Source organism: Botrytis porri (assembly GCF_014898465.1).
Source record: "Botrytis porri strain MUCL 3234 chromosome Unknown BPOR_015, whole genome shotgun sequence".
NCBI lineage: Eukaryota > Fungi > Ascomycota > Leotiomycetes > Helotiales > Sclerotiniaceae > Botrytis > Botrytis porri.
Genome location: NW_024066089.1, coordinates 1,457,831 through 1,583,675, shown reverse-complemented (window position 1 = coordinate 1,583,675; position 125,845 = coordinate 1,457,831). Strand labels below are relative to the sequence as shown.

At 40.1% G+C, this 125,845-nt stretch overlaps 32 protein-coding genes across 32 annotated transcripts; 16 read left to right on the top strand and 16 right to left on the bottom strand.

The window, feature by feature from the left end:
• Positions 1-3,843: 3,843 nt before the first annotated feature.
• On the bottom strand, positions 3,844-8,199 carry EAF01_010233 (uncharacterized protein; the record flags this gene model as incomplete). Its single annotated transcript, XM_038918490.1, has 1 exon — positions 3,844-8,199. One exon carries the CDS (start codon positions 8,197-8,199, stop codon positions 3,844-3,846), a length of 4,356 nt encoding a protein of 1,451 aa, XP_038766460.1.
• A 5,374-nt stretch (positions 8,200-13,573) lies between these two features.
• EAF01_010232 (uncharacterized protein) lies at positions 13,574-15,283 on the top strand (the record flags this gene model as incomplete). Its single annotated transcript, XM_038918489.1, has 1 exon — positions 13,574-15,283. The coding sequence occupies one exon, from the start codon at positions 13,574-13,576 to the stop codon at positions 15,281-15,283; it is 1,710 nt and encodes a 569-aa protein (XP_038766459.1).
• Positions 15,284-16,581: 1,298 nt separating this feature from the next.
• On the top strand, positions 16,582-17,573 carry EAF01_010231 (uncharacterized protein; the record flags this gene model as incomplete). The annotated part of the gene is made up of 3 exons (XM_038918488.1): positions 16,582-16,644; positions 16,703-16,980; positions 17,036-17,573. 3 exons carry the CDS (start codon positions 16,582-16,584, stop codon positions 17,571-17,573), a joined length of 879 nt encoding a protein of 292 aa, XP_038766458.1.
• A 461-nt stretch (positions 17,574-18,034) lies between these two features.
• On the bottom strand, positions 18,035-19,972 carry EAF01_010230 (uncharacterized protein; the record flags this gene model as incomplete). Its single annotated transcript, XM_038918487.1, has 6 exons — positions 18,035-18,222; positions 18,282-18,383; positions 18,440-18,854; positions 18,913-19,256; positions 19,314-19,508; positions 19,576-19,972. The coding sequence occupies 6 exons, from the start codon at positions 19,970-19,972 to the stop codon at positions 18,035-18,037; spliced, it is 1,641 nt and encodes a 546-aa protein (XP_038766457.1).
• A 678-nt stretch (positions 19,973-20,650) lies between these two features.
• Positions 20,651-21,628, top strand: EAF01_010229 (uncharacterized protein; the record flags this gene model as incomplete). The annotated part of the gene is made up of 1 exon (XM_038918486.1): positions 20,651-21,628. The coding sequence occupies one exon, from the start codon at positions 20,651-20,653 to the stop codon at positions 21,626-21,628; it is 978 nt and encodes a 325-aa protein (XP_038766456.1).
• Positions 21,629-25,906: 4,278 nt separating this feature from the next.
• Positions 25,907-27,327, top strand: EAF01_010228 (uncharacterized protein; the record flags this gene model as incomplete). The annotated part of the gene is made up of 5 exons (XM_038918485.1): positions 25,907-26,092; positions 26,164-26,200; positions 26,260-26,342; positions 26,397-26,773; positions 26,856-27,327. 5 exons carry the CDS (start codon positions 25,907-25,909, stop codon positions 27,325-27,327), a joined length of 1,155 nt encoding a protein of 384 aa, XP_038766455.1.
• Positions 27,328-29,434: 2,107 nt separating this feature from the next.
• On the top strand, positions 29,435-29,857 carry EAF01_010227 (uncharacterized protein; the record flags this gene model as incomplete). Its single annotated transcript, XM_038918484.1, has 1 exon — positions 29,435-29,857. The coding sequence occupies one exon, from the start codon at positions 29,435-29,437 to the stop codon at positions 29,855-29,857; it is 423 nt and encodes a 140-aa protein (XP_038766454.1).
• A 254-nt stretch (positions 29,858-30,111) lies between these two features.
• On the top strand, positions 30,112-32,779 carry EAF01_010226 (uncharacterized protein). The gene is made up of 3 exons (XM_038918483.1): positions 30,112-31,840; positions 31,907-32,180; positions 32,236-32,779. Exons 1-3 carry the CDS (start codon positions 30,664-30,666, stop codon positions 32,519-32,521), a joined length of 1,737 nt encoding a protein of 578 aa, XP_038766453.1. The 5' UTR covers positions 30,112-30,663; the 3' UTR covers positions 32,522-32,779.
• Positions 32,780-44,971: 12,192 nt separating this feature from the next.
• EAF01_010225 (uncharacterized protein) lies at positions 44,972-46,000 on the bottom strand (the record flags this gene model as incomplete). The annotated part of the gene is made up of 1 exon (XM_038918482.1): positions 44,972-46,000. The coding sequence occupies one exon, from the start codon at positions 45,998-46,000 to the stop codon at positions 44,972-44,974; it is 1,029 nt and encodes a 342-aa protein (XP_038766452.1).
• Positions 46,001-47,174: 1,174 nt separating this feature from the next.
• On the bottom strand, positions 47,175-47,822 carry EAF01_010224 (uncharacterized protein; the record flags this gene model as incomplete). Its single annotated transcript, XM_038918481.1, has 1 exon — positions 47,175-47,822. The coding sequence occupies one exon, from the start codon at positions 47,820-47,822 to the stop codon at positions 47,175-47,177; it is 648 nt and encodes a 215-aa protein (XP_038766451.1).
• An 880-nt stretch (positions 47,823-48,702) lies between these two features.
• EAF01_010223 (uncharacterized protein) lies at positions 48,703-50,757 on the bottom strand (the record flags this gene model as incomplete). The annotated part of the gene is made up of 4 exons (XM_038918480.1): positions 48,703-49,172; positions 49,935-50,216; positions 50,375-50,469; positions 50,525-50,757. The coding sequence occupies 4 exons, from the start codon at positions 50,755-50,757 to the stop codon at positions 48,703-48,705; spliced, it is 1,080 nt and encodes a 359-aa protein (XP_038766450.1).
• Positions 50,758-51,335: 578 nt separating this feature from the next.
• Positions 51,336-52,382, bottom strand: EAF01_010222 (uncharacterized protein; the record flags this gene model as incomplete). Its single annotated transcript, XM_038918479.1, has 2 exons — positions 51,336-52,007; positions 52,068-52,382. The coding sequence occupies 2 exons, from the start codon at positions 52,380-52,382 to the stop codon at positions 51,336-51,338; spliced, it is 987 nt and encodes a 328-aa protein (XP_038766449.1).
• A 58-nt stretch (positions 52,383-52,440) lies between these two features.
• Positions 52,441-54,761, bottom strand: EAF01_010221 (uncharacterized protein; the record flags this gene model as incomplete). Its single annotated transcript, XM_038918478.1, has 2 exons — positions 52,441-54,365; positions 54,416-54,761. 2 exons carry the CDS (start codon positions 54,759-54,761, stop codon positions 53,119-53,121), a joined length of 1,593 nt encoding a protein of 530 aa, XP_038766448.1. The 3' UTR covers positions 52,441-53,118.
• An 11,078-nt stretch (positions 54,762-65,839) lies between these two features.
• Positions 65,840-67,006, bottom strand: EAF01_010220 (uncharacterized protein). The gene is made up of 2 exons (XM_038918477.1): positions 66,696-67,006; positions 65,840-66,603 (listed from the first exon to the last, which is right to left on the bottom strand). The coding sequence occupies exons 1-2, from the start codon at positions 66,849-66,851 to the stop codon at positions 65,950-65,952; spliced, it is 810 nt and encodes a 269-aa protein (XP_038766447.1). The 5' UTR covers positions 66,852-67,006; the 3' UTR covers positions 65,840-65,949.
• A 611-nt stretch (positions 67,007-67,617) lies between these two features.
• Positions 67,618-75,672, bottom strand: EAF01_010219 (uncharacterized protein). Its single transcript, XM_038918476.1, has 5 exons — positions 75,437-75,672; positions 75,310-75,374; positions 74,303-75,251; positions 68,472-74,250; positions 67,618-68,424 (listed from the first exon to the last, which is right to left on the bottom strand). The coding sequence occupies exons 1-5, from the start codon at positions 75,499-75,501 to the stop codon at positions 67,987-67,989; spliced, it is 7,296 nt and encodes a 2,431-aa protein (XP_038766446.1). The 5' UTR covers positions 75,502-75,672; the 3' UTR covers positions 67,618-67,986.
• A 351-nt stretch (positions 75,673-76,023) lies between these two features.
• EAF01_010218 (uncharacterized protein) lies at positions 76,024-77,016 on the top strand (the record flags this gene model as incomplete). Its single annotated transcript, XM_038918475.1, has 1 exon — positions 76,024-77,016. The coding sequence occupies one exon, from the start codon at positions 76,024-76,026 to the stop codon at positions 77,014-77,016; it is 993 nt and encodes a 330-aa protein (XP_038766445.1).
• Positions 77,017-78,326: 1,310 nt separating this feature from the next.
• EAF01_010217 (uncharacterized protein) lies at positions 78,327-79,294 on the bottom strand (the record flags this gene model as incomplete). Its single annotated transcript, XM_038918474.1, has 4 exons — positions 78,327-78,679; positions 78,995-79,032; positions 79,083-79,200; positions 79,234-79,294. The coding sequence occupies 4 exons, from the start codon at positions 79,292-79,294 to the stop codon at positions 78,327-78,329; spliced, it is 570 nt and encodes a 189-aa protein (XP_038766444.1).
• A 6,856-nt stretch (positions 79,295-86,150) lies between these two features.
• EAF01_010216 (uncharacterized protein) lies at positions 86,151-90,029 on the top strand (the record flags this gene model as incomplete). The annotated part of the gene is made up of 1 exon (XM_038918473.1): positions 86,151-90,029. The coding sequence occupies one exon, from the start codon at positions 86,151-86,153 to the stop codon at positions 90,027-90,029; it is 3,879 nt and encodes a 1,292-aa protein (XP_038766443.1).
• An 821-nt stretch (positions 90,030-90,850) lies between these two features.
• On the top strand, positions 90,851-92,958 carry EAF01_010215 (uncharacterized protein; the record flags this gene model as incomplete). The annotated part of the gene is made up of 3 exons (XM_038918472.1): positions 90,851-90,944; positions 91,159-92,112; positions 92,306-92,958. 3 exons carry the CDS (start codon positions 90,851-90,853, stop codon positions 92,956-92,958), a joined length of 1,701 nt encoding a protein of 566 aa, XP_038766442.1.
• Positions 92,959-93,594: 636 nt separating this feature from the next.
• Positions 93,595-94,598, top strand: EAF01_010214 (uncharacterized protein; the record flags this gene model as incomplete). The annotated part of the gene is made up of 3 exons (XM_038918471.1): positions 93,595-93,717; positions 93,771-94,060; positions 94,112-94,598. The coding sequence occupies 3 exons, from the start codon at positions 93,595-93,597 to the stop codon at positions 94,596-94,598; spliced, it is 900 nt and encodes a 299-aa protein (XP_038766441.1).
• A 594-nt stretch (positions 94,599-95,192) lies between these two features.
• Positions 95,193-97,169, top strand: EAF01_010213 (uncharacterized protein; the record flags this gene model as incomplete). Its single annotated transcript, XM_038918470.1, has 4 exons — positions 95,193-95,550; positions 95,605-96,205; positions 96,255-96,868; positions 96,952-97,169. 4 exons carry the CDS (start codon positions 95,193-95,195, stop codon positions 97,167-97,169), a joined length of 1,791 nt encoding a protein of 596 aa, XP_038766440.1.
• A 3,955-nt stretch (positions 97,170-101,124) lies between these two features.
• On the top strand, positions 101,125-102,243 carry EAF01_010212 (uncharacterized protein; the record flags this gene model as incomplete). The annotated part of the gene is made up of 1 exon (XM_038918469.1): positions 101,125-102,243. One exon carries the CDS (start codon positions 101,125-101,127, stop codon positions 102,241-102,243), a length of 1,119 nt encoding a protein of 372 aa, XP_038766439.1.
• A 1,058-nt stretch (positions 102,244-103,301) lies between these two features.
• EAF01_010211 (uncharacterized protein) lies at positions 103,302-104,546 on the bottom strand (the record flags this gene model as incomplete). The annotated part of the gene is made up of 1 exon (XM_038918468.1): positions 103,302-104,546. One exon carries the CDS (start codon positions 104,544-104,546, stop codon positions 103,302-103,304), a length of 1,245 nt encoding a protein of 414 aa, XP_038766438.1.
• A 1,656-nt stretch (positions 104,547-106,202) lies between these two features.
• EAF01_010210 (uncharacterized protein) lies at positions 106,203-106,760 on the bottom strand (the record flags this gene model as incomplete). Its single annotated transcript, XM_038918467.1, has 1 exon — positions 106,203-106,760. One exon carries the CDS (start codon positions 106,758-106,760, stop codon positions 106,203-106,205), a length of 558 nt encoding a protein of 185 aa, XP_038766437.1.
• A 132-nt stretch (positions 106,761-106,892) lies between these two features.
• On the bottom strand, positions 106,893-107,245 carry EAF01_010209 (uncharacterized protein; the record flags this gene model as incomplete). Its single annotated transcript, XM_038918466.1, has 2 exons — positions 106,893-107,023; positions 107,074-107,245. The coding sequence occupies 2 exons, from the start codon at positions 107,243-107,245 to the stop codon at positions 106,893-106,895; spliced, it is 303 nt and encodes a 100-aa protein (XP_038766436.1).
• Positions 107,246-107,783: 538 nt separating this feature from the next.
• On the top strand, positions 107,784-108,146 carry EAF01_010208 (uncharacterized protein; the record flags this gene model as incomplete). Its single annotated transcript, XM_038918465.1, has 2 exons — positions 107,784-107,808; positions 107,938-108,146. The coding sequence occupies 2 exons, from the start codon at positions 107,784-107,786 to the stop codon at positions 108,144-108,146; spliced, it is 234 nt and encodes a 77-aa protein (XP_038766435.1).
• A 2,190-nt stretch (positions 108,147-110,336) lies between these two features.
• Positions 110,337-111,098, top strand: EAF01_010207 (uncharacterized protein; the record flags this gene model as incomplete). The annotated part of the gene is made up of 1 exon (XM_038918464.1): positions 110,337-111,098. One exon carries the CDS (start codon positions 110,337-110,339, stop codon positions 111,096-111,098), a length of 762 nt encoding a protein of 253 aa, XP_038766434.1.
• Positions 111,099-113,163: 2,065 nt separating this feature from the next.
• On the bottom strand, positions 113,164-114,100 carry EAF01_010206 (uncharacterized protein; the record flags this gene model as incomplete). Its single annotated transcript, XM_038918463.1, has 3 exons — positions 113,164-113,485; positions 113,546-113,655; positions 113,738-114,100. 3 exons carry the CDS (start codon positions 114,098-114,100, stop codon positions 113,164-113,166), a joined length of 795 nt encoding a protein of 264 aa, XP_038766433.1.
• A 437-nt stretch (positions 114,101-114,537) lies between these two features.
• On the top strand, positions 114,538-115,453 carry EAF01_010205 (uncharacterized protein; the record flags this gene model as incomplete). Its single annotated transcript, XM_038918462.1, has 2 exons — positions 114,538-114,790; positions 114,903-115,453. 2 exons carry the CDS (start codon positions 114,538-114,540, stop codon positions 115,451-115,453), a joined length of 804 nt encoding a protein of 267 aa, XP_038766432.1.
• A 1,400-nt stretch (positions 115,454-116,853) lies between these two features.
• Positions 116,854-117,738, top strand: EAF01_010204 (uncharacterized protein; the record flags this gene model as incomplete). Its single annotated transcript, XM_038918461.1, has 1 exon — positions 116,854-117,738. One exon carries the CDS (start codon positions 116,854-116,856, stop codon positions 117,736-117,738), a length of 885 nt encoding a protein of 294 aa, XP_038766431.1.
• Positions 117,739-118,176: 438 nt separating this feature from the next.
• EAF01_010203 (uncharacterized protein) lies at positions 118,177-118,978 on the bottom strand (the record flags this gene model as incomplete). The annotated part of the gene is made up of 2 exons (XM_038918460.1): positions 118,177-118,721; positions 118,774-118,978. The coding sequence occupies 2 exons, from the start codon at positions 118,976-118,978 to the stop codon at positions 118,177-118,179; spliced, it is 750 nt and encodes a 249-aa protein (XP_038766430.1).
• A 1,576-nt stretch (positions 118,979-120,554) lies between these two features.
• EAF01_010202 (uncharacterized protein) lies at positions 120,555-122,215 on the bottom strand (the record flags this gene model as incomplete). The annotated part of the gene is made up of 7 exons (XM_038918459.1): positions 120,555-120,587; positions 120,644-121,221; positions 121,279-121,474; positions 121,596-121,611; positions 121,664-121,824; positions 121,874-122,093; positions 122,151-122,215. 7 exons carry the CDS (start codon positions 122,213-122,215, stop codon positions 120,555-120,557), a joined length of 1,269 nt encoding a protein of 422 aa, XP_038766429.1.
• Positions 122,216-125,845: the final 3,630 nt, after the last annotated feature.

Sequence of the window (125,845 nt, the reverse complement as noted above, 5' to 3'; positions counted from 1 at the left end):
ATTCTTTTCCCTTATCTCTTAATTATTTTTAATTCTTAAAATTTAATTATATATAAATCTCAAAAAAATTCCTTTTTTAATTGATTAAATATTATTTCATTCTTAATTTGTTTTTTTGTCAATTTATTTAATTCAAGCTTATAAATTTTACAAAAATAATTTTCTTTATTAATTATATTCAATTATATATTTAAAATAATTCGTCTAATCCTTTATATTAATTAATATTCTTATCCTTTAAATTAAATTACAAATCCTTAAGCCTGTAATTAAATAATAATCCTAATCTTTTAATAATTATCTCTCTTAATTTTATTCTAATCCTTAAAATCTTTTTATCCCTTTTTTTCTTATTTCAACTTTTTATTTTAATATTTATTATCTTATATTATTTTTCTAAAAAAAATCCTTTTATTATTTCCTTTAAAATTTATTTATATTATTATTATAATAATTCTAAATATATTATTTATTCTAAACTCTAATTTTATTTCTTTTTAATTCAATTATATTTCTAATCTCTTAATTCAATCAATAACCCTAACCCTTAATTAATCAATAACCCAAATCCCTTAATTAATCAATAACCCTAACCCTTAATTAATCAATAACCCAAATCCCTTAATTAATCAATAACCCTAATCCTTAATAAATCAATAACCCTAATCCTTAATAAATCAATAACCCTAATCCTTAATAAATCAATAACCCAAATCCCTTAATTAATCAATAACCCAAATCCCTTAATTATCAATAACCCTAATCCCTTAATTAATTAATAACCCTAATCCTTAATAAATCAATAACCCTAATCCTTAATAAATCAATAACCCTAATCCTTAATAAATCAACAACCCTAATCCTTAATAAATCAATAACCCTAATCCTTCAATTAATATTAATTCTAATTCTTTAATAAACAAATAATTTTTTCTTTTCTTATTTCAATCCTTTAAATAATATTAAATATATTATCTCTAATTAAATAACTCCCTATTTCAATTATTATTTTAAATATTTAAATTATATCTATCCCTAATCATTTATATAATATAAATTTATATCCCTAATCCCCTAATAAATTTATATCCCTAACCCCTTAATAAATTTATATCCCTAATCCCCTAATAAATTTATATCCCTAATCATTTATATAATATAAATTTATATCCCTAACCCCTTAATAAATTTATATCCCTAATCCCTTAATAAATTCTTTATTCTAATCTCTTTATAATTTCTTTTTAATTTCAATCTTTCTTTATTTCTTTTATATCTCTCTCTTTTTCTCTTTTTATTATTATTAATATTATTTTTCTTTTTATTTTTTCTTTTTTCTTTTTTACTTAATTCAATTCTATTCTTTTTCATCATTATTATTATCATTTTCTTTTTATCATTTTCTTATATTTATTTATTTTTATATACTCTAAAAAATTTATCTCTAATCTCACTTTATTTCTTATTAATAATTTTACTTCTTTTTTAAATTTATTTTATAATAATATTAATATAACCCTAAATTTATTTTATTCTTTTTTATTCTTTATTTTAATTCCTAAAAATCTTATTAAATATTATTAATTCTTATTCTTTTCATTTCTTTTTATTATTATTATTATTCCTTATTCAATTATTATCATATTATACATTTTATTATCTTTCTAAATTTTATTATAACTCTAAAAAATTTTACTTTTTCTTATTATCAATATTATAATTCTCTTTTAAATCAACCCTATTTTATTTTATTTTTATTTTTATTACAATTATAATTATATAATTCTTTTTTATTTTAAATCCTTAAATATTCAAATTTTATTCTTTAAAATTATAATTCTTAAAATTCTTAATAACCCTAACCCTTTAATTCATTAATAACTCTAATCCTTTAATTCATTAATAACTCTAACCTTCAATTCATTAATAACCCTAACCCTTCAATAAATTAATAACCCTAATCACTTTATAAATAAATAACCCTAACCTTTTAATAATATCTTTTTCTAAATATCCTTTTTAATTTCATTTATTTAAATCAATATCTAATATCTTATATCTTTATTTTATATTCATATTTTATATTATATTTATTTTTCAATCTTTTTTTTTTAAATTTAAATTTTCAATATTAAATTTATCTTTTAATACCCTTTTTTTCAATTATTAAATTAATATTTTATAACCCCATATTTCTTATATTAATCTTATAATAAATTAATAATCCTAATCCTTTAATTATCTTCTTTAATTTAATTTCACTATAAAAATCTTATTATTATTTTAATTAATTTAATTTCTTTAATTTTCATTTATTTCATTTTTATTTCAATTAATAATATTATTTTTAAAATATCTATTTTTATTTTATTTATCTAAATTAATATCTAATATATTATATTTTTTAATTTTTTAAATTTTCATTTTCTATATATTATATTTATTTTTCAATCTTTTCTTATTTTATTTTTTAATACTTTTTCTCCAATCATTAAAATAATATTTTATATTATATATTTCTAATACTAATCGTTTCAAAAATTTATAATTCCAACCCTAAAAATTAATAACCCTAATCCTTTAATTAATTATCTTTTTAAATTTTATTCATTTTTAAAAATATATTATTATTATTCTAATTAATTTAATTTAATTTTTTTTTTCTTTTTTATTTTTTTTTAAATCAATATCTTTTATCTTTTTATTATTAATATTATTATTTTCTTCTAAATCTTTTTTTTTTCTCTTTTTTTTATAATTCCCTTTTTATTTTATATTAATAATTTTAATCTTATTATTCATTAATAAATTTTATTTTTATATTAAACCCTAAACCTTACTTTTATTATTTATTCTTCTTCTTTATAAAATTTTATTTATTATTATAATTAATAAATCTTTTATTAAATAAAATTCTTAATCTTAATCTTTTTATAAAATCTTTATATTTATATTAAATAATAAATCTTATTTCTTTTTTCAATTAAATCCTACTTTTATTATTTATTATATTTATACATTCTTTTATTACTTTTTAATTTTAATTCTAACCCTAAAAATTAATAACCCTAACCCTTTAATAATATCATTCTTTAAATATACTTTTTTATTTATTTAAATCAATATTTAATATCTTATATCTTTAATTTATTTTTATATTATATTTATCTTTCAATCTTTTTCTTTTTTTATTAAATTTATTTTTCAATCCTCTTTTAATTCAATTATTAAATTAATATTCTATATTATATACTTTTAACCCTAATCCTTTAACAAATTAATAATTTTAATTCTTTAATAAATCCCTAATTCCAATTTATAACCCTAATAATATTCATAATCTTTAATTAAATACTCTAACTCATTTTATATTTTCAATTCAATATTTATTATTTCAAATCCTAATTTATTCTTCTAAATTTAATAATTTAATAATAATCCTAATTCTTAACCCAATTATTAATTTCAATTTAATTTTTTACTTTTCTTTTTTAAAATTATTTAATTCTATTAAACCCTATTTTTTTTAATAATTTTTTTCTAAATCTATATTTCCTTATTCTATAAAATTCTTTTATTATCTTTTTAATATTATTCTTTAATTTTAAATCTTACTTTTATATATTCTCTTATTTCATTCTTTAAATATTTCATTAACCCTAATTCCTTTCTTATTATCTCTTAACCCTAACCCTTACCCTTACCCTTACCCTCACCCTTTTTAAAATACGTAGCGGTTCTTAATCATTTTAAAAATCTCTTCCAACTTTAACCCTGATCTCTTACTTTATTACTAGAACCCTTTATTCATTATTTTATTCTTATCTTATTATTATCATTACTCTATTCTAATTCCCTTAATATAAGAGCTGCAACCTTATTCCCGTAAACCCATTCATTCCCCTCCAAATCAGTCCTCTCCCCAAGCCAAATCATATACGCAAGAAGATCTTCCCACGTTCGTTCAAAATGCCTCTCGAGCCATGCCACCCCCCCCACCCTCTTATATGCCGCCACGCAAATGGGAATCACCATGTTCGGAAATCGACACTCGCTCTCTTCGTGATCAGGATCGGCCACTCGACAGATATCTTGTGGTTGATAACAATTCCAACACACGATGTATCGTGGCATCCAATCTCTCTCGTCAAATTGGCACGCTTGTAGAGCTTCCCCCTTAGCATTAATCCAATCAAATCTTCGAGAGCATTGTGAAGAGAGGTGATCGAAGCGACGATGGTGAATTCGACAGTAGAGACAAGAATCCTGAAAGGTTAGGAGATCCTGCTCGTATCGATCGAGGATTTGATCCTGTCGAAAATCTTGAGTGTGAATCTCTCGAGGGCCAGTGGATTCAATTTCTATAGTAGATGGATTTAAAGTGTATATCAAATGAGGGGGGCGAGGTTCCTCATGAGGTTCCCTACACACTTGACAGACCTCATCACTTGACATGCACCAACGCCAATCCGAAGGCCGATCGAGGAATTGACTGAGGACGCCACGTGAGCAATATTGTTGAGTGAGGTAGAGTTGCATGGTAGCTTGATCGGGTGGAAGAAAGGTATCACGTTGAGGTCTCCAAGTCGAATTTAACAAGATGATGGAGGAAGCTTTCCTCCCATCGCGTCCCGCCCGACCGGATTCTTGAGAGAAAGCCGTCACCCGCTCTGGAGCATCGAGGTGAATGACCCATCGAATGTGAGGGTAATCAAATCCAATCCCGAGAGCGGACGTAGCAGCGATCACGGGTTGCTGAGGATTGGAGAGCCACCGTTGAATGATCTCCCCCTTCTCGCGAACCGTCCCGGATTCTGATGTGTACAGAGGACAATTCATCAATTCTGCTACCGCGCCAGCAACATCACGAGTGCGACAGTAGATAATAATCTTATCACAACTTTGATCAAAGATATTAGGATCGGGCCAACACACTTCAATTAACTCTCTCGCTTTCTCCATCAAAGAATCAACTCCATCTCCATAACTAACAAGATATTGAAGGTTAGATCGATTGGTCGACTCTCGAATGATTTGAGGGCAAACCAATTTGTTCTGTTCGATGAATAATTCTTCCATCACCGGAGGCAAGGTGGCAGATAGCCAAATGGATTGAGTACGAATTTGTCGAATGAACCACCCAACTTGCGTCATGCAAGAGCGATACTCACTCGTAGTAATGGTAAGGTGACACTCATCCATGATGATGCGATCCAATTTCTGTCGAAAGACTAGCCCTTGAGCGTATTCCAAAAAGCTATCGTTGCAAACCGCTTCAGCCGATACGATCACCAATGGAGGGGTTTCCCGACACTCCACCGACCACACGACCGAGGGAATCCCAACTGCATTAAAACGTTTGATCATGTCAATCCGCAAGGCCACCATAGGAATGATCATGATGGTGGTGCTAGCGTCCGCAAGGCTAGCGCTGAGCATAGGAATTAAGGTCTTGCCGGAGCCGGTTCCCAAGATCAAGATGACTTGTTCGTGAAAGGTAGTTCCAAAAGTAGTCAACACCCCACGACGTTGACCAGGTTGACGAAATTGAAAAGTGACAGAAGGGAATAATCTTTGAGCCACTTGAAGTAAATCCTCTTCCGAGTACCCTTGCCTCTGACGAAATCGACTTCGTTTCGCGGCTCGCAACACTAGAGCATCCGATGGACTCGAGGCTCGCTTCCCTTGCAGAACGAAATCGAATCGAAAGAAGGAATGCCAACTAGCCGAAGCCCGAAAGCCTCGATGCAACATAGTATTCATGGTGAGATTGGTCGTTCCAGCGTAAGCTACATTGAAGGTTTGAAAGCTGTGATTGCTAAATTCGGCCAACGCCCTCAAATCGGATTCATCTTCAACAAATTCACCAGGAGTATGGTCCAGATCAAAGTTGGCTTGTTCTCTCGTAGTAAACTTCTCTTTCGTGATGGAAGCAGCAAATTGTCGCCAATTGGAAGTGTGTAGTATCGAAACCTGAGCACGTTTACATGCTTTCCGTAAGCAAGTCGAAATAACTCCATCTACCCACACAGTCCCTTGAAGATTGGACCAGAGGTACGGGGATATCAAAGCGGTCGGATTTTCTTGTCGAAGAAAGATTTGTCGAAGGGGAATAACATATGCAATATAAGTAAGTAATAAATTCCCAATAGCTTTCGGGAGAAATCGAATATTATTCTTGTATGCACCAGATTGTTGTTGTCCTTTGTGATATTGGGTATAGATCATCACCAACTTTTCCCAAATATAAATATGTCGCTGTCGTTCCATATTCCGCCACGTGATAGAAAGCAATTCGGGCTCTCGCAGAGGTGGACCAGGAGCAATGTGACAGAGGATCAAGAGTCGCTTTAAGAATTCCTGAGCTTGCACTTCATATATCTTCATAGCTTTCGAACACAAGATTAACCCTCCCTCTTGATCAACCTTGAAGAAAGTGGTGTGCAATTTAGTGTTCGTCTTGATGTATCGAAAAAGCCTCAGATCTGCCCCTTCTAAAAATTCCGAATTGTGTGAGTGGGAGAGCCAAGAATCCCCAAAATCCTCGGAATCCAGATCATCCTTCATCCGCCACGAAACCATCGAAATTAAATCTTGCATGCCAAATAACAATTCATCGTACAGGAGAGAGTGAGCTTGTTGAAATTCCGAAAGCACCACGTTCGAAATCTGTTCCATGGATATTTCTACCCCGCGATACCCCACAATCTGTCGATCCAAAGACCATCGAGCTTGGTGTTTAGCAATGGAAGCCTTACTCACCTTGAATAAATATAAACGCCACTGAAGAATGTAACCGAAGGGGGTCTCGGCTAATTGTTGAAAGAACTTCTTGCAGAGCGTGGTGAGGAGAATGGGAATTTGATCTTCGTCCTCTTGCTCTTGAAAACAGACAAAACCAAAGAGGATCAGTTGCGCCGTCCACGTGAGAGCCGACAGGTAACTATTAAAATTTCCTGGCTCTTCCCACAATCCCCGCCCATAAATCATGCGACTCTTCATAGCACAAAAACTCAAGACCGGTGATTTAAACGGTGCACTTCCAATCGAGTGACAAATCAAGGCTAGATATAATCGTCGAATAGCATGCTTCAAAGCTAATTCAGATTCTTCGGGATCTTCCATATTCAAGGCTTCCATGATAGCATCCATCGCACGAATTTGGGTTGAGGTCGGTTCGATAATATCACGTGGTAATGATTGATCCGATTCCGTGGCGGTGAAAAAGCCATCCTCCGAATACACCACTCGATAATAATATACCAAGAGTTGTTTCCCGATCAGGAAGTATTTGACCAACGTCGAAGCATTCTTGTGATATCGGAACCCATCCGCCTTGCCACTCGCTCCGGAATAAAATTCATTGAGGATGTTAGCTCGCTGCTGAGTCATCTTACGATCGGGGGATGTATCAGAGCACAATTGATAGGCATCTCGCATCATAGCTTCGGCGGCATGGAGGATGCGAACAAGTTGAGGATCATCCGCTTCAAGGTAATCTCCATCCAATTCCTTCTTCGATGGGAGCTTATACGAAGCCCAAATCTCCTCGTCTTTTAAATGAACTAAGTGAAAAGGGAACTTGGTGACGTCGTGCAACCACGGTACCCTCTCGGAGCGAGATTCCTTAATGTCCCGAACGACGCCAGCTGCCTTGAAGAGATCCTTTTTGACATTCAACGCATCTTGCTCAATCTGATCAATGGAATCCTTCTCCGACCGGGTTAAAGGGATCACATCGCCATTTCCACCATGGGGCCCAGGATTTGCAACAACCACAAAGTAATCAACATACCTCGGTGCAGTAAAGTACGTTTGGAGTAAGCATGCCTGCCATAGCGGGGTCGCTTTGTGCTCGCTCGCTTTCCGGCCATGAGTCACCATGTGATCCCGCATTCGTGGGAGGTGAGTGGTTAAAAAGGATGGATCGCATGATAAACACTGAAAGCCGTGGAAGACTCTGAGATGCTCTAACTGCGCAGCCCTACGCGCAGGTTTGTCTTCTCGCAATTGACGCTTCGTCTTCAGACTTAACGATTGAGCGTAGCTCAGTTGAGCTTTCAAAAGATCACCTGACAGGCGGTGGGGTTCGGCTCGGAGGTGTTGCGCGATACTTCGGGCCCCTGGAGCGATGCACGTCTGGCACTGTGTGCAGATCAGAACCTGGTGGTCAGAGTTGTATGCGAGGTCGCAGGCCATGCGGAATGGCAACGAGACGTTCTACGGTTGCAAGATCGGGATGGGAGGCGGGGATGAGGAACCCAAGAAATCCCCTTTTGTGAAATCCCTTTTATAAAATCATGTGGGGGTCGTGTGGGGTCTTGGGGTTATGTTCCCAGACAAATAACGGCCGTGCCCTCCTTTTATGCCATGAAAGGGCCCTCGCATAAGGGGTAGGATTTCAATTATAATATTAAAGTTACTTATATATAATATTGTATTACAATTTGTTCCTAAAATAAGGATTATAGTATTATAATTGAAATTGTTTTTTGGAGTAAAAGTAGTACTTAGTTTAAAGATTTTTATATAACTATTTGAAATATGAGGAGGATAAAGAGTATAAGTTTAGGAAAATAGAATAGAATTATTAAGTAGTTGAAAAGTATATTTTATATAAAAGTATTATTAATAAACTTTTTAATTAATATATTCCTAATTTATTTATAATAATTGTATTCTCAAATAATAACTTTAAGTTTGTTAATTTCTATAAGCTTATTAATAAGATTTTTAGTAGTAGTATATTCTTTAATATAGAAGCTAATAATTTGTTAAAGGAAATCGAATATTTTTCTTTTCAAATTATAAAAAAGTATTTTATTATTAATAATTTCTGTTTATATAATAAATAACTAAAACTTTTAGTATTATAATATAAGATTATTTTATTAAATATTATTAAATATAATCTAATATTTATACTTAATTTGTATATAATTAATTTCGATAGGGTTCTTATAAATTACTGTAAGCTTATTGATTAATTGAAATCTCGTTAAGGAAAGGATTTAAATGTATAAGGAATATAAATGTTATTATACTTTCTCTTTTATTTAATTTATTATATAAAATTAATATTATAATTCTAAGGTAAGTAATATTACATATAATTCTAATTATTTAATAATTAATAGCTATTAAAAGCTTGCTTTTGATTTTATATTATTTTTAAATTTTAATAAAAAATTAATAGGCTTTAGAATATATAGTCTTTCTGTAAGAATGATATTAAAATGTAAATAGGATATAAACTAGAGTAGTAAATTATAATTAAATATAATTGTTAATAAATAGGTATTACTTTTTAAATAAAAACGAAATTATTCTAAAATATAATTCTAAAAACAATTTTTCTTTTTTCTAAATATAAGAACATTTTACTTAATAGATTTCATAAAAATATCAAAAGTTCGGATTTTGTGTTCCACAAAAGGAACTATATAAAATTATTATAAAAATATGTAAAATAAACTAGTAGTATTTTGAATATTATTAACCTATATTTATAATTAAGTAATCTATTCTTATAAAAATTAAAATACTTATACTTATTCTATAAGCAAGTGTATTTACATTTTAATTATATTATTATTATATTAAGATTAATAAACAATTCCCCTTTCCTTATCCTGTTACAGGAGCTGCCTCTAGAGTCACGTGAAAGTGTCTAGAGTTCTCTCGAAATGGTTTAGACTAGACTTCAAGTAGGAATTCAATAAGGTTGGTAATTGGTTGCAATTCTTGTAATTATAGTAATGAAACTAATGATTGTTCTTGAGCACGAAGCTCTACATTATAATGAAACTCATTTCTTTATATAGACCTTCCTGCTCTACGGAGCCCATGGTTCTGTCCTACTTGGATCCCTTAGATCCTAAGCTCCAAAGGTTCCAACGTCCTGTCACATGACACTCGTCACGTGATCCAATGTTACCCGTCGTAACAAAAGTCTAAAGCAATGTTGTTATTACTTTCATAAGATTATTCTTACTCTTAACAAGTAGATTAACTAATTAAAGATTAATATACTCCTAATATCAATACAAATGAATTAATATTGAGGTTAATACATATAGATATAATAATAGTACTTAAAACTTAAATATTTGAAAAAACATATCTTTATTGAAGGTTATTCGGAATAGATCTTCTTCTTATAAGTAATATTGAATTAATACAATTCACTCAAAAAGATATTAAATTATAAAATATTGTTTAATTAATTATTAAATAGTTATATAATTATATAATAAGTTATAAATAATATAACACTTTGTTATAAAAGAATTACAAGAGTAGGATACAATTTATCCTTAAAATCTATAACTATAGAATAAAGAGTAAAGTACTTATAAAGCGTATCTATATATTAGCTATATACATATAATCATATACATATACGCATGCGTATATAAGCGTGTTACGGAGGTACCCGCACCGCAACATGGATTATAAGGTAAAGACGAGCCTTGGTATTATGACCTACGAAAACAGCACCATGGGAACCATGAGATTAAAAGGTAATTAGAAACAAGAATAACCGAGCAAGTAATTAATGATTAGGAAAAGATAGGCACCTATATTTGTTAATATCTACTTTACAATAAGCATAAGATAAATAGTAATCACAAATTAATTAATAAGTATAGGTTAAATAAACAGTAAAAGTATTATAAATCACAGAATAAATATTATGTAATAAATAGACAGGATAGACGGACTATCTAGACTATCCGCGAATAGATAGGATAAACAGGCTATCTAGGCTATCCAACGAGGACAAAGGTTTACATAGGAAATGGGTTTCATTACAATATAGAGCTTCGTGTTCAAGACAATTATTAGTTTCATACTATAATTACAAGAATTGCAACCAATTACAACACCATTGAATTCCTACTTGAAGTTTAGTCTAAACCACCTCGAGAGTGTTACGGGAGCTGCCTCTAGGGTCACGTGGAAGTGTCTAGAGATCTCTCGAGGTGGTTTAGACTAGACTTCAAGTAGGAATTCAATAAGGTTGTAACTGGTTGCAATTCTCGTAACTATAGTAATGAAACTAATGATTGTTCTTGAGCACGAAGCTCTACATTGTAATGAAACCCATTCTTTTATATAGACCTTCGTTCTTTGTTGTCCCATTGATCCCATCGTGTCCCACCAGGTGGGAGCAGTGGGATCCAGTGGGAATCTCTAATCCCGTGACTTTCTGATCAGGTGACTCGGTATGTTGGATGTCGTCGTAACAGAGAGATCTCTAGACACTTCCACGTGACCCTAGAGGCAGCTCCCGTAACAAAGCGATCGCAGTTGTAATTAAGGCTGATCCGTGACAGTTTTAGCTTTTAGAAATCTTAAGTAATATAATAATAATATAAATCATAATATTATATTAACTTCATCATTCTTATAGTAATATCAACATAAACTTTTATTAGAATAATTAATTTAATTAACTTTTATTCGTAAAATTCGTATTAAATAATATTATATTGAAAATCATTAATATTTTCTTATTCTTTATTAACTATAATTTTTATTTACATCTCGATATCAAACTATTTATATTTATCTTATTTAATTTTATCTTAATTAAATTAAAAGTATTAATAATTCAATTGATTTAGAAATATAAAGATTATATTAATAAAACTTATATTAATACTTCTTTTTATATAAAAAATAATAAAGTATAGATAAGTATAAAGAATATAAAAACTAATTATCTAATAAAAAAGAATAATAATAAATTAAATAGTTTTTGTAAAATTTTCAAGCTTTATAAATATGCTTATTTGTTCTAACTCTTAATTAATTTTAAGATCTTCTTAATATTTTATAACTTATTATTCCAACTACTTTATTATTTATTAGAATTATTAGACTAAAATATTATTAATATTACTAAATCGTATAGAAATCAAAACTAAATTTTTAAAAAGAATAACAAAATATATAAAAAAAACTAAATAATAAAAGTTCAAAGAAATTCTCGATTATTATAATTAAAACAGATTTCATTATCAAAATTAAATAAAAACATTATTTAGTATTTTAATAATTTGTTAAAAATCTTTGTAATGAGGAAAATATAATTATTATCTTTAACAAATTCAAATAAATTAGATTCATTTATCTAAATTGATTTCGAAAGATCTATTACTTTTAATTCTATTAAGCTTTTATTACTACTTATATCAAGTATATCCTTAAAACAAGACTAAAACAAATCTAAAAAGCTTTATTAGTTAATTATTAATCCTAGGAAGATTTATTTTAATTTAATATTAGAAATTAGAATATTTTAAATATTATTTAATTATTCAGATTAATTTATATTATAATCATAGATTTATTGTCTTAAGTAAAGAATATTATTATAACACTAACTATATAATCTATAGTTACCTTTATACCTTAAATATAAACTATTAGTATACTCTACTTTCTATAAGTACAGCCTCACCCTTTTAATAATTCTTTCATTCTTATAGTATAATATAAGCCTTTACCTATACCTTGACATTAATATTATGAATTTTCGTAATAATAGTTATATTAGGTTTCTCTTCGGCTTTAATTTAAATTATTACTTATTTTATACGACTTTTTGTAGTCAATATGAGATTTATTATAAGTTTCGTAATTGATATTTTTTAAGACTAAAAAAATTATATAAGATGTAGAGTTGTATAAGATGTAGGGATATTAATTATAATCAAATAGAAAAAAAACCAAGTAACCTACCTCTTATACTTTAAATTTTAAATTGTTAAGGACGTGTTCCTGACGATGGCCTAACCACTTCTCAATCCTATCATATACAAAAACATTCTTTCTGTTGAAACACGTGAAAAACACGTGATGCCATATCCCGTTCCACGCCATCTACGTACGAAGTGCGTAAGTGTGATGGTGACACATATGAAGTCTGTTCAACACTTTCGAAGAATACGTTTTTTGGATTCTGTATTACTGTTACATTTACATGTCAGAGGATATCGATAGAGGTCAGATAAACTAGAACGAGATCCTAGAAGGATATCTCTATCAGGAAGGAGATCCTAAAGAGATATTAATAATGTCAATGAAAATATTATTCATTCGATGGATACATGGTACATGATACGAACATGTGTAGAGACTTTTTAAGCGAAAACTATCAAAATGAATCAATTTTATACAATATATTAAGAAATCCCTACTCTCCTGTTAAGATTAACCACCACTAATGCTGAGCACTAAAAATTTCCTTGGAACGATTGTGAGATTTCGATCACCCTAGTTAGAAACCCATGACTTTTTCTCCCCTGGCGTCTTCTACATCTCCGAAGCCAGGCAATCCGGCTTCATAGAGGCCAAAAAGTCGCCACCAGACGTTCGATAATAACACATACACGTGTGACTGCATTCGTAGTGTCGCATTATAAGCCCACATTACTTACTGTGGGTATACTGAAGATGCCGAGGCTCGAAGTCTATATAACCTGTCGATGCCCTGTTACGACTTGCGGTGGGCGCTGGCGACCTTCTCCTCCGCATCGCAATCATAACCCCTTGGTCTGTCAGTATGATTTGTTTATCACTTTTGACGGCAGTTTTTGTCTCTTATGAGAGTGTAATCAGTGCCTCACCGCTGAGATCAAGTTGTCGCTGCTTTCCAGGCGATTCTTGCTACCCTGATGCTAATGTATGGGACGCCTTGAATGCTACGGTTGGAGGGAAGCTTATTGCCTCAGTACCTATCGCTGCAGTCTGTCACTTTGATCAGTTTGTGGCCTACGACGAACAAGCATGTGCCACCTTAAGGGATAACTGGTTCTATCCTGAAACACATCTATCTTCCTCGTCCTCTGCTATGGCCTGGATGTTCACAAACAACACCTGCAATCCGTTTCTTCCTTCTACAACTTCATGCACTTTAGGCAACTATGTTAGTTACGCTATTAATGCCACAACAACCAATGATGTGAAAGAAGCAGTCAATTTTGCCAATTCGCATAATATCCGTCTGGTTATTCGCAGCACTGGCCATGATTATAATGGTAAATCGACAGGAGCCGGTGCACTCTCGATCTGGACACATTATATGAAATCTATAACTCTTACTGAATCTTATAACTCTCAAGCTTACACCGGAAAAGCCGCAGTTCTTGGAGCAGGTGTTTCATCTTTTGAAGCTTACAGATTTGCTGACGCAAACAACGGCTTGATTGTGGGAGGGAATTGTCCCACTGTGTCCTTGGCTGGTGGATATAGTCAAGGAGGAGGGCATGGCCCATTTTCGACTAAATTTGGTCTTGCAGTTGACCAGGTTTTGGAATGGCAAGTGGTGACAGGTGAAGGAGAGCTAGTGACCGCGACTCCCACGAGAAATTCTGATCTTTATTGGGCACTCTCCGGGGGAGGTGGAGGGGCCTACAGCGTTGTGTTATCGGCAACGGTCAAGTTTCATCCACCAATAACCACACTTTCTTCAGCAACTTTGCAGTTTGCTCCTCCAGCCACAGGAAACGCCACAGCATACTGGAATACAGTCAAGGTATTCCTAGAAACCCTGCCGAGTTTGGTAGATGGTGGCTTGCAGCTTGGATGGACTCTTACCCCCGAAGTTTTCTTGATCTCCCCAGTCACGGGTTTTGACGTCCAGCAAGCCAAAATTGACGAACTTTTTGCCCCAACGATATCTTCCCTAAAAGCAGCCAATATTTCGTATGCTTATACATCTTCGGTATCCACCAGCTTTCTCTCATATTACGAATCCGGTGGCTTTGGCGCCAACGTCTCAAATACAAACCTTGCTGGACGCTTACTCCCTCGTTCAATCGTTCAAAATAGCATCGATAGCTTCATCTCCATCCTCCAAACAATCGTCAACAACAAGCTAATCTTTGCCGGCGTTACCTTGGATGTAAAGAAACCTGTAGTTGCCAATGCGCCAGCCATCTCCGTAAATCCCTACTGGAGACAAACCCTTATCACCGGCGTCTTCGGCGCCTACCTTGATTATACCGACTTCGAGCAGGGCTTTCAAACCCAAAATTTCATGACCAATACCATCATGCCTGCCCTAGCCGCCTTGACGCCGAACGGCGCCGCATATCTCAACGAAGCCGATTTTCAAGAGCCGGACTGGCAGAATCTGTTCTATGGTGAGAATTTTGATCGCCTGAGTGATATAAAATTGAAGTATGATCCCCAGCAAATATTTTACGCGCTGGGGGCAGTGGGGAGCGAGAAGTGGACGGAAAGACCGGATGGACGGCTTTGCAGGGTTTAGGATTGATGAGGAGGGGCTGGGCTCCATGTGGGGGAAAAAAGATGCCGGGTTTAACCAACTGTAAATTCGAACTAATTTTTTTTGGACTAAACCAGTATAAGTTAATCAAAAGATAAAAATCAATATATTCTCTTCCGTTTTAACGTTATTGGGTTTTTTGTGATTGACTTATAATTCGATTAACTGAAAGATTTTGGTGAAGATTTGAATGGTCAACTGTGGCCTGTTATTTCTCCTACGTAGAGCTGGGATAATGTGATATCTATTGTGGATCAGAGATAAAGACAATTCTCGGGGGGCGGAACGTGTCACCTAAGATCAACCTGGGGATGCACGTGTAGAAAAATTTGGCTTGAGAAAGACACCGATTAGGAAGACATTAGCTAGCCGGCCTCTAGGGAAGGTATTGATCGTAGAGTGATGGATAATTTACGTATTTGGCAATTGTGGAAAATGTACTTTGTATTCACTACACCTGTTAACCGTTTTGACTCCGTACTATGTTGGCCTTCTGCGGTCAGCGTCGCACAAGGTCTACATTTGGCAATTTACGATTGCGAGGTCAGTATTGAGGGGGCACGGATCCTTGTCCACGCTTTGCATCCATTGCACCCATACTTGTTGGGATGTGTGGTTGCGGCGTGGAAAGTAAGGGCTCCATGGGATGCCACTGCATCTTCGAGGTAGGATCACTAAAAGCTCGTATCGCAAATATTGCAATTGCGAAGGGTACGTAGCTACATAAATCGAAATTGGCGAATTACTTCCTCATACAATCTTAGCGTGTGATGACCAAACCGGTCTCGTACTATTGTTTGACTTATCGTAACAGTTTGACAGGAACAGAAGTTATCTTCTGCACCTCGTGCATGGCGGATGCAGTAATCTTGCCTCGGTCATTTCCGCAAATCCGAGCCTTTCACGCCTTGCATGAGCGTACGAGAACAGTTGCGCTCGATTCCGCTATCACCGAGTGGTCTCATGTCCGTAGAAGATGGCACTTAGTAATGGTTTTTGTCACCCATGTGCAGTGAGCAGCGTGCATATGTGATTTAGTGGCACACAATGCATGGGGTCAGAACTGTCCATATTGAAACGCCTACCAGCTTCCCCGGCAAACCTGTAGACTTGAACTCGAGATCCTCTATTCGGACTAGGTTTGGCAGGGGCTTAAATATAACCTCACTCCATCAATGTAATCAGTCAGATCCATCCCAAACATTCACTACTATTCCATTGAAGGGTTGCGATCCTAACACATCAGAAACCGTAAACGCCTCGCGATCCATCAGCGCACAATGTCACAACTTACTAGAGATATCCCAAGCCTTCAGCTTAAAGATGGCTCCGCAATACCCTTGGTAAGGCCTCTTCGCCGTCTTCCGCGCAAGAGTCAGAGCTCAAGCTAACAGGCCAAAGCTTGCCTACGGCACTGGTTCCGTTCTAGGCAAAGCAGCAGATGACGGCACCCTTGACGTAAAAACCGTTGAACACATCCAAAAAGCCCTCAAGCTTGGCTACACGCACATTGACTGTGCTGAAGCCTACAACAACGAGCGCGAGGTCGGCGCCGCGATCCAGCAGAGCCAAATAGCCCGCGAGAAGCTTTTCGTGACCACGAAGACACTAGGTTTCCAGCCCATTGCTCAGGCGCTAGATGCCAGTCTGCAGAAGTTGCAGCTCAGTTACGTAGACCTGTAGATCATCTCCATCCTCGTCAAAGTTGGGTCAATTTTAATGCTTTTATTATAGCTACCTTCTCCACATCCCTTGGCTCGAGCCCACGCGCTCTCTCCGCCACGTATGGGCCGAGATGGAAGCCGTAAAAGCTTCTGGAAAAGCAAAAGCCATCGGCGTCTCCAACTTCGCAATCTCACACTTGGAGACTATCAAAGCCGGCGCAAGTGAGATCCCGGCGGTGAACCAAGTCGAGTATAACATTTATCTCCAACAATCGGAGCTATCCGCGTACTGCCAGAGATACGGTATAACGATAGAAGCGTATGGGCCACTAGCACCGTGCATCACAGAGGGCCCAGCTAAGGTGACGGTGGGGGAGCTTGCGCGGAAGTATGGGGTGGGAGAGGCGGAAATTTGCTTGAGGTGGTGTGTGCAGAAGGGGGTGGTGGTTGTGACGACGAGTTTGAAGGAGGAGAGGGTGAAAGGTTATCTAACGGCCCTTGAGTTTAGCCTTGAGGATGAGGAAATTGAACAGCTGTCGAGTGTTGGGGCGAGTCATCATTTCAGGAAGTATTTTGCTGAGAATTTCGCTGGGGAGGATAAAGCATAAATAGTGTGAGAAATGGCATTTTAGCATCTTAAGTTTCGACCTGCTGCTCTTTCATTATGATCAAACGTTGAACCATTCAGTGTGGATTGCTCGCATCGATGAACTGTTGTTATTGTTTAGTCTTTCGTTTGACTTCTGAACAGTACTAATATTCGTGGCGAATTCATAGAAATCCTTAGTTGAACATTTTTCCTAGTTTTTCTTTTTCGAAGTTATCTTTAAGACCTGACATATTTAATAGATTTTCTTGATACTGCTTTTTAACTCTGTGAAGTGCAGTAATATACTTGACTAGTATTTTTGAATTACCATGGAAATATTTGGATAATGGAGCAGCATTGATCTTCAGGGTGATAGCGATCGAACAAAATTGAATTTTCTCATGTTTCGGTATGGATTATCTATATAGAGAACTACATGTAAAAGCATATCTCGGACTGTGGCCTTCTTAACCTCATCGCTCAGTTTCGTGGCTCAAACACACACCAAATATCTCCCGGCTGCATTGTCACTTGATCCAGCATATCTGTCCAAAATTTCTCCGGGTCGTGACCCGGTGCGAACTTGATCTTGAATGTCTTGACGAAAAGTGCTGTGACATAACGCAATTCCACATTAGCGAGTGCTTTTCCAGGGCAGATATGCTGACCTTGATGTCACAATTAGCATTCGAGAAAAAACAAATCAGGGACAGTGGGCTATACATACCAGCACCCCATGGGGCATATGCGCGCTTGTCTTTGATAAGATCTGGTCGGCTTGTCCAACGTTCCGCGATGAATTCGGTTGGATCTTGAAATGCAGAAGATACTACCAAAAATTAATTATTATGGGAAAGCCAAATTCTGGCAGTGGATTGAGCTTACAGCGATGCGAATTGTAGTATGGTGCAGTAACTTGGGCACCTGGTGGAATGAAGGTATTGTCAATCCACAAGCCTTGTGGACCTATGATTCGAGCAAGACCAGTCATCGAGGGGGGCGCTACACGCAAAGCCTCTTTTATAAAAGCATTCAAGAATGGCTTGCCTGCGAGTACTGTCGAATCTTTTTCATCAACATTCTTTAATTCCTCATAAATTTTGTCCGCATATGCCGGGTATTTGCACAGGAAATAGAATATCCCAATCATGGCAGCGCGTGCGGTATCACTACCAGCAACCAGTGCAGAGATAGTGTTTCCGAGGAGTGCATTCTGACGTTTCTCAAGACTAATTATCCCAGTCGAATCGTGGTAATCTTTGAGGAAAAAGCTTGAAACATCGACTTCATTGTCTTTTTTCTATGGCAAAAGCTTGTGAGAAATACACAGATTGATGGGAAATTTTAGGCTATCTTACATTCATTCGTTTCAGCATACGTGAGCGGCAGGACTCTACAAGACCTAGCCAGCTTTGAACCGGTTTCAAGAATCGAAGAAAGTTGAAGGCAAAAAGGGCTGGCCAGACGCTGTCTCCACACGGTGCTAGTACAACGAGTGCCCCTTTGAGTTTAAGTAACGTGCTGAGTTGCTCTTCTGCATCGGCTTTGCTAGAGACTTCACCAAAGACGATCACACTCATGAAGTCAAAGATAAGTCCTGTCATAAGGTCATTGATACTGACGGGTTCGCCTTGGGCATTGGAAACGAAATTCAGAACTTCCGAAGCGGGGGCCACTATATTTGCCGCATAAGTTCTAAGACCTGGAAGATGTTAGAACGGATTATTCAAGTCTGATAAGATAGTGTTTTCAATCCTACTTGCGGGTGAAACAGCTCGATCCCAAGGACGACGACGAACGGCGTTCTCTACAGGCTTACGGTTGAACACAACCGATGTTTTGGGATGAATCAGATCATACCAAACACCCTTTCCGTGGTACTGATCTGTTCCGTTTTTTCCACCTTTCACGAGTTCGACGCCTTCAGGATGGAAAACCGTGAGCTCATTCGGAGCTGATTTTTTTTTGGAATGGAGATTAGCATTCTGTATACCAAAGTTTAGAGAATAGATATATCATACCAGTTCTGACTATTGGTCCATATTGCTCAAATAACCGTTGCATCAAGAGGTGGTTCCTGGAATCCCTCGTTTTCCATATACTCCAAAGTTTGGTAGCTGCTGCAAGACGAGGCCCCGGGAAGCTTCGCAATCGATGGAAGACGACGCGGTATATGATGATACTGGTGAATAAAAACAAAAGATAACATGCAGATAAGACAGTCGATACCTGGAGCGAGTCTATGATACTGAATTCCTGATATCTAAGTTTGAGTAAAAGTAACGCATAGCCAGCACAATGAGCGAAGATGACATGAGGAATGTGCAAGTGCCAGTCTCCGTGTATGAAGGCACACAAGTGGGCTGCGATACCACTAACAGCAGCAGCTATAAAATAGAGCCAAGGTATTGAGGCCATGGTGCTTTGAAATCCTCAAGTTGGAGTGCTTGTCATAACAGAACAGACTGTAGAGCGTGGAAAGGTACACCTGCTCTACTATGGAGGGTGTAAAAGCGAATTATTTGAGTGCCACAAGTGTGGGGGAAAGTTTGGACAGTTAATCACAATTGAATCGACTTTTCGAGAGTGGACATTAGTGAGATTACTGTTTATCGGGGTTTCATTTTTTTCAAGGATAATTTTCCATCTGCAAGACTGTTGAAGTCGGCATTTCCGATAGCTTTGACTGTGCCTTTTCACAGGACAGCGGGGAGACCAATGGGCCGATTTATTTCTTCATTCATATCAATCTTCTGAACGACTAGAGGTGGACCGGCCTTATAAGAATGTAACTTTAGATCCAAACCAGGCGTTTAAGCTCCGCTCCATGTAGAACGAATTATAGTCACCGTAAGCGTCTATATCAGGAAACTAATGCACTCCTGTAGATGACCGTTGCGAAGAATGGTGCTTATCGTACATGAAAACTCTGCCTCACTTAAACTTGATGCATGTGTACCATATGCTCCATAGACTAGCACAAAGGACCCAATAATGACAATTGGGAAGCCTTACTTCCCCTTCAATATAAAAAGGAAATGTTACCTACCACCGATGCGACATCTATCAAAAGAACTGTTTCCCAAAACATCAGCCATGAGATCCACAGATCATCCCACGCCCCATCCAACAATTCAGAGCACATCTTGGGCAATGAATTTTGTGCGTCCTTTTCTGCATCGTTTAACATTGTTATACAAGATCGCCAAATGTTTCTGGTTATTCACAGAGAGTGATTTTGCCACTTTCGTGATTCCAAACACCACTTTCGGAGTCTGCTCTGCAATTGCGGGCTATCCTTTGGTATCGACATCTACAACAAGTGGGGTCTTAAAAAGACTTCCTGCAGTCATCTTTTTCAATTGGTCAAATCTGCTTGTTTTCGACTTGGCTAATCAGCGCCTATGGGAAGCCGTTGAAGAAGACAGGCTCAATAAGCCATGGAGGCCTGTTCCTAGCGGCAAAATAAGTCGCTCTGAAGTCAGGCAGGCTATGCAAATGATTATCCCACTCGTACTCGCATTAAACCATTATTTTCTGAATGTTGGGGCCGAAACGGCATGCATATTGACTCTCACCTGGGTATACAACGACTTGAAAGCGAGCGATGACGGATGGATCCAACGGAACTTTATCATCGCTCTATCGTTTGGTGTGTACAATTGGAGTTCGCTGAAGGTTGCAATTGGGGGTGGGGGGCTTTCATCAACAGCGGAGATTACTGAAGTCGGTCTCCATTGGATTACTTTGATGAGTGGTGTCATCCTTACCACCATGCACATACAAGATCTAAAAGATACCGTCGGAGATAAGGAGCGTGGTCGCCATACATCACCGCTGGTTCTTGGGCAAAGGCTTGCTCGGTGGACGCTAGTCATACCTATCACCTGCTGGGGACCCATCTGTATGCATTACTGGAAGCTTTCATGGATTATGACCGTTCCGGCAACAGCGCTAGGAGTTTATGTGGCATGGAGATGTATTTCGTACCGGGGGAACACTGAAGATCGAAAGACATGGCAATTATGGTGTGGGTGGACGGCATTGCTGTCGCTCATGCCACTCCAAATTTGAACTTCACTATGAGCGACTTTGCTGGAAAGAGCTTTGGAGGATTCGTAAAAGCCAAATGGTAATTAAATGTGAAGTGTTATCAATTACATTATCTCTTTAGTACGAGAGCTGGAGGCAGTAGCTTTTTCGGACTCCGCATCAATGGATTCTCTCATAGTTCGCTGTGCGGCATTGGGGCATGCACAGAAAATCACTCGTTGAGCTTTTACGTGTACTTGCCTACCCCCTATCTGCACGAATTAGCTATCCAACATATGAGTGGGATTTAGGAACAGAAAAGTTGGTCCTTTTGTATCTCGACTCAAATTGCTCAGAAAATTAGCCATGCGTTATTCTTTTCCATGTGAACTAGATATATTTGTACTCTCACCTAATACTCATGCCATTTTGCCTTTCCATGGTTTCACCATTGAATTTGTGATATATAATGATTGGTATGATTGGTTGAATCTGAATTAGCGGATGGATGGAATAGTTGAAGTAGATTGATGTTACTAATACCCGGATTTCTATTGCCAAATAGTGTGTCCTCGGAATTGCCTTGTTGGGACGACCGGTCAATTGGGTGAGTAAAACGGGCACAGTTGGGATGCGCCACTTGACATGTGAGTGTATAAGCAAAAGCTTCGTTTAGGACAGCAAGCTAATTGTCAAACTTGATTTAGATTGTTCTGACCCTATTCTCAGATATGCGATGTCCAAAAAGACGGAAATTTTACTCTTTTCGATAATACTAGACTGGTGCTGTAAATGTTCCTCGTCAGATGGATGGAATAGCTTCGTGTGACTGTTGAAAAGTCTAGTAGGGAGATCTGAACCAGTCGATTGGCGCATTAAGCGTAGTAGGAGCTGCATGAACCGACACTTGATTCACAGTGACAAGATAATTGGGACTTCACATAAATCAATGCTAGGAGGTCATAAGCAGCTTATGGCCATTGCTTGCGACAAATACGGGATGGCCCGTGCGTGATCGGCTGCTAGTGCTGATATGTAGGATAAGCGGAGCATTCATCATTCTAGGTCTTAGTCATTTCATCAGCTTTGTGGGACCCTGCATTTTGAATCCTCTGCGTATTATTGGCATGTAGTTTAAGGGCATGGTATGTAAGCCTCAATACATTCCGGACATTCCACCTTATTCGCGTGTGAAAGCATTACCCAGGAACCACTAATTTCACCGTCCAGGTACTTGCGGCCTCGTACACATTTGTGTGTAAGCAAAGGTGGCATGCCTGATAGGGTACAAGTTGCGAGTTTATCAGAGGTTTGACAAGGTTGCCATAGAGTCGGCTGGCAAATACATTTCCGGGAGCCAATAAGTGGTGGGGCCGACAGTGCGTATATGCTGGATAAAGTAGTAGAATCCATTGAAAGGGATTTAAATGGGATTTCTGTTCTGAATCCCTAATTGACGAAATGCATCATTTCTATTGCTTTAGTCAAGGCTTTAAACACGGATATAGCATCGGTGTTGTGGGTATGCATGCACGTGGTATGGTACTATCGTTCAATGGAACTGATTTGCAATTCATGGATCAGTGTTAAAGTGGGAGGATGGGGGACCGGTGCGCCGGAGAATAAATAATCAATAATGGATGACGGGCGCTTACCGCTGACAGCTCATCTGTGCTCCGCAAATCTTAAGATGGTGATATGGGGGCACTTATCAAGCTCGGGTAGTGCCTCGAAGAAGAAGGTGGGAGCGACAAGAATTGAGTACGGGGCCACAAAGGAGTGTTTGTTAGGGTCTCTGCTTTAATGCTACAGTACCTTGGACTGCAACAAGGAGTATTGAGCATCAAATGTTGTTTAATATGATACCATGCTACCTACTGCTTGACAGGGCTTTGCCACCCGAACACCCTAATTTTCCTGAAGAATGTCGACCCGTCGGAACGCGACATTTTGAAGATATAGTAAAACATCTTTACAAGAATACCGGTTTTTATAGTATTTTTAAGGATATATAGAGGTATTCTTATATAAAAATATTCGATTAATACTAATATAATAATTATTTAGTTCTAAATCCGATCGAATCATTTTTATAATACTTTTTTCATTTCAATCAAATTTGATTAAAATCCTAAAATGTTCTATTAAAATTCCTATATATTTGTTATATAATGATGAAATTCTAGTAATATTACTAGTTTATTAAAAATATATATAATACTAATAGCATAGCTATATAGATCGAATCGATTATGAATTTACTACTACTACTATATAATACTGAAACTAACGAAATCTAAGAATATTCTAATTAAAAGATTTTAAGAATATAGATTATCTTTAAGTATAAAAATTTTAGGACTAGAAAATATTAAGAATAATAGAGATTATCCTTATAGAGAGAATTCTTATAGAGATGTTTTACTATAGTTTAAAGGCTAAAATCATTGCCTGCTCAAACTTAAACAAATAAGGGTTCATGTACTAGTTAATACTTTTCATGTCTTCAGCAGCAGAATGCTAAGTTGCAACCAAGAACAACGAAAATGACACGTATGGACATAGATACTCAATTGTATTTCATCGGGTTGATACAATGGTTTGGGATTGCGATGCGTGTATCGAAGACCACCCTAACATGTGCCGAGGGTCGACTTCTTGCTCACTTAATCACACTTGGCTTGCATCGCACGTTTCCTCGATTCCAGACGGCTGATTGCAGTCTCAATTTGAGAACATCCATCTTTGCCACTTTACCCCGGAAGTCCCTGAAGATTCGTTCCTCCACAGAAAAGCATATAAAATTTTATACCAGGATCCTCTAGGCATCATAGAAACATAGGAAGTGCAGCGTCCGAAATGGGCCCACCGGTTTCGATGTAGTACGTATAGAGTATCATCGAACCGAACGTGTAGCTGTATACACGCTATCAATCACGGTCATGAACTATAGTTGCTGAATTTTAGCGCCGGACAGGCTGCGGCTTGACCCGAGCTTCCTGATACGGATCTCATAGCCTCTCATCATACATTTCTGCATAACAATAGTTGGAAAATGTTGCGCCTGAGCGCCTCTCGTCAATGTCAAACTAAATCGACCAATACACATCTCAACGCTTTCTAGGTACAACACTGTTTTTTAGTCCTGTAAATTGCAGACTAGAAGTCTCAAGCGCTCTCCGTAAGTAGTTGAGGACATGGTCATTTCTCCACCTTTTTGAACAGTTCATTGACATGATGCCCTTGTTACTTATTACTATCGAAAAATTACGTAATTATAGAATTTGTATGAATTGAGGACTTACTATTTTTTCGAAATTTTCACATCATTAGATTTTAATTAAATTAATTAAGCTTTTATTAAAAATGATTATTAATTAATTTTCATTATTATATCTCAATTTAATTTAAAATTCTAAGATCTATAATTATTACATTATATACCTCTACTCTAATTTCATATATATATTAAAGTTTCAATTCTCTTAAATCAAGGTTTAACTCTTTAGAATAATTTAGTTTCTATTTAAAATCTCTTTATAAAATTTATTCTAGTTTTGAGCTTGTATTCTCATATGCCTTAATAACTATTAGTACTCGCACAGCCGGAAAGTATACAACTGTTGCTATAATAGGAACAAAGCGCTATAGGAAAGACCTCTGGTATTTAAAGGGTATATAAATCATTGATATTTATACTACAAAAAGCACAGCTTTAATAAGCGAGTGATTTAATTTGTAGATTTTCACAAATCCTTATTCAGTAGAGGAAAATCGAAAGAAGTAACGGATTCTACTGATTTCTAGAGACCGATATAGTGCATTTAGGGCCGGTGTAGATACTTTCTCATCGCACCAGTAGCAAGTAATATGTTTGAAAATATACTAATTATCTCCTAAAACGAACTAATTATTATGTTAAATCTTCGATATACGCCACCATTTTACTAGTGAAAACACCGTATCATTCACCCACTCTCTTGAGAGTGAAATCATATCATACGTGAGATCTAGGATTTGAAATCTGTTGCAGCTTGAGATTCGTAGCTGATTCACTTCTAGGACGAAATGGTTGCATCAGATGTGATTTTTTTCCTAGCAGATGGAGCTTCGAGGCCCCTCTGTAAGCACCTTCAATGGCACGACGCCCCCATTCATTTTAAATCCTCCAATCCAAATTTGTCTTATTGCGCGTTCCTTATTGGAAATATGCAGCTAATGAACTACCTTATGTATGTACTATCCTGAGTGTTGGGATATGAAAAAGTAACAGACCTACGATACACATACACTGGAACTCGAAATTGCTATCCTTTCACCATGGGAAACACAAACTCGCATCCCAAGCACTTGGGTGCCTTAACGTCGCCAAAAGGTCTAGGGAATGTTGTTACTATCGTTATCTTCGCAATTCTCAGCATCGTCGCTGTCGGCTTGCGAATCTGGAGTAAAGTCGTCATTAGGCGTGCTTTCCGGGCTGATGACTATTGCATATTCGCTGCTCTAGTATGTATATTCTCTACCTTGATGCTAACAAAATATATTTACGAGCCATGACTGATCGTATACAACCGCAGCTTTTCTGGTTGGGGTTTGTCGTGTGTGAAATTATGGGTATAGTGCTCCATTTTGAACTGTCCAGGCGTCGTTTTCGTCAGCTAATCAAAGTTCAGCTGTCGTACCAGGAGCATTAGGCTTTCATGTTGAAGAAGCTATCAAATATTTGGGACCTGATTCACTTACTGTTACCTTGAAAGTAAGTATGCCGGCCGCAAAAAATGACCATATCAAGCTTATACTTTGAATACAGGCTTTCCTTGCTTCATCTCCAGTATGGATTATCTCCACCAGTTTGGTGAAAATCTCGATTTTATCTTTTTATACAACTATCTTTCCTGCCAAGACGTTTCATCTTATCGTCAACTCGATTATTGCTTTGAACGCTGTGTACTGCGTGGGCTACATCTTTGCATCTTTGTTCATATGCACACCATTTGCTTTCAATTGGGATAAAACCTTAACAAATGGAAAATGCGGCGACACGATTCAGCTGGAGATTAGCTCTGCATCAATCAATATGATCTTTGATCTTATAGTTGTCTTTCTTCCCATGCCGACTTTATGGAGACTCAAGATGGCTGTGAGTAAGAAGCTATTTGTTAGCTTCATCTTAGGTCTTGGATTATGGTATGTTCCACAAGACGTCCATCTAGCCTGCATTGCAGGTAGCACTCATTCCAAGTCATGATTTACTGACAACCATGAACAGCATTTGCGTCATGAATATAACTCGTGTTGTTCTCGAGACGCGTCAGGACAATATCGACTTTACATACGGGTTGGTGTATGCGGGTCTTTTCGCTGGCTTGGAAAATGGCATAGGCATCATCGTGGCATGCCTACCAACCTATGGACCTTTGATACGAGGGCGAACAAAAGGATTCAACAGTGCTGAGTCTGAAAGCTACATGCGCAATCGCAAAAACTCCTATTTTCAGAGAAAGACGAAAGAATCTTATACAACTAACATGGCCTCATTCGACGAAGAAGGCTTTGAAAGATTGCATGAAAATATGGACGGTGTTCCACTGAAGAGTCTGCAGAACGGAGGAGTAGGAGCCCAGCGTTCTGCATGGGTAGCCGTTGACTCCCGCAGTAATAAATCATCCCTGAACCTTGGTGAATCTGAAGGTATCGCGGTAAAGACCGAGCTTAAAATGACGAGCTCAGGAGGGCCATAAAATGGCGAAAGATATAATCACCAATTACTTTCTGTTTGCATGTATGTACTTTGATACGAACGCGGCACGTTAAAATTAGATAGAGTCACGAAAGGAGCTCATTAATTAATTTGGTTAGTCAACGAAACTTTCCACTTTGAAGATCGAGTCTGCATAATGAACATTTGATACCCATATAGACCTCGCGATCTTTGAACTTTGGGGATTAAGATATCATGATGCATACAAATCAATGTCACCCATGTTAGTTTTCACAAATCATAGCACAATTTGTTCATCTCATTCTGAGTGCACAAAAAGCGTTCTGACAAATTCAAAAAATCGACTGCAGGTGATCATCTTATCAGTCGGTTGAAATCAAGTGATTAGCCGAAAGTGAAAGTAATCATCACATGAATTGAAGGCAATAACATGTGCACAGTTTACTAAGCAGATAATCGACAAGCGAGCAAGCAAGAGTAGCGTGAGTGGCTAGGCCACAACTCATTATTACTTCCGTAGAAATACCTGCATCCGACCGGAAACCCTGCCCTCATACTCACCTAAATATGGGCCACCAATCATCTTGTATTTTCCCACCTTATGGGACGTGCCTGTGAGTGGAGTGTGGCATACTTTCTGGCAGCACAAGTAACTTATCCGGGTCGAAATAAAGTTACAGTAGGTACCTAGTTTCTAAGTTTTATCTTGGAGCGCTCATCTTTCCATTAGTGGATCCATCTTACCCACAGAGAACAATCCTTGCTGATAAACGCAGTCAGCTTATGCCAACGACATGAACTCCGCCCGGAAGTCATTCCAGATACTTAGGGATTAAATAAGCACGCAGATTACATATATCGTATTAACTAAATTAGGTGATAACGTCTTATGGCCTACAAATCTACCTTATCTCAAATTTAAATAAATTAACGTGCTTTATTAGTGCGTACATTATATTAGTATGTATACTACTTTAAAACTACATCAAAATCAAGCTTTTCTTAATATTTATATTTTAATAATTAATTATTATTTTTTTTTAAAAAAGAGAATATTTAATAATAATCAAAAATCAAATATTCAAAAATCTAGTTTTCATTTAAATATTCTTATTATATTTTTTAAAAAAAGTTAAAATTGTTATGATTTTTATAATAATTATTATAATTATTCGAATTTTCAATTTATTATTAGAAATTCAAAATATTTATATATTATAGATTCAATTTTCAGAAAATTTTATTTATAAGTAAAGAAAGTATATAATTATATATAAACGAATTTTATATATAAAAAGAGTAGTATACGTATTAATATAATATACGTACTAATTAGCTACGTTATAGTATCTTATAATTCAGATTAATCATTAGGATTTATACTTATATTAATAAATACTATAGACTTTATAACTATTTCTTAGACTCTATATAACTATAGAAGTATTTTCTTACAATTCTAAAAACTCGTTCGTTGGTTTAGAACATGATCTCTTAACTCAATATGACTAACAACGAAGTTTCTTACTCTGATCTAGACATTTTAATGATTATGATTACAGATAGAAGAGTATTGTTTCTATTCATAGTATTGTAACAGCTCACTCTTATCATTCACAGTGTCATTCCATGCATGTTAAATACTTCTACACCTGACAAGATCAGATTATCAATCAAAGAAAATCAAAGAGACAAGATTTCAGTATGTAATATTCTTTGCCACTTACTTACATACTCAGCTTACTCTTTTCACTATTCAAGACTAGCTTGCGGAGGACACTCAATCGGAAATTGCTATGGTCTGATAGTTGGAGGATGTTGGACGATTAGAAACCGCAAGCAGTAGAGGCTCTTGCACTAGAATGATAAGGGAGCTATCGGGGATCGGCTTATTTTTATCCAGCCTAGCACTTTTTCGGTGTTTGTAATATCAATCTTGCGACTGGAGCATGTTTCTTACTTAAATGTGCACTCACCATCCGCAGAGCACTGACTCTTGATTTCAATATTCCACCAAATCCTGATAGAACAATATTGAATCGACGACTAGCATCGATAATCTCGAGGTAAATGACAAATATCCCGGTATCATCCCACACTAATCACGCACAGAACAATCGAACATAATGGCTCCACTCACTCTCAGCGCTTTCCACTGGCGAAAGAAGGGACTCACTCCAGAGGAATTCAAGAACCACTATGAAACAGTCCACATCCCTATTCTCCAAGAAATAATTGGTGATAAGTTCCCAAAAACGCACACGAGACATTATGTGGTCCGAAACTCTGAAGGATCCACGTCTGATGATAAGTCCAACTCGAACTATAAAGCAAGTGTTTATGCTGGCACGAACGCCGAGGATTTCGACTACGATGTGTATAGCGAGCTCGTCTTCGAGGACGAGGCAAGTTTCAAGGCTTTTGAAGCTGTTATGTTTGATCCAGTTTTGGGCCCGAAGATCAATGAGGACAGCGTTAAATTCATAGATCATGTAAAAATGGTTTGGATCAACATTTCTGAGTCTACCACGGCTCGGACATCCAAATAGTGGTCTTTTGAGATTTTCGAGAAGCATTTTGCTGTTGATGGCTTGATGATCTCAAGATAAGCAGTCTAAGGGATAAAACTATTCAGTCGAATTGATGTCAGACTTATGCTGTCAAGTCCGCGATCATTTTTACCACAGCGTCCAGTCGTACAACTGTGAAATAGCCTCTTTAAGATTGAAATCCTTTTGCTATGTCATGTGTCTCAAAGCCAACAATCGCCGTATCGTGAACATCATGGTGTAAGCCTGGATGCAACTATTTATTACTGCTAGAGACAAGTACTTGAAGGCAGGCGAAGGATTCGACATTCAATCTTTGACTATAGTGGCTGTGAGGAGTTCGAAAATCACTATGCTATTAGTGTATGCCCTTGTTGTAGAACTAGCTGAGCAGTGGGTATCAAGCAAATCATCATCTCCGGTCTGGTAAGGGTACTGCTTCCACTGTAGGCTGGTTAAACTGAGGCAAAATAAAGGAGATTTATATTCGGAAGAAGGATCTCAGGTTCTGACTTATCGATTAACCCACGTTCTAGAAGGGGGTAGCATGCTAAAGTAGCTCAAGTTAGAACATGTTAGGAATTGTACCTGGCTAGTTTCTTTGTTGCCTCCCTGCGGTGTGGAGATGATAAGCAAGCAAGGATCGAGTTATTGCCACGAGCTTTACCCTTGTAAACCACACGAGCTGGCTTTAAAATAGAGCAGTTTTCTCTCACTTTTTGTTATTGTTCCCAAATTCGAGCTCATTCTTCACCCAGCTCCATCTTGGCAGATACCAAGCTATATTTCCTTGCAAAAGATCAACAATGATGCGATTTTGCAAGTCGTTTCTAGGCCTCGTGGCGTTTGCTTCAATAGCTTCAGCACAGTCTAGCAACCAGACCACGTGGACTAACGGAAGCATAGCATCGACCTGTCTTTGCTTTCCTGGTGATTCATGCTGGCCGTCTACTGCACAGTGGAATGCGTTGAATACAACACTTGAGGGAAAACTCATTGCAACTGTTCCGCTAGCCAGCCTTTGCCATATCGATGGCTTCGAGACATATGATGTTGATAAGTGTAATGCAGTCCGAAACAACTGGTGGTACCCAGTGACACATTACACTACATCATCTTCTATCATGGCACCCTTTTATGCAAATCGAAGCTGCGACCCTTTTTACCCAAAAGATTTTCCATGTGGATACGGCACCTATGTTCGATACGCCGTCAACGCAAGCTCGGCGTTCGATTATCAAGTGGCCCTTGATTTCGCCAGTCGTAACAACATCCGTTTAGTTATTCGTAATACTGCACATGACTACCACGGGAAATCAACTGGCGCTGGAGGCTTGGCAATCTGGACTCACAACATCAAAAGTATTGAAATCTCGGATTATAACAATGATTCGGTGGACTATTGTGGAAAAGCAATCAAGATCGGTGCTGGTGTTCAAGCTTCTGAGCTTCTTGAAGCTGCCCATAAAGAGGGTTATCTGGCGGCTATTGGTTACGCCGGATCCATCGGAATCGCTGGTGGTTATGCACAAGGAGGCGGAACCGGTCCGCTTGCCTCTGTAATAGGCCTAGGATCTGATCAGGTTTTAGAATGGGAAGTTGTCACTGCAGCGGGAAAGATTGTTACTGCCACAGAGACGAATGAATACTCGGACTTGTACTGGGCTTTGTCGGGAGGTGGAGGCGGAACTTATGGTGTTGTTCTTTCCGCGACATACAAACTGTACGAGGACATGGAGACAATTGGGGGTAACCTTACCTTCTACAATACAGGAACTTCTCAAGATAACTTTTACGGTGTAATCGGAACATTTTTGGAAGCTCTTGATGCATATACCACAGCCGGCGGTGGAGTTAATTGGCTCAACACTGGCGCATTCTTCAGCATGGCCCCTGCGATAGCTGCGGGAATGAACCAAACACAGTTCGACTCATTCTTTGCTCCAACACTCTTGAAATTGAAGGAGAATAATATGTCATACGGTAGGACGCATATCTTTTTATCCCTCTGCCCTTAATACAAACGCATACTGACCTCGGACTTTACAGTATATGCCTCCGAGGCATATGACACTTTTGCGGATGCCTATAACGGCCAAGCCGGACCTGAAAATATCACCAATTATAACATCGGAGGCCGGTTAGTTTCACGTGAAGTTGTCAAAAGCAACGCCACTGGGGTTCTGGATACTATAAAATGGATGAACGACCTTGGGGTGGTGGTAGCAGGTTTAGCACTTAACGTGGCGACCACAGATGAAACGCCAAAAAACTCTGTGAATCCTGTGTGGCGTGATACACTTTTGTCTATCACTACTGGACTGTAAGTTACCCCGATCGTTTCTTGCCATATTTTCATTCACTCACCATCATAACAGGGCTTGGGATGACACTGATTGGGACGCGAACTTGGCTAGTCAAGACCTAATCACAAACACAATTGTCCCAAGATTAGAAGCATTGACCCCTGGAGGAGGAACATATCTCAATGAAGGAGACCCACATCAACCCAACTTCCAGCAAAACTTTTATGGCCTCAGTTATGACCGTCTGCTATCGATCAAAAAGAAATACGACCCCAATCATATCTTTTACGGACACACGGCCGTTGGAAGCGAGTATTGGACAGAAGAAGCTGACGGAAGACTGTGCAAAAGCAAATAGAGCGTGGTAGTATGAATTTCATACGAATATTGGGCGAAGGTGGATGATTTGCCGTGAGTGGGATGGGAGGAAAGGGTCATGATTTTTCTGACCCTTCCCCCCGCTCTTATATATAATCAAGAGGTCTCCTCGACCATTGAACCTTAGTTTATAGTCTTAAATGTAATACGACTCGACTTTATTCAATTGAATTTTATTTGAAAAGCTAGCTATGTACGAAATAAGCAATCTTATAAACATTATAGTAGAATTTACCCCTCTTTACTAGACTATACATTAATTAAGTCTATTACTCGTTATTCATAATGAAAAAAAATTATTCAAAATGACTTTCAAAGGCTTTTTTCTAAAGCTCAGCTAAATGATTGATATCGATAGTACTCTTCCTCAAGATAATATGAATATTTTGATGTTTTTTATAGTATCAAAAACAAAATAAAAAATATATTTCTCTCTATTCTCTTATCTTTTATAATTTATATACTCTTATCTTTTATAATTTATATACTCTTTATCTGGATTTATTTATTTTTTATTCAAATATCAAATATATAAGTACTAATACTGTATAGATCTCTTACTTTTTTTTCTTCTATAGAATATTAAGAATATTAAATATAAGATGAAGATTAATCTATAATCGAAAATATATATATATATATATCATTTAATTCCTCTAAATTCAATAAATAAAATATTTTTATTATTATTTTTATAGAATTTCTACAAAACTTAAATATTAAATAAATTATAAATATAATATAAATTTATATCTCTAATAGAATTAATTACTCTTTTTAAATAGAATTATTTTTAATATTATTATTCTCAATTCGAATTGTTTCTAATATACTTATTTCTATACGAATGTTGATTATTAGAATTTAATAAGTTATTTTAATTTATAAACTACTATATTTATTTCATATTAATATTAGAAAGTTTTAATATAATAATTTTTTAAAAAACTCTTTAACTTTTCATTTTTAAAATATAAATAAAACAAAACTTATTCCTTAGACCTTTAGAAATGAGCTTTATTGTTTAATAGAAATCTTATCAGCCGATTAGATTATTAAAATTTTAAAAGTTTTTATAAGATTTAAATTATATTTTATAATAATTAACATGGTTTATTAATGAGTAGATCATATTAGTAAATGAGTTACTTTCATTTTAATTTACTTTTTTCTTTTTCAATATATATTTTATTAATAACTCATAATGAATTCGAATAATAAAGAAGCTTATATACTCCTCATTATTAAAACTATTTAAAGAAATAAAAAAACAAGTATTCGAAAGATTACGAAGATATGTAATATCTCGAATATAACATTATAATAAAAAATAAAAGGTTTTACCTTTTATTCTAAACATCAATCTAAATCTTATAATCTTTTAGAACTAGAAAAGAATATTATTATTGAATATATACTCGATATAGATTCGAAAGATTTTTTATTTAAATTCAAGAATATAAAAGATATGATAAATCATATTCTTGAATTAAGGAATATAAAGAATATTGAAAAGCTCTAGGTACATCAATTCATAAAGCATCGAATCAAATTAAAAATACATTTTAATTATATTTATAACTTTCAAAAAGCTTTCTACAAAGATCCTAAGTTTATTAAAGAGTGATTTCAATTAATTGTAAATATACAAGCGAAATACAACATTTTGAATGGAGATTTCTATAATTTCAATAAAACGGGTTTTATAATAAGGATTATATATACAGCAATAATTGTTACTAATACTAAAAGACATAATAAAAGCAAATTAGTATAATCAGACAATCGAGAATAAACTATAATAATAATATACGGAAATAAAAAGGATAAAATTATTCTCTTATTTTTAATAGTTCAAGGATAAGTTTATTTTTTTAATTAATATATTAAAACAAATCTTTTTATAAAATAAACTATTAAACCTATATTTAATAGATAAACAAACAATAAGATAGATTTAGAATAATTGAAATATTTTAACAAGTATATTAAGAATCAAAGAAAGAGCAAATATCGAATATTAATACTGAATGAATATGAAAACTATAAATTAATAACTTTTCAAGTATATTATAAAAAGAATAATATTATATATTTACATTTACTATTATATTCAAATCATTTAACTTTATTACTTAATATTAACTATTTTAATAATCTAAAACGTTCATATAATAATCAAATTAATGAATTTATTAAAACATATATTAATTATATTTCAAGATTGAATTCTTTATAGCTTTTAAAATTACATATAAGAAATCAATTACCTTTTAGAATATGAAATCAAGATTTCAAAAAACAGATTTAATATTATTTAATTTTGAAATTGTATTCTCGAAATTATATATTCGAATTTATATATCTACTCCTCTCTTTTTCGATCTAAATCAATAAATCTCTTAAACCTCTTATAACTCAATTAAAGCTCTTTCTTAATTAATATTAATTAAATCTTAAATAACTTGTTATTAATCAAGCTTCTTTATATTTATATTCAAAATTATACTAGCTTTAATTAAGAATATAAAAAGATTAGCTTATAAAAATATACTTTTGAATATAGAGATTTATATATTTCGAAAAGTAAATAAGATATTAAGTAAATATCAATATATAAAAAAAACTTAATTATATTAAGAAGAAGTATTTACTAAATAAAAAGCTTTTAATATATTATTTTAATAAAAAGTCGATATTTAGATTCAATAAAACAAGCATTGAAAAAAGGGAATTCTAATAGGAAAGTATTGTCTAATATGTTCACAATAAAGGAGCAGGCCAGTGGAATGCATGTATTATTGACTATGTAGATTAATTGTACTAAGGTAAAATCTAACTACGAAGTGGAAGTGATATATGCACAGTAGCTTAGAGCACGTGCCACAACTTCCAACACTCCCCCAGAGAGCTTACTCTCTCAGCTTCAGTAGTTAGTTTCTTTAAAATTCCTTTTATACGCCCAATAACTGATTGCTTCGAAATTCGTTATTCCTTGATCGTAGGGTTACTGTTTTAATATGGTAGACCATCAAAATCCGATCGTATGCGAACAGACCTTAAGCTTATCTGTTATTCCACGTGATTTTCTTGAAATCATTAATTTTTTTTTTTTTTTTTTGATAAATTCGACGTAAGATGAATCCAATGAATCTGATGAAATAGGTGAAATGGGTGGATTCAGTGATTTTGGTCGATTTGGTCAATTTGGTCGATTTAGTCGATTTTGGAGCACATACCACAACTTCCAATACTCTCCCAAAGAGCTTACTCTCTTTGAAACCCCAGCATGTTCTTGAATCTCTCAAATATCACCCTTGCGCATGGTTTTGTTAATCCATCTGCAGCCATATCACTTGTATTGACATAGCTGGTATTGACTAGATGTTTTTCTGTGAGATCTCCAATGAAGTGGTGACATATGTCAATATGCTTTGATCGCTCGTGTAGATGTGGGTTCTTGGTTAACGCTAGCGCTCCTTGGTTGTCTCCGAGCATTTGAACTCCGCTGTTGCTCCCGATATACTGTGGTCGCTCTAAGTCCCTCAAGAGTTGGGCTACCCATTGCCCTTGTTTGGTGAACATCGCCATGGAAATGTACTCAGCTTCTGTACTAGATGTAGCTACAGATGTCTGCTTCTTGCTTGCCCATGAGATTGGTCCACCATAGAACATTACTACCCCACCAGAGATGCTTTTTCGATCGGTTCTATCGCTTGCCCAGTCTGCGTCGGTGTATACTTTGATGGTGCGTTGTAGGAGGTCATATTCTTTGCAAATATCTGATTGAACTCCCCCAGGCCCAAAACGTAGTTTCTGTTTAATAGTTGACCTCAAATATCTCATAAGGTTTTTGAGTGCAACGCTGTGATGTTTGGCAGGGTTAGACATAGCTTGTGCTAATCTCCCGAGACCGAATGCGATGTCCGGTCTAGTGTAAACCATAGGGTGGATCGTACTGCCGATTGCTTGCTGGTATTCGTTTACATCAGTGAGCTCGTCGTCTGGGAGCGTTGGTCGTAGTTGGTTGTAATCCGAGATTGGTATCTTCCTTGGAGTGTGTTGACCATGGGAGATCCCGAATCGGGTAAGCATTGCATCCAGATACTCTTCTTGATCCATAGTTAACACTCTCTCTGATCTGTTACGAATGATGCGCACTCCTAAGATCTTACTAATCTCCCCCAGGTCTTTGGTGTTGAATCGAGCAGAAAGGTTGTGATAAAACCATTGAATATCTCGTTTTTGTGCAGCAGCAGTAACAATATCATCTACATACACTAGGAGAATTAGCTGGCGCGGGTGATTGGTGTATAAACACGGATCCGCAAGGCTTTGTACGAAACCCATCTTGGTTAACTCTCCTTTCAGAAGAAGGCTCCAATCTCTACCAGCTTGCTTTAGCCCATAAAGACTCCGAAGTGCATGTAGAACGCGGCCGCGACGAACATGAACACCTTGAGGGGGTGCTAAATAGATTTCTTCTTTCAAGTGTGATTCGGTGAACGCATTTTTGATATCGAAATGGGAACACTCGAGGTCCTCTCTTGCAACAATTGCAAGGAAAAGGCGAAGAGTATCGAGTCGAACAGTGGGGGCGAAGGTTTCGTTGTAATCTTTACCTAAAACTTGGCTGAACCCTCTAGCCACTAATCTGGCCTTGAATCGCTCTACCTTATTATCCTTCGTCTTAACAACAAATACCCATTTCGTTGAAACTAGATTGCTCCCTTGTGGTAAAATGAACTCTTCCCAAGTGCCATTCTTGACCAATGAGTCTACTTCTTCTTGAATTGCAGCTTGCCAGTCTTTCGCGTGCTTTTTGTCTGCCATTGCTTCTTTATATGTATTCGGTATCTTGATCCCGAGTATTTCCGTTGCTGGTAGAGCGGTCTCAGCTTCTGCTGGTGCATCTGCTAAAATAGTCAAGATCTTCGAAGCAATTTCATTATTCGTCTCCTGTTCGAATTGATGAATATTTGGAATGGCAATCATGGCGTGCTCAATTGATTCTGATCCTGGCTTATTTAAGGAAGCAAGTAAGGCCCGAATGATTTTGGAGTCTCTCTGTTCTTCTATATCGTCGTCATCGCTTCTCTTTCTCTTCCTAAGATTGTATCTCAAAGGTGGTGTGGAAGTAGATGCAGATGTAGATGCAGTAGGTGGTAAAGTTTCATTAGGTAGTGCAATATCAGGTAATACACTCTCAGGTAATGTACTCGAATTCGATGGTGTATGATCAAGTGGTAAAGTTATATCCTCAGGTGCCCTTGACTTCGGTGGTGTATGATCAGGTGGTGAAGTTATATCAGGTAAAGTAACATCACTTTCTTTGTTGTTTTCCCCTGCCGGTCTTGTTAAATCATCAGCCACTTGTCGGATATTTCCATATTCATCTTCATCAAAGCGTGGTATTTCAGTCTTTGTTCGTTTTGGTATTGGCAAGCGCACCTCTATCGAGTCTGTGATTATTTCATTTGGTGATATTGGTGGATCGACTGGAATAGACGATGATTCAGGGACATTCTTAGGTCTGCCGCGAGGCCTGCGATCAGGTTCTATATTCTTGGTACCTTGTGATCCAGCTACACAGTTTCTGAGTTTGAGATCCAGATCCCCTCCTTTGTAGCTTTCGTCGATTGTAACACGATAAGAGCGGTAAGTATAACCTAGCTCTGGTGAATAAACCTTTATATGCTTGGTGGTGTCTTTTGAGTATCCCAGGAATATCCCAACCCTTGCTGTGTCGCGAAGTTTATCATGCCTTTGTCCTTTTGGGATGGTTTTGGGGTTGATATAGGCGTAACATCGACTCCCCCAGACCTTGCATGTATCGATATCTGGTAATGTGCCTGTAAATGCTTCGAGTGGGCTTCGATCGATTCCATTTGCATCTGGGCCAATACTAGTGCGGTTTCGAATGTATACGTCGTGCTCGACAGCTTCGTCCCAAAATTCTAATGGTAAATGAGCTTCTTTCAACATTGCTCTCATGTCGGTTTCTGCGGTGCGTATATTGCGTTCAGCTGGACCATTTTGGTGAGACGATACAACCACTGTAACCTCTGATCGCACACCAGTCTTCCATTCCCGGACGGCTTGAAGAAGCTCTGGTGCATTGTCGGTTCTGGCAGCAATTACAGCTACTCCTGTAGCAAGTTCAATTTCTTGCTTCCAGGCTTTCAGTAAGGGTATTGCATCGCTCTTCTGTTTCAATAGGATGACCCAATTTACCCTTGTGGCGCTATCGATAATAAGGAGAAAGTATCTGTGCCCTCGAATGGTCCTTGGGAAAGGGCCAGCAACATCGAAATGGATCAATTCTAGCCTTTTGGATTTTCGTGCACTTAGTTGACTTGGGATTCTGTTAGTCATCTTTGTGAGAGCGCACACTTCACAGACATCAAGAGTTGAAGGGACCTTGATCGGTCTCTGGAGTGTAGTGACTTTGTGCAGATTCCTGATTTTGTCAGGGCCGAGATGATTGAAGCGTCTATGCCAGATAAGGTATCTTTCCTTCTCCGTCATGGTTAATTCTTCGACTTCCCCTTTTGTACCATCAATGATCTCTGCAGAGAGCGCAAAGAATGCAGAATCTTCGTATCCTGGTTTCACATGCGAGATGATATACATCCCATCTTTCATTGTTGCTTTGATGATCTTATTATTCTTATCGTTTTCTGGTGTGAAATACATCTTCTTGAGACTGAATGTACCCTTGAGTCCTGCCTCACAAATTCTCTTGGCTGAGAGCAGGTTGACCCCCAATCCAGGTACATATAGCACACCAGCTAATGATGTCCTTGTTCCATCCTTGCACACCATGTCCACTGTTCCTTGCGATGGGGATGCCTTACTAATACTTTCTTTGGTGAGATGACAATGCTCAGAATCAGACTCACTATCGACGACACTTTCAGTAGCATCGGAGCTTGATTCGGCGATATGAGCCTTGTGCTCCCTGCGCTTTTTGTCTTTTCGCACTGGAGAGGTGGATTGTCTTCTCTTCTGTTTGTGCTTTGAATCGGATTTCAAGAGACGCTTGGCGCGACGGAGCTGGAAGCATTTTAGGACTGAGTGGCCAGGTTTGTCGCAGAGTTCGCAAGTGATGATGGATGTGTCGGTCTCCGAGCTTGTGCTAGCCTTACGCTGGCGATGAGGTGGGACATATTTCTTTCCTTTTGCAAGGTGTGCCGAGTCTCCAGAGGTCTGGATCTCTGCCTCTTTGACCTGTAGATGCTTGATCTTATCGTCAATGCTTAGAGTAGAACTGACGACACGGATCATATCAATGATGACTTTGTACTCATCAGGGAGAGACAAGGTCAGGCTTTGAAAGAGTGATTTATCTGTACACAAAGCACCGGCTGAAGCATCCGCAGATAAGAGCTTTCGTCGAAGATCCTTGAGCTTATCCCATGCACCTATAATAGTCATATCAGGGGTATCGTCGAAAGAGAAGGTCTTGATCTTGAGGAGGTACTCGTCTGCTGCGATATCATCGATTCTGGAGTATTTGACGGCTAGATAATCCCAAAGTTTCTTTGCTGTATCATATTCGTCCACTAAAGCCTCATCATCGTCAGATAATGAGCGACAGATGTAAGATAATGCACTAGCGTCGTCCTTAAGAAAGGTGGCCTTTTTGTCGATATTGAGTCGAATCTTTGTAGTGGTACTGCCGCTGCCGCTGGAGACTTGAAGTTCTTCGAAATCCTGGATTAAGTTGTCGGCTGCTGCAATCCGTGCATATTCATGCAATGTCTTTTCGCATGTATAGAACCAACCTTTTCCTCGAAGTTGAATTCTTATTTGACGAGTCCAGCGTTCGTGATTCTCTTGAGTGAGAGGAGGGATGCGCTTGGAGTAATCCTTGGATCCAGTGTCTTCGTTCATTTTGAAGGTTCTGCAAGTAGAAAGCTTGCGTCGATGACCTAGGCGTGATTGATGGTGGAATGAAAGAGTGGAAGAGGAACTGTTTAAGACTGCGCTGTCCCGATTGGGATGTACTAGTGTTTGAAGGGAGAAATTCTCTTCAAGGCGGGGTAATTAAGAATAGTGAATTTTGATTTGTAGATAATGATTTTTGAAGTGATATCGAACACTATGTAGCAGGTGATGCTCTTCAGCGTTAAGCTGGAATGAATGGTCTTTTCAGTAATAACTCGTAGTTTTCTTACTTGAGGAAAAGGCGCGATGTAAGTGGTTACTTCGCTGTCGCTGCTCAGCAATCTGTTTGCTGTGCGCACCTCGTATGTTGACGTCGCGTTGCGTAGGAGCTTCTCGTCGTCAACCTCTCCTTTGGCAACGTAAGCTATTCAAAGAGCTTTCGGCCTTAGTCTTACTGCAGAGCTACCGGGCTCATAACCTGTTCACAATAAAGGAGCAGGCCAGTGGAATGCATGTATTATTGACTATGTAGATTAATTGTACTAAGGTAAAATCTAACTACGAAGTGGAAGTGATATATGCACAGTAGCTTAGAGCACGTGCCACAACTTCCAACAGTTAATAATATTTTTTTTTTTGTTTTTTTTTTCTTTTTAAAAAGTTTTCAATAAATAATTCAATTTCAAATTAGAAAAACATAAAGAAAATTTAAGGATTGTATAATAATAAAAGAAATATACAAACTAATTAATAATAAATAATTCTTTAATAAAATTAAAATCAAACAAAAAAGGGTGTTTACGAGCATCAAGGGTTTTTGAATTGGTTGATGGAGGAGGAGTATGTTACAACGGATTAGTAACAGGCTGTAGAATCACTGACTTATAGGCTATAATGGTATTATAGGCCTCAGTGATTCAGCTGCAGTATACCGGGGGACACTAGGCACCCAAGGAAAGCCTCAGGCATGTATATAGTATTAGTTATAGAATACACTGAATCATAGGACATGGTTCCTAGGACAGTAGGGTCCTAAGAAGAATAAGCAATACAGGACACAGTAAGCAAGAGAGGTCTTGCTAGGATTAGTAAGCTCCCAAGGGATTAGCCCTAGGACAGGAAATAAGACAGGACGACAAGACTCACGGGACTAGTATCACGTGATGGACCATCCCATCAGTCCCACCGATTATTATCAATGGGATCAGTGGGATCCCACTACGCCCACTACTCTCAGTGAGTGGGATCGATGGGATCGCAGAGTGCAAAGGTCTATATAAGGGAAAGGGTTTCTTTACATGTAGAGCTTCGTGCTCAAGATCAATCATTAGTTTCATACTATAGTTACGAGAATTGCAACCAGTTACAACCTTATTGAATTCCTACTTGAAGTCTAGTCTAAACCACCTCGAGAGATCTCTAGACACTTCCACGTGACCCTAGAGGCAGCTCCCGTAACAGAGTAGGATTTTAATTGGAAAAAGTGTGAAAAAAAGGTAAAGATTGGTATTATTCATTAGTAATATGAGGACACAAATAATTGAATTGTATATACCAAATCTTATAATCTTTTTATTTATAATTTCTATAACTATTACTAAAATATTCTTATATATAATAACAATCTGGAAAGGATGTAAAACCACAACAATAACATTTCCTACAAAAACTTTCAATAAAAATCCTACGATTTTATATTAATAAGTCATTTATATATAATATCCGTATTATACAAATTTATACAGGCGTAATTTAATTGTATACATACGAAACAGGATTACCTAGTATTACTAAAAGAGTAAATTAAAGATTATTGTAATAATATGGTGTAAGAACTTGCCTGTTAATAGGGAGAATAGGATTTTAATTTGAATCTGCTATCGCATTTACTGTATTATATAATTAAAGGACTTTATTCGTATGAAAATATTAGTATATTATGTATAACATAAAATTAGTAGTAAATGAAGGGTAATTGATGATGCAAACTACTTATATCTTGGTAGAAATTAATATATATTTCGGACAATTGGTTAAATTCGAATTTTCTGTAATTTCAAAAGGATTAGTATAATATCGAATTTAGGTATATTATTTGATACAACCGGAGAATATGTATACAATGAAATGATTTAGATTTTAATGGTTTTAATGGTTTTTTAATATAATGTTTAATTAATTTAAAACAAAGTTTACTATACTTGTTTGATTTATTATAGGAAATAGGGATTGGATTAAGTGATAAAGTGGCTGTTTGTTACAAATTCCAAATATTAATCTGATTTGTACAAATTCTATTTATATAAAAAAGAAAGTTAAGCCTATATCGGAACATATAACTAATAATATGATATTATATATTATACTTTACCCCACATACACACGAAGTATATAAGTAAGGGTAGTATATATATATAAATATAATAATTCCCTTTTTATACAAAAAGAGTAGATAGAAATAAACAATCCTTTTAATTATATATATTGTGTATATACATCTTATCAAGTCTGTTCAATAAAAGGCTTCTTCGACATCTAGAGGACATTATTACGTTCAAGGTCACTCATTATAACGTTATAGGGTTTTAAGAAATCCCTCTTATTTGAAAATTCCTCGCTTCTATTAACGATTTTAATAATTTAAGGTTCTTTACTACGATATTATAATTAGTAACTGTCTAGAATATAAGAGTTGAGGCCCCGGCTTATCGCACACTACTCTTTTTCGTGACAAAATCCCTACAAAAATACTGTTTTCCTATATAAATTAATGATTTTTTTAATTCTTTAATTATTTGAAGAATTGATTTGAAAATTGTATATATAAGAAATAACTATATAAAGAATATTCGATTTAAATTGTTCTTTAAAATTATAAAAATTGATAAAGTTATAGGTTTTTAAAGTTGAAATTTTTCAAAATTTATAACATATAACACTTTTCCTATACAAAAAAACCACTTTTTTCAAGTTTTTTAACAATTTCAATTTCAAAAATCTATAACTTTATTAAAAAAATAGTTAAAAATATTTCATTTGTTTTTTTAAATCATTTCAATAATTCTCAATCTTATGTATTATTTTTATAAACTTAATTCATAAATTGATTGAATTAATATATAGTTTAAAAGTTGAATAAATGAGGGTTTTTGGTGTGTTTTCGCTTATGTTACGGGAGCTGCCTCTAGGGTCACGTGGAAGTAGCTAGAGATCTCTCGAGGTGGTTTAGACTAGACTTCAAGTAGGAATTCAATAAGGTTGTAATTGGTTGCAATTCTCGTAACTATAGTAATGAAACTAATGATTGTTCTTGAGCACGAAGCTCTACATTATAATGAAACCCATTCCCTTATATAGATCTTCATACCTTATGAATCGACAAGTCGATTACCGTAAAGCCGATTTCGACAAGTCGGTTTCCTGATCACGTGATGTCCATCCTGTGACTTTGTAATGAGGCTACCGCTTATCTAACCTGTGCTCTCTAGCCGACCTGTGACTGCTGCTTACCCTGTGCCCACTGTAGGGTAGGTAACAACAAAAGATAGGTACCTATCTTTTAATCGCTGACTACTCATTTGATTACCGCTATCTTTAATTACCATTTAATTCGATTGTCCCTACAGCGCTGTTTCCGTAGGTCCCAACACCAAGGCCTTAGGTTTATCTTATAATCCATGTTGCGGTGCGGGTACCTCCGTAACAGCTTAGTGTGCGATAAGCCGGGGCCTAAACTCTTATAACAGAATTTAATAATATATAGAGCATATTGAGATACTTCTATAGTACGCGATAGTTATAAAAATCAATTTATTAGATTTTACACATACTAATAAGATTTAAATCTAATATAAAACTAACTCAACTAAATATTTCTACTTTCTTCGTTTTATTCTTTAATTTATATTCTAATCGTCTGAAACTTTAATAATAAAGACTAGATAGATTAGAAGATTAAAATACTTCAAGATTATATAATTGATTATTCTAAAGACATCTTATAAAGTACTTTTCGATAAAACTAAGAGATTAATAGTGAATAATATAAATAAAGTAATTTATAACTACTAAATGTATAAGTCTAGCTTATTATAAAATTTAGAGACTTAAATAAGAGAGTTAGTATTATTTATCTATAAAATATTCATGTAGAGCTTTATTCTATTCTTATAAAGTCTAGAGCTTACTTTATACTATATAATAATACTTACTACTATATATATATATTTTGAGACATAATTACGAAGTTCAGCTTACTAAATTTCTAATACTTTAAGACTACGAGCTGAAATGAGAATTGTTCTTATTTTCAGATATATATAAAGAACTAAAGAGTCTGATTATTACGATTACATACTAGAGTATATCGATAGAGATTAAACATTTAGAATAAGAAAGCTGAAGAGAAAAGAGATCCTTAAGAGATCTCTTTGTCTCTTATATAGTAACAATGACTTAGTTCACGCTATCTTGAACGAACTAAGGTATGTATGATGAGTAATCACAATGTCATGTGATATTTGTCACACTGATATGGTATTCAAAGTTTACTACCAACTTCCCCCTTTGTCCTGTTCTCTTGAGCTTTCCTTAATAAAGCATACAAAGTTTGCAGCCTTGGCATTTCCAGTCCATGACTCCTGGCAATTCGGATTGGATTTCCCAAAATAACTTCAAGCTCCATCGTCTTCCCCTGCTCCCAATCCAACAACATACTTGGCTTACTTCCACTAGTGTTCTTTTGTGTACTTTTCAACAACTGTTCAGAAGTTGCAAATTCTTGTGGTAGCGTAGTCCCCAATATCTTTGGGGCTGTCTCTAAAACTTCGTCCATGACACCTTTCAAATGAATGTAAAGCTCTGGATCAAGCGACATATCATTGTTTGTGCTCCCAGATGAAAGCACAGCGGAAGGATTCATACTCGCATTAATGGCGATTTTATGCCATCTGACCATTTGAAGTTTCCAATGTGAGTACTCCTGGGCATCCGAGATGCCGCCTGTTTGTAATAATCTCACAAACATGTTATTTCGTTGAACAGCGGTGTTTTGATCATCATTCAACTTTGTCGATTCAACAACACCCGGTAAATATGGGCCAATGCTTATTCGTGTCCATCTATTATGCTTAATAAACCCCGGGGAAGTCTGTTCGGCGCTCACAACAGTTACAGCGCTTAGTATGGTGGACCCAGAGAACCTTTTTGAATATGGTTCCTCCACACCAAGACCATTTTGGATCAAGACGATAGATGTATGACCTTTCTTCACAAGGCCTTCAAGAATCTCGGAATCATCACTAACATCTGGAAGCGCCTTTGTGCTTACGACAATAAAATCCCAGTCTTCGTTCGAATCTCGAGCTTCTTGTGGGTTGGCAAATATTTGATGTGGAATGAATTTGTAATCTCCAAATTTTGGTGATGTGACATGGAACCCATTAGCGGTGACAGCTTTGTAATTTGATCGACATATAACGGAGACTTGGGTGCCTTGAACCTGAGCAATTCGAGATCCGTAGAATGCACCAACTGCACCAGCACCGACAATGAGGAATTTCATAGTCATATTGATATTCTGTGATCGAATAGTATGGAAATTGTTGTTGTATCGTATTGTTGTGGATGTTGATCTGATCAAGGGAAGTAACCTCGGCACATACACGATTAGTTCATCAGTTCAGGTTCTGGTGGTTCACTAGTGTGTGCACGGACTCACGGGACACTCAAGAAATAAGTACAATTTCACACTCCAATTCATTAACTTTAAAGTTCAATCAAAATTCAATTTTATATTAAATATCTTTTAAACTAATACTATGTTTTAATTAAACATGAAAATATAATACATTTCAAAAAAAATGAAATTAAAGAAACTATAAATTTGAATTCGAAAAGTCTAATATTACATCCTCTTATTGAAATATTATAATAGGAAATTATATATTCAATTACAAAAGCTTCAACTTTTCATTTTTTTTAATTCAATCATTATACTATATAGAATCTTTATACTGATTACCCACATACTTCAATTAGAAGAATTTATTCAATATTAGAATTATAATCAAATTATTAAAATCATCTGTTTAGTGTAGTCAATATTGTCCTTTACTTATAAGCTTGTCCTGTGAGTCCGTACACCCACTAGTGGCTTGAGACGCCTGCTTACATAATTCGATTTCCTGTTTTAGGAATAGCAACAGTTGAAAATACAATTTATAGTAGATAGACACCCCATTGTCCACCAAAGAATTCGCACAACACGCACAACATGACTATTCCTTAATCGATCCTCTATTCACAAATTACTATACGATACCGAAAAAAATTGATTGCCCCATATTGCACAGACTGACTACATTGTTTTTTACCTCTAAATGTTCAATGCCCCTAAGCTCGTAGATGGGCTAATTTATCTAAATAAATCTTAGACTAACGTGTACGATTCATGACAACTGTCCTACGACCGGCGACCGAGAATATAGAATCAGTTGGCGGGCGAAGATCGCATACATGAATGCGACGATGCACAGAATATGGAGTGTGAAGTGCGGATCACACACAATACAAAGATTCTGAGTACCCGAACGAAACACTGGAAAATTTGATTTTCATATCATTCTTCGCGCCCGTTGAAAAGTTGAAAACGAGAAGACAGTGGCAGATGCTATCAATCCATCTGCCGAATGCAGTTGAATGATCAGAAGTGCCGACACCATTACTGGGGATAAATTAGATGTCTATAACTCGGCCTGCGACTTTTCGAGCTCCAAAACCTTCTGAACAGAAGGCCGATTCACCAGATCTTCCACAAGCGCTGTGTATTTCGGATACACTCTCTTCATATCCAAGCCATGTCCTTCTCCCCAACGATGAAACACGAAAAGATACGAATCGACGACTGTGAATGCACCTCCAATTGCGTAAAGGCCATTCAACTTTCCCTCAATCATATCAAAACAATTCTGGACATTTCCCATACTCTTTTTCTCAATACCCGACAATGCTGCTTTTTCATCACTCATTCTCTCCGGTCTTAGTAAGCCACCGAATGCATGAGCATGCAATGTTCCGCTCAGCCAATTCATCCATTCATACACTCTTATCGTTTCCATTGTTGTACGCCCTAAAAGATGCAGTTCGGGAGCAAATGAAGATACCGCTGTCGCGATAGCAGGAACCTCTGTAATATTTTCACCGTCAAGTGAGAGAACTGGAACACGCATCTTGGGATTTATGGAAGAGAAGTCTTGAGTAAATTCTACAGTTTCTTTCGTGATTAAGTTGGCGATTGATTCGAAAGAAACTCCAATTTCGAACAGAAGAACATGAGGGCATGAAGAGTAAGCGCCAGGTGCCCAATAGAATTTGATCTCATGTTGAGCCATAGCTTTGAGTGTTTGGAGATGCTTGTGAGGAATAGATGCTAATCCTGTAGACAAAAGATATTGATGTTTACTTTTTGCAAAAACCTGGAATTCTGCTCAAGGGCTGGAGAAAGAAGTCCCTTACGTCGTCTTGGTGTCACCTTACCCCGCTTTCAAGTTTACTGCGGGCTGCATAATATAAAAAATGACGATTAACATCAAAGTAGCTCACACTTCTTTATCAACACAGCGGAAGAATATTCGCAGTGTAGTCTGTGGTCAAGATTCTGCACGGCAGGCCTAGTGTGATTACCAGAGACAAGTACAAACAATTTTTCCTTTTTTACTTTGCTTGCTGGTAGTTTGGCTTGCCCATCCAAAGGATGTAAGGGGTGCACCGGGATGAAGAACTGCACAATAGACGTCTGCTCACTAATCTAAGGTAAAAACCACAGGAGCTATGCAAGGACATACAATTTCCTTTGATGAGTCGAGGACTTTGTTTCTCACGTCGCGTATTTCGTAGGTCAATATGTCCAATCTCTTGGTCATGAAAATGATATAATCTGCGACTTCTTAAAGTCACAAAGCAGTTTACCTGGTAGGATTGTAAGCACCACGCCAACCCGGGGTAACGACATTTGCATTTAAAACTTCGATTCGTTCTTTGCCATTGGTTTGCATGTAAAGTTGCGCGGATGGATACAGTTGTAGCGGCCAGAAACCCCAACGAGGAGATAGGAACGATGGCGCAGCCTTCCTCAAAAGAGCAATGAAACTAATTGTTGAACTCACCTTAACTCTTGCATTTGTGACTACGTGGAGGTAACAGGCAGTTCTTGTTCGAGTGCCGAACATTATTAGACCGCAATTCTGATACATAGGACGTAACACACATCGATCATTCATGAGCGATCGTCTCCAAAATTCCATGATCGACAAGGGCACTAATATCCTGTAACCGGCGCTTCAGATATGATCGATGTTGCTCTGGAATTTCAGAAGCTATTGTTGACATAGTCAATGGCCAGCAAAACAAAGTAGCCGTGCTCGCTTTAACCGCATTCCCTTGTCCCTTACGTATCATTTTCATACCTGTCCCCCCATGTTCAACCCATCCCAGAACAAACGGCAGACTCGCGCAGAAGTCTAGAGCTACCTTTTCCATGCTCAATCTAATGATATCTATATGGAATTTTGTGTCAGGATTTGCAGACTTCCCTTCGCTATAGCAGGCCTTGAGTATAATGTCATTTACGTGAAGTCGGATAGCACGGTATTGAGCCCACATTGCGGCATGGCCAATTGAGGGATATAGATGAACTATTTGATCAAAGATATCGTTTGAGCCAGGGTCGTCATCATCATCCACTATTACTCGAAAAGTACTCCAATAATCCATCATCGGCACCTCTTTAGTCCATTTGACCAATTTCGTTTCCAACAAATGTGCTCGTACCAATACGCCGCGCGTCATTACAGTCATTTACCTACATTCTTTTACAAAAACACGGTCTAGACCAACAGAAACATTCTTCACACAATACCTCAAATTGGCGACTTCAACTAAACACTGATCAAGATCCAGTGTAGGCAATAGTATTTCCCGTAATTCGTATACGGGTTGGTTTAACAGTACGTATCGTTTTTTTTTTTTCAAAATATATATATATACATAACATAGAATTCAATACTACTAAAGATATTTAATATTATTTAAAATTAAATACTATTAATAAAATACAAGAATACAAATCTCTAATTAATACAAAATAAATCGAAATATACGAATTCAAAGTTATCCCTAGATTTCAATAACATTAAATCCTATATTCAATTAAATTATCATTAATTGATAATAAACTATCAATATTATCAAATATTTTAATCTTTTTGATATCTTTAAATGTGAATATCAATATTATTACATTATTTTCACGAATTTAAATGTTTTAAGAGTATTTTTTTGTTATCTAGGCTTTATTGAGATTAGTTTTTATATTTCAGTTTTATCGTATATCTTCATACATATTCGTTTAAGTAATATATACAACAATGAGTTTATATTTCTCTAATATACACTATCTACCGTATCAAAAGCTTCATACACGCCACCGTTTTACTATAATATACTATTGCCTACACTATCAAGAACTAAGCTTGAGCTTATCTCTCCGAAGTCACTTCTATCCTTCAGCCAACTTGATATTGACATGCTTCTGAGCAGGTGTGAACGAATCAAGTTTCGCTCTGCAGCCTTGTCTAATTCCGAACCGGCGTTTTCATGAGAGGCACTGGAGTCCCTGACATGAATCGGAAGCATTGAATGACGCGATTGATATGACTCTTGCTGACGTTGCTGTCGTAATTTCAACAATGCAATCGCACCATCATGATGAGTAAGAGCCTTCGCAGCTATAATTTCGATGTCTTTAGTGACAAATTGAACCTTTCTGGTCACGGAATTCTCAAAGTGGCTTAAAAGAAAGACGCTAAGAATGACTTCATCCATTGCGACTCTATGCTTCTCAGCGCTAGGTTTGTCGCCACCAGGGCTTAGGAGTATATCGTACTCCCAATTGATAAAGCAGCAAGATTCTTTGTTGATCGCCCGAAAGTCGTGTGGGCAATCGCAAGACTAGCGAGTTGTAATGTGGAACCGGTAGATCTGGCATGAGATGCTTGTTCCGGTGATGTAATAGGCAAGAAGAAAGTCGGCGAACTGTTGACGATGCAAGGCTGGAAATTGAGGAGTGCTGAAAAGAACCAAGACAGCAATTCTTTTGACTGTCATGAGCATTATAAAGTTTCCGTGAGTCTCGAAAAATTGCCTTGTATAGTAGGCAATAGGTTGATCTTGCAGGGGTGTTGTGGCAGGAGATCGCGGCGATGAGAAGAGAACAATGACATATGGGATGCTTAGAACTTTAATTAAATTGGCTTCATCTATCGTCATGTTGACATATCTTGTCCGTTCTTCTGACGCGGGAGACTGGAATGGTAAATTTTGTTTTATTGACCGCTGCAGATTGGGACCTCGAGGTCGTTTTATTTTACCACTCGCTGCCTCGTTCTCGTCCAAGAACTCGTATTTTTGAATGCCATTACAGCCGTGACAATCAACTTTTGCTTTTGCACAACGATTGCAGGATGGCTTTGTTTCATCGCACTATGTTGTTTGTTGCAAGTCTCAAAACCAATGAACGATGATAAGATATACATAAGACATGCCAAATGCATCGTTCTAAAACTCTTCAGCTTCCGAGTTTTCCAATAGTACAGGATCCTAGGTCTGCCAGTGACGTACGATCTAGCTCCTGCTGATCACGTTCATCAGGCTATGAACTAATTGCCGAAAGTAGGAAAGCAGAGGGACATTATCATACCGTGTGCCACAATTGTATTCAAAATCACGCGGATCTTAGAAATATTGCATTATGGGTACCAATAAACAGATACTTATAGCTAAATAAACTAAATAAACGTAAACAATAAACAAAAGGATTGATACTGTTTTATCACTCGTCGACGAGATCAATTATTCCTATTCCAAATTCTAGTGGTACGTCCTCCTCGACCACGATTGTAGCCCCAACTAATTCCTCCGCCTCTGGGGCCGTTTGGCGGGTTCATATTGCCATTTCCAATGCCGTTGCCACGACCAGCACCACCAGTAGGTGTTCGAGAGATTGATGTTTCTGCAATTCTTCTTCCTTCCCCCCCTCCTCTTCCATAGATAGTTCTGGTTGGAGTTCGCTCACTTTCTGTCAACTCCAATGCAGGGACAGCTCCACCTCGACGAAGTTGTTCAACCTCAGTCTGACTGATTGGCTCTGCTGGTGACTCAGAATTTGTAGGCAATCTATGTGCTCCCAGCATCTTGTACTCGCTCCGAGGAGTAACTATAAAGCCAGAGGATTCGGATGGCCTGGATCGTGACGAACCAATATCGAGATTGGGAGTGGCAAAGTTCGTTCCAAGTTGAAGAGATGTAGAGGAGGGCATAGTTTGCCAATCTGTATCAAATGGAGCGTCTCCTTCGCGGTAAGGTCTGAATCCAGCAGGAACAGGGGAAGTGTCGATTATGGTATGGCCGGAGACGGGATCGGTGAAAGATATGTTTCCATCGTCTTGAAGAACGCCTGGAATGGGGTCACTCCATGGAACATAATACCAAGTACGCTGGATTGGAGGACTTGTGTCGATCTGATGAATTCAATCAGTATTTTTACGCTTGCAGCAATGGCAGGTTGATGTTGGACTAACCTCATGTTGACACCAAAAGTGACAGATTTTAGCTTTAGAATGCTGAGGAGGCATTTCATATTCATTGGCAGCATACACCTGATACCTATGATCGTGGTAAAAGCGATTGTATACTCGTGGGCCATTCTGATGTGGATCAACGGCTTCTTGCGGATAATAAATGATTTGAGCCCCTTGGTCTCCCTCGGGACAGTATTGACAAACGTAATCATAGCAGATATAGTTCGGAGCCTTGTAATCCGCTGTTGGACAGATGACAGTTGTGTGAACTGGTGCCAAGGGGATAGCTCTGCCTTCATGATTGATGATGTTCATCGTGTATTATTGTATGAAAGCTGAAAAGTATGCCTTGTGTGGGACAGCAGATGATTTAATCGGGCATCAAGAGGTTGTTAAGATTCACACAGCTATTGTCGAAGCTAAAGCTATAAGTTGGGGTTGAGGCGTGATGCGTGATGCGGCTCCCAGATCAATCGCTGTTTGATAAAACAAAAAATTAGGGTATTGTAAATATTGGAAGAAAGTATCATAAGCTGCCCAGAACAAAACTTGAGCAGCTCCAATAAGGAATGGGAAAGTACAGCTGCTCCGAGCAATATATTCTAGATAACTTGTAGGCCTTGAAAGATGGTAAAGACCTTTTTAGTTGTTGTGTAAAAAGAATAGAGGTTGAGATTTGAGGAAAGCATTCAAATTCTACACTCGGAAACATCCGAAAATTTGGATTTTTTGGATGGGTGTAAGATTAGCTTATCTAGTGCGAGATTTGGATGCCATTCTCTCATATTACATTAAGTCCTTTCTCTGCTTATCGATTGGTCTTGAAGATATCAACTCATGCCTGAAACAGCACTACCTATCACAAAATATGGGTGAATTAGGGCTTCCAGATTTACAAGTTTCACCGAGGACCCATATACCCAGATATCATAATCTTTCGTGGTCTGGCAACCACAGTGAGTCTTCTCGAAGATTCACCTAGGAGAAGCCCTGCGATTGAGTACAATCGCCTCGATGACTAGGGTAATTTCCACAGGACGAATCTGAGATCTTATATCTTGGATTGTTTGTTTTGATTTCGAGCTTCAATAAACTCCTTCGAGATATTCCACAATTCAAGACTCTGTTGAAATATATCATCATCTCTGATTAAAATCTTCCCATCTGAAGTAAGAAATCTCACTTCCTTGATTGACCGTGTACCCCAAATGAAGTCATTGCCTTTTATGAAATCAGCCATAGGTTTCAACCACTCTCTCAATAAGACCTTCTCGTTATCATTCAAGACATCTCCGTTCCCAAAGAACCACATCGACATGTCAGTCCCGTGAGTGGCTCCAACAATTTTAGGCAACCTTTTGTCCACACTTTCTGTTCTCCAATCAATTCTGTATCGATTGATACTTTGAATTGGGACATCAGAAGATATTGCGGCGAGGAAGCCGCGCATAGTGGAATGTATTTGCATGTCAGCATACAACTTACCAAAAATTTCAATCCAATATTCCTTCGGGTAATTTGCGGAAGTGTGGTGCGGTTTATATTTAGCGCAAACAGCCTTGACGATACTTCGTGGGTAGTCCCATGACAGACGGTCAATCAATCTCTCATACGAATGTGGCGGAAACACGTTTTTATAGAGCTGATGTTCTTGTGTAAGATCCCCGATGATGGTTTTGATACCAAGTTCTTTGAATCGTTTCCCAAACGTACCATCACAGATTCTAGTGAACAAATCATTCGAAATGAACTCTCCATCGAGAACCGGACGAATGAAAATTTGCTTCATTTTTCCAACAGCAACTATCAATTCATCAGAGCTTTTAGTGCGAAGGACTTCCACGGTCTCTCTCGCGCTCAAAGACCGAGATATCCCCAGAACAGAAAGTAAATCATCAAATTGTTCTTGGGCTTCAGAAATTCGTTTGGGCTCAACTCCACATCCATTAGACCATTGAATGATTCTACGAATGATTTGGCGTTTAGAATTTGGGCCGATGTCGTACGCAAGTTGATGGAATGTGGAATAAGAACCAGCCGACAAACCACCGACTGTGATATTTTCGTTATTGCCACCAAAGAACTCGATAGTTTCATATGTCCATTCAAGAGCGGCTCGTTGGTCCCAGAGTCCTAAGTTTCCGGCTGAAGTATCGTCCCAGAGTTCTCTACCGGCTAGAAAGCCAAAAACTCCGAGCCTATAATTGGGGCATACAATAATACATTTCACATCTGTCTCGGCCAATAACGAAGAAGGGTCGTCTGAGTTATTCGAGCCGTATTGAAGGAAACCACCATCTGAATCTCTTAGTCATAGATTATGAAATCGGTTTGGAGATACCACCTACGAATATAGTAGAACACTGGCCAACCACCTGATGGCGGTTCACCAAGTGGGATGTAGATGTTACATTGTAAACAATCCTCACTCGAGCTGCCAGGTGATATGAGTAGCGGAGATTGCGGGCAAGGAATCGAAGGCTTATTGTAAAGCGGGGGATTACTTTCGGAACCGTATGAGAAGTCGGAAGGGAGCGGAAACGGCTTTCGCCATCGTCTTTTACCTGTTGGTGGTAAAGCATATGGTACTCTTGAAAAGCGATAGCATTTTGATACGTTCGTAGTTTTGTCCTTAATTACAGGGCCTAATAGAGCTCCTTTACCAGGAAGCAATATACGAAGGGGTGAATACATGATTGGCCAAGAGAAACTGCAATACGGAGATGCAGTTGCTATGAGGAGTGAAGTTTGGTGATGGCTAGGTAGGTAGTTAAGTTGACGAGCACGTGCCGAGGTAAAGTTTAAGGTTACTCCATTTGTGGCACGGATAAACATCGGCCTAGGACAACGCCAGATTGGAATGCTTAACTTACCGTGTTAATTTGGCAAAAACATTTGAAAAGAGCCCCTTAAATCGTTAAGATCACTTGGAGTCTCGTGAACAGAATGACGGTTTGACAGCTTGATGATAATGAGCATTTTTCAAAGTTTGTTCCAGATTCGATCAGTAAATTTCCACTCGAGAATGCGGATGATTTTATCTGGCGTCAAGTGCAACAGTTGGGGTCTGATAAGATAAGATAAGATAAGATAAGATAAGATAAGATTTTTTGTTCTAAAGACAGAATGCCCGCACTAACCTTAACCTTAATTTTAACCGAATGCAAAAGGGAAGGGAAAAAAAGACTATATTTTCACGTTGTATTGGGCATTCAATCGCATCAATCTAACTCGAAGAAGATGAGATGTTGTAGGATGTACGAAAACTGGGTATTGCCTAGGAGAAACGGGCAAATAAATTCAAGTGAAGACCAAAATATGAGTCCTGGTATTCAAGTATATGGATGGATAGATACGATATCCAATGCTCGTGGTTGAAGTCGGCTGTTTCTCAAACCATCACGAGAAGTTCATTGCGGCGATAGAATTGAGTCTTCATGCAGTGCCGCTAGACTCAGCAATATGGTACTTCAATGGGGATATTCGAGAGATTCTACTGGTGAATCATTTGGATCATCCTGGAGGTTGTACCTTGAACCAATTTCTTGGTTGTTTGAGTGTAATTCTGACATACAGATAGTTTCTCACGCTTGGATATCTTTCCCCACTGTCTAGTTTTGAACCCAATGCTTAGTATTGAGGAGTTTTCTCAATCCCAGAGGGGCAGATGGTGCTGTCAATGTTCTAACCACGTCAAGTCAAATGCCACATAGCAGATTTAGTCATTTCTTCACATTATCAATCCATATTTCAACATCCATTGCTCGACAATGTTCTTTTTGTCCTCGCTCAACATTTTCCATCCATGATTTATTCAAGATGTTCAGAATAGAATTCATGTCGGCTGCAAAGTTAGTGACCTACTTTTGTGTTCTATAAGGGTCAGTGCATCTGGGATACATAGTTATGTCATGGTTGAACGAGGTTCAAACCAAAGAGACCATTCAAATCATCACCAAAGATCTCTTCTCCGACTTTACATAAGCTTTAGTCATACGAAACGACTAGTCACACGATTTGATGATCTCATAAGGTCAAAATGAGGATAAAGTCGGCCGCTAATTTGGTTCGATCCACTTGCTCCATCCGATTGAACATGTGGACGTACTTCAATCCCAAAATTTAGCTTGCTTGTCAAACTGCGTGCACCACAATGTTGTCCTATTGGGGTCAATAATGGCCTGGACATATTATTGGAATCTCACCTACATAATAGACAACTTCCCGTGTTAACCGGCCTAAAGCTACACAAAAACGGTGAAATATGCAGAAAATTGATGTTGAGTGTTCCTTGGCGCTCAAGTTTATCCTTTACACTATTGTGATCTGGAGCATTCTCTATATTGGCACTTATTTAAGTATTGAGAATAAACACCCTTCTATTCTCTCTTCTCTGTTCTTGGTCAATCGCTACATTTTGCATACCTTTCAGCTTTGAATTATTGGTTCCTCAACCAACAGGCGATTGCAAAATTAGGTTTCGATTCAATAATCTCACTCCAAATGAGGTGCTGATTGCGGAAGATACGGCCCATACCTCATCCGCAGACGAAGAGAACGGGCCTACGACAATAACCAATGTTCTTCCGGAAATTGAGAGCGAGATCATCAACAAAACGTTTCAGCATGGTGTCCAAGCTGCCGAGGCCATAAACCAAGTATGGACTAGAAACCATTTGATTCTGGCCTATACACTGTTAGTATAGCCCACCATTATGAAATCGCTTTCATGTGATCTTTGACTGACGGTGTTTCATCTGGAATCTGAATTATTAAGTTCTTGTTGACATTCGCGTCCGGGTTGACCAGCCCACTTACACCCTACGTAACTTCCTCTTTCCAGGTCCACTCCCTCACGGCAACAACTTCCATCATTTCGAGTCTCATAGCTGGCCTCATAAAACTACCATATGCTAAACTCATGGATATTTGGGATCATCCCCAAGCTTTCTGTGTCATGGTCGCTTCATTTACTCTTGGTATGGTTATGATGGCTGGATGTAATGAAGTTGAAACATACTGCGCAGCTCAAGTGTTCTATTATCTTGGTTACAACGGAATTGACTTCACGCTTACAATCTTCATCGCCGATACAACCCAACTAAAGAAACGAGCCTGGTGAATTGCATTCTCATCTTCACCATGGATTGCTACAATCTGGGCCTATGGACCTGCTGCTGAAAGTGTTTTGAACACGATAGGTTTTAGATGGGGTTTCGGTATATGGGCCATCATTTCCCCAATTATCTGTGTACCTTTGTTCGGACTTTTCTACTATCATCAAAAGAAGGCCGAAAAAACAAGGCTTGATTCAAAAGATTGATAGTGGACGAACTTGGACTGAATCATTCATCTATTGATGCAGGGAATCGATGTCATTGGTCTTTTGCTGATTGCTGCTGGTCTTTCTCTGTTTCTTCTAACATTCAGCTTGTACAGCTATCAGAAGGGCGAGTGGCAATCTCCGTTCGTTATTTGCTTCATTATTTTTGGGGCCTATTAATCATTGCGTTCGCTCTGTACGAAATGTACTTTGCACCAGTGACCTTCATTCCTTGGGGTTTGATGAAGGATCGAACAGTATTCCTCACCCCATACGATGGTTGCTAGTATTTACTGCGGTATGTACCTTTATTTGTCCCGAACTCGCTTCCTGGAATCAGAATGTTCAACCGCCCGACCATTGGAATCCTTCACAAGAAACAACAATTTAGCAAGATGCTGACTCCATTTAGCTTGGTACATCTGGGACTCATACTTTTATTCCATGCTTATCGTCGTATTCAATCAATCGGTTACGATTGCCCCCTACATCTCAAATATCTACACGATCGGGTCCTGCTTTTGGGCATTAGTCGTTGGAATCATCATCAGATTCAACGGACGCCTCAAGTGGCTGGCTCTTTACTTTGGTGTGCCTATTACTAGTCTCGCTGTCGGCCTCTTAATCAAGTTTCGTCAGCCCGATACCAATATTGGATATATTGTAATGTGTCAAATCTTTATTGCTTTCGGTGGTGGAACCTTGGTTATGTGCGAACAGATGACCGTCAGGGCCGTATCCTCTCCCCGCTATCCTTGCCATTGAAGCTATGATTGCCAGTATCGGTGGGGCCATCAGATCCACTATTGCAGCCGCATTTTGGACTTCCCTGTGAAGCTCGCCGAGCTTCTTCCTGCATCATCTCAAGCCGACCTCACATCAACATATGGTAGTTTAGTAGTGCAGTCGAGCTATCCACTAGGAAGTAACACAAGAAATGCTACAAATCTAGCCTATGGGGACACTCAAGACTGATGTTGATCTGTGCCACTCTTATTTCAACCATGCTCTGGAGAAATATCAACGTCAAGGATATGAATTAAATCCACGGCAGTAGTTGGTGAGGAACATAATTGAGGAGCAGTGTGAATGTTTCGAAGCAGATAGCGACACAATAGAGATTCTGGCACTTCTATTGGTCATCGTTTGAGGTTTAAGTTGGGCTATGAGGCATGTCAGATCTAGAAGACAATCATAAAAGATGATGAGAAAATTGCAATCTTAATTACTAATACGGCATAAAGCGACGATGATTGATTTAGTTCCTAATTTGAAGCAAGAGTCCGTAGCCTAGTGATACATTTTTTCTCGGGGTTTTCAATTGCTCGGGACAGATATCATATCTAGAAGCGGTTCTCGATTGGGTGTGCTTGACTTATCCGACATTTAGTCAAGCTGGTCACTAAAATAGCATGCGAACACAGGGAAAACTCGAAACCTCACACCATAATAACCTAAGATATATCGACGTTTCTATGATTCAAGCAACAATTTATCTCCTATTTTCTTCCTAGATTTGGAACCATGAATATTGTGAAGCAACTTCAACGCTCTTGGAGCTTTACTAAACATCGCCTTCGACCGGTCATAAACTACCAACCATCATTCTTCCCATGCTATGCATGACGTACGTTTGCCACAGCATGGAATACCTGAGGAACTATTAATTTCATGAATTGAGATATCGGGGAGTTTTATGGGACTTGCGAAGATCTCGTACTGGTCTGCAGTTTCTTTCGTTCGGTTGTTGACCTAAAGTCTAAGTTCAGTACCCCACTTTTCGGCCACCCCTCTTTTCGGCCACCTCATAAATCTCACCGCTCTAACCAACCACTTCTCTTCAATCTTTAATAATTCAACAACCACTGAATCAATTGATTCAAAAATTTGATATATTGTCAATTATATTATGGGCAATAGTTATATTGAAGATGATATTGCTATAGCACTTAGTGTTATAGTAGGAGGTATAATTATTAGAAAAGCTGGTTTGAATTATAGGATATTCTATATTACTTTTTAATGCTATATAAAAGGTTATCTTTTTTATTAAAAAGGTACTCAAAATATACAAAAGATAGTTTTGATATAGAAGAAAGTATTAGTTGAATGGATATTAGTTCAAAAGGTTTTAAATATTAGTCCTACATGTTACAACGGATTAGTAACAGGCTGTAGAATCACTGACTTATAGGCTATAATGATATTATAGGCCTCAGTGATTCAGCTGCAGTATACCGGGGGACACTAGGCACCCAAGGAAAGCCTCAGGCATGTATATAGTATTAGTTATAGAATACACTGAATCATAGGACATGGTTCCTAGGACAGTAGGGTCCTAAGAAGAATAAGCAATACAGGACACAGTAAGCAAGAGAGGTCTTGCTAGGATTAGTAAGCTCCCAAGGGATTAGCCCTAGGACAGGAAATAAGACAGGACGACAAGACTCACGGGACTAGTATCACGTGATGGACCATCCCATCAGTCCCACCGATTATTATCAATGGGATCAGTGGGATCCCACTACGCCCACTACTCTCAGTGAGTGGGATCGATGGGATCGCAGAGTGCAAAGGTCTATATAAGGGAAAGGGTTTCTTTACATGTAGAGCTTCGTGCTCAAGATCAATCATTAGTTTCATACTATAGTTACGAGAATTGCAACCAGTTACAACCTTATTGAATTCCTACTTGAAGTCTAGTCTAAACCACCTCGAGAGATCTCTAGCCACTTCCACGTGACCCTAGAGGCAGCTCCCGTAACACTTTGAGCACCCTTTCTGCTTTAAGTACCGATTCAATACCAACCGCCAGTATGGCAGCCAACAGTTCTTCCAGAAGCCAACAGGCCCCAGCAAGCAACTTCGATGATGTCGAAATGACTGATGCTCCCAAGGAGATCACCATCAACGAAACACTCAAGATTGCCTTACCAGACAAGTACCAAGGAAGTCGACAGGAACTCGACACCTTCCTATTACAACTTGAAATCTATTTTAGATTCAACCAAGACAAGTTCACCGAAAAGGAATCTAAGAGTATTTGGGCCGTGTCATACCTCAGAGGCGAGGCAGGCAAATGGATTCAGCCATACCTGCGCGACTATTTCGAGCATGACGACAGGGAACGCATGCAGCCCACAAGAACCATCTTCGACAGTTTCGAAGGATTCAAGACAGAAATCCGTAGGATCTTCGGAAACTCCAATGAGTTAGAGGTAGCGGAAGAGAAGATCTTCAACCTCAAACAGACAGGATCGGCATTGAAGTATGCTACGGAGTTCCGAAGATATGCGGGGACAACTAAATGGGACGAGGTCGCCATCATGAGTCATTACCGTAAAGGACTCAAACCAGAAGTACGTTTGGAACTTGATAGGGAAGGGGAGGACGATGACTTGAACGGACTAATCAAAAGCTCCATCGATGCCGATGACCGACTATACAGGTACAAACAAACCCAACGATCATACAAGCCTCAGACAAATCATAGGCAAGGGCGCTACCGCAAGAATGAGGGTAGACCACGTTACAGTAGACAGAGTTACGGGGACCCCATGGAACTAGACGCCACGCACCATAGAAACGGGAATGATGACCCAGAGAAAAGACGAAGGCGAGAAAACAACTTATGCTTTGAATGTGGAAAAGCAGGGTATCGGGCAGCGGATTGCCGAAACAAGAAGACAGGAGGAAAGAAAGGCAACTTCAAACCCAAGTTCGGCAAAGGCCAACTTAACGCTACCTTTGTATCCCAGGAACATCCAGCTAAGACCGAAGAAACTGAGACCTTCACCATTGAAGAATTCCGGAAATTATTGGATGAGTTACCGCGAAACCAAGAGGGTATGAATGCAGTAGACTTGTGGGAACAGGAGTACTACCGAACCCCATCACCGTCGGTAACGGAAGAATGTATTAAGGAAGAGATACCAGCAGATCACGCGATGATGAGCTGGACTGCTTGCTATGATGAATTCTGCGGAATCCATCGATCAGATAAAGAAGCAACCGGATGGTTCCCCAAGAAAAGAAAGACAAGAAACCAACAATCCAACGAAACAGACAAAAAACAAGTTACCCAGCAATTGAATGCTACAGGACAAGCAGGACAGATATACTGCAAGGTCAAAATAAACGGACAAATACAGCAAGCCATGATAGATTCAGGGGCTACAGGAAACTTTATTGCACCAGAAGCTGCAAAGTACTTGGGAGTTCCACTCCAGAAGAAACAAAAACCCTACCAATTGCAGTTAGTTGACGGACAACTAGCAGGATCTGACGGGAACGTTTCACAGGAGACACGACCAGTACAAATGAACATAACCCAACATTCAGAGGTTATACAGCTTGACGTTGTGCCATTGGGCCAACAACAGATCATCTTAGGGATGCCATGGTTGAAGGCACACAATCCTAAGATAGATTGGTCACAAGAGACAGTGACATTCGATCAGTGCAAGAACGGTCACAAGGACACGTTCAAGGCGTCCGCGAGACGGAACACGCGCCAAGGGGAGTTGAACGCGAACAATCCCGGCGACGTAGGACACCCAGTCCAGGGTCCTCCATTAAGAGCGAAGGCCAGTACACCTCCTCTACAAATGCAGAAGCCAACGACACGGCAGGAAATCGCAATCAAGGCAGAAGAGCCTATGATACCAGAACAGTACAAGAAATACGAACATGTGTTCAAGGAACCAGGGATCCATGAGGCTTTACCAGAACACAAGCCATGGGATCACGAGATAATATTGGAGGAAGGCAAGATGCCTGTGCACACCCCAATTTACTCAATGTCAGCCGATGAGCTAAAGACGCTCAAAGAATATATCGCCGACAACTCAGCCAAGGGATGGATCAGAGAATCCACGTCCCAAGTGGCAAGTCCAACTATGTGGGTACCCAAGAAGGATGGTACTAAGAGACTAGTTGTGGACTACAGAAAGCTCAATGCGCTTACCAAAAAGGATCGATATCCACTTCCATTAGCTACGGAACTAAGAGATCGATTAGGCGGAGCAACGATATTCACCAAGATGGACTTACGCAATGGCTACCACTTGATTAGAATAAAAGAAGGCGAAGAATGGAAAACCGCTTTCAAAACCAGATACGGGCTATACGAATACCAGGTTATGCCATTTGGGCTAACCAATGCACCAGCAACATTTATGAGGCTTATGAATAATGTGCTGTCACAATATTTGGACACTTGTTGTATATGCTACTTAGACGACATTCTAGTATATTCAAACAACGAAGTTCAACACGTCAAAGACGTCAGCAACATCCTCGAATGTTTGGCTAAAGTTGATTTGCTATGCAAACTAAGCAAATGTGAATTCCACGTCACAGAAACAGAGTTTCTAGGATTCACCGTATCAAGCCAAGGGCTCAAGATGAGCAAAGACAAGGTTAAGGCAGTGCTCGAATGGAGGCAGCCAACCACAATCAAAGAAGTACAGTCCTTCTTGGGATTTGTCAACTTCTACAGAAGATTCATCAAGGGTTATTCAGGGATTACTACACCCTTAACCACGTTAACCAGAAAAGATCAAGGAAGCTTCGAATGGACCGCCAAGGCGCAGGAGTCCTTCGAAACGCTCAAACAGGCAGTGGCCGAGGAGCCAATACTGTTGACATTCGATCCTGAGAAGCAAATCATAGTGGAAACGGACTCCTCAGATTTTGCTATAGGCGCAGTGTTGAGCCAACCAGGTCAAAATGAGAAATAGCAACCAATCGCATTCTACTCTCGAAAGCTATCACCAGCCGAATTGAACTACGAAATATATGACAAAGAATTACTGGCGATAGTCGACGCATTTAGAGAATGGCGAGTATATTTGGAAGGATCAAAATACACAGTACAGGTGTATACGGATCATAAGAACTTGGTTTACTTCACCACAACGAAGCAGTTAAACAGACGACAGGTCAGATGGTCGGAAACCATGGCCAACTACAATTTTAAGATTTCATATGTCAAAGGATCAGAAAACGCTAGAGCCGACGCTCTTAGCCGAAAACCAGGATATCAAGAAAATAAGTCGTACGAATCGTACGCTATATTCAAGAAAGAAGGCGAATCACTGGTTTACAATGCACCACAGCTTGCAGCTACTCATATATTGGAAGACAACCATCTCAGGAGTCAAATCCAATCACATTACGACAAGGATGCTACAGCTATACGCATACGCAAGACAATAGAACCAGGATTCACGATAGAAAACGAGATCATATACTTCCACGGAAAAGTATACATTCCTAGTCGAATGACTAAGGAATTCGTGACGGAACAACACGGGTTGCCGGCACATGGACATCAGGGAATTGCGAGAACATTCGCAAGATTACGGGAAATCAGTTACTTCCCACGAATGAGAACGATAGTTGAAGAAGTTGTTGGAAATTGCGATACCTGCATACGGAATAAGTCCTCTAGACACGCTCCGTATGGTCAGCTCCAGACCCCAGACATGCCTTCTCAGCCATGGAAGTCCATTACATGGGACTTTGTGGTCAAACTACCACTCTCGAAAGACCCTACTATAGGAGTTGAGTACGACGCAATACTCAACGTAGTAGACAGATTGACAAAATTTGCATACATGATACCATTCAAAGAAACATAGACTGCTAAGCAACTAGCATATGTATTCTTTAGGGTTATAGTAAGCATACATGGAGTACCAGATGAGATAATCTCGGACAGAGACAAGCTCTTTACCTCGAAATTCTGGACTACCTTATTAGCACTTATGGGTATCAAGAGAAAGTTATCGACATCTTTCCACCCACAAACAGATGGTCAGACAGAAAGGACCAATCAGACAATGGAAGCATATCTTAGATGCTACATAAATTATCGACAGGACAATTGGGTAGAGCTATTACCTATGGCACAATTCGCATATAACACATCGGAATCGGAAACTACAAAGATTACACCAGCACACGCGAACTTTGGGTTTAATCCTAAAGCATACCAAACACCGATACCACAGAAGGTTAATGCCGAATCAGCAATAATACAAGTCGAACAATTAAAGGATTTACAAGAGCAGCTTACTCTCGATCTAAGATTCATATCATCCAGAACAGCAGCGTACTATAATACGAAACGTAATATGGGACCTACGCTTAAAGAGGGGGATAAAGTTTATTTGCTACGACAAAACATTGAAACCAAAAGACCAAGCAATAAACTCGACCACAGGAAACTAGGACCATTCAAGATTGATAAAGTAATAGGAACGATTAACTATCGATTGAAATTACCAGACACAATGAATATTCACCCAGTATTCCATATATCCTTGCTCGAACCAGCACCACCAGGAGCGCCGAATACGCCATTAACGGAAATCGAACCAGTCAACCCGAACGCCATATACGATGTCGAAACAATACTAGATTGTAAATACGTCAGAGGCACAATTAAATATTTGATCAAATGGTTAGATTATCCACATACCGAAAATTCATGGGAACCAAGAACAAACCTCAACTGCCCTGAGAAGTTGGAGGCGTTCCACCAGCAATATCCGGATTTGCCCAGAAGGAAGGAGAATCCATTGAAGCCAGGATCGAAGGGTCCAAAGAAGAAGAATCGAAAACAAAGGAACCGTCGCTAGGGCCAGTAGCAGAGACAGACGCCAACTCCTTTTCCTTCTCAATACGCTCATTTTCCAATCGCTGTTCCTCAGCCTCAAACTCTTCAAGAGCTTCAATAGTACGAAGGTCATGTTGAAGCATTTTGCCAGCCTTTTCCCGCAAAACACGCTTCTGCCTTCGCAGGAGCCAGCCGAGCAGCTGCTTCAGCCATAGCATTCGCAGCCTTCTCCTCCTCGAACTCAAGACGCTCTTCCTCAGAATTAACACGAGACCAATCGCCCGCAGAGTGGCCATACACATCACAACGACCACTACCCACACTCTTTATACATTCACCACAGCGCACAGCATTTGGAAGCACCCGACACTCAAGGTTCTTCTCCAAACAGCGACTACACTTGTAAGACATAATGACACCTTTGTCTTTAGAACGAAAATAAATATTTTTACGACTAGCAACAGATTTTGAAGAACGAATAACGGACATCATAACAAACAGAAAGGAAGGCACTACGGAATTAATCAAGTGGGGGAAACTCACTTTATGAACGCTTGGGACAAGCGCTAAGCTAGGAAGGGGATAGTGTTACGACGACATCTAACATACCGAGTCACCTGATCAGAAAGTCACGGGATTAGAGATTCCCACTGGATCCCACTGCTCCCACCTGGTGGGACACGATGGGATCAATGGGACAACAAGGAACGAAGGTCTATATAAGGGAATGGGTTTCATTACAATGTAGAGCTTCGTGCTCAAGAACAATCATTAGTTTCATTACTATAGTTACGAGAATTGCAACCAGTTACAACCTTATTGAATTCCTACTTGAAGTCTAGTCTAAACCACCTCGAGAGATCTCTAGACACTTCCACGTGACCCTAGAGGCAGCTCCCGTAACAGAGGGGTGGCCGAAAAGTGGGGTACTGAACTTAGATTTTCTTTGTGAACCGTTTTGCACTAAGACACAATTGGCAGAGGACTAAGGCGCAGTATGGGCACTTATATTGTGTCATACCTCTCTTCTGGCCACAAGTCAAACACTTGAACTTTTTCTTCATTTGTTCCTTTGGCCAAAAAAAGCAATGCTCGCAGCATGCTTGCTTTTCAGCATCCGTGACGCAACCGTTGGCAGAAAATTTAATCTCCATCTTCAACTTATATTCCATCTTAGTCTTCTCTTTCAGAGTAGCTGCAGCATCTTCCACTGTCTTCTTCAACTCGGCTTTGGCGTCGCGTTTCGCCTTTTCGGCAGCGTTTCGTCGCGCTCTTTCCAGTCGGGCAGCGGCTCGATCGGCTTCCCAGGCAGCCTCTGCATCTCTCCTCAATCTATCTTCGCGTTCCATACGCTCCATTTCAGCCTCAAATTCAGCAGATCGGTCATAGCTGGGTCTTGATGATGCGCGAGTAAAGAACATGCGGAAAAACTGGTCGAACATCATCTCCTCCATCTCATCATACTCATCCTCATAGTTCTCTTGTGGGTGGTACTGCTGTCTGGATCCACTAGATAGGTTGGAAAGAACTGGCTGGTCATAATCTCTGCGTTGACGCTCATCAGAAAGTATTTCGTAAGCAGCTTGTACCTATATGCATATCAATTTAGCTGCTTGAATTTGTGTAGTGAAGTATGGTGCATTGAACAGCCTGAGCGCACCGGATAATATCTTCAACTCACTTTTTGAAATTTGGCAGTGGCATTGACATTGTTAAGATTCTTATCAGGATGATGGACTCTTGCTAGTCGACGGTACGAAGCTGTGATATCTTGTGCAGATGCATCCTTAGAGACCTCGAGAGCCTCGTAAAGATCGAAATCCGGGATCGCAGGCATTGTTGGTAAAGATCAAAATTTGCCTTCCTTGTAGGTCGAAGCTGTGGTGAGGTATCGATGTATTTGGTAGATATAATTGTAGTCAAGTTAGTTTCCAACTGGGAGTATAGAAGTCATGCAAAAGAAAGAAAGAATTGTAATATAGGCAGCACAAGTAAGCAAAAATGACAGGTCAAAGACTGGATCTTTAGCAAACCAGAATTTGAATAATAGGCATCGTCGTTTGTCCTATGTATGCAAGATGGAAGATTGCATACCCGGTGTGAATGAAACAATTTCCTGATTGATAACTTTTAAATTTTATTTTTACTTTTCCTTTTGGCTAAGGGGCCATATTGATTAGAAAACAGTGAATATTTGATGTGAATGTACAGCTTTCCCAGCCAATCTCACTCCTTCTATCATCTGCTTCTCTCGTTTAAAGGCAACTAAATAAAAGGACGGGGAGGTCTCTCCTCATCCAACGAGAGAAGCAGAGAGGATGACATCAATGCTGTAATTACAATATGGTAAGCACTCGAAAAAATTGTACCAAGGTAAAAATGACAAAAATATAATCATGAATGCGTTACCTTCCACCCGAATCTTTTACCGACGAACACACCTCGATGTTCTTTTTCTTTTTCCCTTTTTCGAATCAGATTTGTCGCGGGAATATGCGATGAGCAATATTGAAAGAAAAAACCATCACCCCTCACCTCATGCTCATCCTGATTTAAACTATCGTCTAGTGTCACGACAACAAGCTACGACCAGACTTGACTAGTTCATTCGAGTTTATATTGACTAAAATTGAACATATGTTCCTAGCAATATGACCTTTAACTCTCAACTACCATAACTATGAATCGCTTCGAACCCCTGAATCCCAACGCCCCGTACTCCAATCTGCCGTAAATATAACAGTGTAAAGCGGTCAAAAATCTTCTTGTATGAATTAAAACCCAGCTGTTTATATGCACAAGAGTATTACACAAGTCTCCCTTCCTTCGCTTCGATTTGTAGTCCAGATTTATCCACCATATATCGCGAGTTCCCATTCCTAAACGCCCTGTCCATGCATGATGTAACAACTGGGATATACAAGTAGATCTTGCTTGCTACTGCCACTTGCCAATAACTCTCAGTCGAAGAATTACCAGAAACTACACCAACCAATATAATGTTGACAAAGATTCTCCAACTTTGTCGCCTCAATCAACAATTTATCAACTTGCTGAATATACGGTAGTTCCTCGTCTGATTTGAAGTCATGCCCCGTCAACTTCTCCTTGACGCGCACCAGTACTTGAACTGCCCTCGTATTCTGGTTTTCGTGTGCCTCGATATCCTGAGGGCCTTGAGTCGTAGAATTCGTTCTTGCACGAGGACGTGAAGCTGGTGGTCCACCTGGAGCTGCTATAGGATCTCCAGCATCCGCAGTCAACGCTGCAGGTTGAACGAATTCATCCATTGTTGAAGGCCTACGGTTCTGAGCAGCGATAATGGATTCCCGGCGCTCTGAACGGAAGTTAGGTCCTACAGGCGAAGCTTCGCCGTTCAAACGCCAATTAAGAAGGGGGTCATGGATGAACTGGTTTGTCAGCAATTTGTCTTTGAAGGAAATGGAATCAGACTCACAGCCTCGAGAACTGCCATCAAAGACTCCTTGTTCTCTCTTAATACTCTCATCACATTTTCGCAGGTTATTCTGAAACTTCCCTCAATATTGCTAACTTCCATAGCATATGTCAACATCCTAGTCAACCTGAACGGAACTCGTTCGGGGTATTTTTCACGAGTCATAGCAACTTCAAAACAGTCTCCAAAATCTATATGAACGATGTTACCAGTTATTCGATCGAGCATCAAGTTCGAAGGATGACGATCACCAAGACCAAGAATGTATCCGACCATAGACATCACTCCTAATGATCTAGTATAGTTTGTACGCCTCTCGAGCCAGGACTCGGAACTCTTGCTCTTTAGCCAAAGCACACGATAAAGATCTTGGCCAGTTGTGTTATCGAGAGCATAACCAAAGACCTCAACCTTTTGCATGAGGGTAAGATTGTCGTAATCGGGGGCCATTTGTAACATGATACGGTGTTCGATGTTGAGCAAGATCTTCCTGCTTTCTCTGTACTCCCGAATGAGGACGTGCAGAGTATCACTGTTAGGCACCCAGCCAAGAAGACCGGAATTCTGGGACAATGGAATGGCAGGATATCTTTGTATGTTAAGATGACGTTTATATGACTCCGAATCGCTGGTGAGTAAGGTATTGCAGAGACCAAACAATTGCATGACACGTTCATCCTGTCGAATATCTTCGTGTCCTTTGAGACAAAAGACATAAGCGACACCGTCACTTCCCTTAAGACTAAGCTTCCTTGGACGTTGCTTGGAAGAAATGACACTGAAGTTGCTATCGAAATTGACGATCGATATGATACGCTTCCCACTTTGATACGTTCCAGGGACAGCCAACTCCAGATCATGAGCATTGAGAAGCTTGGGGGACACGTAAGCCAACTCAAGATTGTTGAGTTGCGGTAACTGGCGTGCGATTCTTCTGAAGACTTGATAGTACAGGTCCCAAGCTTGATTGATATCTCCAAGATCCTTCGTTCTTTGGTAGGTAATACACCATTCTCGAGCCTCTTGGAGATCACGACCAAATGTTTGAGCGAAGGAGATTTCTCGCAAGGTCTCCGGGCCGTTATCGAGCATATCGTGCAAAGGTGCGAGTGTGTTGAACATGCCCTCGATGTTGTGGTCGCCAAAGTACAGTCTGGATGCCTCTTCGAGACCTTCATGCCATTGCTCATGCCATAATACTGCCACACGAATCAACTCTTTACTAACAAGATCTGCTTGGTCTACCAATTTCGGACTGTGTTGTCGCATACTATCCATGATTTGCATGGCTGATCGTGAACGACGTGTATTGGGGGCGGATTTCATAGCGACTGTCAATGGATAGACTAGTGCTTGCGGGTGAGCTCTGCCAACATCTGCAAGTAGATTATGAATGGAAGCGCGAACGCGAGCATTTGGTTGGTTGATGCGTGCAATAAGTTGGGGAATGACTTCTAACCAAGTATCAACGCTAACAGAAGAAAATCCTTCGGTAACGGCTTGATTGACTTCCACATGGCCACCATGAGCGAACCAAAGAGTGAGAAGACGCAATGTATCTTGCAGAGAGCTTCCCTGCGACAGAGCAATTGACTTGAAGAAACCACGAACAGCAGGAACGACGTGATTAACGACGACATTACCACCATTTACATCATGCAACTCATGCCCGGGGTCTGCCTGAACAGCCTGAACAATTTCGAAGTTTGCCAAAGCCCAGGCATGCCATGCCTTGTACCATTGTGGATTAAAGTGAGTGGCTGCTTTATATGAGGCAAGGATATCGTTAAGATTGTCGGTTTGCCAGTTACCTTTTTTCTGGGCAACCTGCCACTCTCCTTGTTTAAGACAGCACCTAGCAAGGAGTGTGGTATGATCAGCCAGGCCCTTTGGTGTTAGCAGATTGTGGGCATTTGCCCCGAGACCATTAGTGTAACCATTTCCATTCATCATCCCGTTCGTGCCATTATGAAGGGTCATGGCATGCATGTCATTTAAGATGCCCCCTTGAGTTGCGATCTGTGCTTGTTGGAGTTTCTCTGCCAGACCAGATGTGAATATCTTCAGAGCCTCCAATGCTTGAGATTGCTTGCCGACAGCCCAGTGAAACTTCAGTATAGCATACTGAACCGGAGCTTCAATGTGTTTGTTTGAAACCCTAACTCGTCGGTCTCCGTTTGCGCTCTCCACAATCTGAGGTAATACCACGTCCAGGCTCTCATCGCCGCCCATTAAAGTTTTGAGGTGCTTTTCGGCCAGGCCCATTCTTCCCGACTTCCTACACAAGTTCGCAAATTTGATAGACATCTGCATGTTCTCCATTGGAGTTATGACCAAAGCTCTTAACTTCAACATTCTCTGCCAAACCTCAACATTTCGTTGACATCCAAGCAAACGAGTCTCCCAGGTTTGACGCATAACTTCCTGCTTGGCTGGGTTGTTGTTGCTCTGCTTATATATGCTGAGCTCTTCCAACTCTGCAAGCATCTGTACCCGAACAACAACCGTGTAGGCTCTATTGTAAGACTCGCTAACCAAAGCACTCAATTCGGTGTCCAGGCCTTCTCTGGCCTTTTGAACGAAAAGGGCAGCCTCGCGAAATTGATTGCGATGCAAGGCAAGAATCGCTCCAAAGAATGATCGATCTGGTGTATGACTCTTCATGACACTCAAGTAATCGTCCATAAGATCCCACTTTCTGAGACCCCAAGCAGCTGCTGTGGCCAAAGGAGCAATGGCTCTCTTGATCTCGAGTGACGAGGTATGCCATTTATCTTCGGCCAAGGCCGAGAGAGATTCCCACTCTCCCAAGGCATGTAGACATCTCATTTTACCCATTATAACATCGAAAGTTTCTGCTTGATCTGGGAAATCCTCCTCGCGCCTTTTGTAGAACTCAAGAGCCTCTTCCCATCTCTCGAGCTTCTCGAACCAAGTCTCTCGTAATGTGATACCATCCTTGTAGAGTTGCGCTTTTCGTAAAATACCGATTGCGGCATCATACTGCTGCAGTTGATTGTTAATTTGAATCAATGCTTCAACAGCTCCACTAGTTTGATCTTGACAGAACTCCAGTTCCTTGTAGTGAAGAGCCTTGGCCCATGCATGGCACCTACCAGCCTCTCGTCCCAAAACCCTTATATCAATTGGTAAGGCTTTGTCGTCGTGCTCCATAAACTCTGCAAGGTTCAGCAAGATGCCCAAAAGATCAGGAGTGACGTGAGGAGATTTGATCGCCATCTCGATATTCTGTATCAGATCATCCTGATAACCTTCGAATAGCTCTCCCCAACATGAGACGAAAGCAGAATTAAACAGTTCTCTGGCAAGGGGCGGATACACTGAAGCCAATTGAGCACATGACCTAAGTGCGTGATTTGGCGACTCTAATAGCACGGATGCACTAAATTTACGCATCCATTCCTGCCAATCCTCCTTGGTGGATTTCCCTGTTGCATCCCAAGCAGCCTTCAAGTGGACAGGATTGCTGTCCAGTTTTTTATTTGAAACATCCGAGAAGTCGACTTCATCGGATTGATTCAGATAACGTTCCTCAGCACTCAGATCTTGCGGTAAAGCTTCTCCCTTCTGAAGTTTACTAACCAAGAGTTCGTAATTTTGATGCTGAATTTGGTGACTGTTAAGAACTTTGTTAATTGTGCCGGCAAAATGTAAATAATCCCTTCCGAGCTGGAAGATTAGAGCACAAAGGGTGTCAAGTGATGCCAATCTCAATGAGCTATCGCTACCAGCCAAAACCCTCGAGAGGGGATGTATAATTTTCGAGGCGTAATCGTTCAGGTTGACATGTCTTGAGATCTTACCGATAGTTTCAATCGCGGCTTTTCGGATAAATGAAGGTTGCTGAGGTTTTTCAAATACGTTAACGATAACAGGCACGATCAAATGCATATACTCCTCAGCGCTAGGACCAAACACCAGAAAAGCATGTAGCACACGCTCTGAGGGGAGTCGTCTTGTTGTAGTATCTTTCTCGAGCACGCCTAACATAAGTGGCAGTAGGCTTGCCAAATAAACCTTGAATTCGCCTTCTAGAGATCTTGAGATAGCCTCAACAAGGTGAAGTATGTTAGCTTGCAGTGGCGGAGACTCATTCCAGTACTCTTGAAGTACGACAACAATCTCTGGTAGGTAATTACGTATGTGCTGTCGGACGATGGTCACCAGCAAACTTAACTGACTGAAGTATGACTCGAGGCGGGTTTGTGGAGAAGTTCGGATTACAGACAAAAATGCAGGAATGATCTTATCAAGAAAAGAAACGCATTCTAGTCCCAAGGTCCTGAAAATTGACATGATGGCTTCGATAACCATAGCATGGTGTTGGTTGAGGGATGGGTCCTTCAAAATGTTGAGAAGAGCATTTATCACAACAGTTGGGAAGTATTCTTTGTTGGAAGGTGTCAGTCCCGTCATCATAAGAGATATGTCAGTCATCTGGTTTGACTCCAGACGTAATTGCATTTCGGGAGATCGCTCTTCAACTTGTTGATGTCGATATGGATCCAAAGCACCAAGAATACCCATTAATTTGATAGTCTCTTGTCGCAATGGTCCTCGTTGTGGTTCTCCTCGAATGATATTTTGCAAAATCTCCAAAAGTCGGGGATATTCCAGATATGGCTTAATGACATAGCCTGAGTTGCTTGCCAGTTGACCTAAAGTTCGTAAAGAAGCTTCACGTTTGGCAGAAGAGCTTTGATCCTGCAAAGCTTCGATGATTATAGGCATAAGCTGCTTGATGAATGGAATCATGCCCTCTCCTCCAACGCAGGCAAGTTCACCGATAGCCTTCATAATAGTAGCAGCCACAGCTGGACTAGGATCGCGAGCTTTGGGCAATAAAACATCCATCATAGGAGTAACATATGGTTTAATCAACTTCTGTGAGTTTTGAACTAGCAGGCTAAGCAATTTAGCACTTTCTTCTTTGTTTCTCGCTACGTCTGAGAACTCAAGTTCTGTGAGCATTTGAATGAGGACCTTTCGCAAAGAAGGAATGACGTATGCAGGATTTACATGCGTCAACCGGCCAATAATCGTGATGGCGACTTCACGGATTTGGAATACTTCGTCGTTCAAAGCAAAGAACAGAGTTCGGATGTTCTCTGCTTTGGCAAGATGTCGGTCGAATCGTTCGTCAAGGGCAGCTAAAACCACTCTTCGAATGCTAGGATCCGGATCTCCAACACCGACGGTGAGTAATTTCTCAATAACTTCGCTAACGACTTGAATCGCATGGTGACTCGTTTGATTAACAATAGGATCTCGGACATAAAGTTGACAGCACGTCAAAGCAGCTGCCTCTCTGATCTCTGGATTCTCGTCTTCAACATATTTGATAGCAACATCGCGCACAAATTCGTTTAGAACATGTCCAGAAAAGTCAAAACTGCCTAGAGTATTAAGGGCTAGCTTGATTTCGCTTTGGCGGTGCTCATATGCTTGTGGGTCTTTTGAGTCTTTTGGCACGACTGGTGCAGCGGCAATGTTGTTTGGTGTAGGGGCTCCCAGCGGTTTGAATGGCTCGCCACAGAGAACCTTGCTTAACATGTCTAGCAGTCTTTCTTGGATGATAGGCTTTACTGGTGGTATATAGAAAGCCATATCCACCAAAGCTTGAGTCAACTTGGGACTTAGCTCACATGCGAATATAGGGTCTAAAAGTGCCTCCATATACTTGCTGAGGGTTTGCCCAACTGCGACTGCTAACCTGCTGATGCAATCAAAAACTGGGTCCACTGTGCCGAGTCGTCTCCTGAAAGGATTGGTTAGCTTGCATATGTATATGAGACTCGGGCAGAACTTACGACTTCAATGACAAGCCTTCTCTAACATATATTAAAACTCCATCTAGGTAAGAGGCAATAGCACTTTTGACAGCATTGGCGATATTTCCAATGGCCAGAAATGCGTCATTTCTATCCTTATCCTTCTTGAGCATACCGGATAAGAAAACCATAAACCTGTGAAGGTAGGATTGAGCAAATTCGGTGGGGGAATAGTTCGCCAATTCTGGTATCAGCATGACAACGGTTTTACGAATCTGTACGTCTCGGTGATCTTTGTGTCGAAAAACGATTTCGCAGACTTCTGGATAATGCTCATGCATAAACATACCACCTTGCTGAAGAAGCTCCTTAATCACAAGAAGGGATCCGTGGATATATTCCACAGTCCCTTGTCTCACACCCTGAACAGCTTCGTCGTAGATCTTTGCCTGCCATGTCTGTCGTAAAGTTGGGTCTCTCTCCCTAATTATCTGAAAGCATGCACTTATAGCTTCTGCTGCAGTCTGTCGGATGAGAAGTCGCTGATCTCTCAAACCTACCCATATCTGATCGAATATTAGTCCAACAAAGGTGTAAACAAGTGTTGGAGAGTTTCTGCCCAATTCTCGCAAAACCAGAACGGCGCTATATCTTTTTTCCTCAATTCGATCGGACTGTAAGTATTCCAGTGCGGTTTTAATCTCGCTCTCCACCAGGTCCGACACCAATGAACCTCCAGGCCTACACATCTTCCCCAGTGCCATCGCCGCCGGTTGCATAGGAGCAAGATCCTTCCCTCTCAGTATATTTCGAAGGGATTGTCCAAATCGAGTGACTCGTTGTCCGACTTCTATACCGTCGAAATCGACCAGCGCATCGATAGCATATATACCACCAGTTCGCTCAACATCTCCATGGTGACCGATGAGACTGGTGATCTTTCCACTGACAATATTGGAAAACTCCGTGTATCGTTCCTGGGGAAAGTCTACCAGAACATTGATTAGTTCCCACTCCCATAGACTGATATGAAATGTAAGCCTTACCTCTGGAAGCAACCTCGAGCAACTCTCTTAGCTCCAAGGCTGCTCTCTTTCGTTGTTCATCACTCCTACATTCGAATCATTAGCTACCAACACCGCATAGCAATATACTCAGTTGTGTCAAGCTAACCGTGATCGTAAATCTGCCACAATGCGATTCAAAGCATCAAATGCTTGATTAGATTGTTGTGACATCTTGGCGTCTTTTCAGAGCTTCTCTCAATGGATGGGTTTGCAATTCAACCAGCAACAGTATTATGCGCATTTCATCCTCGTCCTCGTCCTCGTCCTTGTGCGGCTACCCGGCTTAGTAATCGTTTTTCGTTGTTGTATTTGCTTTGAAGAAACCTGCAGTGTGATTGTGGGCAGGCAGGAGTTTGAAATACTCACTGTCTTATGAATTACCTATTAATTAATGAAATGACGGAGAGTTCAATGTCTTGATGCCGAACAGACGAGTTCCAGGTGAAAAGTACGCTAAATCACACATTCACTAATATGGTGCGTGGCGATAACGACCTTATCAGTAGGACCGCCTCAAGAACTCCAAAGACCGCCTCAGTCAAAAGGTCAAACCTACCATCTTTCGACGACGAAAAGAGAAAGAAAAAAAGACTTATTCATCTCACTCATCAAGTTCGCTCTCTGAAAATCATTCGTTCCATATCTTCAAGGGTTTGAAACTTTACCAATTCAGCGCATATCTATTTCCTCGTCATGGGTAACGATGGTGGAAGTATTCCTACTCGTCGCGAACTTGTAAAAGAAGCCGCCCGCAATCCAAATACCTCAGAATTAAAAGCTACCCTTCACGAATCACAGACACACGCCTGGACATATTGTCCTCTCTCCAATAAACCTCTCACTACACCTATTGTATCCGATTGCGCCGGGACGCTTTACAACAAAGATGCCATTCTCGAACAGTTACTTCCTAAAGACGACGATGTTCCCGCCTCTGTCATAAAGGAGAAGGAAGATATTCTGCAGGGACGAGTCAAGGGACTTCGCGATATTGTAGAAGTCAAATTCTCTACGGTCAAGGAAGATAAGGAAGAAAAGAAGATATGTCCTATAACCAGTAAGGAGTTGGGAGCTGGTACCAGAGCTGTCTATTTAGTGCCGTGTGGACATGCGTTTTCAGAAGTTGCGATCAAAGAGCTGAAAAGCGATACATGTGTTGAGTGTAATGAGGGATATACTGCGGAGAATGTTATATCTATACTTCCCATATCGAAAGAAGAGATCTCAAGATTAGCATTGCGAGCGAGTAAGCTAAAGGGAGGAGGCTTAACTCATTCACTGAAGAAAGCTCCAGGGGGAAAGAAAAAAAGAAAGCACGCGGCGGGAACAGAGTCTGCAGTCCCCTTAGAAAGCGGGAAGGAAACATCTCTTGACAGGGACCAATCTCGATCAAAGGAAAATGGAGTTGCCGACAAGACCCAGGCTCGAATACAAGAGAATGGGAATAGACTAGCGATACCAAAGTCAAATAATGGACCATCTACAGTACCTTCAGGTATCAAAAATGCATCGGCGGCAAATTTAACAGCAAAAGTTTTGGAAGAGCAAGAGGAACGAAATAAAAGACGAAAGTTGGGGATGAATGACAATCTTAAGAGTTTGTTTTTGAATACCGGATACAATGCACAGAAACAAAAGGGCGGGGATTTCATGACAAGAGGGTTCTCGATGAACAAAAAAACATAGGGGAATATGGTACTGGAAAGATGGGAAAGCGTGGCGTTAGGTGTTGTTGGTAAGGGTGCTTGATTTCCTGTGGGATACAGTCCCCGATTTGTACATCGTATACCAATTGAGAATTGTATGATATCACTTTCTTTTTCTTCACGGCAGTATCATAATTTCGGAAGCTTTTGAGGGGTGTGGATGAATCAGTAGTCACAAACTTCTTCCTCTTCCCCATATCTACCAGAACCATGAGAACTTCTCTGTTGGTCCAGAATTGCTCTCCATATACTAAAATACTTTCTATGTTTCAAATCTTCACAACACACCAGGCTCCCGACTTCACTCTCAAATCTACATCTTTTTATATAATCAACTAGAAGTGTGTTTCGCATTCAATCGAGCATTCTGGTTCCTGGGACTCGACCATTCTGAACCTATTCCAAACCCCCTCTATTTGTCATATATACACTTTCTGCTCACCATATATCCCGGGTAAAGCTCATCTCCAACCCCAAGCTTTAAACTCATATATAAGCTATTTCTTAAATATTTTTCTTGCCCATTCCATTACTGTATACTGAATTTGAGCTTGGCCGAACGATTGCAAGCGACAATTCCGCTTCGATTAATCATCTCGCCTTGTTTATACTCAAGTAGTCTTGAATCTCTCTCTGGAATTTACCAGAGCAATATGTAATGGAGGGCGATGTTTAATTACTGCGTGCGATTAACCCTTTTGCTCTGTCAAAAGACTAGCATCTACACTACACGGAACATGACTACGTTAAATAGCCAGACGCTCGCGACAACGACGAATGAGGCCCGTGGAAGGGCAAGTTTTCAGTAAGTACATTTCGCCATCAAATATTTGTAACCCCGATTCAAATCCGGATTCATCTTAAATCGATCAAACTTTCACCTCTCCACTGAGTTTGCCCGCCCTACTCCCACCTCTTGTACCTGATTTCAACTCCCCTTTCATGATCTAGATTACCCTCCAAGCACTCCACTCACTCACACTACTTCCCTCCTGTTCTCCTTCTTCTAACCGGGGAATCACCCCCTTACTCTCCAACCCCTTCATCGAAGCATATTTGTCCGATCTCACTAAATAAGCTAAACTCTGCCTCGTAACGCCCGCCTGTTTTCCGGCGCAGTAACAACACGATGGAGTAAGCTCCGTCATATTCCACCTGTCCATTCGACCATCGTGTCTTCGATATTTATCAGTGCGCAGCCTGGTACCGGACGGATGTATTGCCAGTTCTCGTTACGGGTTTCTGCTGAGGAGGGAAGAATTTGTAGACCCCCTGCGATATTGAAGAGCATTAATATGGTTCCGATATGATATCTGTATGGCCGCCTAATGTGATCCGGGGATCCTGTGTGGATGATTGAGGACGACTAAGTAGTATGCGTAGAGAGGTGTCTGATTCCTTGCCTAAAGAGACCATGGACACCAGGGTACCAGGTGCGAGACCCAGATGTTTTTCAAGGTGGGTAAACATGACGTTCAGAAATCCATGGGCGTGATGGAAGAACAATTTCCATTCTTCACGGCGCGTTTCGATTGGCGAGGGGTTTGCACGTGGTGAACCTGTTCCAAGTATGTCGTCTTGTCCGAGGGAATACTTTGCTATGTTATCGAGCTTTCCGTCGTCGGTCTTCAATACGCCAGTAGCTTTATAAATAGACGTAGTTTAATTACGTCAACTGTCCATTTCTTCCCAAGCACAAAAAGTTGAATCAGAAGTGGGTGCCTAGACTAATGAAACTCAGCGAAAACTGAATTTGGCAGAATCTCTTAAGATTGATTCAAGTGCTGCGGAATTCGGTTTCATAGTATACGACAAATCAACCAAACCAACAGAAGTTCCAGTATTCCTCAATAAGAGATCAAATATATCACAAACCGTGGGAAGGTGAGGCGTACGTATCCCGTGATTCCCGCCACCAACAAGTGGAAACTTTCACAAAGATTAAGATGAGATAGAACTCGCCCCAAGATACTTTTCGGTGGTTGATATACGTCTTCTTTCAATACCTCGTGATCAAGTGTAAGTTTTCATGTAGTAATGTCAAACATCCTCTCTGCATCGCCTAGCAAAGTTTCACCTTGATCATCATTTCTCAATTCCAAGAGGAAGAAACCGTATTCTTGGCATGCCTGAAGAAGCTTTTCGGACTCATCATTCACATTATCTTAGAGTTGGTTGAATGAAATAGTTGGAATACTGGCAACATTGAGATCGGCAGGAAATTTAGGATACTGATTGCAGTACTTGGGAGTAGGCATGATTATCTTTCTTTGGAGAACACTAATATCGTGCACAAGCTTGTTCTCTGGTCAAAAATATTTGATAGATTCATGAATGAGTATTGGAGCGTGAAGCACTCCATTAATATACACGCTTTCCAACATAAACTTACTACGAACCTGCATCACTGTTGTAAACCGTAGAATGATGCTCATTCGTCAGCTGGTCATATCTATCATTTCATTCCAGAAGGAAAGAATTCGATGCGTAAAAGAACGAACCAGGCATCAAACCCGCCCGCTTGCTCAGCAACCAGTGCGGTACTTTTCATCCTACACAACGGAATTTCCCTCGACAGAGAAAAGTGCACGACAACTTTTGGTATTGGTTTCTCCATAACCTCTAGTTGATTTATACTTTCCTGCAGTCCACCAGTCTTTCCAAGGAGGCTTGACTAGAGATTTGGATAAAGTGGTGAAACTCGTAGAGCCTCTGCCGAAAAGTTCATCAATCACACGCAGTATTACCTTATATCATGAGACCAAATAAGAACTTCAGAATGGGAGCAAAGCGAGTACGAACTAGAAAGTACATATCGACGAGACTCTATCACTTCAGGAGTTCAACAGAAATGGTAGATTTGAATTCTCAGCTACTTGAAAGCATCCAACAGAATGCTGTCAAGGATTTGAGTTGAATAACTTAAATCTGCAATCACATTGAAAAGCTTGATAGAGTCGCACATGGGATTAAGCTACCCAGGCGTGTCACTAGACCCCGCCTCTGTGATCATGACTCATGAATCATATGTAAATTACATGATTCATCGAACAAGCGAAGCAGCAAGAAAGTGTACAGTACAATGAGCCGCAGTGATGCTGTCACCTATATTACAGTATGGTGCATGGCGGGATACATATCAGAATTTAATGAGATGCACTTCTCCAATAACAATACCGGAGGTGTATACCTTGCCATCTTGCGGATCTCATACAAATATACAAATAAGTCTGGTAATCCGGAGCGACCATTAGGACTCAACAATCATTACACTTTCAGGTTTAGTTGCTTCTCTTACCTTTCTTCTCTACTAACACGAGCAAACCTCAAAGTCAGATGGTATGAGTGTAGATTTCGAACTCAGACCGACGGAAAAACGCATGTTGTACTACTATACTAGTTACCTCGGAGACCAAAGATCGTTTGGTTTCCCGCCGCCAACAAAAGAGCTTTCAAAGTATCAACGTACAAATAGATCGTACTCCCAAATTTACGTCTGAGTGGTTGCGAATGCTGCAATATAATTGAACATTTCCCAGAATTCACCCATACAATAGGCAGTCTTTTGATCAACAGCGGTAGTTTTTATTCAGATGCAGCAAATCGTATAATAATGAGGTTTAAAACTTGAGATACACAGCTCACAACCTGCCTTCGAGTACTACCACTATACACCGGTTTTAGAATAATCACTCTTGACCTCGATCCCAAAGAAGAGCAAATTTTCCAGATATTCATTTTATGCCAACAATATTAGTGCACCTCGCCTCATTTGTCCTATCACTAGACCATCAAACTCATAACAAACCAAGGTTCATGAAACGTATGAAGACTATGCTTTGACTAAGCACGCTCACGATGTGGTACCTCGCATGCAAGCCTCCTTAGACTACTAATATGTAATTTCTTGTACGGGGTTTGACAGCATGGAATTGTGTTCACGGGAGGTTGATGTTCGTACGAGCACTCGTACGAGTATTTGGATTTAACCGCGCATCCTGATTGTCGCGCTGCACTTCGATATAGATGATTGATATTCTGCTTAAGATGAAAATATGAAGTGAAAGCTTCGGAAAGGATGCGGGTTCGCAGACTTTTATGGCGAAGACAATCAGTTGAACAAAGCAGCCGGATGGTGATATTTTGATGGGAGGTATTAAGAAGGTATTGGCCATTCAAAATAGAGTATGGACTAAAGCACAAGATAATCATTTCTTTAGCAACTAGGTTGATTTCCGCAAGAGAAAAAGAAAAACAACTCATGGTGGGCAACTTTCCCGGATCTACTGGATCTGCCTGCCTGATACTCTCCACCCCGACATCTTCCCGCTCTCGCCATTATCATGCAATGCGACCGGCCTGATATCCTCCGTTACTAGGTATTTGGCAGATAACGGCGTATGCCGATATTTGGGCAGTTAACACTTTATTTAAATCGTAGTTATGCATGAGCCAAGAATATCCACGTAATGTTAAATCTAGACTTAGATATAAAACAAGATTGAACATCTCCCGCTATTCGATGATGGTGATGAGAATGGATGGGTCTATATTATTGTCAACTCAGCATGTGAGGACTTTTCTGATGGAGAAAAAGCTTTGCCGTAAGCTTATCGATGTGCATTGCCCGTACCCTGCACTGCTGGTACATATACATGGCGTGCACTTTGAAGTAGTTCGCAGCACTGCATTTGTTAGAATTTAAAGCGGCAACTTGCAGCGTTTGTGCCTTTGCCAATCCGACAGAAATAGTGGTGTGTTAATTGTGTCCATCAACGCGTGTTATGTGTTATTGCGTCTTCCTTTCAGAATTAAATCTTCTCGGGATCGAACGCAAATCTCCGATGTTATGATCAATGGGGACTGAGCCGTGTGAGCCTTGCAACAAGATGACAAGAAGTAAGGTTACCCAAGGATTCGGGGCGCTCAGCTCCCAAGAGATTTCGAACGTCATGTCATTTTTCCTCCTCCCTCCTCCCCCCCCCGCCTTCGCCCCGCTCGGGAAAAAGAATTCATTTCCGTGATTTTCTTGTCTCGGCCGTTCCATTTCTGCTCGCAGGGTAATAAAATAAAAAGCCTGGTTGATCGCCATATATTAATAAGATGATAGATGATTTGAACCGGGAACTCGAAAAGTAAATTACCATTCCTGGCCAGGCAAATAGAGATGGTAGATCGTTCAGCCTGATAATTTTCCTGGCGATCTTAAGGCTTGATTGGTAAGACGGATCATGTTGAGTTTGGAGGCTGCTTTGAAAATTGACATGAAGATGGATTCATGAGCAGCGGTTATGTATAATAATCATAATAATAATAATATACTTTAAGCTTTAATTACATCGAACAGGGCGTTTGGATATGGTGTCGGTCGTGTCTATGTACTGTATGTCCTGTATGTCCTGTATATACTTTTCTATACCTTGAGGTTGAGCTGGATACTTGTTGGGGTAAATTCTCTCAAAGCTTGGAAGTTGGACGGGACTCGGGCCTTGTGAAGTTATGAGTGAAAGTTATGAGTGGACGAATCTTATATCGGCTGGGATCAAGGGGTGGAAGCCTCGGCCATCCGTCACCCTTCCGAACCATTTGAGTTTTCAATTATTTTGCCTCTGATTGATACTATACCACAGTGCACACACACACACACAGTATGTGAATCAAAGCTGTGAATGAATGGTTCGTGAGCTTTTCGATTGATGTTGAGATAGTAGAAGTAAGACATAGAATTCCAAAAGCAAGTACCCGGATGAGTTCTGATTTATGAGACAGGAAGTTTTCCCAAGCGCTTTTTGTGATAAATAATGAACCCAATGGATTCATGGGGTGATTCTAGAAAGGGAGGGGAAGCGCCGCAGAACTTGGAGGAGGCAGATTTTGAACGCAAAACTCTGGAGATGACGGCTGGCTGGATGAGCTCATGAGCTTATGAGATGATAATTGGAAGTTTAAATCCTCGTAAAGTAGTATTGTAATTGTAATCACGAACTATCGTGGATAGTTCTCGAGTTCATGTTTCACATAAAGATTTTCTTCATCTATATCTTGTACAACTAATAACTGTACTCTGCCCTCGGTATCTTCTTGTTTGCACACAGGCGTAATATGAACATTAATGTAAGTTATCAGTTAGTCGAGTTAATTATCGAACTATACTACGAGTATATACTTTTCGGAAAAGGATGATTGGAGCTGTTAACCGTCAAGAATGTCTTAAATTGGTCAAGTGTCAGGTACGCTCAGATACTTTCAGGTACAATTGATCTTTGATTCGCTCGCGGGTAAAATCCGTCCAGTGCATTGCATCTTCGACTACGACCAAGTAGGTACCTGGTCTCTGGTCTAGTATCATAGTAGTAATACTGTAGACTGTGTAGACTGTGTAGTATGCTTGTCGTGATCCAGCAAAGTCAAGCAAGTCAAGCAAGTCAATCAAGTCAATCAAGTCAATCAAGTCAGGCAAGTCAGGCAAGTCAACCCCTAGTTCACAGGTCAAGGTAAACCTTTTGTTGTGAATTGACACCCCCTTTGTCTTATTCGTCGACGCGAGGGTATACTCCGTACATTTCTGAGTTCATCTCATCTCATCTCATTTGAAATAAGTCAAAATCACGTTACAATCAGAGCAATTTTTCATAATACTTTCTTCTTCCGCATTTGAAACCTCGAATGACACCTGATGCTCATCTCCCAAAAGCAAATCGTGATGCAAGAAAGTATAATTATACATCAAACAGTTGCAAGAAAAAGAAACCTCGACCTACTACTAGTTATCAATATTCTACAGAACCATTGCTCAAAATCCCGAGCCATCGTATGATCATGACAACCGCAACGGACACATCGTCTTGTATTATCATGCAGTTATCTCGTAGGTGCTTCGTACTTCCTCTTCCCAGATTCCAGGCAAATGGAAAAAAGAATCAGTCTACGGAGTAAATGGTTAGTCGTGCCGCTATATTATCAAGTCTCAGTTTCAGGAGTATGCAGAACGTAGTTGCATCGAAGCTTATTTTCGAGGGCCGATCGCTACGTCCACGATATGCTAAGATAATAGATAGAGTTTATAAGTTAGTTGGAAGGGTTTGGTCACAATTGACCTATGAAGCGGCTCGATCAGCGGTTGAATATGTACGACAAGGGACTCCGAGAGTGAGAGATCTCGTTCATCTCTTCAAATGCCTTTTGAGAGATTGTAATTGATTCGCTTCAATCGACGCCGCTGCTTCACTTATATACGCTTGCACAAGAGTCATCTTGGTAACTGCTGAAGAAAAAAACCCTAGAGCGATATCACCACTTCCCATTGGAGGCCATTCCCGCATACCACCTCACCAGTCACTTCATCTTCATTTAGCTGCCACAAACCCTTTCTGTCTTTGCCTCCCCCTTCATCGTATATCTTACCACCCGCCACCATCGCCATTTGTTTGTCGAGTTCACGGAGTCCGAGGACTGTATGTACTCAGTTGTTGCTCACTTCCGTCTTCAGATTGATTATCCTACCATCGCATACGGAGCACCTCTGGGTCATTTAATCCACTTGCGAATGATCTTATTTTTATCTAGGTAAACCATAGACAATGTGTACTATTGAATGCGTTGTCACCAAATGGAAATCATGTAAACAAACAATATCATTTTAAAGAAATGGCATTTATCAGGGGTATGGCAGCGGTTCGAGAGACCAGATGAACGGTAACGACATGAGTAGTCCCTAGCAGATGTGAAGAAAGAAATTTGACTCGGGTAGGGGGGAAAAGAGATGTGTGATGTGGCACTGGCGTAATAAGGAAGGAAAAGAAGAGGGACAGGGGCCACACTTTAACCTTAGTACAGATTGGGCAAGGTTCTATTTACAAGACCTTCCATGACCTACAGAGACCTTATGCATAATTCCCTTTTTCATCAATTGATCCAAATCCTCTTAATTTATTATTCATCTGTCCGTCCATCCATACATATCAATTCAACAAATTGATTGGATTGCATTTTGGCAAACTCTCAAGGAACCTTGGCTGTCTGCAATGAGATAGAGAGACAGAGAGGGAGAGAGAGTAGATACTAGAGAGAGTGTGTACTGTCCCTCTTCTCCTCCATCGATCAGCCAATCGCTCGATCCTTCATTCTCTCATTCCACTCTTTCACTCACACTCACTCCCATTCTATCCCTTTACTTCTACACCACATTCAATCTTTTTCTTTGGACATAACGGTACACTCACGCCAACCAAAGGGAAGAAAGGGAAGAGGCAATCTTGAGACGGACGCCGGATTCGACAATAATCTTACAACATTTCAGACGATACTTCACCCGCCGCATATTCACTTACATTCAAACATTCATTCATTGGCATACCCTTCCATCACAAAATTAGCCGTCCAGGATATCTTACACATTTGGTGGTTATCAATACCCGACTTTGACGTTTAAAACAGCGACTGCCTCACATTTTCCTTTTTCTTGTTTGGCCTCTTGAGAGAACCATCTCGAATTCCATACTATACAATTCGTGCAGGTCACTTATTCGACTGACTGACGGCATATCGACGAAGACAATCACCAAATCAGACTTTCCGTGCAACTCAATTCATGCACCGCGAAACGAATTTCATTCCTCAGGGATACCGAACCACCCCAACACATTCATTGCGATCAGTGAAGCACAACTGCCGATAGCATTCCTTCATTTGCGTTGTTCAAGTTACCACTATTGGTAATTGTCAGGTTGCAAAACGAAACATCTTTGCTATTGGCAAGTACTCACATTTTTCGTCTGATCATACCCGACCCGTTACACTTCTTCCGTGCGTAGTTGACCGAGGACTCCTTTACCTCAAACCACTATCAGACTTTCAAGGCTAATGCTTGCATGTCAAAACAGCTTATCTTCTATTTCCCCAACTTTTTCCCTGTCGTTCACGCTTTGGTCTTTCGTCTCGAGTCATTTTTTGCCTTCCAATATCTCGAGTTGAACGACATCCATTGAAACGAGGATTGGGAAAGTTTCTTCACTAGTTCCCACTCGAGCTTGTATTTTTATCATTTTTGCCAGAATCGGGGTTATACTTTGAGGACTAGAAAGTCGTAAATCACAGTGCGAAACACTGAGAATCATGTTTCGATCCCGTAAGAAGAAGGATGCCAAGGACGCCGCAGAAGGAGTAGGTCGAGGTTCCAGCGATACCGAGCACACATTGCCTGTCAAATCATCAAAAACTTTTAGACTTGGGAAGAAAAAGGAAGAACCGGAACCAAAGTTGGAATTGGACCTTGAGAATGCTTTACCGTCTTCGGATGACTTTCGAACAAGTCTGTTGATGAATGGATTATCGGCTCGGTTTTCCATGTTACGAGAACAAGATGACCCAACTTCAAAAATTGGTAAAGCCAGTGATGACAGTGTATTGTTTCCCAAGCGAGCTTCGAAATTGATCGACTTCGGATTCCAAGGACACGGTCTTTCTGACATCGCAGAGGTTTCTTCAATACATGGATCCGTTCGACCACCATTCTCCTTTTCGAGGGCCGATTCGGTCGCAGATGGCTATGGTACGGATGATGACTCCCTACACACTGGTAGTATTATGAGTCGACCAAAGCCAGGCGAGGGCAATGTACTTTTCGGTGGTCGTCAAAAGATTTATAAAATTCCATCGGGATCGAAGAGTTCCGCCGATGGGGTTGGCCTTGGGGGCCGCGTATTATATGAAAGCGACGTTAGTCAATCAGCTTTCCAGAAATTGCGGGAAAAGGAAAGAGAACAAAAATGGGAGGAGCGAAATGACGATGAGGATAATAATGCAGATGTATCAACAAGAGAGCACTCGAGAGCAGGCTCACCACCACTTGCTGGATACAACCGTAATAGAGAGACATCATCTACCACTTCTTCTGGACCGGTGAACACAAGAATTTCTACAGCGGCAACATCTGTTACTTCACAGCGTACACCATCTTTGAGTGGATCTCACACACCATTTTCAGCCGGAGGCTCTGTAGCAAATTCTGGCGTGGAAAGGTCTGCAACTAAAATGCGCCGACTGTACGAAACCGGGTTGGACCAGCATGTGCATGACCAACAGCACTCAACCATGAACAGAATAGACACTTTGACCAGACAACGTGGTATGGGTGCTCAAACACCTCCACTGACGATGCATTCGCCAACATCAGCTACCTCCTTTAATGCATCTGATAAGTGGGACCTCAAGCCTGTACTTGCCAAAGGTAGCATGCCTAATTTACGTGCTGCAAGCCCACCACCTAATCATATTCTTCCGCCCCCAATCAGTGGTTTCGATTTCGGTCCAACAGTTAAGTCAGCGCATTTGGGAGTGGAGCCAAAATCACAGTATGGATTTTCGAACCCTCCTTTGAGTCCTCCAGTCAGCGAAAATGATGAGGCTCCACCACCATCACAAGTCAATGACTGTGTTAAAGCTATGATGGTTGGCAGTGCGTACCCCAAGTCTGGTCAACAGTATTCTGAGAATAGAAATCAGTCTCACATGAAGAACGGAAGAGAGACACCGCCACCAAGAAAGCATTCGCCGCCGGGACCTTTCGTTCCACGACAACAACCTGGCTCACGAGTTCGAAACGACTCTAGTGCAGCGCAAGAGAACCATTCTAATCAAAGACATTTTCCCCCTAAAGACCGCGCTCCCGAGCTACAATCACCGAAACAACAACGAATTATAATTCCAGGGAGCGAAACCGTTTCATCACCATTCATGGGCTCTCCAATTACTCGCTCCGTAGCATCTCCTACTAGATCTGAATTTCCTATCAAGGGAGGACCGATGAGTCGACCATGGGGATTACCCCAGCCTAGGAGCTTCCCAAATCTGAAATATCGTAATCACAATGATCCATTGATGACACCACGACCCGATGAGTCTCAACATCCAGCCTACCAGCAACCCTCTACAGCACCTCGAGGTCCACAGCAACCACTACCTGCGCCCCCAAGTAGCCCCCTAAAGGCCCTGGAGATAAAAACTACACCACCTGATGATGGTGAAAGACTGCCTGAATCTCCAGCAGACTCTCCAACGCTTCCGGGATTGAGTGGAATGGTCCGCTCACATTTGCGATCTGACAGTGACAGCTCATCCATCTATGGGATAACCTCTTCGGAATTCAACGAACAGCCATCTTCTGATCCCGTTGAAGAGCCGTCTCGTGACTATAATGAGAGAGGAAACCCATGGGACATTAATGACTGGGACGAAACCCCAGTAAGTCCTTTGGCTAAAGTAAACAGCGCTGTTCCAGCACCTCTTGTAGTGAAATCAACGAATGCGAATGCCGATCCCGGATCTCCACCAAAGGCCGCATGGGAGAGGGAAATGGAAACACGTCACAACAGGAATGGAAGTTCGGCCACTCAACAGGAGCGTCAAGAGTTTAAAGATGAGCTTGCTCAACGCCGAAGGCAGGTTCAGGAAAATCTGAAAAGCCTAGTGCTTGAGCCTGAGCGCCAGCCTGAGCGTCAGATTGCTCCGCCCACCCCAGGATCTGCCGTACTGCTGAAAACTAAGGCCAGCCTTGGCGCATTGGCAATGAAGCAGAAAGAAGCGGCTGGTCAATCCAAAGCCATGAAAATGTTCGGAATAGGTAGTAGCCCAATCGTACAAAACGGCCCTCCCCAACTACTTAAGCAAAGAATTGATGACAGCTCGTGGAAGGAGGAAGAAGAGGAGATGCTTCGAAACGTCGCTACTTCTTCAACACCTCCTCAGATGAAGGCCTTCCGACAAGCTCGGAGAGATGCTCAACGCGATCGTGAGCATCAAATAGCTATGCGACATCAACAGAAAAGTGACGGCAATTTCAATGAGATTAACTGGTCCAATCCAAGACCTAGTGGCCCTCGAAAAGCGCACCCTTATGAGTCAAGACTAATGCAGGGAATGAATGATGTGTCTGGTAATTCGGCACCACGTCAAAGAGCTCAAAGTAGAGAGAGAAAGCCCCCACCAGTAACCCATTCTCAACGAAATGCAAACAGGGAGAGTAAGGGTAGTATAGGTACGAATCATTCCGGGTCACGACCTGCATCCCGTACTTCTCGTGATCGTTCAGGTTCTGATGCCTCTGGCCGATCTAGAAGTCGCAATGGTAGATACAAGGATGATTTAGCTAAAGCAATGGCCGAGGGAACGGGTACGTCGAGTCAAGGGGTCGTTGAGGATCTCCAGAATGCTCGCCTCATGCTCAAACCTACCGTGCCCGGTTTATCTCTTGGTTCATCGCCAAGTTTGTCACCTGGTGTTTCCGGTGGCCCATCCCCACTTCCATCCCCAGCGATGAGCTCGAGGCCCAGGACTAACAGCAAACCACAGCCTTCGAGTTACTTTGAGCCACAGAACATGCACGCTCTCCAGACTGGTGATGCATTAGAAATCGGTATCTCACCTAGACCATCACCCGTCACCCCTTTCTCAGTAAATTCTACACCTTCTTTGGCTGATCAATCACCAATTGGGCCAAGATCAGCGACTCCAACAACTTCTCAGGCAAATAGCCGTATAGCTGCTCGCAAGAAGTCAGTCACTAAGTCCGAAATCTCTGAACCAACTTTTATATCATCCACTTCTCGTATTTCAACAATCAACCTTCCATCTGGATCGAGCCTTCAAAATACTACAGCTCCACCTATACCAGCAGTTAATCCAAGAAGAAGACAGACGAGAGCCATGTTTGATGCGATTATGGGGAAAAGAGACCCTTTAGAATACCTAGAGAAAAATGAGATTCCATTGTCTTCGCAGAGTAACGAAGAAATGAGCACCTTCTCTGATGAAGAGACAACACCTAGGGAAAAACACAGGCAGAGATTAAGGAAAAGTTCCAGCGAGGGAGGCAACCTCAACGCCAAGGCGAGGGAAAAGGCTTATAATGCACCAAGTCCGGCTATGCCAGATTTTTCCCCCGGACTTGGCGGTGTAAGAGGACCAACACCAGTTCAGGATGGAAGTATGTTCTAATCGCGATATCATGGTAACAAGCCATGTTAATTTCTATTTATTCGATCTTAATGTTTTACATGAACTGTTTTCTTTGTACATCTGCCTCGCGGCAACAAAATAGGGCAGCGGCATATTGGAGTTTTTAAAACGGCAAAGAAGGGATTCGACTATGTGTCTCTTTGTTTCATACCAAAAATTGGAAAAACATTGTCAACAGGCAGGAGGAACGATGAAACGGGAGGGACGGATTATGTAGCATATTGGGATATCTTAATGGCGCAGCGGGACTGGGTTATTAGGGATGGGATTGATGGATATTTAGTGGGCTGGCCGGATATGGTGGACTGGGTGGTCTGTAGTTGAACTTGTATTGAATGAGGATAGAGCTCATGCAGTGCGCATTTGAGCCTTCATCAGAACTCATAGGAAAACAATTGAAAAAATATGAACAATTTCTTGGGTCTCATTATAAAACTGTGATGCATATCTGCCCACCATCTTGGAAATTACATTTTGTGTAATAATGCGGAAGTGAGAACATCGATTATTGAACACAAACATTCTTTTCGAGATAGCATTGTGTAACTTTGACTTTAACTTGATCAATTGATTGGATTACCAGTCGGATGTGAATATTGGATGTTTGAGGTTTGAGGTCACATAGAAGGTCTGTTCGCTAAGTTGGCAAGCTGGCATCTTTACATCGTACCCCACAAACAGCTTGAACTCAAGCTTATCTCGATTACCCATTCCAAATGTCATGGTTCAATAACTTCTTTATATATTGTCCTTCATAAATTACATCTTGCCTACATACTGAGTCTTGGAATTGTCTGAAAATGGTCGCAGCAAAAGCATTAGTGCTTCTAAGCACGATTTCTACTTCGGTTCTTGCGGCTGAAGCTTCGAGACCAAGAGGTGTTGGTCCTGAATGTAAGTAAACACATGAAATATGAGAGTCAAGCGCGGCGAAGGAATGGCGAATTTGAGCATTGGTCTTCGTTTCTAGCAACTGAATAAGCAAAGACCCTAATTCAGAAGCCGTTCCGCTGGCTATCTGGAGACCATTGTTGACGGCAATCTATCTGGAAAGGTTACAATTACATGCCGAAGCCCAATAGCTAATATCTTAATTCTTGCTATATAGTTGCGAAATTCTATAAATCAACAGACAAATTCACATGTCTTTCAAACCCCTCCATTTCAATCGATATCTCGAAACTAAACGATGATTACTGCGATTGTCCAGATGGGAGTGACGAGCCAGGCACAAGTGCCTGTACTTATCTATCCAACCTCTCTCCTCCTCAACCATTACAAGGCACCACTGGTTCAAGTCCACACAACACAAGTTTAGCCTTGCCAGGATATTACTGCAAGAACAAGGGGCATATGCCAACTTATGTTCCTTTTACATATGTAAATGATGGAGTCTGTGATTATGAGTTGTGCTGTGATGGGAGTGATGAGTGGGAGAATGTCGGTGGTATAAAATGTGCGGATAAGTGTGCGGAGATTGGAAAGGAGTGGAAGAGATTAGATGATATTAGAACGAAGGCACAAGTCAAGGCCAACAAGAAGAGGGATGAATTGGTTAATGAAGCGCAGAGGTTGAGAGCAGATGTGCGGATGAGTATTGGCAGGACGGAATTGGAGATTAGTCAATTGGAGAAGAAAGAAGAGGAGCTCAAACAAAAATATGAGGAAGTGGAGAGGAGGGAGAGGGGGAAGGTTGTTAAGACCTCGGAGGGGAAGACCAGCAAGGTTTCAATTTTGGCATTAATGGCTAAAACTCGAGTTGCGGAATTGAGAGATGCTTTGACAGGTGTTCAAGCAAAGAAAGTAGCTTTGCAGAACAAGGTCAACGAGCTGGAAGGAATTTTGGCAAGATTCAAGGAGGAGCGTAACCCTAACTTCAACGATGAAGGTGTTAAGAGAGCAGTCAAAGCTTGGGAGGATTATGCTGCTACTAAGGATGCTAGTGAAGCTGAAGATACTGAAAGTCAAGATGCTGCTGTGGATGAGACTGCTAAGGCTGAGAATGATGGGATTGAATGGGAGACCTGGGAAAACGATGAGGAGGAGAGCGATGTTGATGCTCGTAAGTTATCTTTGTTTTCTTACTCCACTCCTTCGGCTAAGGCGAGCCCCGAAACACCCATAACTTGCTGCACTAGAAGGTGGTGGCTATTTCCACTAGTCGGTATCCACGACAGTTGGCTCCGACAGGCCAGCGGAGCATCATATTGGAAGATTCTCATTCACTGTTCGTCTCATCACTAACAAAAAAAAAGTTTACAAATTCGAAGAATACCTCCCAGAATCCATCCGTGCCTGGGTTCACCAAAAGGTCACCGATCTCCGCATCATCCTCATTGAGAATGGTGTTTTGGCTGATAACGCCAATTCTGGCTCCGAATCTAAATCTGTCCAAGATGCGAGAAATGCTTATCAGGCTGTCAGCGATGATGTTGGTGCCAAACAGAACACCCTTTCTAATCTCAAATCCGACCTCGAGAAAGACTATGGCGTAGATGATATTTTCCGCGCTCTCAAAGGCTCTTGTGTATCCAAGGATTCGGGTGAATATGACTACGAACTCTGCTGGATGGAAAAGACGTCACAAAAATCCAAAAAGGGTGGCGGAAATACTGGCATGGGTAACTTTGTCCGATTTGATAAAATAGAAGTCGACGAAGAAGTTGATGCGGAGGGTAAGGGTCTTGGTAAGGGAGTCAGAACCACGTTGGTATATGAGAATGGGCAACATTGTTGGAATGGACCGAATAGGGCCACGACTGTTGTGTTGGCTTGTGCTGAGAAAGATGAGATTTGGAAGGTTGTGGAGATGGAGAAGTGTAATTACCGAATGGATGTTGGGACTCCGGCGGTTTGTGAGAGGGTTGTCAAGGGAGGCCCTAAGAAGGATGCGAAGGATGAATTGTAGATTGGGGTTTGGGGTTTGGGTATCGGTGAGGGAATTCCAGGCGGGAAGAGAAGAGAGATGTGAGGGTCGAGCGTAGCCTGAACAGTTGGCAGTATTACGATCGTAGCTTAACCTTAATATATCCTTGTGCTGTATGTGAAGCAAGTGGAGTTCTCTATGTCTCCCAAATTTTACTTTTAGTATGACAAACGCGTGTTTCAAGAAGACTCAGGCAGTAATGCAATGGGATCTGAAATTTGTGGCAACTTTTCAATATATATCTTTGTTTTTGATGGGTAAGTGGAAGCATGTGCCTCGAATGCTAAGCGTGATGATCTCATTGAAGAAGGGTTACATTCAAGCTATAGTTCCAAAACAATAGATTTACAAGTCTAATGTCTACGCATAGGAAAGGGTATTATAATGGTTCAGCTATGGGATAGAGATGATTTGGTGATTTGGTGATTTGAGAGGAGAAATCTATTTGTGTTATGATCACATGACCATATTTACGCGTTCGCGTGTCACAACGTCATTTCTCTCACCCTCTCCTTATCTTATCCTTTTTCTTCCTGTCCTCTTTGCTCGATAACATTGATTATTGACCCATTCAAAACGTCCTCAGGAGGAATATCACTATCATTTAGGATTACAATCATGAGTGGGACAGTAGCAAAGCAACCTTTGGATGTTGCAGACAGCAACATTAAAACCCCCCCCGCTCCAATCCTTCCCCCTCCAAAGTCCAAAGACAAGGCTCTTGTCAAAACCCCTGCATCTGTAACTATGTCTCTTTTTCTTCGTCCTTATGCATATTCTAACGCTGTAACCAGAAAACAGCTACGGATAACAAACGCAAAGCTTCTGAAATTGAAGAGCAACAAGATCTAGCAGAAATCGATAGTGATGATGAAAGACTCCATATCGTTGATCAAAATTGTGATCAAATTCGTCGCAAAATTCGCACCTTTCTCGAGAGCGGTGAAATGAAAGTCACTGAGTTTCAGAAAAAGACTGGCACCAATAGCAGAAGTTACGGTGCATTCATGGGCCAAAGTGGCAAATTCAAGGGAGATCAGAGCAATGTTTACTTGAACGCGTTCATCTTCTTCAAAAAGAGAGAGTAAGTCACTCAGATTCTTGTACCAGTCTTGTGACTAATAGAAAACAACAGGCTACAAGGTGTCAAACCTCCCAAGAAGCCAAAGGTCAGCAAAGCCGAAGAACAGAAGAAGTTTGATGTTTCTGCCATTAAACTCGATGGAGAATCCACGACTTCCGTCCCTATCTATGATAGCTGCGATGAAATTCGCAAAAAGATACGTGCATTTCTTCGCGAACCCGGTGTGACACAGGCTGCTTTTCTCCGTGAAATTGCAAAGACCTACCCCGAGGAGAAAAAAATCCAATCCAAAGTCTTGAATGATTTCTTGGGTAAGAAGGGACCTAGTGCTGGAAACACTAGTTCTACATACTATGCTGCTTATGTATTCTTCGAGAAGATGCGCATCAGAGATGGAAAGCCAAAGAGTAAGCATAGAGAAGAAATGGAGAAGCAATGGGCGAGCGAAGGAGGTGTAGATACGAAGACTCCAAGTTCTCGAGGCTACTTCTGCTTTGGCGATGAAAGACCTGTCGAGGATAAGTACGGCAAGGTTTAGTTTCAATAATTTGAAGGGCTTGATACGATGGTGGCTTATTCGTACTACTTTGGATTTTGGAGGATCATGGATTCTCGCTTGCCTTGGCGTTTTGTTTGATCACATTTAGGGATTCGTGGGTGCCTGAACTTGTACAACCTATTCCTCGTATTTGCATTAGTCGAAAGGATATTCCAGTGATTGTGGATTGTATAAGTTAATACTTCGTTAATATTCATCAATTCTACTTCTACATCTCATTCTAATTTGCGCATCATCGCGAGGCTTCTTTTCATAATAATTGCCAGAAACCCATCACAAGTATTGAGAATCTCTAATGAAATTAGCGTAGCTGATCAATATCAATCATGTACAGTACATGGATTGATGGGCGATTCCGTGTGCGGGGTACCTTGCAGTCATCCCTCGTTGCTCTGGAATATACGACTCCTACGAGCGACGACAAGCACGGGAATCGGCCCGTACTGTCCAGCAAGAAGAATATAATTATGTACTATTGTCCTGTGTAGTTTTACGAACTTTGTTTCTGATTATATCTCAATTCTTTCTACTTTCAAAACCCGTCAGACAATTATCCAGAGCAAGTCGCCCGTCATGCTCTTGACTAAAAATTCTTCAGTTCGTTCCTTGGTGTCTCACTTTACTTTGGGATACTTGTTTACATCTTACATCACCATCGTCTTGGCATATGATTTCGTGATAATTGGCGGCGGAACATCTGGTCTCGTGGTAGCCAATCGTCTATCAGAAATTCCCAATATTACTATCGCTGTGATCGAGGCCGGCTTTTCGGTTCTTAACAACACCAATGTCAGTAGTGTGGATGGATTCACATTAGGTCTTAATACAGCAATCGACTGGCAATATGCGACGACGAATCAGACGTATGCTGGTGGTAGAATACTGGGATATAATGCTGGAAAAGCGTTAGGGGGAACGAGCACGATCAACGGTAAGTACTTCACTAATGAACGATAACTTAGAGTCTTCAACTGAACAATGGTAGGAATGACATACGTGCGCGCAGCATTGCAGCAAATTGATTCATGGCAAGTTGGACTTGGAAATACCGGTTGGAATTGGTCTACACTTTATCCATACTACAAGAAGAGCGAGAGTTTCACAATTCCAACTCGGGCTCAAACAGCAGCAGGCGCGTCGTATATCCCGGCGTTCCACGGACAAAAAGGACCTCTCAAAGTCGGATATGCGTATGATCTCAACAACGGCACACTTTTCTCTCAAGTAGGGAGTGCGTGGGAATCTCTCGGCGTGAAGAGAAGTCGGGATATAAATGGCGGAAATGTAAATGGACACACGGTGGGACCATCTACACTGGACCGAGAGAAAAATGTAAGAGAAGATGCCGCGAGAGCTTATTACTATCCTGTGCAGGGTAGACCAAACTTGCATGTATTTTTGAATACTACTGCCAGAAGAATTGATTGGGCTGGTAATTTGGGAGCAACGTATACCGCGGGTGGTGTAGAAGTTTTGAACTCAAACGGAGAGATTGAGATTATCAATGCGACCAAGGAGGTTATTGTTTCGGCTGGAAGTTTAAGATCCCCAGCGATTTTGGAGCTTTCTGGTATCGGGAATCCAACGTAGGTTCTTAAAATTATGGCAAATAGGCGACAGGACTAACAAGTTTAGCATCCTGCAAAAATATGGTATACCGACCAAGATAATTCTTCCTGGCGTCGGCGAAAATCTTCAAGATCAGCCTAATAACGCATTTGCCTATGAAAGCAATACCACGTACAACGGAACGGTGCCATATGTAACATATGCTCCATTATCTTCCATCCTCCCGAGTGTTGCAGCTGCGAATCTCAGTACTTGGGCATCGTCGATATCTGCAGCAATCAATGGTTCCATTTCACCTGGCGCCATGAATTACCTCTTGACCATACAAAATGATGTCATCAACCAAAATGTCCCTGATATCGAGGTCATCTTCGGGAATACAGTCAACACCGGTTCTGGTCCCGGTACATATCTCTACACAGCCTTTTGGACTCTCTTACCATTTTCCAGAGGAAATGTGCATATTTCTTCTGCCGACCCTGCTGCATATCCGGCTATTAATCCGAATTTCTTTCTTGTGGACTTTGATCTGAAAGTTCAAGTGGCGATTGCAAAATGGACACGCAAATTTTGGGCAGCCAAAGCATTGGTGAGTGCATTTACAGAGATGACACCAGGATATTCTGTTGTTCCCAAAAATGCTACGGATTTGCAATGGGAAACTTGGATCAAATCAACATGTAAGCTCTTCCCCATGAGGATTCTAGGCTGCCATTTCGTCTAGGCTTTGAGGATTGCACTTGCTAAGCAAATAAAAATATAGTCAGTTCAAACAATCATCCTGTTGGTACGTGCTCTATGCAGGGGATAGCATCTGGCGGAGTCGTGGATTCGAATTTGAAGGTCTATCGTACCAGTAATGTACGAGTTGTCGATGCATCCATTCTGCCTCATCAGCTTAGTGGACATTTGACTAGCACATTGTATGCTGTTGCAGAGAAGGCAAGCGACATCATCAAGAACATGTATGGGTTCGCATAAGATGGATTTGTAGTGGAGTGCAGTACATCGTGTATTCACCTCGTAGACGATGAAGAAAGGATGGTATGGTATGGGTAACTTGATGGATCGAGAATCATTACATTTGGATAAGACCGAGGAAGAGATAATCGTTTGGATGGTCAGACTTTACCACTTTACCCCGAGTTATTTTTATTGGTTAGTTCGTGTATTTTTGTATGGTATCGACATTTCTGCCATTGATTTACCTTCCCCAGGAATCGGGTATTTACTTCCAGCCACCTAGCAATCCTTCAGCTCAGTGCAAGCTCGAGCTCGAGCTCGAGCTCAAGCTGCAGGAGGCGCTTTATTATACTCGGTGTGCCTGATTGACTGCTTCGACTGGACTGGCTCGATTACTCACAAGGCGTTTAAGCAAGTAGCCTTACCATAATCATAGGCAGAAAAACATGGTATTTTGATCTTGTGCGTAGTAGAGTTCCCCAATATTTGCTCACCCGAAAACTCAATTGCAATCACATCTCCGGTAAAAACTTACCAAATCTGTTTTCCCCGTTTAGACCCTGCTAACCGTACGTGCAGCGTCGTGCATCGTCGTGCATATCCTTGTGGAAATTAAACTTTTGCACTGGCCAGCGGTTAATTTTCTTTTTTCTCCTTCTTATATTTCCCGGACCATACCGAGGCCGATTTGGTCGATATGGCCAAAACCCTAAAAATAGATTTCTGCCTGAAGCAAAAAAAATTTCTAAAATTTGTATAATATGGCCATAGAAAACTTGAAAAAAAATATTTGTATCATATAGAGCGCAATCTCATCGTATATTATTATAAAAACTATATATAATATATCTTTAATTTTTCGAATAATATAATAGTAATAATAATATTATTGAATTATAATACTTATTTTAATAATAAACTACTATTACATCTTACTTTTTAATAATTATATAAAGCTTATATAATTACCTTAATATATATAATCTTATAATAAATAAATATATTTAATATAAATAAATAATTCAATTTATTTACTTTTTAATTAAAAATCTTTTACTTAATTTAAAGAAAATTAATAATATTAAATTATATAATTAATATATAAAAATAATATTTAACTTTATTATAATTAATAATTATTTTTTCTTTTTACTAAACTTTAATATATTAAATTCAAAATATTTATAGAATTTATTAAAATTTATATTCTTTGAATTATTAGAAGTTAATAAAAATTAATATATATATTTTTTTAACCTATATAGTATTTTCTATATAATATTTATTAATATTTTATTGATTAAAATATTATTCTATATATATAAATTATTTAAAGTATTTTGAATATAAGATTTAATATAAGATTTAATATAAGATTTAATATTAATATAAGTTAATATAAAAAGCTTATTAATATAATAATAAGATTATGTTTTATTCTTTTAAATTATATAACGATTTTAAAGATTTATATATTTATTTACTTTTTCTTTAATTTATTTTTATAAAATTATTAATTTTTTATTAATTTTTAAAATAATTTTAAATAATATTAGTAATTAATTATATAATAAAAAATAAATATAAATATAAAAAATTAGATTAAATATAATGAATCAAGAGAATTTTTCAATTATTTTTATAAAATAAAATAAGGAATAAGAAAATATATTTTTCATTAATATAATAATAAATTTTAAAGCTTTTATTATTAATTTTTAATATATTAATTTCTATTACTTTTCTAAATTAAAAATAATCTTTAGTTTTATTAAAAATATAAAATAAGCTTTAATTATAAGAAGAACTTTATTTTATTATTTACTTTATAAATCCTAAATATTATATTATTTTTAAAGTGTTATATTAGATATTGATATATAATTAATTCTAAATATTTATTAAATATTCTTATAAATATTTATATAATAAATTAGGAATATATATTAGTATATATATAAATTTCGATTTTATAAAAGCTAATTTATTCATTAATTAATTGAAATTTAATATAAAAATTTAATATTTTTTTATAAATCGATTGAAATTATTTTATAGATTTATAAATATTTTGAAAATAAATATAAAATATCAATATAAATATATTTTATAATTTTAATTAAAAAAAATTATATTATAAAATAAACTTCTTTTTCCTTTAAAAATAAATATATAATAATCTTTTATTATATTCTTGAATATATTTTAATTTAATATTATCTTTTAGAATTTTAAATGAATATTAATCTTATTTATATTATTCTTTAAATAAAAACTTTTTATAAAGTTTGAATAATAAATATATTATAATTATTAATTTTAAAAGCTTTTCCCTAATTATTATATAATAAAATAAAATATATAATAATTTTGTTTTTAAATATAAAATTATTATAGTTAATTTTAAAATTTTAATTGAATCTTTAAATATCAAAGTATTTAATAATAATTCTAATTTTAATCTTAATAGTGGATTTAAAAAAATATTATTTATAAATTGATTCTTTATATTAAGTTAATAAAATTTAAGATTAAATTATTATAATTATATCAATAAAATTGTATAAAATGAATAAGAAAAAATTAAAGAAAGTTGAATATCTATAAAGAAATAATATATTAGTATTTATAAAGTTTAAAAAGAAGAAAGAATATTAAATTACAAAAGCAATTTAGTAATAAATAATATTAATTCTTATTCTCATACTCCTGAATACTAAATACACTTTTTCCATCAGGCAGAAATCTATTTTTAGGGTTTTGACCATATCGACCAAATCGGCCTCGGTAGTCCATAGGGTTCACAATTGATTGGTAACCTAATGGTATAATTTCCTTGTCGACTCCAATTGCAATATATTGAAATTGCTCAATTCGAATAATACGAGCTGTATAGTGGTGAAATTCTTGCTTGATTCATATACAGAATTCCAACCCAAACCTCTCTCGATCATGAACCATTGGTTTGGATTCAATGGTGGATGTGGATGGATGTGGATGTGTGTATGTGTGTACAGTACACCCTGAGGTTGGTCACCCAAACATTGTATCATTATGGGATGCATGGTAATTACGGTTAATCGTGATGTCCCTGGTATGTTATCTCGCTCTGTACCACCAACAGAGACAGATTGGTTAGATATTGGAACACATTCGGCTGCATGGGACCGGATAACTGCAGGTCCACCAAGACTCTCAAGACTATCTATTGCATGCATCTGGCCTTATTAGTCTATTGTTTGCTTTTTCATCAGGGGTTTTTAGATCGACACCCCGCTACACTTGTCAATCAATCAAAGCATTGAAGCAGCCTTATATCGTTCAAAAGGCGACAGTCGAAAGAAATCCTATTGTCGATGATTCTGTTTCATATAATCTCATGTAGATAAAACATATCCATATCCATATCAACCGATGTTATTAGAGACTTGTTGTATGTAGCCCCACTCAACACGATTTTTCAATGTGTCGATGTATGAAATATTATAATATATAAAAAGTTTAACCCATGAACTTATCCATCCGTTCATCCCAAGTATCCATCCATCATTTACATCTTACCATCTCATTTTTACTGTGCCTCATAGGTCGGACCCTTGGCGTTGATTTGATGGGGTCGAGGTAAGTAAGATCAATACTAAAATCAGGGGTATGAAGGGAAATTACACAAACATGTGCCGCAAGTTTGCATCCTACCTACATATCACTTATGATAAAATTTGGTTTGGTCCAAGGGAGTTAGTTAGATTATGGTGTTGATGGTTGATGGATACAAAAGCATCCAAGCTACCCACTCCTTGCTAATCCTTCGTCTGTCAGATATTTTCTCTATTCAAGAATCAAGAATATCCTCCATTAGGTTTTATTTACCACCCACGCTCTTTAGTACAACTCAGGCTTTGCCAACTTACACTCTTTCTAAAATTTCATTCATTCATTTTCTCTAATCTTCGTGTTCTTCTTCATATTCATAATGTTCTCCAAGATCTTCTCCCTCATCACTTTGGTGGCCGCTGCCTCCGCATACACCGTTCTTACTCCAACTCTCAACTCCACCGTTACAAAGGGCAAACCCACCACTGTGAAATGGTCGTCCGTCGATACTGACGCATCCCAATTCTCCATCTACCTCGTCAACTTCAAAGACTGGCCTCCTACCGTCATCTCCCTCGCTCAGAATGTTCCACAATCCGAGAAGAGCGTCGATGTTACTATTCCCTGTGACGTGAGCAGTGACTACGGATGGCAACTCAACTTCATCAACGGAACCAATACCTACGTCATCTACGCCCAATCCAATGCCTTCTCCCTTACCGGATCATGCGTTGACCCCACAACCTCTTCCTCTATTTCCCTCGCTACCACCACTGCGTACGCGACCAAGAACTCGACAGTTACCGCCTTCTCTACTGCCACCACAACCGCCATCTCCAAAGTTATCGAGACCGTAACCTTCACCAGCCCCATCGTCTGGTTCGTCCAACCTACCTCCATCGGTTCGATGTGCGCCCCACCAAAGACCGTCACAGTTTATGCTGATGGACCCGCCCCAACCGATTGCAGCTCTGGCTCTAGTCCCTCGGGATCTTCATCAGGAGGTCATGGCTCCGGTTCGGGCTCTGGTTCTAATTCGGGATCCGGTTCTGGTTCTGGTTCGGGTTCGGGTTCCGGTCCTGGTTCCGGTTCGGGCTCTGGTTCTAATTCGGGCTCCGGTTCTGGTTCTGGTTCGGGCTCTGGTTCTAATTCGGGCTCCGGTTCTGGTTCGGGCTCTGGTTCTGGTTCTGGTTCGGGCTCTGATTCTGGTTCCGGTTCTGGTTCGGGCTCTGATTCTGGTTCCGGTTCTGGTTCGGGCTCTGATTCTGGTTCTGGTTCTGGTTCCGGTTCCGGTTCCGGTTCCGGTTCTCCAGGAACATATAGTAACTCCACTACCGGCACCACCAAACCAAGCTACAGCGTCCTTCCATCGGGTACTGGTTCCGGACCAAAGAGTACTAGTACAGCTACCACACCTGTTTTCACCGGCGCAGCGACTTCTATTCAAGCTGGTTCAATGCTTGCTTTGATTGCCGGTGCCGCAGTCGTTTTGTTGTAAATTTTCTCTTTTCTGAATTTCGATTTAGGGTTGGTATAAAATGGATTTTGATAGATGAGTTGGGTTATTGTAGCGGAGAGGAGAGTCAATATTTGTAATAATGGGAGGAGAGAAAATATTGCTGGATAGATCTTGATGTACAAACAGGCATATACGGATACACAGACAGACAGACATTTTGGTAGACGCCATATTGGTAATTAATGATTGAACAGTAATAACGAATAATGTCCTATCATGATACCAACTGCAATTTCTCTTTCAGTCTTCCTTATGTTGTGTCTATGAAACGAAACGCGATTGCGGCCCTTACAATGACAAGATCCAACCAAGTCCAAAAAAACGCGCCCTCGGAAACGAAGCCCGTTTCTACATTCATGATGTCGAGACTCTACCTATTACATAGATCAGTAGCCAAGTCGACTTAGCATGTAGTGCTCCGATCCTAAGGCTCGAGGGTTTCTTATCTTTCCAAGATACTCGTCACTAGATTGGTAGTGCTCGGACAATGTTCATAAGATAATCGCGATAACTAGTAAAGCTTTCAATGTCAATGCACAGCCGGGACATTATTGTTTCTTTCTTCCGATGGCGCAAGTGCAAGGATGAGTTCTATATATAATCATTTCTATTGATTCCGCTGTAAACTATTGATCGTGGATCTGGAACGCGTCTTGCGCGTTTGGTGTGAGTTTTCACCTATGACTCTGAAGTTTTTGCTGCTGCCGCACAAACAGGTGCTGGTATATTTCTACGACTCATGACAAAAAGAAACTTGCTGCATATGGAAACTCAGGAAAGCTTTCTATGACATTTCATATAGATTCAATTCGATATTTAATTCAGAATATCAAGGTATCAATGTAGCACTCCCACCGGTAGCCTATCCAGTATTAACAGTAAAATCTGATGTCCATCCCGTATAACTCCTCAAGCATTGACAGGAGTTCCATGTCACCCATAACCATATCCTAGCACCGATTACACCCTGACTCCATTGATTTCTATTATCGTTCGAAATTACGACTTCTTAAGTCCTCACACATATCCCATACACATCAAGCAACCCATCTCCTTGCCTTCGCAATCCCGCCGCCACCTACCGCAACCGCCGCTACAAGAGCATCCAGCGCTGAGCTCTGCGTGCTTGCATCTCCCGGTGCGATAAATGGTCCTGCCCAATTAACACCCAAGATATTATTCTTTGTATTTCTGTCATTTGCCCATATACTCTTTGCATTATTTGAGATGAATGTTAGGTAGCTTGAATCGGGTGATGCTTGGTGAAGTTTCTGGAGATTTCTCATGAAAATTCCTTTGAATTGTGCACCATCTGCTCCACAGTCCGGTTCGCATGCGTCATGAAGGATTCCGTTTGAGTCTGAAAGTGCTGCGATTGCCGCTGTCGCAATGCTTTTCGCGGTACCAAGATAACTCGAGTCACCTGTTGCCTTCGAAAGTTCGACGAGTCCCCCCAGAATAACGCCTTGGTTATAACTCCAAACGGTTTCTCCATTGTTCTGGCATGAACTCGTCAATCCATCGTTGATTGTTCCTTGTGCATTGATCATTCCAGTCCCTTGAAACCAAGTCCATTGATTTTCCGCAATGGCCAAATAATTCGCGCTATCATACCCCGTTGCGCGATTCGCAAGATGGGCAGCCACGCTCAAATATAGTTCATTCGCAATGGCGTTTACATATGTATTTGGTTTATCCCACCAAATTCCTGCATCGCCATTTGAGCAGGGTGTGCTGGCGCCATTCTTCATGTCGGCAAAAATATCCGCGGCCATGGTCAGATAGTCGCCGTTTCCTGTAACATCGTACGCTTGAATCCAACCTAATGCCCACCAACCCTCATCGTCGTAATAGTCATTCAAGAAACCCGAAGGATTCACAGTCGTTGCTAAATGTACTGGGAATTCACTTGCCAGAGGAAGATTTTTCATGGCGCCAGTAGAATCTCCGTACATTGATAAATAATTATAGTCTGTTAACACGACTTTCATCATTTTTAGGTTGGTTTTTTGAGCTTGAATAAAGGTGTTTGACATAACACTGGTGACGGCCGACTTGACATTTGAATCGACGGCAGCGAGATCACCAATAACAGTTAAGCAATTGGCCGAATTCCACCATCCTGTTGTGGCCCAGAGTCCAGAAGTGGCGTTGTACCATGTTTGCAACTGCTTGAAAGCAACCTCTGCATTGGCAGTAGATTGCTGCGAGGAGGTAGATTGTGAGGTGGCTACATCAGCTAAGCCAAGTGCACAACACAGAGAAACAAGCGAGCGACGCATCATAAGTTTTGTTAAAGTGGGAAGGGAGAGCCTGAGTGGATGGATTCAATTTACTTGTGGGAAGCGGGCTTATCCAATGCTTTTATTCAGTTTCGTGGAGAGAAAGGCTGGGTGTTCCAGCACACAAAAGGTTGAAGAATCAATGAAACAAGGTCAGCGCGCGTTGAAAGTGTGGACCCAGCAGCTCTCAATATTTGCAAGACTGTAAATGGCTGGTGATATGTGCTATGCATGTGTAGTCCGACTCTCTTCAATCTTTCAGGTCTCAACTTAATAAGGTAGTTTGAACACTCTGGGATGGGGAGTTGCGGTTTTCCACAGGAAAGAGCGTAAATCAACGGCATAATGAAGATCACTTGATACATAGGCATTCAAAAGCAAGTTTAAGGAATAGTTTGTATTGGATGATGGAAATATCTTTTACTTGCCGAGGCAGGAGATGTCTTTGAACTGACAAATAGACTATGCCATATTGTGGTCATGTAGGAATGGCCTGAACAATTCACCTCTCACATTTGACACCTTTGATTTTTGTATTTCGTGAGACGCATGCTGCAATTAGTACCTAGGTAGTTACTTTGCTTTTTAAATTGTGGAGAAAGTCTTGATGTTGTACCTTAGCCTTAGTGCTAGTCTGCTGATTCAAACGACTGAGTTTTGTGATGTACGCAACTGAGCCACTTGACTCGACCGTGCCATTGTTAAACCTCCGAGGCCCTCGATTGAAACATTAACTTCGCCGCTTGAAACCATAAGTCGAGTCGTAATTGAAATTCAAATGTTTGTTCTTTCCAAAATTTGGCCCGAGCCGATTCGCGAGATATCCTTGAATATTGACTCGTGCCAAGAGCATCTGACAGTAAGACAACAAAATGGGAATGGAAATGGAAGTCACATTGAGAATCAATCCACTTAAACAGATTTATTTGCTACAGCTCGGTCAAATGAACAACGAAAGACTACTTCCGATGGACCGGTAAGGGGTCTTCTACGTAAAATGTTACCTTGATTAGCATCATTCTTGTTCGTCTCTTCTATCCGCAAACTCAATTAGAGAACGCCATGAATGATACGTTGGTCAATTCTGTGCTTCATCTCGATGGCGCAGGCCTTATTGAACTTTCAGCATTTTGATCCTTCTCTCAAGTTGCTGTGCGGCGAAAACAAAAAGATAGGCTTATTCTGAGAGGTTGGAACTGCAGACAAACTTTGAACCGAGCGAAATTCTACAGGTATGAACAAAATTGAGATCATATGATGCTCTATGTGTATCAACACTTTGCAATGATAATACCTCCCCCATATGATTGAGATCGAAGCGACGTAATGTTTTCCCGTAGGTCGTAGAGTATGGCGCGTGGATTGTTTGTTAGCTGAAATGCTACCTGGAAGACCATATTTGAATGCATGTTCCAATGGACTTGCATTTCTGCCATTTTTGTCAGAGAGGTTATCCCGTCAGTACGCTTACTCAACATCCACGTAGTCTTTGTTATTGGCGGCGTTGGTGGTGTTTGTGCTAGACGATATTGGATATGATTCCTGGCCGCACGAGTAGGAAGGAAGGGTCCACACATATCAACCGGCAGAGCTCAGAATCTGAGAGTCTAATCCAGTATAACATTCGGCGCTTCGTCCCAAGGTCAGGTAGTTTGTTCAGACCTCAAAAACAAGGGCTTCCTCTCCTCTTTTCGCCTTCCAAATATTTGTTGAAGTCAATAACTTTTCACAACCCTTGAGAGCCCATCCCCAATTCTTCAAGAAAGTCTCACTAACACCCCATCCCCAAATATCCCACGGTTCTCCCCAAACAATGAGGCCCGATTGTTCGTTCATAAGACCTTCAAATTCCACTAGATCATTACACAACCGATCTTCATCGTAACTTCCAGCATGCAATAATAGGTTATCGCGCATTATTTGAGGAATTGGCCAAAGATCTAGCCATGGATGATGAGGGATTGTGCGCTGAAGGTTTGTTGGACACAATGCTTGAGGACAATGCGCTCCAGGTACAAACTTTGTGGAAAGATTAAGCCACGGGTATGGAGGATCGATCGTACAGTCTAGCCAATCCAAGTTCCAACCTATTGTTCGCGTGTTTTTGATCAATGCGCGAAAAACGTTGAATTGAATGAGGGTGAGGAGTTGATCTGTTCGTGGAGAGCCCATCGAATAATTCCTACGAGCTTCTTCCTCGAATGTGGCCAGCATAAGTCGAATCTCACAAAACCCTTGATATCTCGACACGCGACCTGTTGTCCATCGCTTTATACTTATATCTGTCGATGATGTGGTAGAAGCATTGCTTGGTTGCTCGTCTTGAGTGGATTGCTTCTCGTTAGGTCACGGAGGTTCGTTATCGATAACGGATTCGACTTCACCATGGACCGTTCGCTCTCGAAGCTGTGAAGCCTCAATTAAAGGATCGTTTCCGCGATCTTCACGAGTTTTCGATGGAGCGTTACGGCTTTGGCCTGGCGGGACATACGAAGAATGAGTTAGCGACAATCACTTTAACAAATACCAAACTCCAACACCAACGAACCGCAGAAGTAGATCTCACGGTATATTCTCTGCTTCAAGCGATTCTGTAATTTCCCTCTAATTGCTATATCTTTTATGCCGGTCCAATCATCGTCGATACAACTGGTCCCAGTCTGTTGAGACATACCTGTGAGCTCGACTTGGGGTGGCATGATCCGTTCTCGACGATTATCTATGTTTCGTCCGAAAATCGAGAATGATCCTTTCGGGAATTGGAGATTGTACTTTGGTAATGCAAACGACGTCTGGCATATTGAAACGATATGAAAACTAGTACAAGTAGGTGATAATTGAAGAAGCCGGAGGGATAAGATTCTCGGTGGTAGATTAGAAATACCCAACCAAGGGTCGAGGCTGATGCTAACTTCAAGAAGGACCACAACGAAGCCCACTTCGACTTAGTTCAATGCAGCCTGCTTATCGTGCGTCAGTGGCAGTTATAGGCTATTGCCCAGTGAATGGTGCTTCAGTGGGGGCATTGCGAGCCTGGATGAACATCGACGTTCTAGCTCAAAGTGGTCAAGACAAAGTATCAACATCAACATCTGTAGTTTGGTGAAGGGTGTATGTCTACTTAGGAAGTTCAAGATTATAGGGTGAATATGTTCTTTCTACTAAGGTATATGCTAGATGAATCTAATGGAGTTAGAGTGATCGAACTCCGTTTGTATCTCCCAGCGTAACGCAAATATGGCAGATAGACGTCTTTGTCTAGGTATAAAGTTCTCTTCCATCCCTTCTTCTTGATATATATATCATTGCTATAAGATAAACTTCTTCTTCATAACTCAACCCATCAACAGTTCAATTCTGTTCTCGCTTTCACATACAATCATCAAAATAGCACCACCATTCCCACCTGCACCAGTACCTGAGTCTATGCTCTTCCGCCATCGCCAACTAGCTCCAGCAGCCAATGTGCGAGTTTCTCCAATCTACTTGGGAGCCATGAACTTTGGTGATGCAGATAAAGCACGTTTGGGAGAGTGGGACAAGGAATTTTTTTTTGGAAATACTCGATACTTTCAGGGGTCTAGGTGGCAACCTCATTGATACTGCCAACGGATATCTGGAAAACCCCAATCGAACTTTGGAGGCAATGGAACTAAGTTTCTCAGATATTCCGTTGAAATATCACTCAAGAGACTTGAAACCGAATACATAGATCTCTATGTGCATTGATGGGATTATGCAATCACCATTCCAGAGCTCATGACATCGCTTAATGACCTCGTTTTTTTCAACAAAGTCAATTACCTGAGCGTATCAACACTTCTGCTTGGGTTGTACTGTCGTTGACACTCAAACACGACAAGATTTTTTTTTTCCAAATAATTTGAATTTCTTTAATGCAATCAACATCAACATCTGTAATTTGATGAAAAGTGTATATCTATTTAGGGAGTTTAAGATTATAAAGTGAATATATTCTTTCTATTAAAATATATACTAAATAAATTTAATAAAATTAAAATAATTAAATTTCATTTGTATTTTCTAATGTAATATAAATATAATAAATAAACATTATATTTAATATCTTTATTTGATTATAAAATTCTTTTTCACCCTATAAACCGTCGAATAATTCTGAAACTTTTCTTTTCCTTTCATTATATTAATTAATTATTGAATCAACGAATTAGATTTTCAAGTTTCTGTTTATATAATTACTTTTCTCTAAATCAGGGCTATCGATCGTAATAACAAAAAGTAATATTAATTGATATTAGACATTTCGACACAGTCGAGGTGATCGGAAACACTGTCAAATTACTGAGGCCTCCCAATATCAAGTCTTTCCATCTCTTCGCAAAAACCATCCTCAAGGATTTCTTCGGTCTTTTGATATTGAACATTCCATGGTGCATCTTCCCACCTCGGAGCCTTTCCAGTAAGCTATCCTGCCATATACATACAACCATTTGATGGAGGCCTCAGCCAAGTATGTCAAAGCTCAGCATAGTTTGGTACATTTGCCCGCTTACTCTGTTCCCCCTAAACGTAGGATTGCAGCTTGGAAATATTAAAGAGGCCACCATAGCATGTAGGGATTCGACCAATGTAGAGCTGTAATATTGTTAGAGATTTTCAACGAAAGCTTCTGATATATATTGATCTTTGTTGCGACTCTTCAAAACACATGCCAACCTTTCAACGTGTTCATGCGGCGAAAGAACATAACTGCATCCGTAAATGCGTTCGTGAGGATTTCAGCGGTATGATTCCCGACTGGCCAGAGGCAATGAAAATGATGATAGGGGCGGATGGTACTATAGGGAGAGGGAAATTCACAAGAAAATTGTAAAGCTCATGGCTAGTAGCACGGATTAATGAAGTTACTATTACTTCCCAGCCCCTAAGAAACGACCTTCTTCCTGCCTCCTCCTGTATCATCTAAGGTGACTTCCTCCACATTCTCCTATTTCCTCCCTTACCCTCCTGTAGCCGCTAGCCGCTAACCACTATCCACCCACTGACTCGCTTGCTCTATGTAGCCCCATATACTATTACGGCTCATCTATTCCTCATACCACATCACATCTACATGTGCAATGAAGTGATAAGTTACCGTAATAAGTTTCACCGTGTCACCGTACGGCTATCTAGATCTGATGATAATCAATTTTCATCATATGATCACAAATAGGCTATATGTACGCTCAAATCCATACAAGAAACCGTATAACCAGTGCCTAGCGTGTGCTATTTAAACCGTATTTTACTACCGTACCGCCAACTTACCACCATGATTACAAATTTCAGCTATCATGATTCAAGACAACCGAGGTGGTTGCCTTCAATTTGCTTTTATACGGCCGGATTACACTCTCGCGCGAGTTCATTAACAAGAAACACTGTTTCAGAAGTGCTAAATACAACCATTTGACCCCCCTTATTACAACTAGGCGAGGCATTCACCTTAATTATTGCTACAATACAGTCACTAGCTGGATTGCGCAAGCTTGAGAACATGTTTACGGTATATGCTGCCTAGATGATTAGTAAAATGCCGTAACTTACGCTACACGCAAGCTTTCAGGACCAATCCATTTCTGCTTAAAAGGGTTATTTTTTCCACTGTTCCTCCTAAACCTTTACATACAGATCAACTCACAATCATCTACCCAACAAATTCTACCAACAACAAAAATCTACTCAGAAAATCTCCATCTATTCTCACATTTACCAACACTTGATAGAGAAACGTTCAAGATTCCTAAATCATCTTCTAGTAACGACATGAACAATCAACGCGCCTCCGGGCGCAGAAGAGAGTCACGTTCCAGATCCACTCGCAGAAATCAACAGGTTTCTTATCGCTCCCGATCACCACTCAGAAATCATCGTGGAGCCATGACTGTGAGCTCGTGCCCAAAGACCGGATCCCGCCTCTTGAACCTACCAAAAGAGTTGCGGGATATGATTATCGAACATCTTTTTGACTCCACTCGTCTCACATTTGGACACAGACAAATCAGTTGTGAGTACCGCGAGGTTGTGCCAGCTCGCAACGCACTCGCCATCCTCCGCGTTTGCAAACAAATGTACCAAGAAACTAGCAACATTTGGATCAGTCGGGTCCTCTTCGATTTTGAAGATACTTTCCCATTGTTGGACAAGTTCTCCCTTCTACCCATCTCTACCATCAGCCAAATCCGTAATGTTCGTATCCGCACGAATGGTGAGGAGCCTGAAGCCCCTGAGACTGTCGAGGGCGAAGAACAATTGTCCGGACTGCAAATCTTGCAAGGACTGCAACTTGACAGACTCATAGTTGTACCAGCTTGGGGTGTCTCATACAATGGTTGCGAAGACATCACTCGATTCACAAATACAAGTTTCCCTTGCAAGGAACTTTGCTACCACACTCCCACATCATGTTTCCATGAGAACGATGAGTCGACTTCGGCGGACGCAACAGATTTCCTCACTCGTCGGATCAACACTATGGCTGATCAGATCCTAGACAGAGGCCAATCCGGGACACCATTTACCATCTAAATTCTTCAGTCGTCCGAGCCAAACAGCCAGCGTACCGGCGCCGTCTTCAAAGAATCTGCAATTCAAATTTTAGAAGAAACCTCTGTTTCAAAAGATATCGATCCGGCTAAGATGATTGCATGTGGCAAGGTTTTAGATCCAAATGCCGAGACACTGGTCGTCTTTAAGCCCGCCGCGACCTCTTCCACTATTCCAGATGAACCCCTTCAGGGACTCTTCAAGACTGTTGACAGTGTTCAAGTTAGGAAGACCTGGAGAAATGACTATAGGGATCTTTATGTTCAGGAGGCCGAAGAAAACAAGCCAGACATGGCAAATATCACCACTGGCGAGCTCTATCCATGGCCTTTTGCAATGCGAAAGACTCATACCATCATTGATAGATATGAAAATGTCAACGATGTTATCTGGCCTGGAAAGAACGTTGAACAGGGGTGGTCGGGTGCAAATTCTACTTAAAAGCTCTATCTCATCGATATTGCTGTTATTCTTGACGACCCCAATGTCTTTCTCACAGCTTGAGTCTTCTTCTCACTCAAGGGTGTGTTTGGCCGAATAATCTCCTCACACATCAGGTTTCCCGTTATACGGTCTTCTTGACTGAAGAATTTTCATCACTAAAAGGCCAGTCTTGGGAAACCCTGAGGACCTCACAAACGTAAACATCATGGTATGGATAAGCGTTATAGAGAGATAAAAATAGAAAAAAAAATGATACTTCTTCTGTACTCCCTCGGGACATGGGTCCTAGTTAGAGGAAGCATCAATTAATGAAATACGGGGCGGGATTAGGGTTCGGAGACAATTATACGAAGGAATTCGACATTGCAACATGGCAAGGCAAAGGAACGGGTTGATGTACCCCTGGCGTGGAGTGACGGATGAATTTCTTTGGGGGCAGGGCTGGGAGGTTAATTCGGAGGAAATATTGATACTTCAATACGTGGTTGGGAGGGATTGGTTGAGACTCTTTGTTTAGGCTTTAGGTGGTGCATAGATAGTTTCCTTAAAATTCACCTCTCAACGGCATTACTCTCATAAATTATGACTGTGATTATGACTGTCATCATGACTTTGATTTTGATATTGGCATGTTTTAAAGGACAATTTTTAACACGAAAAAAATAACAAACTGGATGAAAGAAACAATGCCCTGTGAAATGTAGGACAATCTTCCTGCATCGTGTGAAGATCCGATTGGACACTTATCCAGGGTACACAAATCCCAACACTTCAAATTTCTCCGATAGGTACGTGTTAAAGCCGCGATCAAGGAATGTGATATGAAAGGTTTACTTGACCAAGAAAGCTAAATGGATCGTTTCAAGACTGGAGCTCGCCCATCTCATCCTAATTTCCTTATCATCCCCTTCATTCCAATAGACAGACGACACATCGTATTGTTTCCACACTAGATATTCGATATATGTACATGACCCAGAAGAACCCATTTCCTATAAATTATTTACCACCGAGATCTATCCTCGCATAGTCCAGCCTACACAAGTTGTGCAATATCAGAACTAACAGGGGATATTAAACACCCCAGCCTCAACCGTCTCGCTTCTAGCCTTAGGAGCGGGATATCACGCAACCGCAGCAGCTTCATCCGCATCCGGAAAAGTAATACGGAAGGCCTTCTTCCAGCCATACACTCAAGTTATTTATAATTTCCGCCAATAGCACTCATTCTTCAAGCTCGGAACATGGAATTCGAAGTCCGAAATCTAGATGCCGGTCGATATGATTATATGAAATATGATGATTGTCTGTAGTGCCCGCAATACTCCTGGGATATTTTCTAAAATATTGATATGACTGGGTACGGTAGGTATAATTTCTTGGAAGTGATGTTCTATCACGGTAAATTATATGCATGAAATAATGCTCCCGACCTTGGCATTGATGTTGATATGACTCGGGATTCCAAATCGAAGATTTTGGCCTGCTTCCTATTCCTTAATTTCTCCATTTGGTCAAATTTCATGGAAGGAGTTCTTCCTGACGACATGCAACAAAAAAAAGCTCGCTCGAAACATGCTTGTTTGATTTGCTGTGATCCAGCTCAGTCATTGCACATATCTTCTAGGATATTAAGCATTTTCTTCTGCAGCTCCACCAATTCATTTTCATCAATCATACTTTTCTCCCCCTCCGTGCTAGCCGTCCCCGTCCTATTCGTGGCATCATTCTTTCCAGGAATTCTAACCAGTTCACTCTTCGTCCCAAAGAATGATATTCCTAAATTCCTTAATTTTCCATTCATCTCTCTGACCATTTGAGTTTGAGCTTTATAGACTTTCATGTCGAATGTCTCTAGCTCTTTTGCCAATTCTTCGGGACTGGTGTTAGATGTCCCGCTTGATGTGGCTCCACCTACTGCTTTCCTATATCGAGGTCAATCATTTGGATCACCGGGACTCAACCAATCTAGTAGGACAACTCACAACACTTCTTCTAATTTCTTCTGCCCTTCCTTCCTAGCGGCTTGTCGCTCTATAAGAGCTACTCTCGACTTCCACCATTGCTCTTCATGCTCATGTTGTACTTTGATCATCTATATATAGGTAAGCTCAAGTGAAATACTTTACAGCCAGCTACGAGAGTAGGCCAGACTGCTATTAGCAAATATAACCAACCTTCCGAATTTCCTGTAGCACATGATCGTGTTTATTCAACGTCCTCATAACACATCGCAGGCCCGCACTCCACTCAATGATGGTAGCTGGATCAACGGCCTTTGAATTATTGATAGACTGTGCTTGAGCTTGGAGCTGACCAGATTCATGCTGTGTTATCGGAGGGGCTACAGACTGAGGCCAGTGTTGTTGTTGTTGTCGTTGTTGTTGCTGGATTGCTTGACCATGTGACGTGACATCTGGTGTTTGAGCTGAAGCTGTTTGCGTGGAAGGTTGAGCTTGTTGTTGATTCTTAGCTTTTGCTAGATTTGCTAAGATTTCCATTACAGTAGCAAGATCTGGAGTTGGATTACTGGACGACATCTCGACGAACTGATGTTTTTATATGATTTGATTTATTCTTTCTTGATTGGGGATGAGAATGACTGAAGGAAGGATGAAAGGTCGTCCTTGCAAGGATCTCTATCATGACCCATAAGGCTTAAATACTCTTGATGTTGATATCTATAAATGGTGTACCGGAAATGTATATATCAATTAGATTTGAATGGAATTGAATTGAATTGTATTGTATTGATACTCAAGTAATAAATTGTTCAGAGAGCTTCCACCATGTATGGTATGGTATTGCAGGGATGCGGAATGACCCGCCGCTAAGAAATCCCACGGGTCAATGACATCTCGAAAAAAATCATTCGGTAGGTAATGAAAGATCGATCATAATCCTCCATTGTAATACGACAACACCACCAAGTTACGGTATTTCCTATTCAAGATCCTCTCAATAGATTTTCCCAAGGATGGCGCGCTCAGCATCAGATGCAACACGATTTACGTCGACGACCCCACACGCTGCTACAAAACCAAAACCTGTATCGAGAAATCCAGGGCCACCGGGAGAGACACCGCATCAGAGAGTGAAGAGGTTAAGGGCCGCGGCAGATAAGGCTAGAGATGCACAGATTTCGACTTTCGATAAGTTCCTTTTAAGGGGAAGAGTGTGGGCGGATAAGGCGCATAGGTTTACAGCTTTCAGTTTGATTGGACTTACATGTACGATTTCCCCGCATCGTTCTCGGGCTTCAATTGGGAATCCATTACTCTTGATTCGACTCTGGAAGTCCTGGTAGCTTAAGCTGTGCATGTGCTAATTGATTCCTTTTAGTTATTGCCGGTGGCGTCACAGTCTATGCATTGGGAGATATGATGGTATATAATCGCAAGAAGCGCGCCGAGTTTTACGCAGAACAGAAATTCAAATATGCCATGGCACTTGAGAATGCACAAACTGCCGCAGCATCTGGCACTGCAACCGAATCACAAATAGAGTTTTTGAATAGAGAAAAGGAGCGGGAACAGAAAGTAAAGATTGCGGAAGAGGCCAAAAAGAAGGCTCCTGGAGCATGGAAGAAAGGTAAGGATTGGTTGTTTTCGGGCCTCAAGAAGGAGGAAGAGGGAGATGATGTAGGGACTAGTGAGAGGAGGCTAGGATATGAGGCATTGAGCGAAGAGGACGATAATCTTGGGGAGAGGGAAAGTGATGTTTTAAGAGCGATCGAGGAGAAGAAAATGGCAATACAAAATAAGGCCAAATCCGCATTTGAGGCAGAGAAGGAGAGACAGAGAAATGGTGGACCGCTGGATAGGATAGGAACTGATGGGGAAGAACAAAAGCCGAAGTCTGGCGGCTGGACATCTTTCATGATAAGGAAATGAGCACTGGGTGTGGATGAGGAAGGGGGCAAAAGCAAAAGAAATCAATGAACGTCTATGTATCATATGGGATGAAGGTGTCTTGCATTGGGCTTGGCGTTCGATTCATCCTCTCCTGTACTAGAATTAGGAGGTAAAAATGGCCAAGCCGACGTCCCTCACTGTAGATTTGGCTTACTATTCTCCATCGCGTGTCAATGCTTCAGTGCTTTGAAGATGCTTAGATTCAAGAGGGTAAATCATTCGGAATATAACGTTCGAGGACGGGATGTCAAAATGAAAGACAATCTACTTTCGCAGAATATGCACAGGAGGGGTCTTGGCCCCTTTCCACTTCTAGACCTCATAATCTACGATTTTGCCAAATAGTTGTCTTAAGACCCAGGAATCATTACCAAATATAGAAAATTATGGGAACACATAACAGGCATGTATAGTGCAGCACAACAATGATCCAGCTGGATTTTGAGAGGGGGTCTCATAACGAAAGATGGTAGGTATCAACTTCACAGGACCCCTTTCGAAGCTACTGATTGTCTTTCATGCCAATTCAATGAGATATTAGCCCCACCGGCAGCAGTAGTAGGTTCATGCTAATTCCTGCAATTCTGTATACACTCTCGCCTCAGTCTCCTGAAGGAGTAAACAATCGAGCCATGATCATCACTCGGAGATCGGAATACTGGAACGAATCCATTGCTAAGGGACATTGCACAGCCCAGTCGTACCCGAAGACTCGTGATTGGTCCAGCTGATGCTTCTTCTCCTTTTCTCCCGAGTCCGTTAGCTAGCACCCCTGATATCCAATAGTCATTAGCTTACACCATTCATATTTTGCCATCCATCTTCCATTTACACAACAGAAATTAAGCATAAAATGTTCATCAAACTGTTCATCTGAACAAATTTCAACCACCATTCAACTCTAAGATTAACCTAGATGATCATTCCCACTATTTCTCCTGCTGTCAGATTGTCCAATTGGTTATCGAAGCTATATATAGTAGCGCCAAGCTGGTCTTAACAGGCATAAATTGCTGATCTTCTAGAAAAGATTCTTCATTTTACTTACACAAGGCAACATAAACAAATGACGTTGAATACGAAGACACCGCATAACCCAGTCCGATGTTAACACGACATTGAAAATACGAGAAAAAAAGACATTTTATGTGCAAGTAAGTTGTTTACTAGGTATGCAAGACGTCAGGGACTCGTGAATGTGGTAGTAGTCGTTCTTGGCAATTGAATAAGTATCTCATGTTTCCCCTTCTTGCCTCTTTCTCTTTTGTTTCAATATCTAGTATATAATCTCTCTACCACTTCCTACTTGACATACCCAGAGTTCTTCATTGCACTCTATACCACCGTTTAAATTAATCCCTATTTATATCATCATCATCATGAAGTCAACATCCATTGCCCTCGCACTTGCGAGCACTCTCACCGGCGCAAACGCATACTGGAAAGGTTTCAACTCCCAAGCTACCCTCGCAAACGGTGCTTGCAAGACTCAAGCTGATTGGGAAAACGATTTCCGTCTCATCCAATCATTCCCCGGTGGATTCGACAGTTTAAGAGTCTACGCATCTTCGGATTGTAACACCGTTGCCAACGTTGCCCCAGCTGCTATTGCCACCGGCGGAAAAGTTCTCTTGGGAGTTTGGACCGAGGATGCCACTCATTTTAATAACGAGAAACAAGCTTTGTTGCACGCCGTTCAGACTTATGGTTTCGATTGGGTCGTTGCTGTATCTGTTGGCTCTGAAGATTTGTACAGAGGAGATACTACCGCTTCCACACTCGCACAACAGATCTATGACGTTAGAGGAATGTTGAGTACCGTTGCCGGATACAGTAGCGCAGTACAAGTTGGACACGTCGATACATGGACCATGTGGGTTGATGGAAGAAATACTGAAGTTATCAAAGCATGTGACTTTATCGGATTAGACGGCTACCCCTATTTCCAAAACACGCAAAACAACGACATCAGTCAAGGATCTCAACTATTCTGGGACTCTGTAAATGCAGTCCGCACGACTGTTCAGAACGCTCAAAGTGGTGCTTGGGTTTGGGTTACGGAGAGTGGATGGCCTACTGCAGGTGCTCAGGAGAATGCGGCTGTTGCATCGGTTGACAATGCTCGTACATACTGGAAGAACGTTGCTTGCGAGGCATTCAATGAGGGACATACTTTCTGGTACACCCTTCAGGACTTTGATGCCGTTCCATCGTTCGGTGTTGCAGATGGAAGTGGTAACCTCAAGTATGATTTGAGCTGTTAAGATACTAGTTGAGTGGTGATGAGAAATTAGACTGTCTATTGGTAGACTACACAGCATAACTTAATTCTAATGTAATTATACCACCAAAAATCACGATTAAGTGATAGTATGATATTCATCGTGCCCTTTGCTTAGCTGCCTAGTTTTCGATATTGATCCTTTGACCCTTGTGAATACTGTCCGAACACAATCCTATCAATCTCCGCACATATGATGGAAGAACTAATAAAACAGCGGAAAACCATCTCACTATCCTGTTATTCTGTCTCACTTTATTGGATACATCCTTTGCTATATTAATACTTTTCGTCCCCTCCAAAAGATTCTTCAAACTCCCCAGACAAAACAAATATAGGTTTTTTATCTCCAAGATCTCTCAACTCAAGGTCTTGATTCAAATCCGGAGTGCGTGTGTCCGAACTAGTCTAACAACATACTTTAAACCGGTACCCTTTGACTTTCAAACAGATCGGCTTCAGATTTTGATATTCCTGGCTGTTGATCGTTGAGTTGTTGATTGAGATGATCAATCATTGGAGATGTGGATCTCGAAGATCTAATTAACTGGTTTGGCATACTTGCTTTATCATTATCGACTTTTGGAGTGATGGTCAAGTCATCCATGGCTGGATCTCCTATTGATATGATTTCGCTATTAACAAGGGCAGGGCTCCGAAACGCATCTGATCGTGATTGTATATTCCGAGCAAGCTGGCATCCTCCGACTCCGCCGCGAATCACATTACTGCCGGAGTAGCGAAGCTGGGAATCTACAGACCCAGTATCAGGGATTGGGCGACGAGTCCCACTCTGCTGCATCTTATTGCACTGTGCCTTGCTATCGCTCTTTTGGTTTTGGTGACTATCGAGATAACTTATTTGCCAGATCCGATATTGCTCAACTGCTTTTCGGGAGACTGGCGGATCGAAGAATCCCTCCACGACTGGAAATTCGAGTGGTGGCGGAGCAATCTCGTCAGGAACTATACGATTTATCAGATACATTCATTAAATTGAGATAGTTGAAACGCATACAAAATTTCGTCCAGACTTGGTGCTCTATCATTGATTGGCGCACATCGGGTGATAAATCGTACTCTGTTTTCTCGACTTCGGAAAGTATTTCGTTGTAGGCTTGCATGAATGCAGTCTGCGTGATTCCTCTTTCTAATGCGTAGATTAAGATGCGAAATCTCATTGGAATTTGGGCTTCATCTTTGTGGTTTTCTTGGGTTTTCATGGTGATACGATATCGGTTCTTCAGGAGAAGGATAAATTATCAAAGCGTGAGAGGGGTATGTTGATGTATCTTGGTTGTGTCTTAGGGAGTTATGATTCGAGAAGACGAGAATTACAAAGATCCTTCCTCAAGCGCGGTCAAATGACAGCGAGGAAGGGTCTACCGGGCCAAAAAATAACATAGGAAAGTTCATGTTTTCGACTAGAGTTGGCTTGATGCTTGAAGTTCGTTAGTTTGTTACTAAATCCGCGTATGGATGACATTTGCAGTTATCGTCGCAACTTCTCTATCCAACAAATCGAAATCTACAACTCGAACTTTAAATTCAGCATACACATCAGAGCCTCAATACATGAACCTCAGATTATACCACAGTCTGATTGGAAAATTGCACAGGGGTATTCAAGCCGACGGATCCAATCATGCTGTAAATTTCAATTCCATATTCCGGGGCCAACGCGATTTTACGGAACGGTACTTCAACGACCTTTCATGGATACTAAACCGTAAAGTTGTATTGGAACGGCTATATAACCTTTTTACTCAGTTCCAGGCGGCATTGACCGAGGTTAAAAAACTCGCTGGTAGTGCTGTCGACACTTCTATTGCCTAACTCGAAAGTTAACATCTTATTTTTAACTTTCTAATCTTTCCCGGGGGAAATGTACAAAGGTTTTGAAGAGCCTATTTAGGATATAGGTAAAGTCTTTGCATTAGCGGTAATCAGTAAGACATATTAACTCCATGGAGCTTGATATGCTCTACATATAATGCTGGTGTATTTGCTTTGAGTTGAACCATTGCTTCCGAGCCGATTAGCATAGGATTTGATGCTGGTGGATCAGAATACTCGTCATTGTTTGTGTTGTCTGTGTACATGATGAACGAATTCATGACGACGGGGGTTCGTTTTGACTTCTGTTTGTCCTTATAGGTAGATAGGAGACCATGAAAGGTTTCGATAGATACATAAGCGATCTCGGGATGTTTCGAGCCATTTTCGAAGCCGGTATGAGGATTTACTAGACAATGCAGAGACCGGTCGCCATCCCATCTCCAACTTGCCATATGCATCGATGATATCAAACAAGAAGGGTGTCCAGGCAACGAACAAAAGAACAGGACTTTGTAAAATCTCCTGTCATAAGGAATTGATCGTAGCTTTGAGTGTTGCGCAAAGAGAGCAATATGGTACTCGTGGGCCCGCCAAAATATCAAATTTCGTCGTATCGCCACATGCTAAAACAAAGTCGGCACAAAATTCGATGCGTAACATCCTACGCTTCACGGAAATCTTCTCGGATAACTTGGCACTGCGTACCTGGTATTCAAATAGATGAAAACACCAAACATCGGCCCATTTCACTGCAAGTATCAAATCGGAGAAATGCGCTTTGACGACCAAACTTCTAATGAATCGTCTTGAAATGAAGTGGATAGAAATAGAAAAGTATTGTGATCTTCGTGGATCATGGGACGAAAAGCAGGACGATATGAATGACTTTCGCGATGTATTGCATTTAGAATAAGTAACAAGAATCCTGGTATAAAATAATCATGAATTGACTTTTATTCTTCAAAGTTTCTTAGCCATTGAACATCTAGCAATCTATATGAATCTGTGAGCAAGGAGAATGAATCGGATGAGGGGAACCAAATGCATACCAAGCCTCGAAGTCTCTTTCCGTAAACATAAATCGGCAAAGCCAGCATACAAATACCTGCATTAATTAAACCGATAGTAATAAAGACGCATTTCGCCCCAGCCATCTCCAACCACTCATTTATACAAGAGCTGGAGACGAACACCATAATCGCCTTGACGAAATTGATTGTTACAAATGCTTGATTTGCATCTCTGGGATGGCAATCAATGACATATGTGAAACTTGCTGAAGTCGCGAAGGGCACAGCCAAAGAATTAATCGTCATGAATGCTACGGGCCAATAGATAGGTAGTCCTCGTTCTACAGAGATACCGAAACCGAAAAAGCCTATTGTAGAAAGAATGACTGCTGGTATCATCAGAGTCAAGCGGAACTCAGGTTCATAAACACCATTATTGTGACGAGACATGAATGCAGTAATCTTATCCGCGGTCCAACCGGCTAACATTGTTGCGGCAATCCCCATGAAAAATTGGGGAAGATTTGTAAGACCAATTTGCGATGAAGATAAATTGTAAGGCGGAGCCGAGAAAATATTGACAGATAGGAGAGAAAAGGATATTAGCCATGTTTGAACTAAGACACCATGATTAGCATACACTATTGATTGGCCAATGTATGTGCAGAACCTACATGATGCATAAACAAAGGTGCAGACAATAACGGCGGGGAAGACGATAAGCGGAATAGGTTTGATTGCGGTTTTCCAAAAGCCTGCGTCAGAGACACGACCGTTGTACAGAGAAAGTGTTTCAACAAATGTTTTCTTGGGCTCCATCTCCTGAATTTCAATCTCCATTGTGGAATCTTTCTCCAAAATATGAGTACGCTCGAGTATTCTCCGTTAATATGACGTCTCTGGAACAAAGAAGTACATCAGAGGAATGATTACTATGTAGCAAAGTGAGGCAATTCCGAAAGCTGCTGAAAATCCCATTGTCGATAATTACCCCTGAAATAACTTGCCTGAAAACGATGAGTCCCAGGACACTATAAAAGCAAATACAAGATGACTTACCCTAACAGTGCACCTGTAAGAATAGCGAGTCCCCATATTGCCAGCTTTTGCCCTCGTTGATGAACAAAAAAGATATCGGACACTGTGGAGGTAACCAGCGTTTCTACTGGAGCACTAGCTGCACCTTGAATTGCCCGCATCATCGTTAAAGAAACGAAGCTCTGACTTTATGTTAAAGAATTTTTCAAGGTTGTACTGAAATGAGCTTACAGTGACATAGAATCCCCAGACAGAAGTCATCAACAGGACAACCATGGATATGATAAACGTAGGTCGTTTTCCCCACAATGTCGCAGCAGCCGAAGTGAAGAATGTGAATGTGCCCGTAACTAAAGTTAAAACCCCTACCAAAGCTATTGACACAGCATTGAAGCTGACATGATATGTTGCAGCGACTTCGCCAAATCCTGGAGTAACCATAGGACCGAGTCTAAGCAGGTATTGTTAGAATTACTCTACTGTTTACCAAGTGAGTAGGTATACATACGATACAGTAAGCCCAGATGCGATCGAAAGAATCCAAATAATAACATTCTTGCGAGTTGAAGACATTGTACCGAATTAGAGATACACGATATTCCGGGTCTCATCGGCAAATACCAGTTCAGAGGATCATTTACACTTTCGCTAGGTTGAGGGATGAGAATAATTGAGCCAGATTTTTTGATGTTGGAACCGACTTCAACTCCATCTGCCGAATCGACGCCTTCTTTGTTGAATAAAGTGGTTCCCGGAACCTTCGTCAATTTATAATCATCCAGCACACCCCAAGCCATGTTGATGCCCCCACGAGTGAGTAAGTGATAGAGATGTGACTTCTTGAAGCCAGCTTGAATCCAGGATTGATATTAAATGATGAAGTCTAGCTTATATGAATGTGATGAGCAAGTAGCAGTTGTTATGTTGACTCAAAGAATATTGAAGAAATCGAGATGTGGCGGAAATCCAGTGTATGCAAGTGCCAAGTCGCGGTCAAACCTGGCATACGTGCCTGAAGACGGGAAGGGCCGTCACATAACAAAAGATGGGAATTCGGCAAATCAACTCATAGCAAATAGAAGGATGGAATCCACAGTCGAGGCTTGTTTATATGCCTGACGATCCATGTCTCCGTTGAGATGGAAGCGAAGCTTGACAGCCAAATACCTATGTTCTCTCATTGCATACATAAACTTCGTTGAACTTTGTACCGGGTATCGTAGCTCGATGCTACAGTACGTCTGGGGCATTTTAGACGAAAAATTACCGGATTTGATGTGAAACTACGAAGTACACCCTGCTTCGGTTGATTTCTGGGATGTGGGATTTTAGATTTTCGAATGGCGGGGAATATGCGACACCCCATTGAAACCCCTGGCTTTGTACTGTCAAAATGAAAGCCGATTGCCGGGTGAACTGACTGACTCAAAGTATACCGGTAATTGAACATCTTGAATCAGCAGACCGAGACCCTTACACGTGTCTTGTATGACTTTGCTGATTTGAGATCGCGAGAAGTTTGCAACCCTTATCAATAAGGTTAAGGCAGGTATTAGTTTTATGTGGTAGTATCCCGCTCATTCTAGAAGGCGTTGAGAGGTGCGGCAGTCTCGAATCATCGAATCTTGAAATGGTACCGCAATCTTCGGAAAAATGAATTGTCTATGGCTGATAGCGATAATTGAGCAGATGTTCCTAATAGGATAGGTAAACAGCAGTACCTCGTAGTAATACCATGATTCATTCGATGAAAATATTCGAGGTTGATTTCATGGGGGTCTGTGCACATTCCGCGACCTGAAGAAAAAGCCGTCACGTGGCCGCCCACCAAAACTCTACATCTTACTCAAATTTTAATATTGAAACAAAAACAAGAGATTTCTTAAAATAAAAGTTTGTGTATTAATAATTTATAGAGAAAAGATTCCGTAAACTTTATCTTCAAAGATACTATAACTTATAGGGATATTTTAATGAAATTTTGAAAAGAGACCATTTCTGAATTTCCTTCCATTTTTGCGCGGGTCGCGAGTGAGGCTGAGTAAGCACAGAATGGTTAATCCAGACGACAACCCATGGTGAAATGGCGAATAACAACCCGTGGAAAGTATCCCAAGACATCCAACATGACGGCAAGAAATCAAGTGATGTATGAGCTAAAATGTAATGAGGATTGTGAAAACTCTAATAATGTTTCCTTGACGATACAAGGGATTTGTCGAAAGTTGAGTGAAATGGCGAGATGGCACAACGCTTCCGCGAATTAGACTTGTGCGAACGAATGTATGAAAGCTTTCTTGGATGGTGGAATTCGATGCCAATGTCATGACCTTACTCTCTGTGATACCTTCAACTGCCTCCTGGAATAGACTATGACAATTCCGCGGCAGAACTACTTGCATGCATCTCTAGGGCTGCCTTGAAGCCGGTAAAGTATTGTTCTGTCTAGTGCCAACAAAGTTCGGCTATCTGCTATTCACACCAGTGCTCTGTGGCAAATTGACGATTCCTGGCGTTAGATTTTCTGAAATCCAGCTTGGAATTCTGATTTCAACCCCTTGTCATTGCTCTTTAATGCCAGGCTCAAGATGATGAAAATGAAAGAGGTTGCCCAAACACGCCTATCTGTAAGTGGAGAGCGTGCAGATACCACGATCGGCGCTGGAAACCTTCTGGACAGATAGGCTCTGAAATGCCAAGTGACGCGAGAAGACGCCGTTTTCATTTGCAAAAACTTTTCTCAAAGAAAATCAGCAATGCCCCTTTAATCAACTTGTCGCTAGTACCGATCTTGTCATTGGCTTTGTGCTGGATATTTTCCTATCTTGTGTATGCCTTCAATCCTCCACCCGAATTATCCGTCCGTAATTCTGTCCTTCAGATTTACTGTTTCCCTGCGGATTCAATGATCCGAGTATCTGTCTTGGTAAGTGATATGTATACAGTCATGCGACTCGTTCACCCGAAGGATCGCCGTTTCAATATACCGAAGAATCCTTGCTCAGAAAAAACGCGCGTATTTCGGAAATTAAGAAGACGTGGCAGGAACAGTCTCATAATGAGAGAGACTCGATATACTGAGATATCAATGCTCAAGCGAAGGTGCAAGCTTGTATCATGAAAGCTTCATGTGCGCTGAGATCCACAGATTACGAATTGATGAAGTTGGGAAACGTCTTGTCGGGTACTTTAGGTCGCAAAAGGGCACAGAATTTGCTTGAATTTCGACACGTGGTTGAACAAGCCATTAATTCTTATTCAATGAGAAAATTCATAACCTTGTGTTGTTTGGATAAATCTCATCGCACTCAAGTGCCCTTGTTATGGATATGGGAAATGTCGAACATGATGTGATCAATTGTCGGAGCTAGTAGCCTTGCAAGCGCAAGTTGAAATCACTAAAGACACGCATAAACAGCTTGTCGTACACTAGCATCGTCCGAAAATTCTCGAAGCTTTTACACGTGGCGCTGAAGTGAATTACGTCCCGAACATTTCATTTTGTTGCACGTCTGAAGGACATCGAAATTGACGTCATACTAATCAGGCAGCCAATATACTCGCGAGCGCAAGTTCATAGGCATAGTCTGAAGTTTGTGAACGTGCGTTGAAGGTGAATTAAATTGCTATCAACTTCTTTTGTTGCATATCTGAGGAACATCGAAATTGACGTCATGCCCATTAAGAAACCAATAGATTTACGAGCGCAAATAGTTGAAGATGAGAAGTCGCAGACTAGCGGCGGGAGCTATCCTTAGCGTCGTACTACTTCCCGCAGCACGTTTAGAGACGTTCGTGGCTGACCGGGTAGTTTGAGAGGTTGAAAAGTTTTGTTGCATATCTCAAAAAAAGACAAAGTTTCAGAGCTCAAAATCTCAAAAGGACCAATAACTGGACGAGCGCAAAGTGACCCAAGCTTTGCGCTCGTTTGCCTATTGGTCTCTTTAACCTCGACATCTCCTGGAATTTCAAGCCAGAGGTCTAGAACTCTGGGTGGGGTTGAGCTAAGTGTGACTGCCGAAGCTCCCTGTCCTGTATCTGCCGTCTTTCCGCCTTCTCCACGTTTGCTGGCCCTTTAAGGTAGAACTTTGCGATTCTAGACGTGCAACAAATCTTCCAGAACGCAGGATGGTGCCACAGAAAGTGAATGGATGGGACGAATAAGATGCTGGGTACTGTTTTGTGGCATATCTGAAAGTTTGA

What these genes read in the sequence shown, in the direction of transcription:
- EAF01_010219 (XM_038918476.1), bottom strand. Translation starts at nt 75,501, where the DNA reads ATGTCACAACAATCTAATCAAGCATTTGATGCTTTGAATCGCATTGTG. An exon ending in GTGGCAGATTTACGATCACG is followed by an intron (nt 75,375 to 75,436) that starts GTTAGCTTGACA and finishes ATTCGAATGTAG; the next exon opens with GAGTGATGAACAACGAAAGA. An exon ending in TGATGGCAGTTCTCGAGGCT is followed by an intron (nt 68,425 to 68,471) that starts GTGAGTCTGATT and finishes CTGACAAACCAG; the next exon opens with TTCATCCATGACCCCCTTCT.
- EAF01_010220 (XM_038918477.1), bottom strand. Translation starts at nt 66,851, where the DNA reads ATGCCTGCGATCCCGGATTTCGATCTTTACGAGGCTCTCGAGGTCTCT. An exon ending in CCACTGCCAAATTTCAAAAA is followed by an intron (nt 66,604 to 66,695) that starts GTGAGTTGAAGA and finishes ATATGCATATAG; the next exon opens with GTACAAGCTGCTTACGAAAT.
- EAF01_010226 (XM_038918483.1), top strand. Translation starts at nt 30,664, where the DNA reads ATGATGCGATTTTGCAAGTCGTTTCTAGGCCTCGTGGCGTTTGCTTCA. An exon ending in GGAGAATAATATGTCATACG is followed by an intron (nt 31,841 to 31,906) that starts GTAGGACGCATA and finishes CGGACTTTACAG; the next exon opens with TATATGCCTCCGAGGCATAT. An exon ending in TTGTCTATCACTACTGGACT is followed by an intron (nt 32,181 to 32,235) that starts GTAAGTTACCCC and finishes CCATCATAACAG; the next exon opens with GGCTTGGGATGACACTGATT.